At 38.9% G+C, this 141,421-nt stretch overlaps 5 protein-coding genes across 5 annotated transcripts; 3 read left to right on the top strand and 2 right to left on the bottom strand.

The window, feature by feature from the left end:
• Window positions 1–34,848: 34,848 nt before the first annotated feature.
• MED16 (mediator complex subunit 16) lies at window positions 34,849–49,978 on the bottom strand. The gene is made up of 10 exons (XM_069836432.1): window positions 49,688–49,978; window positions 48,067–48,213; window positions 47,790–47,988; window positions 46,510–46,750; window positions 46,011–46,166; window positions 44,294–44,472; window positions 42,287–42,831; window positions 41,382–41,890; window positions 37,352–37,461; window positions 34,849–35,167 (listed from the first exon to the last, which is right to left on the bottom strand). The coding sequence occupies exons 1-10, from the start codon at window positions 49,756–49,758 to the stop codon at window positions 34,901–34,903; spliced, it is 2,424 nt and encodes an 807-aa protein (XP_069692533.1). The 5' UTR covers window positions 49,759–49,978; the 3' UTR covers window positions 34,849–34,900.
• A 91-nt stretch (window positions 49,979–50,069) lies between these two features.
• On the top strand, window positions 50,070–71,868 carry YME1L (ATP-dependent zinc metalloprotease YME1L). Its single transcript, XM_069836433.1, has 14 exons — window positions 50,070–50,300; window positions 50,459–50,614; window positions 50,701–51,001; window positions 53,217–53,420; window positions 53,509–53,688; window positions 56,346–56,440; window positions 56,512–56,755; window positions 58,070–58,202; window positions 62,572–62,674; window positions 65,126–65,351; window positions 66,277–66,428; window positions 66,509–66,655; window positions 68,307–68,468; window positions 71,458–71,868. Exons 1-14 carry the CDS (start codon window positions 50,274–50,276, stop codon window positions 71,608–71,610), a joined length of 2,283 nt encoding a protein of 760 aa, XP_069692534.1. The 5' UTR covers window positions 50,070–50,273; the 3' UTR covers window positions 71,611–71,868.
• A 4,688-nt stretch (window positions 71,869–76,556) lies between these two features.
• Window positions 76,557–114,603, top strand: wit (wishful thinking). The gene is made up of 7 exons (XM_069836431.1): window positions 76,557–76,791; window positions 89,443–89,707; window positions 103,067–103,468; window positions 103,619–103,774; window positions 104,915–105,829; window positions 111,263–111,394; window positions 111,467–114,603. Exons 2-7 carry the CDS (start codon window positions 89,455–89,457, stop codon window positions 112,525–112,527), a joined length of 2,919 nt encoding a protein of 972 aa, XP_069692532.1. The 5' UTR covers window positions 76,557–76,791; window positions 89,443–89,454; the 3' UTR covers window positions 112,528–114,603.
• Window positions 113,841–125,494, bottom strand: LOC138705624 (uncharacterized). Its single transcript, XM_069834225.1, has 7 exons — window positions 125,443–125,494; window positions 123,691–123,844; window positions 122,112–122,231; window positions 121,900–122,040; window positions 119,206–119,396; window positions 117,767–117,843; window positions 113,841–114,733 (listed from the first exon to the last, which is right to left on the bottom strand). The coding sequence occupies exons 1-7, from the start codon at window positions 125,492–125,494 to the stop codon at window positions 114,626–114,628; spliced, it is 843 nt and encodes a 280-aa protein (XP_069690326.1). The 3' UTR covers window positions 113,841–114,625.
• A 3,959-nt stretch (window positions 125,495–129,453) lies between these two features.
• LOC138706765 (heme transporter hrg-1-like) lies at window positions 129,454–133,235 on the top strand. Its single transcript, XM_069836430.1, has 3 exons — window positions 129,454–129,744; window positions 132,313–132,486; window positions 132,714–133,235. Exons 1-3 carry the CDS (start codon window positions 129,609–129,611, stop codon window positions 132,854–132,856), a joined length of 453 nt encoding a protein of 150 aa, XP_069692531.1. The 5' UTR covers window positions 129,454–129,608; the 3' UTR covers window positions 132,857–133,235.
• Window positions 133,236–141,421: the final 8,186 nt, after the last annotated feature.

Raw genomic sequence — 141,421 nt, 5'->3', positions numbered from 1 at the left:
ACGGCGTTCATTCTGAAGATTACGTACCGATACGTACGGTGACGCCGGTAGTGGCAGGAGTGTGAAGTGTTTCGAAACATGCACTGAGGTGAGTTTTTTCTTACTGTCGAGATATGGGGAGAGGGTTAAGACGATTACTTGCGTATTTGTTGACATTAATTTCGACGGTCAACATGGACACGGAGCATTTGATTTGTGTTGTGGAATGTTGCCGTACACAACCGATGATAACAAATACCCTGCGTACGACTTGGCCTCGCAAAACAGTTCGAAAGAGGTTATGGTAGCACACAGACCGTACAGACCGCCATCTGTTGCTACGACGTTCAAGTTATACGGTACACGTTCTCAAGTTCAGATTGAACGCCTTGATTAATAGGCAACTTCTCTGACATAAAAGCTGAAACTCGCTTCAAATCGCTGACTCATCAACAGTGACGTCATGACACACTTTGAAATGAACACCCAGTATATTTAGGAAGTCATACAGATTTCGGTGGGGCTTTTCACTTTCCTGCCGTAATTTAATAAGTGGTCAAGAACCTTACCTTCCGTAGACCAGAAGAGGGATCTGAAACCATCCTTTTCCCAGCTATCCTTTAAGCATGGAACTCGTTAATGGAAGGACGTCGTGGCCGGCTAGCATAGTTGCGCCCTGATGAATTGATAGACTGCAACAGAGCTTTAAAACTAATAATAATAATAATAATAATAATAATAATAATAATAATCACCTGAGATAATTAGGAACATTAAATCCAGACATTTGAGATGAACAAAGCATGTACCACATATGGGCGAATCCAGGAATGCATATAGAGTGTTAGTTTGGAGGCCGGAGGGAAAAAGGCCTTTGGGGAGGCCGAGGCGTAGATGGGAGGATAGTATTAAAATGGATTTGAGGAAGGTGGGATGTGATAGTAGGGACTGGACTAATCTTGCTCAGGATAGGGACCCTTCGCGGGCTTATATGAGGGCGGCAATGAACCTCCGGGGTCCTTAAAAGCCATTTGTAAGTAAGTAATAGTAATAGTAGTAGTAATAATAATAATATATACAGTACATTATTAATACAACTAGCAAAATTTTGCACACAAAAGTGGTTGTCATGACACGAATAAATGAACGTTCATTTTGCAATTTTCACGATATTTCTGAAGAATATATCCTATGGGTTCGTCTCTATGTGATGTTGTTGATAGTTGGTTTATTGTATTTTTTGCAGGATGACATCGATGTCTCTTGCTGCCCACAGCCAGAGTACTACGGGTGATGCCACAGCAATAGGTAGGCACACATAATGAAAACTAATAAGAGCACATACATGTAGTTCAAATTCTTCAGCTGCCTATTTCAATGAGCTTGACGTTTGTACGCGTTTCGACCTGCCTCGTACAACTCTTGACATATTCAAAAGTGAACACACACTGTCTGTTATAAAACAAACGGAATCAATTTCGAGGCAGCAACCGATGCTTTCCAGAGCTGATCGAAGTTTGCGCCCAGTAAAAATAATTCGTGAAACAATTTTCTTCAATTGGCTATGCAAATTGACAAATTTGTGACATAAATCATTTTACATCCCATGACTCAGTAAGTATCATGGTAAAAAGAAGAGATTGTACAGATACGGAATTAAAAAGTGGACCGATTATTGGTAGCAGACTACTTCTATGTAGGCAACTAGCTTCGCAAGACTGTCCACATTTAGGCGCTCTTGTTTACTACACATGAGCAATGCGTTGTATCTGGAACTTGGTAAAATTAGCTGGCCCAAATTTTGTTTCTGGGTCTGTGCAATAACAGTTACTTAAGGTGACGCGCTACTGAGTTTTGATAAATTTTTGTCATTTTCTTCATTTTTTTTAAATTATGGTGCCAAAAAATTTACGGTTTCTTCAGGAATACTGTAGTGAAAATTTAATCGACATATCTTTTTGCACAACTTAGAAATTCAGTTTATCTTATACAGGGACATCATTTTATTTTTACTTCAATTTTTATTGTACCTCAGTTTTTGAATGTACTTCACTCCCACCCCCTCTACTAGTAAACTACCAGCCGTTCTCAACACAGAACCGAGGCCGCGTATGCAGTACTGAGTTAGTGAGTATAGTACGTTCCAGAAATATGTTCGCGTTTTCCAGTGACGAAAGAGCTTTCAATATTGAATCATATTTTCGCACAGGTACTGTCGTCCGTTTGCCTACGTCGCATCCCGGTTTCCCCCACCAGCTTCTGTTCTTCCCTCTGTGGAAGGCTAGTGGCTGGGCTGTCTTAGCTCTTTTCTAAAAACATTAATTTCTGTTAGTAATTAGACGTCTACGTAATATTATACAACTGTTTAAAATAACTTCAATAAAAGGGCCTCGTTAAGTAATTAACTGTCACGTGATTTTCCCCCCTTTTCTACGACCCTGCGACAAAACCACTTGAACGGACAGTAGATAGTATTTCTGAGTAATTGTATCTTTTCGGATCGGGCAGAAATGAAGATTGAATTTACAGTACGTAAGGTACTCTTTTATAGAGTAGGTACAGAATTATTTCAACATGAGTTACTAGTACGAAGAACGAAACTGCTAATTGGAATTAGATGCAATAGTCTATAGTGCGATAATATGCACAAAAGAACTGAAGCCTGTATCGAAATGAACGACCACCATTTTCAAAATTGTGTTTAAATATCAATATTATGATTATTTTCAATTTAACTTCTTTCTCTATATTGTACGCTAATGTGCTGTAGACAGTATAATATACACTGCATAATGAATACGTCCGAATGGATAGCTCAATTCGTGAGTAAAAACACTCATTGTTAATACAGTACTGTACTTTGATTAAACAAAAACCTAATGAAAATTATCAAACTCATAATTGCGATATTTCCTAGTTTACATAAATGGATGAACTACTTTTCTTCCCTCCTATACCTAGTAAAGTGATTTGTGTTTTACGCCAGTATCATCGAACTCCAGTCTTGGAAGGGGGAGCAAGCGGTGTTTCCGGTTCTCAATCTTTAATCCAAAGATATAGCCAGGTTGATATTAAAAATGTTAGTAAAAATAAAATGATGTCCCTGTATGAGTGGTTATTATATTCAGATATGTATTCATTCATTCGCAGTTTTCTGCCCCTTCCACTTCAAACTCAGCATCCTCCAATATTTCCTATTTTCCGCCGTCCTCTTAATGGTTCATATCATCTCAGTGGCATCTATGGTAATCTGATATCTTCTTCTGTCCCGATCTTTTCTCCCGTTCAGCCACCGGCGTGGCTCAGTCGGTTAAGGCGCTTGCCTGCCCGTCTGGAGTAGCGCTCGGGCGCCGGTTCGATCCCCGCTTGGGCTGATTATCTGGTTGGGTTTTTTCCGAGCTTTTCCCCAACTGTAAGCTGAATGCCAGGTAATCTATGGCGAATCTTCCGCATCATCTCGCCAAATACCATCTCGCTATCACCAATCTCATCGACGCTAAATAACCTCGTAGTTATTACAGCGTCGTTAAATAACCAACAAATTTTTTTCTTCCGTTCACCATTCCTTCCAGTGCATCCTTCAGTAGGCAATTTCTTCTCAACCAGTGACCCAGCCAATTTGTTTTCCTCTTCCTGATCAGTTTCAGCGTCATTCTCTCGTAACCCACTCTTTCTAGCACAGTTTCATGTCGTATTTTGTCTGTCCAATCTTCCCCATATCCACATTTCAAATGCTTTACTTCGTCGTCATGTACATGTTTTTGCCCCATACAATTCTACACTCCACACGAAGCACTTCACTACCCAGGTAGTCTCTTTCTAAAGACCCGTTGAAGATGCTTCTTATTCTATTAAACGCTTTCTTTGTCATTGCTCTCCTCCAAATAGCAGCAGCAAATAATCTTCCTACCCTTTATTATTCTTCCTCCTACTATCACTTCTCCCATGTTCTGAAATCAGTTGTTCATCAGGCTAGGTGGTGAAGGGCATCCTTGTCGTACCCCTCTCCCTGTTCCACTTCCCTCTGACATTTCTTCTACCACGACTTCGACTCGTTTCGATAGCCTCTTCTCTTTCCAATCCACACCCGTTTTCTTCAGGATCCCCCTATTGAAAGCCTTGCCCAGGTCCATAAATACTACACACATTTAGGCCTACTCACTTTTTTGCTAGATATCTTTCACCTTTTGTTCTGAGAGTTTTGCATTTGAACTTATTGGAATAAGATAAGCTACCTTCTAAATAGCTATACCTATACATATAATTCATAATTGGGCTGTGCAAGATGCTGCATTCATGTACAGATATTATTATTACCGGTATTATTATATTTTTATTATTATTGTTATTATTATTATTATTACTACTACTACTACTATTATGATTATGATTATTATTATTATTATTACGGTATTATTATTATTATTATTATTATTATTATTATTATTATTATTATTATTATTATTATTATTATTAAGAAAGCTGTGATTTTTTATGTTGTGCAGTGAACTTGTAACAAAAATATCAAATGTTGAAAGTAAATTGTTTACTAATGAAGTACATTCACCAGGAAAAATATCAATACACCATTTCATTATAAACGAACCTACAATTTAAGAAAATTGTGTGCAAGTGGTGAATATGTGGCAAATGTTATTGAAAGGAAAAAGGATGGAGTGTAGTGAGGGAGAAAGGGTGAGAGATCATAATGTTATAAATACGAGTAATGTAAAGTGTAAGAATATAGCAAATGAAATAGGGAAGTGGTGTGAGCGAGGAGTAGGGATTCACTATGATTCGAGTATAGTATCAGATGGGATAGAGAATATCAAAAAATAATTATGTCATGTGAGTGAAATGAAGGAAAAGATAGATACGGTAATGAATAGTATGTGTTGTGAAAATAGAGACTGGACTAAATAGTAAACGAAGTGTTAGAGATAGTGGAATTAGTTTTAGATAAGTTTTAGAACGTCGAATAATGTCAGAGAATTAAAATACGAAATAGATTAAATGATAAGAGAAAAGGATGGACACGGAAGGACACAAAGTGTTAAATAAAGGAAGATAAGTGCATGAGCCGTCCACTAAGTTCATAAACGATGTAATGAGAATGTTGACCCGAATACAGGAATGAAAAGAACAGCAAGATCAAAGGGTTGAGTGACAATAAATCATATCATTTCATTATAGGGAGTCTTAGCTTCATTTTATAATTTTATGCTCGACCATGCCGAAATGGAGTAATTAGACACCTGGTAGCAGTCCTTCAATGCATCTCATTAAAGTACACCTATTCATTAAAGTTCAGGTTTTCGATTATTCTCGGATATGCAATCGAAAGACAACGAGGGAAACGTCACGGAGGCTGGAAATCCAATACTGTCGCAGAAGGTTATGTTCTGTTACTATGATAATTAGCGTTAATTGTAAATAATATTCAAATAAATTAAATTTGTCATCTCGTTTTTCAATTCTAAATCAATTTCCAGGTTATTTAAAATTAGTTCATGTTATTCTCTAGATTATATCAAGGTCAATGACATTCGTTCCTCGGAAAAAATCAATACTTTCGCTTCTGCGCACATCTCACAATTTACGTGCTATGCACAAGGTCACTTCCGATCTTCAGTCAGATGCGAATAAAATGAACACTTCTGAATAATTTCAAGTTAGAAATATGGTCGAGCATAGAAAGTCGTATGAAACTTGTCTATAATGGTAATTAAGATTCTCGTATGAAAATTATGACACTCGCTTGCGCTCGTTTCATAAACAAACATACTCGCGTCTTAATTACTATCATTATAGGCTCGTTGCATAATGTACTATTACGGACTGGATTATCTGTATGTGAGGTCCAGATAAATGTTTACTAAAAATATGTTATTTTTAAATAAGAAAACTTTTTGTGGACACAATGTTCAACAAAACAAGTGTAGCACACATGAATTTCAGCAGTAGGACCTATCTAACGTATAAAATGTTCAAGAAGACACAATGAAAATTGTAGAACTTAAAAAAATTAATAGCACGTTACCTTAAAATATGGAGCAACAGTGTATTGCTTACGTTCACCGAAAGCATAAACTATGAAGCCATCAAAATTAGTTCGCTCAGGGCCGACCATGGGCGGAGGGAGAAGGGTGACGGCTTGATTTTGAGATATTTTTAGGGAGAGAAAGACACAAAATATTCACAAAAGTTGTTTTAATGGAGGAAGAATTATGTTTTTTATTGATTGTTTTACGACGCTTTATCAACTGCTATGGTTGTATAGCATCTGAATGAGTTGGTGATAATGCCGGCGAAATCAGTCCAGGGTGCAACGCCGAAAAATACCCAGCATTTGCTCTTAATGGGTTGAGGGAAAACTCCGGAAAAATCTCAACCAGGATTTGAACCCGGGTCCGCTCGTTTCACGGTCAGGCAGGCTAAGTGAGGAGGACTTAGCTTCGGCAGTGCGCATGCTCAAGAGCCAATAACGCACAGTAATGAAGATTGCCACAGGTTCGTTCGCTTTCTGGTTATTGGAAACGATAGCATTGGACATCCCGCCCGCTCATCATTATGAAGTTCAAGAATAGAATCTGAATCTTTCGGACATTCCATATAGGAGACTTATTTGGATCCGAATTATACAACTGCGAGCTTAAAGTCTCTCGTGGCTCCGACTTAAAGAACGCAGAACTTTACACTCTTTGTCTTTACTCTTTCGAATTCTGCACACTTCAACACCAAATTACCTTTCGTCTCGTTTCTCTTATCTATACTCTAACCACGACGTAAATACCAGATCACTTATCTGTGGCACGCTAAGTATACCTCTTCATAGAACATCTTGTTATTCATCATCTTTTACAATATCCACCTCGCGTCAATGGAATTCCTTGTCACAAAGTATTAGGTGCTGCAAGACAATAAACACCTTTAAGAACAGCTTAAAAGATAACCTTCTTAGCATTTCACTCCAATCATACTGATTTAAAATATCACTGACTACATTGTTACTTCTTTCTTTAGACATCATCCTGATTGTGCTGTATTTTAATTGTCTCATAATAATCTCTTTCTATTATCTAATATCTTTTGAAATATATTAACATTCTATGTATTTTAGTTTAATTCTGCCACACAGTTTATTTCAGTGTTTAATTAATAGTTCATAGTATTTTGTTGTTTAATTTGTAAATAACTTTTGTATACATGTAACTCTCATCTAAATCAAATTGTTGGATTCGTTGTAAGTTCATGCATATGTATATACATTTTTTGCTGGTTGAGTGGAAGAGAAGGCCTTACGGCCTTAACTCTGCCAGCTAAAATAAATCATTATTATTATTATTATTATTATTATTATTACTATTATAAAGAATTCGAACTAAATGTCAATTTTAAACTTCGGATTAAACAAGATTTTTAAGGGGAATAATATTAATATTTGAATCATACAGTAATTCGATGAAGGATGGATGGAGCGGAGAAAAATTCTCCCCGGCACCGGGACTCGAACCCGGGTTTTCAGCTCTACGTGCTGACGCTTTATCCATTAAGCCACACCGGATTGAACAGTCTGCACATAGTGTGTTGGACATTGTGCCACTGTGAGGGTTGGACACTGTAGGGAAAATAAGAGGTGGAACTTAAACTGAGAGGATTCAATCCAGCATCGGAACTGCAGTCCGGTGTAGCTTAGCGGATAAAGTGTCAGCACGAAGAGCTCAAAACCCGGGTTCGGATCCCCGTGCCGGAGAGAATTTTTCTCCGCTCCACCCATCCTTCATCATATGGCAATGCAGAATTCCTACACGGAAATATCATACGTACTTCGGTACAACGCAATAATAAGTACAATAATTCGAGTTACGCAATATCGAACTAATCAATCTCTACTTACATACGGGCTATTCCATATGAAATCGATCAGTAAAAAGCCTCGCATTTTTTTATACCCTAATTTTTTCCCTATTTATACAAGGTGCTGAGGAGAGTGCATTTGCAAAAATATACTATCGAAAGTCAAACGGTTTTTGTATTGTTGAGCGACAAATTTAGCGTATTTTATAAAAACAAGCCTCTTTTAGCGCTCAGAACTCTAGAACCATTTACTGCAGAACATTGAACGAGAGCTTATTTTGAAGCTGACATTTGGTAGGTTATGTTAAGAAGTAATCCTTATTATTATTGTATACAGAAAGACAGATAATCTGATTTTACTTACTTTTAGGCTTTTTGCCCATTTGTAAAAATGTAAAAAAATATTGAGAAAAAACCTTTCATTATTAAGAGGGATTCGGCATTGTTTGCTTAGTGTCACGGCAATAAGTTTCGGGGGTATTAAATAAATTATATTCACACGCCTAGACTTGAACGGCGCAGTACCGCACGCACTGGCCGAGAGATGAAGATAAGCCAGCTTTGGGCGTCATTTTACTCCTGTGTTTATGAAAACCTGTGATAAAGCTAGCCCAGCTATGTACTGCTAGACGAAACATCACGTGTTTTTCTCCTGGCCTTGCTTGTCTCTGCTAGTTCCCGCCTCACAGTCAGCTGGTTAGTTCACGCGCGTACTATTTATTTTCTTTATTTGATATTTCAATACTTTCTTATTAACGTTGCACCAGTAAAAAATATGTGTTTATTTGTACCAATGCGGAATCTAACCATATATTTTAAAAATACTTTTTTTCGTGGGCAAAGGTGTCTTCATTAAGAAAAATCTAAATTTCTCCATTTCCATAAAAAGTAAGAAAAACTGTTTATATGTCAATATAAACTTTAACTTTTCAGCATCAAAATAAACCATGATTTTGATCATTGGGTGAAAAGGTTTCGGAGCCACAACGGTTTAAAGTTGCTAATTTTATGAAAATACAACAAATAAAAATATTTTTAATTTAAACACTATGAAGTTCTGATGCCTCAAACTTTGCACAAAGCATTGCATCACAGTTGTCTACGGACAGAAAAAGTTTCGTTGTATTTAAAAATTGCAAGGTCAATTTTCTCTATATTTCGGTCGATTTGAGATGGAATAGCCCATATGCAGGTACATGATGCATACATACACACTTACGTTACCTCATTGTAACACAGAAGTTGAAACATGTTTGGAGCACTATGGCCCAGCACTGGGACTATTCCGCTAACCCTCACTCCCAAACCCACACCGGCTGACTACACTAAGGTTCACTGCGTGCCCAGTTTTCGAAAAGGCAACCCCCTCGTCCCTAGGCCAGCCCCCTCCGTGCGTCGCCAGCCGGCGATCGGGGAATGCTACGGAATGATGATGAAATGGAAAAATGGTGACGGAATGATGTAGATGCCTATTATGGAGAAAAACAGGAGAATCCCGAGAGAAACTCCAACTGCGACCTTGTCCGCCACAAGTGTCACTATAGATTTTTCAATGAAAAATTCCAGACCTGACCGGGACTCGAAATTGGGCCGCCTGGTGTTACCACTCAGCCACCGCAGAGGCTGAAACAGGTTTAATCAGGTGGATCTAATAAAATCGCAACAAATCGAAGGAAAATCAGTATTAAGTGTGTCAGATTTGGGCTCAAAAAGGAGGGTAACTGTCACAACTACGAAGTACCAGAATGCAGCTTGCAAATGCTGTGCGTCACGAGAGTCGTCGTCTTGTTCAGAAGTGTAACTAATGGAGTTTTCAAGTCTTAAGAGTATTTTGAGTTATTATTCTAGTAACAGTAGGCTTACAAATTCGTAACAGCTATGTATCGTAACACTTGGTTGCACTCCGATCCTTCCACATTATATTAAGTTCACTGTTGGCAGTCATTCCAGTATGGAGAGAGCAGTGCGAGCAGCGAGGTTTAAGGCAAAAGCCTCTAAAGGCATGGCTACGACCTTGACTCGCAAGCTTGAGAGGGGGCCGGGGAGGGGGTATCGATTCGCTACATCTCCGTACGGGACGAGGCTAGCCTTCCGTCACAATATTACGTCGCGCTATATTGGTGTTCTCTGAAGGCGCTGCGTTGTTGCGTTTAGTTTAATCAAAAGTGTATGCGTGTGTGTGTTACATATTAATTTTGAGTAAAATGGCTCTTACTGAGAGAACATTGAGGTCATTATTTGCAGAATTAAAAGAGAAACCGTTGTTGGACGTATCAAACAAAATGTGCTTACAAAGATAGGAGATCGACATCACATTTACATATTAAAATAGCGGATGGAGGAAGACATAGAAATTTTCAGTTTTCGTGGTATAAGAAATATCCTTGGCAAACAGGCTGCTCTGAGACAGGTTATATTGTTTCACCTGTATTCTGTTTGAGGTGACAATGAGTGGTCATCATCTTCTTGTGGGATCTGTATCACAAAAAAATTGATAGAAAAGCCGATAAACAAAAAAATACAAGGTAAGCAGATTTTTTCAGCCTACTCAGTATTTAAACCTTAGCTTCGCCACTGATTTTAAATAGAAAATTACATTTTTTTTAATTCTCTGCTATTTTTCTGGTGTTTTTGGTTATACTTATGAATATAGTGCCGTGTCAGTTTTGAAGTTGACAACACTGGGTGCAGCGTCAAGTCAGTTATCAAGATATGTGTACGGTATCCCTACGATTCTTGTTGGACGCCCATTAATCCCGTTTCGTTGAAAACGCAATTTTCGGTTTTTGACATCTGTAATATAAAAAAATCCTTGGACCTGTGTTGTGATACCTTATAGACCTGTTTTAACTCAATGATAGTAGGAAGCGAGATGATCAACTATGGCCGCTGCCAAAACGGAAGGTTATCAGTAATCAAGACATTTTCTCCTTTCAACAATAATTGTCATTCAGAAATATTGCCTGGTAGCTCAGTTGGTAGAGCAGCTGGCTACGGGTTCCATCCCGAGTGGTGACGGGATTTTTCTCGTTGCCAAACTTTCAGAACGGTCCCGAGGTTCACTCAGCCTCCTATAAAATTGAGTACCGGGGGTAAAAGGCGGTCAGAGCGTGGTGCCGACCACACCACCTCATTCTAGTGCCGGTCATGGAAAGCATGGGGCTCTACCTCCATGCCCCTCAAGTGCCTTCATGGCACGTGACGGGGATACCTTTTTTACTGCCTGAAACAAATGAACCTGTAAAAACAGGTTTTGCCAAACTGAATAAAATATGGACTTCGGAGGAAACAATAAAATTGAATGTTGACACATTAAAGGCATTGTTAATAATTCTCAGGTTAATTTTAAATACAAGTACTGTACCTTGACTTCCTCAGTTTCTTAAAGGAGGAAATGAAACTGCTTACAGAAATTTATTCATCAAGCAAAAACAAAAAGGGGGGGGGAATACCCATATAGAGTGTTATAGTAGACTAATGTAATTTTGTATTTCGTGTTATAGGTAATATATTGGGCAAATATTTTTATATTTAAGAAAAATGCATGTAAAAAGCCCTATTTACTTTTTCTCTTGCTCTAAATAGTTTTTCAATATGTCTCACGTATTTTACGATGTGACCAGACGTCTATCGATCACATGTACTTCAACTTGAACTTTTTCTCGGTCAGTTAAGGGTCATTAACCTTGCAGGAAGCTCACTTGACGTAATGGCAGGATTCACTGATGCTGAATCATTTGATGTACGGAGAATCTGCAAATGTAGCAAGGGAGCTTTCCTAATAGACCAGTGTTCGCAGCGCGACTTTGTTTCCTTCGTGATGTGGCACAACGTTTATAAAACAATTCCGCACTAGGTAACAACATATTAACATTGATTAACCATTGATATATTATTTTATTTGGTAAGTTTATTTTATTTTAGTGACAGTTTTTATGTGTGAATTTATTTTAATTCTTTCTTAATAGTTTACAAGTGGATGTCATAACATTTATAAAGCCTTCTTTTATCTTGATAATTTAGATAACATTACCTTAAATTACTGTATTTTATTTCGTTACAGTCTACCATACTTAACGAGAATAAAAACGTAGGCTGTGTTCGAAATTCGAACGTATTTCAGTAATGATGAATGTAATTGCAGGTGTTATTGGGTGCACGTTAAATTATTTGATTAGCTGTTACACCACCAAGACCTTCATGGTAAGCCACACAAACTTGGACCACACGTTCGTAGAGAAAACAAATCGCCAGGAAGTATTAACTAACCTAAAAACATGATATTTTCATGTATAAAAATAACTTGGAAGGCTGAGATGTTTTTTACATAATATGGTTCAGCAAATCATACCTGATTACCTCAAAAATATGTTTCACGTATACTCCAAATACCCTGTAATAGCCTATTGTTTTTTGTAATTTCTTATATATAGGTCTATGATAAACCTTTAATACTTATGTCTACATCATGTTTATATTATTTTGAAATTAAATAATTAATTTAAATTCGATTAGGAAAGTGAGTTACATAGCTGTTCTTGTGTCCCGTTTTGAGCTGCAGAAATAATTCCAGCCACATAATGCTATCCGTACTTCAATATGAACACTAGTGGACTAGAGAACAGACAGCATGAGTTCCGTGAACATCTTGAACTATACAATACTGACTCTACTAGACTTCAGTAAAGCGTTTGACACTGTAAATGTCGACTTACTGACGAGAAAATTACGATCACTCCAGCTATCAGAAAGCACAGTTTCTTGGTTCCCCTCTTATCTCAGCGAACGTCAGCAGTGTGTTTCCATTGGAAGTCGAACTTCCTCATGGCGTATCGTTGATTCTGGAATCCCACAGGGATCTGTTCTATCACCACTACTATTCACTGTTTACGTAAATGACATCCCCTCTACTCTACAGCCCTGTAAGCATCACCTCTACGCAAACGATTTACAAATCTATATCCATACAACCCCTGACTCACTCAATGACGCAATACAAAATCTTAACGAGGACCTTGAATCTATATCTGCATGGGCCAGAAAGTTTGTTTTGACTCGCAATGCAAGAAAATCACAAGCAATCCTAGTGGGACATCAACGTCTATTATGCAACATTACTCCTGCTCTTCCAGTCAAGTTAAACGACACAATAATCCTTTTTTCTTCCTGTGTTAAAAACCTTGGAGTTTATTTTGATACGCATTCAAACTGGAATAACCAAGTAACCCATATTACCAAAAACGTGCTTTCCATACTACATTCCTTAAACAACATTCGAAAATTTCTCCCGCTATCACTCAAGAAAATACTAGTGGAAACACTAGTAATGCCCCACTTCGATTATTGTGATTCTCTACTGACTGACCTCAATGTCAACCAGTCGCAAAGATTACAACGTGTTCATAATTCTTGTGTTCGCTTCGTCAGCGATGTCCGTCGCGCTGACCATATTACCCCATCCTTCCAAACTCTAAACTGGCTACGGCTTAACGAACGTAGAAATTTTCATTCTCTTGTTCTCCTTTTCTAAGTCCTTCACACTTCTACACCTACCTACCTTGCCTCCCGTTTCAGTTACCTGTCATCATATCATAATCTCTTCACACGCACGCAAAATAGCCGCATACTAGCCATACCAACACATAAGACATCATCGTATTCATCATCATACACAATCTCGCTCTCGCGCTTGTGGAATACCCTACCCAGTGACATCGGAGACTGTCGGAATTTAGTAGCGTTCAAAAGCAAACTTATTAAGCATTTTCTTACTGCGTAGAGTAGGTTTAATTTGTACTTAATCAATAAAAGAAATGCTTCTCTCTTCTTAACTTTTACAATAAACTGTCTAGCTTTTATTAATCAGTTAATCTTTTAGTACTTTGATTTTTATTGTAGGCCTATCTGTAAATTTAATATTAATTGTAATTATAATTGTAATTGTATTCTTAATATTGTAGTTGTAATCCCCTGGTAGAGGGGAAGAGAAGGCCTAATGGCCTTATCTCTACCAGGTTAAATAAATAAATAAATAAATAAATAAATAAATAAATAAATAAATAATATATTTGTCCACCACAACTATCACTTTTTTACTTGGCTATTTAACAACGCTGTATCAACTACTGGGTTATTTAGCATCGGTGGAATCTGTGATATCGAGATGAGGCCAAGGATTCGGTGTGACATTCGCTTACGGTTGGGAAAACCCAACCAGGTATCAGTCCAAGCGGGAATCGAACCCACGCCGGATCAGCAGGCAAACGCGCTATCGCACCGTCTGAACCGCGCCACTGGCTCACTTTTCTTTATGCGTTTCAATTTGAATCGGAGGACTGTGACGCGGGCTGCATTATTAAGCACAGCAAAATGAAACGTACAACTCGGTCGTGCTAGAGCGGCACAACTCGCATGGGCTTGTTTGTTATCAATTACTGATATAATTTGTAACGTGGCTTCTTTTTCATTCGGCTGTCCGTTGTTTTGACTGCGCTCGGAACAACTGACTCGTACGCTCTGAACAAACACGACAGATTCGTCAGACTTGCTGCCGGCGTCCACCTCCACGCCCCCCACCCCCCACGTCAGCGTTGTTCCCATTCGCAATGCCGGACGACGAGAGCCAGAAAAAAAAGTCGTGTCTGGCCGGCGCAGTATACCTAGCAGAGCACGTCAAGGGCTTCTTTTTCATAATAATAATAATAATAATAATAATAATAATAATAATAATAATAATAATAATAAAAAAGTTGTTTTCATAGTTCTCACTCTTTTCATTTTCCTTTTCTTTATTCTAACTACTAGCCGTACCCGTGCGCTCCGCTGCACCCGTTACAAATAAATATAAAGTAATTACATAATTAAAATAGGACGTTTGATCCAGGGAACATTCGTGTTTGATAGAAGGATAAATCGTTTAATATGTTACTTAATTTAAATTGGATCCAAATAATTAAAATGCGATCATTTTGGTCCAGAGACACTCATTTGGTGCAATAACAATTCCTTTAACATGTTTCTTAATTTTTATTACATGCAACCATAGTTTAATGAAGATTGACATATCATTTAGTTTTAATGTGTAAACGTTATATTACTTGCTATATGTTTCCATTGAATTATGGTAATAACTTAATTTTAACCCTTGTTTTCAACGTCTTCAGTAAATAGCGCTTGGCCCACTATAGTTCTGAACCCTTCAAATAACTTAAATAGTGATACAGCATATATAGTGGTATGTAATTATATTTCTTTCTTTCGAAAATGTAAGAATTCATGATCTCCTATGTACCATTGCCATGGAATAAATAAATGTGTTTTTATTTCTACTCAAAAATTTCATTTTTTGCACATAGGAGTTATTGCAGGAACAACAACGTTATAATCTGAGGTGGCGGTGAAAATGCAATATTGTTATTTTAAAAGTCTTTTATATCCTTAAATATCAGTCCTTTCAAAATTTTGCATAGAATGAAACTTATCGCAAATCATTTTTAAAGAAACTTTTGTTATGTAACATTTTTCACAAAAATCAATAATAAGCGAGATATTTCGATTTATTTAATTCAGGCCCCCTTATAACCCCCCCTTTTAAATAAAGTATTTTGAATGCAATATAGCCTAAAATCTAAGTTACAACGAACTTAATTTATATTCCAATTTTCATCAAAATCCATTGAGCCATTATCGCGTGAAAAGGTAACAAACATCCAGACACAGACAGACAGACATACAAACAAAAATTTCAAAAAAGCGATTTTCGGTTTCAGGATGGTTAATTATACATGTTGACACCAATTATTTTTGGAAAATCGAAAATTACCAGAAAAATTTTGGCTACAGATTTATTATCAGTATAGATACGACGAACTCGTTCGAATATTTCCGAACTAAACAAATACGTATTCGACACATTTTCAAGTGAATTGTTCCACAGCTTCTATTCCCGTCGCTGCTGATATCATGAAACGTAGAAACCGCTTTCTCCTCTTTCCGAAATAGACAGATTGGCTTGCGCCATGCTGACCACATTACCAGGGACTCGAGTCAGCACGAAAGGGGCTATACAGTGACCACGGCCTCTACTCTCCGAAGTGGTGATAACTATGATGATGAAAATAAAATGAATGATCCAAACACTATCAATTCAATATAAAAGGGTTAAAATTAATGTGTTTTCTTTTATTTCCTTGTAAGGGGTTTCTCCACTCGCATCTCTATAGGAGTTAACCTCGGCCCACATTTCACAGTAAGTGTAACTTTACACCACTTCACGTTATGCAAATTATTCCATTGCAATTCAGTGGTTATGTTATCGGTACTTGATTGTGGATTGTGATTCGGGTGTGACCCAGTTACAATTGTATTTATATAACAAATTGTAATATGTATTTGAATATGAGATTGCTAATCAATTTCGAATTTTGAAGAATATACATACACGAGTATTACAATAACATTGTAAAATCTTTGTTAATGTGTGTAAATTTGCTTGCAATAATAAACCTAAACTAATTAATTCTACATGTTAAATTATGCATCTCTTAAGGGGTTAATCGCAGAGCTGCACGCATTGTATTCTTCACCTGACATAATTAGGAACATTAAATCCAGACGTTTGAGATGGGCAGGGCATGTAGCACGTATGGCCGAATCCAGAAATGCATATAGAGTATTAGTTGGGAGGCCAGAGGGGAATAGACCTTTGGGGAGACCGAGACGTAGATGGGAAGATAGTATTAAAATGGATTTGAGGGAGGTGGGATATTATGGTAGAGATTGGATTAATCTTGCTCAGGATAGGGACCGATGGCGGGCTATGTGAGGGCGGCAATGAACCTCCGGGTTCCTTAAAAGCCAGTAAGTAAGTAAGTAAGTAAGTAAGTAAGTAAGTAAGTAAGTAAGTAAGAAAGGGGGTTTAAGACCTTCCATTGAAGAAAACATTGTGTTATTTTCTGGACACCATTCTCTAAATTGCTTCATCAGTTCCGCAACGAACTTAGTGTGTGTATGATTTTGCTCCTCACATCAAAAACTACTTGCTTTTAGTTCTGTTTAAAATTAGACCGCCGAGTTAGCTCTGTGGTAGGGTGTCACATATGTCACTGTTGATAGTGATTCGTCCGTCGGGTGGGACGTTAAGCCTGGCGGCCCCCTTCGTGCTATTCGACAGGAGCGGGCTACGTGTCGGCACCGGGTTTCCCCTTCTCCCTTCCTCGTCATCATCCTCATCCATTCCATACACTACACTTGCACATACGCTCATTCTAGTGCTCATAACTCTCCACAGATACACATAGCGTGGCCCGCCAAAGTGGTGTGCAACTTGAAATTGGATCACAGTCCTACCAACTATCCGCAATATGCGGAATCCGAATCACACAAGTGAATGGGTAGGCATTGGATACGCACATGCACAGTTCTGTTTAACATTCGTAACCAAGGTAAAGTCGGGATCTAAATGGTTATCAATATTGACATCATCATATAGTAAATCTACACGCGAACCGGGCAGGAACTTCATGCTGGTCACTTTGTTCGGAACGGAGGACTCAAGCAGTGCCTGTCACCACCTAAAAAGTCCAGACTGACTACGCTAGAATTTAGATTTATTGTATTCTATTTGGTAGCTTAATAAACACAGACGAAACTATAATCTGTTACTGCTAATTTTATAGATAATGGTGTAAATCTGCTTCATATGCCTTAGGAATGAAGATTTGCCAACTTCTCTTCATACTGTGCCGGTCTCTAGCCACGTGGATATTCACGCTGAGTGTGAGTAGCTTGGACAACCCTCGCTGTTTGCTCTGCTTCGCGTGCGCGCACATTTTAATCAGTGGACGACTTTTCCATTTGCTAGTCCAGCTGTCGATTGTTTGCAGGAATTAGCTTACGCACACACGGCGCTGCGGTCGAGTAGCGTCTGCAGTTGATACACAAAGCAACGCAATAAATAATCGTGACAAATGGGACGCGGCGAATGTTTGCTCGGGGTTCGAGATTCGTGTCTCCACGCCCCCGATGCGAGTCCGCTGAGAGAGCGCGCGGGCTCGGAGTAGGCAGTTTCTCTTCTGCCGCTAGATGCCAGCTCTGCATACGCCAACATGTTTTCGCATACATTTAAACAATAGTAATATGCGTTACAAGAGCGGTATGTTGAAGTTTTCATGTTCGAGGAAAAGTTTGAAAAAGCGAAACGTAGTTGAGCTTTTTTAATTTCCGAGAATTGAAAGAAAACATACCGCTCGTGTATCGTACATTATTTTGTGCGAAGATCGTTTATTACATACCTGAAAGAGGAATTTCTAATTAGTTGCAATGAAATCTCCATCTTTGTTTCTGTTCAATGACGGCAAATTTGCAAAACAAAAATATCTATCTTCAACATTGTTGCTTTAAAGTGTTTTCTGTGTTTACTATACTCCAGCAGGCCGTGATATACGTCTGTCTTCCCCCCCCCCCCCCAGTCTATAAATGCGAACTTAAAACAAACGGTAAGGTTATGTAATAATTTATTTTTCATTTTAATATTTTAACAATATTATTTATATAACATATTGCAGTAATAACATCGGCAAGTTTAATTTTGCCAGTCAAGGAGATGTTTAGAAATGGAAAATATCTTTGACATCAACTTCAAGATCCACATCTCCTTCGTTCAAAGTAGCCGCCATGATGAGTCTGGAATCTTGTTGATTTTTTCACGGCTTCCTTAATGTTACTTGCATTACGAATGCAGTAACTTTAGTGGAGTTGTAGAGTTTACTTAATTTTTGCAAATATTTAAAAACAATAATTAACAGTGCAATTTAGGTGAAATTGCAGTGGTAAGTTTCCAATTTATAATTATTACTATATTGAACGTCTCTAAAAATATGTTAAAAGCCTAAAGCAGTAAAATCAAGATGTCACTTAAGCGGTAAGAAGAGGGAAATTATGTGTGTTAGGTTGGGAATACTGAATGTGGAATTTTAGACTTTCCGCGGATTGGTTTTGTGCGGAAACCAAGCAAATACGCACGATCTCGCACAAAATACGTTTACCCGATTCTCAGAAATTTTGAGAAAAAATAAAACCAAAGCCTCTGAGAGTTCCAAATAGCGTCTAAGGGAACATACCCTTACAGAAAAGCATGCGGGTCCAGAGGCAGTGGGGTGGCAACCCATCATTGGAATTAGCCATCTATTGGACGGTAACCAGTAATGGAGACTCGAAAGACTACAGGAATGAACTTTTGAGAATTCCAGACAATCGGTTACCATTAAAAGTCCTACACTATCAACCACGGGGAGGAGGGACTGATCAATTGATGTAGTCGCAGAACGGGCAGAATATTGTCTACACCTGCAGAGGAAGAGGAAGAAGAAGAAGAAGAAGAAGAAGAAGAAGAAGAAGAACTGAAAAAAATATGCGTGACACAATGTATAATTTTTAGTTCAGAGGTGTCATTTCAGTTTTTGCTTGGGAGGTGAGAAAGATTTTTTTACGCAAGGCCTTGTAGGGCAGTGGTTTCCAACCGGTGGTGGTCGCGCAACCCCATGGAGTGTGTCGCGAAATGTTGGAATTGAAAAATACATTTTTGCCATCCAGGAAGTCTCCTTACAATGCATTTTTTTGTTTACAACGAAGTCTTTGATATGGTACATTTTATTTTGAGACAGACTTTACCAATGAAACGTGAACACCTGCAACAAAGCTCAGTTTAATTTTTCTGCCTGGCGATAATTCGAATGAAAGTCAACACTGCAACAATGCTTAGTAATTCGTTTACTCTTCCCACTTAGTAATAAACAGAGTGTAGAATCGTCAGAACATGCTGGTCAGTTTCAGTACGTGTGAGTAGGTGATAGTGCGATTATTTTATCAAAAGTGCTTTATATAGATTTTTCATGGACAAATTTTTAATTCAAAAAACGCAATCTGAATTAATTTCTGGGTTAGATGACAGCAGTGCTAATTGAAATAATGTGAGCGAAAGTTCCCTTCAAGGTTCGCAAAAACGTACTGCGTTTCATAAATATTATAGTGATGAATACTTGCAGTATGGTTTTACGTGGCGTGGAGATGAATATAAACAAAATCCCGAGTGTCTTATATGCGGAAATGTTCTGTCCAATCAGTAGATGGTGCCGAATAAACTAAAAAGACATTTAGAACTAGTACCGTTCTCAACGTCATACTGACTGTATGTGAATCAGCATTTTCTACTATGAAAATAGTGAACTCTGAACAAAGTAACAGACTGGTGCATCTTGAAGATGATTTACGTGTTTGCTTGTCAACTATAAGGCGACGTATAGAGAAACTATGCAGCTCACCAAGAGCAGCCTTCACATTAATTAAATATAGGTGAGTTTTCAAAATCGATAATAAAAATCTTTTATCGGATATCCAGCAGAGATAGGTTGGGGTTTTTTTACACATAACTTTGTTTTTATCTAATGCCACTCAAGTTGCTGCTTTTTTTTTTTTTTTTTTTTTTTTTTTTACATTGCGTGTTAGCATCGGCCTATTTACAACACTGGATGTCTGACACTACATGGAAGTTGTTTTATTGCTCTTTTCTGACGGATCGCTCTGAAACGGCATTCCGGCACCTTTTTGTTACATTTTTCATCATGGAACCGAAATATATGTGAATAAATATTTTTTAATATAATTTTTCTTTGAATTCCGCTTAGACCTCTAGGGCCGTATTCATAGAAATTTTTAGCGCGGGCTTTCGGTGGATGATCAGCGTTTTTCGTATTCATAAACCAGTGTTAGCGATAGGATATGATTTGAATTCTGTACTAGTAACCAGTGGATAGCCGGGGCTAGCTTAGTACGTTCGCAGCGCGTGCTGCGAAATGTCTATGAATAGCACCGTTAAAGTCTTAGTTGGACGAAAAGGAGGTTAAAAACGACAACATTCTCGTGCAGTGAACAGTAACCATCTCCCCGTCCGCTATAAAATATTCTACACAGAGTTCCACCACCTTCCTCTCTAGAAGAAAAGTACTGGTTGTTGTTATTATAAGTAACATTATGTTTAATGAAAACAAATAAGTGTGTCGCGGTATCGTGGGCGTGCAGTAAAGTGTGTCGTCAGTCAAAAAAGGTTGGGAACCATTGTTGTAGGGTATACCTATCGTGTAGTGTACTTCTTCCCTATATCCTCTGAAACGAATTGTAAACTGGGGTAAATTGTCTATAGAAATAAACGATTAAACCACATCAGATGCATTGAACATATTTTTAAAATTCTTAAGTTACTTCTATTACTTTAAGTCACAATAGGGCTGATATCACGATTTAACTACTTTCGTTTTACGGCCAAATTTACCACATTTTACAGTACATTTCCAGTTTCCATACTTTTTATACGTAATTTACATTCATTTACTGTTAATAAGACGTAGGTGCGAACAAAATGAACACACAATTTTTATTGAAAAAATAATTTCAATTAGCAAACAAAATTATACTTTTATTTACAACAGCTAACAACCATTAATGTAGGAAACTCACGCCTTGGTTTCACCTGAACAAAGTCATTAACTAACTAGTCTTTAATTCTTAAGCGTTTATGATCAGTTCTCACATCTTTTCTTCAATAGTATTACTCTTTTAAAATCATAAACGCAGGGAGGTTGATTGCCTCTCTAACCTCCCTAAATAACGCCTTAGCTTCAATTTGTTGTCATTTTCACATTTTTTAAATTACATTATGCGTTTTTTTAATATCCTCAATACAACAGGTAAGAGTTGATTTTACATTCTGTGACGAGTTTAGTAAAAAAGGAATGAAATAACTATATGATTAACCTAGTGAAATTAACTCGTAATTAAAGTAAAGCACAATACTAGACGTCTGCTCGTGGCACACTGAACACTGCAGAAACCAAATTTATTTGCTTTTCATATGGTAGAGAGAAAAGTAGCACCGAAGCTCTTAAAAGCATTAGAGCCCATAACAAGAAATAGGTTTCTCTCTGTTACGTAAACTAATAAAATTAATATTTGTAACAGACAATATAAAAACTATACAGTTGTTAAAAATACCATGTGCCTACTTAGCAAAATATGTTTAGATTCAAAAATATTAGAAAGGATAAATTATTTTACATATCTCGGATACACATTATCTTTTTTCGATGAAGTAGACATTTCACAGAAAATTTCTAAATACACCAAAACAATGGGAATAATTAACACCATTATGAAACCTTCCCTAGTACAAAGGCATACTCGAATTCGCCTTTACAAGACCTTGGCGAGACCTGTACTTTGTTACGGCAGTGAGGCATGGACATTGAGGAAGAAAGACGAAAGCAGAATAACGGCTAATGAAATGAAATTTATGAGATATATAGCAGGATATACGAAATGGGATCACAAACGCAATGAAGATGTAACGGAAGAATTACAACTAGAACCTGTAATTAATCACGTAAAACATTATCAGAACAACTGGATAAATCATCTGCATCGCATGCATAGAGATAAAATCCCAAAAGTCATGCTCCACTATCGTCCAAACGGGAAGAGATCTCTCGGTCGCCCAAAGAAGCGCTGGATTGAAAATTCAACTGTGAGATCGTAACAGGCCATTTGGCCTAATACTTGAAGGGAAGAAGAAGAAGAAGAAGAAGAAGAAGAAGTTGTTGTTAAACAAAGCCACAGGGTGCTGGAGCAGGCGCCATGCCTCCTACACTTGCCGAAGGATAGCGGTAATATTGCTCGTAGATCACACAACGAACTGTGCCAAATTTATTTGCTTTGTTTTTAAAACTATTCAGAATATTTTCAGTACTGGAAAGTACTTAGAGGGGACTCTTTTTTTGTACAAAGTGTAGGAGTATGTTACTGTACTGCGGTTTCTACAAAATATCGATATTTTAACGGAAATAACTACCTATCCTGCACCGAGAAAGAAATTACCGGTAGCTCTTGGAGTACCATCTGAGCAACCGGAGTTTTCCCTCAACCCAATACGAGCAAATGGTGGGTAACTTTAGGGGCTGGACCCCGGACTCATTTCACCGGCATTATCACCTTCATCTCATTCAGACTCTAAATAACCTGAGATGTTGATAAAGCGTCGTGAAATAACCTGCTAAAATAAAAAAATCTGAGCAACTTCCCAGATTTTGTTCATAGTGAGTATGTAGGCTATGAAGTTCGGTCATGCAATGATTTTAAGTCCTTATGCTCAATGACACAGTGGGTCGCGGCTCGGCTGGTTTGAAACTACATCACACACGTTCGGCGTGTTTTCAGTCAATTAGGCGTGTGTGTTTTGAGAGTAGCCTACAGTCAGTGTAATATTATGGCGACTATAAGAGGAAGACAGAAAATAGGAACGATTGGAGAATGCTGCGTTTGCAGTGAAAGACCTGCCTGTATGTATGGCTGAGTTCAGTTTTTATTGAGATTACAAGTAGGGACGAGGTGTCTGTCCACGCGCAGCCCTATCGACCACACGGCGCGCTGAGTTCACGCTGATGCTGTAATGTCATACCATGTTCTTTTGGTTATTTTACGACTCTTTATCAATTGCTATGGTTATCTAGCGACTGAGTGAGATGAAGGTGATAATGCCAGAGTCCAGCGCCGAAAGTTACCCAGCATTTGCTCTTAATGGGTTGAGGAAACACTACCTCAACCAGCCAACTTGTTCTAGGCAGGATTTGAACCCGAACCCTCTCGTGTCACGGTCAGACGTGCTAACCGTTACTGATATGTTAATGGTAAGGTAAAGGTATCCTCTATACATGCCATGAAGGCATCCGGGAGGCATGAAAATCAGTCTCTATGCTTTCTTCACCTCTACACTAGAATAAGGTGATGAGGTCCGACCGCCTTTTTTACTCCCGTAAAACCACCCGGGATCGAATCAAGTCCGTAGCCAGTTGCTCTCCCAACCGAGACCACACCGCTGTTATGTTATGTTATATTATGTTATGTTATGTTATGTTATGTTATGTTATGTTATATTATGTTATGTTATGTTATGTTATGTTATGTTATGTTAGTCTCAAGAACATGCTGCCGTTCTTTTCTATATATGACTCGCTCAAGTTCCCGTCCAGCCTACGTACAATAGAGACAATCTGAGATCTTGTTTGTCCTGCACTCTGTCAGTGAAGCCCAAAGGTAGGAATCATGGGGTCAACAGATTAACACTAATGAGTCTATCCTGGTCACTAAATTAATTTTCTGCAGTGCAACGTTCGCTGTATTTTTATTTTAATTTATTGGGTTATTTTACGACGCTGTATCAACATCTAGGTTATTTAGCGTCTGAATGATATGAAGGTAGTAATCCCGGTGGAATGAGTCCGGGGTCCAGCACCGAAAGTGACCCAGCATTTGCTCTATTGGGTTGAGGGAAAACCTCAACCAGGTAACTTGCCCCGACCGGGATTTGAACCCGGGCCATCTGGTTTCGCGGCCAGACGCGCTGACCGTTACTCCACAGGTGTGGACCGTTCGCTGTATGAACAATGACGAGATCCTGTTAAAGTGTGAAATTTCGTACGCTTTCGGTCATCTCTTGAAAAGACAGGTGTAAATCGGATGAACGTACCTACCGGCATTGTTTATTAAAAATAGTAGGTCAGTTCTTTCCCGCTCCTGACACACCGTGGAGGAGAACCCTGTGAATAATTTCTGATTATCAGTGGACCAGTAGCGGTCGGATTTGGAAAATCCCCTGATTTTTTTTCTGCAATACATTGAACAATGTGTGTGTCAACTCGAAGTGCCAAAGAAACTTCCGTTGGTCGCATAGATCTACGTACAATGTGTAGAATCCTCTTTCCAGTAATTTTGAACTAAACAAAGGACGTGCCAGTACTGCACCAACTGCAGCCGCTTGTTACCAGTGGCGTAGCATGAAATTTTGAGAAGGGGAAGCTAATTCAAGTTGTCTTTCATGCAATATGAGAAAACGTATTACAAAAATAGAGTCTTAAAATAAATAGTAGTCAATGTCAAGTCAGCAGTCGAAGATTGGTTGGAACCTCGTAAGTAACACCAATAAGGCATGACCTCAAATGGTACGTAGTGAAATATGATTTAACGGTTTACACATATCTCTAACAAATAGACACGTATACGTATAACATTAGCTCACTCCCTGTCATACTTAGAGAAATCACAATATTAACGGTCAATAGATACAGTATTAGTATCATTACGTATGTATGCATCTGTCTTTTGGTCGTATTCTTCATTGACAGCTAGGGAGTCGGTCATTTGTTTTTTAGATCACACTTGTATTCGTAAGTCAGTCTTGATAATAGAATTGTCCTAAAAATTCAAGTAAATTGGTGTCAGGAACTGTTATTTCGCTCATTATTTATTATATCAGCCACAATGCACACTAACACTTCAACTGAACACAACTGACGAAAAGGGATAACTCGGAAACTACTTATTTTCAATGTTAAAGCTAGCTTCTTGTTAGCCTTGCGACCAGGGTAGTTTAGTTAGAAAGGGATGGAAAATCTGCGGGGTGGGTTACACAGAAGAATGAGTGTGAGAAACCAGTCTGCTTGGAGGCTGGTGTGTGCAGGCTTCTAGTTTACTGCTGCATCACAAATCATCCTGAGCTGCCGCATCACAATATTTAACGCGTAATTATAAATTCTGTTACAATTAATAAATTATTTTGTCCATAGACTGCAGGTTTATTATGAAATTATTATTAACTGGGGAAGCTGGGCTTTTTAGCTTACATTGACGCTACGCCACTGCTTGTTTGCAAGTGAACGAAAAAGAAGGCTTAATACTGTCGCTGGTGTGCGCATATGTTGAGACAAAACTGTTCTGCTTGCAGGACAAAGCAGACTTAAGACTGTTTTGCCCTCACGGAACGCCGCGCGCGCTCACCGCGACACTGTGGAGGAAGCAGTAGGCTCATATCAACGCAAACGAATATGAATTGATAACCCACAGTCCTTTTAGACTGCCTATAACAGTATAAACCGAGAAAGAAGAATATTGTACATGGAGTGCTAAAATTTAACATTCCTTTGAAAGTAATCAGCTTGGTGAGAATTGTTTTGTCTTTCGTATTATGTTGGGGTTGTATCCGTTTTCTTGTGCTATGTATTTGATTGTGTTTAGCTCTTCTTTGTAATCATGTTGGTTCATTGTCAGACTCCTCAACATACCAACACACCTCCAAGCTTGTAACTTTGGTAAAACATGACCAAACACGCTTTCAGTTTTTCTCAGTGGAGTATAATCGAAAAGTGAACGTGAGGCCAACAGCCGGCTGGTCTGTCAGCCTTTCAAGGGCTGTGGCACCACAGATTATTATTAGTGTATAATTGAGCACCAGTGTGCAATAATGGGGTAAGTAGTTAAGAAATATATTCATACTTACCCCATTATTGCACGTGGGTGCTCAATTATGTTCTTTCATGTCCTTCCAGTCAAAATACTAACAACAATACTTCCTGCGTTATTTTGGATGCGAGTGTCGAAATACAATTTTAATATTTTATTGCTATTACTGGGTTTGAAACGGAATTGTAGTGGTTTTATCCGTATTTAGTAGTACATTACTAGTGAACCATTTATTTGGTTTATCGTTTGTCTTCGAAATAGGCCTACTTTTTATAAGCTACAGCTCATCGTCTTCTCTATAAGCAGGACGAGCACAAGGAACAGAAATAAAGGATATTACATAATTTTGTTCATTAAGAAAGCTCTCAACACTAAAAAATTTTTCTTCAGAAAATATATTAATTACATAGACTATTAAACGAAAGGGAAAAACACTTTTCAATAACTACAAATATAATAATAAAAATAATACACTGCAATTATTTATGCATTAGGTAAATACAACAGAGAAACCTACACTTTTCCTTTAGAAAACAGATTTGTTATATCGGTGAGTAAAAAACACGACAAGGGTTAAATTGCATCCTACGAAACACAGCTTTCTATGCTCTCCACAGTCAGAAGACAAATATATGTACATGACAAGCAATAGGAGGCAGTTGTTGACAAGGCAGTACAAACAATAATTGCTGATTTTCCTGCACATTTACAGAAGAATATGAACTCCAGATCCTCGCCTACGAAACGTAAAGCTTATGATATAATGAAGACAGTGTTAATTTCATTTTTTTTCAAGAAAATGCAGCTCACCAAAACTACAGTAAATAATTTAGGGACTTGAACAATAGGTTGTGTGAAAATGCACCATAAATTATAAACAAGTGTTTTGAAGGAGTACTGAAAGAACTTCTAGCTCGGAGGGACACCATTTGTCTCGTTTCATATTTATTATCCACTGTTTCAACAGTTCCTTTTTTTTTTTTTTTTTTCAAAGGGAGTCTGCAAGAAAGGAAAAATACTGTACACACCGCATGGTATGCCTGGCGTTGTTACACTTTTATGTATGAAAAAAAAAATGCTGCTAATTAACAAAACTATGGACTTAACTTCATAAAATTTCCATAAAATATGATATATCAGTTGCCTTTTTCCCGTTGACATTGCAGTTATATACAGCACACACAACAGACATGTTTTTTTCGTAGCTCTACCTCCGTATACACAACATTGTAAGCAGATGAATTTTTACAACGATGGGCGCTTAGTTCATATCTGCCGTGTTTCGCGGTGGCACCGCAAAGAGCGCTGTACAGGACAACACGGCCACTCAATATTCTTCTCTTTCTAACTCGTTGGCCTGTTGCTATGGTAACAACGGTTGATTTGCCAAACTTACAGTTCTCACGTGGCGAGTGCTCAATAACTCTCTTAGCGACATTTATTGTGCACACAGTATTAGCATTGGTACGTTTCGTCTTTGATTCTCCGTCGATTTTGAATTGTTTTCTTACCTTCGCGTCAGTTGTTAATGAATGTTTTAACGTTAGCCATCTTAACAATTGCTAGCTTCCATCAGCTGGCAGCGTGGTAGTCCATATTGGCAACATGGCACTGTAGTTCCAAGCTCGGCCGCTTAACTGTCATGTCCCATCTTTCAAAAAAACAAGTATACATGCCTCATATATTGATTGTTTCAAATAGTTTCAGGCACAGCCACCTAGATACCAAGTTTTGAGTATTACGACTAAAGACGTTTTATAGTTTATAGATTACGACTGCTGGGCGTGCTGGCCTCACTTCCGATTTCTCATGAGCACTGCCTGCTGGATCGCATCCTAAAGCTGCATAAACTGCCTGCTCAATCAAAATTATTTTGCCGTTAGGTGGCAGGCAGTACCCATCGACAATAGAGTGTCTTTATACAGACACTGTAATCGACAATATCAGTATATGCAGCTTGTGTTAATATACAAAATGCGCTAAATATATTAACACAGTGGTCAACCAAATGGAGGTTAAAAGTCAACGGCGAAAAATCTCAATTGATGGTCTTTACTAAACGTTTTCCCAGGATTATAAATCAACTGAGTATTCAAAACCAAATAATATCTTTTACCACATCAGTTAAATATCTTGGAGTGCTTCTAGACAAACGTTTATCATACAGCATCATATTTAAAACATAAGAGATAAAGCATTTCAAAGATACATGGCACTCTATCCACTTTTCAAAAGTCTGACTTCAAGGAAAGCAAAAGTCCTGCTGTATACATTAGTCATCATATCATACATCCACTACTGCTGTGAGATATGGGGCCAAGCTCATCCTCGCCAAAGACGCTTTATAGTTTAACCGATCCTCGCCACCTGAAGAGTCTGGAAGGAATTCAAAGAGCTGTCTGCAGAACAACCACTGGTGCACACTACCTCACAAACAATGTCAAACTCTACAGTGAACTTCATATACCCTTCCTGGTTGCTCATATTCAAGATATACATACTACATACAGGAATAAGCTACTTCATCATGCCAACCCTTTACTAAGAGACATGACATAAATTCAAACAAATACCTCGTCTTTGACGGTCTTATTAATCAATTTTCTTCACTATAACCTATTTAAATTTCAATTTGTATAATCATATTTTTGTAAAAGGCAAGGGTCCAAGGGACCTAGTACTTTTAAAAAAAACATCTTAAAACTAAAAAAATTCAGTCTATGCAAAGTCACTACCTGCCACCTAGTGGCTACTCGCACGTAACCGTTGATTGGGCAGGCAGTGTAAAGAGCCACAGCGTGTGATCCAGCAGGCAGTGCTCAACAGTAACAAGGAAAAAATGGAGGAAAGTATAAATCGCAACTGCAGTACAAGTCTTCTTGAAGAGCATTCAGTGCTGCCAAATGGCGGGTAATTACCCGATTTTCGGGTAAAATTGTGGTCGGAGGGTATTTTAGTGGGTATTAAGAATTTTCGGGTAATTCAATATTTTTAGGATTTGTAAATTTAAATTAGTGATTTCACCAGCCCTATTCTGTGTGGTATACAGGGTGTTTCAAAAATACGAGGCGTAATTTCAGGTATGTATTTCCCACATGTAGACAATTAAAATAGTTCACTGCAATATGTGTCCGGAAATGCTTTATTTCCGAGTTATGGCCTTCACAACATTGAAATTCACTGGAACGTTTTTCTTTCCGCAGGTCGTTGCCGTCAAAGGAGTCATTAAGAGGGCACTCTGACAGTTCATTCCGAGGCGAAGGTTACATTCAGTGTTGTGTAGGCGTTAGACTGTGCGACATGTATTCAAATCAAGAGCTGGCAGAGATACACTTCATGTACGGTAAGGCGGACGGCAATGCTGCGCTGGCTCGCCGTTTGTACCAGGAGAGGTACCCACAGCGACAATGTCCAGATCGGAAGACATTTGTACGTCTCCATTACCGTCTGTGCGAGTATGGAAAATTTAACTCTCCTGGTTTGGGAAGAGGACGACCAAGATCTACAACTCCAGAAGTACAGGAGGAGATTCTGGAGGCTGTGAACATGACTCCTCCTATCAGCACACGAAGGGTAGCGTTGCAAGTCAATGTTCCTCATACGACTGTCTGGAGACTGTTGAAAGAGTATCAATTGTATCCTTATCATTTGCAACGTGTACAGGCCCTGTCACCCTGCACGAGTTAGGTTCTGTCAGTGGTTCTTGCAGCAGTGTGGTGTAAATCCGAACTTTCCTGCCTTAGTATTATTTACAGATGAAGCACAATTCACACGAGATGGCGGCATAACAAATTTCCACAATCAGCATGTATGGGCGTATGAAAACCCACGTGCAACTGTTCCATCTCATCACAAGGTGCGGTTCTCCCTCAACATGTGGGCCGGTATCATTGGTGATCGATCAGTTGGACCCCATGTACTTGTAAACAGACTTACGGGGCAGGCGTACACAAACTTCCTGGAAAACACCATACCTCATGTTTCAGAAGACACTCCACTGATCAATTGTCAACACATTTACTTCTTGCATGATAGTGCTCCTGCACACTTCAGTCGTACGGCTTGCCGGTACTTGGATCGAAGGTTTCCTGATCGATGGATAGGTAGAGGTGGCCCAATTGCTTGGCCTCCACGTTCACCTGATCTGAACCCTCTCGATTTCTACTTGTGGGGCCATTTAAAATCATTGGTTTATTCGTCTCCGGTGCCTGATTTGGAATCCCTTCGGAATCGAATTGTGGCATGTTCTGAGGACATACGCAATACTCCTGGAGTTTGGGATCGTGTTCGCAGGTCAATGAGACATCGATGTGAGGTCTGTATTCAAGCGGGAGGTGGACATTTTGAACATCTTCTGTAATGACAACGACCTGCGGAAAGAGAAATGTCCCCGTGAATTTCAATGTTGTGAAGGCCATAACTCGGAAATGAAGCATTTCCGGACACATGTTGTAATGAACTATTTTGATTGTCTACATGTGGGAAATACATACTTGAAATTATGCCCCGTATTTTTTAAACACCCTGTATAAGAGAATAGAGAGAGGCATGTGTTGGGGCTTCCTCGCTGGGGAATTTCCAGTGTCTTTGCTCGCAACTTCGCTTCAGTGCTTAAATACACCTACACCTCCGGAGGGAAGTTTTTGATATGAAATTTCCAACAAATCGTAGAGTTACATAAAAACACGTTAATTAAAAAAAAATACTTTTGAGAAAATGGCTTATATAATGTACATAATATATGTGCACAAACTTAGAATTGGAAAATGGAATACATATAAAGAGAAACAACTTAGTAAAATATTTTCAGGGTTCAGTTTTGTCAAGAACTTTCAAATGCCTTTTTCTCACAATCAAAAGTAATATTTTTGACTTAAATGTTTTCCTTGTAAGTCGACGAAATATTCCCATTTTCTTCAAATTCACTGAAATCATTTTCCACCTCGTTAGTCTCCATTTTTCTAACGCTTCCTTTGAAAGAGTATTTAACGCCTTAAAAAACTTGAAAACTGCCCATAGGAAGAGATTGGAAACAAAGATTGGTGGTATTGATGGCTGCAAAGGAGGGGATAGAAGCGAATGGAAGATGTGTTGCCTTTGAACCTATTAAAGACGTGATAAAAAGTAAGGTGTGGTATGGTACAATGCCAGGAACGTCTGTTTAGCTATTTTAACATACCGTAATATGTAATATGATGCCCTGTTATTTGATATTTTAGACTGGTATGTTTTGTTATGATTATTTTTGGAAAGGAGGGTATTTTGGAGCAAAATCGGGTAATTTCATTAACAAGATTTGGCAACACTGGAGCATATCCAATCCTTAGCAATGGACTGATAGTTCATCTCTATACTACTCTATACCTGGGAGTAGGACTTACCATATTATAAAGCTGTCATAACCTATGCCAGGGTTTGCGGCAGTGACCCACCTCCGTAAGCTCCAGGTGATTCGAATCATTACCCATCTCCTCAGAGTAGCAGCTCGTGCACCTCCGTCCACTAGACAGGAGGATAGGGAGGCTGGCATAATGAAACCTCTTGAATACCGCAACTGCTGCTGAAGTAGTTCTCAACTCGGACTATTACATTAACATCCCTCTTCTCAACTAATCAATCAAGTCATATTTCAGTTGACTCACCAAACAGTTAATCTTCTAAATTGAGGCAATTCATCCTAAGACGCTAAGACAAATTTAATGTCAGCATGAGCCCTAAAAGAAATAGGCCATGGACCTCTAAACAGAAATCTTTGCTTTAGCTTTCGTCATATGAGCTAGTTTACTCTACTTTCACTCAAACTGCGAAAGGACATGGTTCCGTTCAATGTGCAGATTTACACCTTCTGCAGTCACGCTTATCACCTTTATGTGGTAGCTATTAGATTACGCCCATTTTCGGCTTTCTCTTTCAAAATTCTCTAGAGTTTCTTCAGTGGAACAGTGAAACTCGGAGTGAGACAAGTGGCCAACAGGCTTGGAGCTCACATATTCAGTTTTTATCAGCTCCTAACTGCCTTGCAAGGACGCGTTTTAACGTATTTCTTCCCATTTCCCTATTAATTAATTAATTTATTTATTTATTTATTCATTCATCCACAAATATTTGAAATTATATTGTATGATAAAATCTTAGTCCAGAAAACCTGTTCAACAGCAGTTAATGGACAGCTTGAGTAGTTAATAAATCAGTATCTATACAGGAAACCAGGTCATTCATAGTAGCTTTTGTGACGCAATCTTCCTTGAAATTCTTCATTATATGGATTCATAAAGTCAGTTCACGTAACAAGTCATTGATATTACTGATTATATCTAAAATTTTTTCATCTGAAGATGATGATGATGAACTCATTTTGCGGCGAGTAACTTACCACAACAATAAGACACTTTACACTTGACGGCTGATATTTTCATCTGCCATTTTAAGTCATACTGCACTTGTGCTAAGAACCTATTGCTTTCCTATCCATTCATTCAGATAGAGATAAGTTATGTAGAGATTTATGGTATGCAATAGCTTATTAAGCGTTCGAAAAATCCAAGTCACTACTTACTGATTCACTGGAACTTTTAGATACAAATTCCACTACTGGCCACAAGCTTTTGCTTCATCGGGAGTGCCAACCAAAAGTGTACCATTATTATCGTTGAATTATTATTATTATTATTATTATTATTATTATTATTATTATTATTATTATTATTATCATCATCTATTGTTGGAGAAACTGTCCATTAGCTTCTTCACTTTAAAACTAGCAATGAAATGCAAATTGCATACATTGCCAACTAGCTAGTCACTAGTCAGACTTCAGATGCATACAAACAATTGCTCTTCCTCTGACACATATCTGATGATGATTATATAATAATATTATTATTGTTATTATTTTAATCCCTAAATGGAAGCGTAAAACATTACCATAAAAAGTAGTGTATTGTTTATTAACTAAATGACATTTCATAAAAGTTGAGAGGATGCGAAGGCATTTCTTTCCCCTTCTACTTGCCCTGAGTCCGTCAGTAACAGATCAGTAGCTGTTACCTCTTATACCTGCACCCCCCCCCCCCCCCAAGTTGTACACACAAGAAAATAAAATATTAAATAAAGTACATAAGTGAATATAAAATACAGTGACACAAGTAGGGACAATTACATGTTTGTGTATATTTTAGTGTCATTCTTATAATATTTCCAACTAATAATAAATTAAATTAAAAAATGTTAGTTTGGATTATGTCGGGGGGGGGGGGGGGACACAGTGCAGATTGTCCCATTGTGTATGCTGTAGAGTAGCAACTAGTGGTGAAGAAAACTTTTATCTCCTGCTCTCAGTAGCTTTTTAATGTGCCAGTTGACATAATAGCAATAAAATTATATATTAACACTTACTATAGGCTTTCGAAATATAGATTACCAGTAAACATTTTCAATAATAAAATTTTGTTACTGTATTGACAGTCAATTAGCCGAATGTTAGTAAGATGGACAGTAGCAGCTTACCCTTCACTGATGGTAGAGGGGAAAGCTTCCACTTCCACTTGGTAATGAGTTTTGGAATAATATTCTGGGGAAATTCCACAGATAGTAACAATATATTTCTATTACAAAAAAGAGTAATTAGAATAATAGTAGGTGCGAAATCTAGGGAGTAGTGTAGGACTATTTTAAAAAAACTACAAATAATGCCCATGGCTTGTCAGTATATCTTTTCATTAATAAATCTTCCTCGTATGTAATCGTGAAAACTTTGTAACTAATTCAACAGTTCATAGCATAAATACACGTCAAAAATATGACTTTCATACTCCATCGGCAAGTCTATTGTGCTATCAAAAAGGAGTGCGTTATATGGCAGTAAAAATTTTTAATAGCCTCCCTATCGATATAAAAAATGAAACTCAAAACATAAAATTATTTAGGGCCAAATTAAAGAAGTACCTAATTTCTCACGCCTTCTATTCTGTAGGTGAATTCATGACATTCAATAACGCTTCATGAAATTGATACTAAAACTATGTGTTGTACTAGTAGACTATATTGTAAATCTATATATATTTCATCTAGACTGTGACTATAAATTAAGATTTTATAATAGTATTAAGTTTTTTGACTTGTTCCATATTCTAGCTGTAAGCATGTATGAATACCATGGAATGTTAATAAATACAATACAGTACAATACAAAGCCTATCAACCAAACTGAAATGGGGTTTACACTATATAACCCATTCCTTATTTCAGCCCCCACCACTCCTGGGAAAAATAATCAGAAATCGCTATTGTCTGCTGACTTTTATTGGCGAGCAGTTTCGTTCTCTGAAAGCACATGACTTTATTTTGTCATGTTAAGTTCACCCACTGAAGTATATAGTTGTATTTTATTTGTCATGTCACCTAATGGAAGTACTAGGTTCTTTGTATTGTGTGTCATGATTATAATTTCTACTATCAGTGTGGGTTGTGGTTTGATTGCTGGCATTGAAATCCGTTAAAATCCAACATTTTTGGAAAGATGTAGTTACAAAGACAGAATTATTTCCTTTAAGTTGCAACTTCACCATATAAGACGATAATTTCCTGCATTAACATTATCCATTCCACTCTTTCGGTCCTGCTGGCATGCAATGGACAGGGTAGGATTCCAAATGAGCAAACACTGCAAAGTAAGAAGGACTCATGCGAATTTATTAAATGTGTTACAAAAGACGTTTGGCCACTAGAGGAAGCGCGCAATCCTCCAATGACCCCCGCAGCGGCAGGCGCGGGCCCAGCGCTGGTCCCAGGCACGGATGGCTGCGGTGCGGGTCACGCTCTGCACCTGCGCCTTGCAGCCGCAGCGGCAGCACTGCTTGACCACCAGCGGCTGCTTGCCCAGGTAGATGTGGCGGATGCTGTCCACGGTCTGCTCCGTCTGCATGGCGCCCTCGACCGGACTCAGCTCCGGCACGAAGTGCAGACAGTCGGGCTCCACCCCGTACTCCAGCTGTGAATATCAGGGCAGCCATTATGATGGGCCCAACAGTTCTATTTCTAGGGTTGCCAACCCTCCCGTATTTGCTCCTAATTTTTTTCTTCAAGCATTTTTCTCCCTTATTTTTGCAGAATGTAAAAACTTTTATTCTAAACATTTCATTTTGCTGTGAATGATGATTATTTAATATGATAAGTTTTCTTGTTCAAGAGATGCATTAAAATGTGCAGTCTTTTTAGAACGTAATGCTTGCTAAGAATGGGTTTTAGTGTTCACCCGTTTAAAATCAGACAGTGTTAATGTTATAAATTTGGAAAAACTGGCTAGTTTCGTTCTAAGCATACCGAGTAGTAATGCTCATACAAAGAGGCTGTTTTATCTGTGGACAATAATTGGACAGATGTTGGAAACACGAACACGACACATTCAATCAAATCAGTGCTGCAAACTGCTTAGACTTCAACTATTACACGAGACAAAATTTGTCTCAAAATACTCTTAATTTAAGCCTAGTTGCGGAAGTGTAGAATAAAGTTATTTTTTAGTAAATAAACCGAATAATTTGTCTATTTTCTATGTGAAATTTTGTCGATTCCTTAATCTCCCTATTTTCTTCAAAAAAAAAGTTGGCAACCCTAATAAAAGCTGACAGTTACATTTGTTGTCTGTGCTCTAACTCCCAAGCTATGACAGGGCAGTGAGCTTTAGGAGAATGCAACTTGAGTTCTTGGGATTCATTTGATGTTGAAAAATTGGTATTATTTTATTTCTGAATCTCCTCTTTAAAATGCTGCATTAATGTTCACTATATTATATAAGATCAGCTTCTGTGGCTGTCCACTCAGCTGTCAATTTTCATATTTAATATGAATTAGTGTACTCATGTCGTACAGATATTTAATTCTAACAAAACTATGAGAGAAGGTACTGAATGCAATGAGCGTACTACGGCTCCCGTGTATTATGCTTTGAAGCTCATTCGTGATCACTCCATACAGCCATCCTCGAGTTTTGTGACCAATATGGAAACTGACGTCATGTGAATCAATCAGATAGCAAACATCATGAGGAAGAAATCTTCATGAGACAGGGAAGTGCGTCAGGATGTTGCAAGTTTGTCACTCTCGAATTTCGTAGCTGCAGCCCACTGATGAAGACTTAAGTATGACTTGACACTTGCAATGGCCAAGAATAGCCAATTTTGTCATTCTTTAAATTAGATGTCATTTTGTGCTCTAATTCGTGAGATTTATTCTGTATGTAAATCTGATAAACAGTTTTCGAGAAATAACATTTTAGTGTAATGCTGCAGATTTAAAGGATCAAATAGGCTCAAACTTCACCCTTATTCCCTGGAGTATTTATTTTACTATACACTGCTAAATTTAAACAGTGATAAATCCAAAGCTAATTAATCTAGGTACTGGTGCGATTCCTTTCTTCAGTTAAACATTATTTACTACACTACAGTTTGAACTTCTCAGATCAGAATCTCAACTTTCTATAAAAAGGAATTTTTTTGCTAATGGAGTCATTGCCCAGGATGCTTCATAGGAAGCTACATTCATGATGAGGGAAGATGATGATGGAGGTTTGTTGAGATGCCACAGGAGAACAGGAGCTCTCAGAGAAAACTTCTGTGTTACCTGTCTTTCGACACAAGTTATACATTGGGAATACACCAGGGATCGAACCCATGTCCACAGGATTATAAGTCCAGCGCTCTAGCCACTAAAGCACTGTTCCAGCTACTTTCTATAAAATAATAACTGAGTATTAATAATGAAATGCACAAGTGTTCCAACAAGCATTTGTTTACATTCACAACACACTGCACATGAGATATTTTAATGCAGACCCTTCGGTAGGTTAAATCCGTCAAGTATAACAAATAATAATAATATAAATTAGAACACTACACCAACAATGACTATGTACTGTTACAGGATAATTTGCTAACAAAACTGACTTATTAGTTAGCTTAGTGTTTATATACAGGCCAGATTTGTAAGGATGATTCTCAAGTGTCGAGTCATACCTTAATTGCTTGAATGTGGCACTGAGATTATGAAAACACAACATGCATGTAAGGAAATTTACCTGAATTTAACATATTTGATAATGTTCTATGATGAACACGTGTTTTTAAATTACTTCAGAATCAAAATTCTGTGTATTCATAATAATCTGGCTTACCTGAATGGGTAATGACTGGTAAAAGAGAGCAGGTGAGGCGACTGCAACGATCTTGGTGGGTGGGTTCAGCTGGGGGATCATAACCTGGCTGGGCAGCAGACAGCACTCATCTGCAGCAGTCACAATGTGCATGAGTCGGGGAGGTAATGGAAAGAATAACAAAATTAAGCTATGTCCGCACTGAACAGAAAATAACAAGAGTAACCACTCTCAAGTCTTGCTATTGGAAAAAGACATTTGATTCACATCCTGTACAAAGAAATTTGCACTACTTCGTAGAGTCTGAACTTCGTTTTGTTGTGCGACTGATGACGTGTATTACAGCACTGAGTGGGGCGAGTGCTTGTTTATACTGCAGCACAACGTAGTCGGACAGATTGAGGGAGGAAATGTTTTCTTGCCGAGTAAGATGGTCCAACAGCAGCCAATGGAAGCATGTCAGCTTTGTAACTGTTGTCCCTTCTTGGCATCGTGACAGCTTCAATAATTACAAGGCGCAAGTGGGTTATTTCTTCAGATAAGTGGTAGCCTGCTCAACAAAAAAACTGAATGATGCACATGAAATCCTGTGATATGAAACAAAAGTTAGGGTTGTTACAGATGTAATAATGTAACTCCAATATACAAGCTGTGAGTGAACCTATTTCTTGACGTCGTCCTCAAACACGCAATCGTCACTATCATCATGCGTGAGCTCCCACTGCATGGTGGTACTGGGTTCATTGCCTCCAATAGTGAGGTATACCTCCGACGTCACACTCTTCTTGCCCACCACATTCGCAATAAAGAACTCGCTCCCAGATCCGTCCCTGTGTGGGGAATCGTCACCGAGGCGTTCCAGATTGCACTGCAATTCATCACTGGTAACCTTCTGTGTTGGTGAGGAAAGACTGTAGTCCTCGCTATCAGCAACGGAGGTGAGCTCTGGTGGGCTCTGCAGATACAGTGGCGGCATGCTCTTGCGATTGTCGACTGCCGTGCGGGGCCGTTCATCCAAGCAGAAGCTGCGACGCACGCTGGGCAACTGCTCACTCTCCTCGGCCTGCCGAAGAAGGTCGCTGAAGAATACCTCCCGTGGTGTTAATCCAGATGATGACGGGACGTTGCCTGCTGTTGGAGGCGTCATTGGCGTGTCCACTGTTGTCAAGTGCAGATAGCCATCGAACGCATTCATCTCCGGCAGTCCATGGAATGACTCCGAGCTGGAGAGTCGTTCCTTGCGCTCAATAATGGCAGTTTCTACAGTCACTGAGGTTTCTTGAGGCAGTGGAGAGGGTTCCTTCGAGGAAGAGGAAGAGGAGGAGGAGGAGGAGGAGGAGGAGGAGGATGAAATACGTCTCTTGGCAGTGTCACTGTCCACTGAGTCGGACTTCTTGACTGTGAGGATGCCAGCATCATCGTAGCTCTGACGTCCCGTGGCAGCATTGTAGAGTGACGGTGTGTTCTGAGGCTGCACAGGACAGCTGTTGAGGGAGATAGTGGCCATCTCGTCTGAAGCGTTGAGGCTGCAGTGCGTCTTGTACGAAACAGGAGTTTCTGGCTGCACCGTTTGTGGTTTTGTAGGGAACTGGGGCGAGTCAGTCTCCACATCGTCAGGCTCCTTGTTAACAATGGACACACGATCCCTGGGCTTTGGCGGCCGGTTGGACCGATGCTTGAACCACCAGATGCACATGAAGAAGCCCACGAATATGCACCACAAGATGGCCATCGTCATCATGAAAAGTCCGAAAGTCTCGGGGTTGCCTTCGTTGCTGATTGCATTCCAGAGGATGGGCGTCAGGATGAACCAGTAGATGAAGGTGAAGATGCCACACGCGATGGGAACGGCCCAGGAATATTCGTCAGACTCCTCCTCGTAGTAATCGAGATGGTACTTGGACACCATCTTGGCAAACACTGAAACACTCCCTGCAGCGGTGACCGCAGCCTTATCTCCAACTTCCTGCATCCGTTGCAGATATCACGTTTACACAAGCCAAGCAGAAACGTCACACACCGCTTCCAGCCAGAGGAAGGAAAAGTGGGACAGTAAAGTAATTCTATATTTAGGTGTCCCACATCCACGATTTTTCAACTGATGAGCCAATTTTTAAGAAATTTGAAAACTTTATTAGACTGTTGATTGCCACATTTCTCTATTTGATGTAGGATACACTTCGAACTAATAACTTTTATTAAGACTATTTTTTCGAGGAATAATTAATAAAATCAAATGTTACTGAAATTAAGAACTGTACAATAGTTATGTAGGACAAAATGTTAGGGGAAGGTTTTACCTACGTAAGTCTTGCAATCCTGAGTAGTTGTGTGTTAAGAGTCAGTTTGTGAAGATGGAACACACTTCCTCATAATTCAGCCTTTATTGTGTCTTGAACGATACTCATTTCCTTATTCAGAAGACATACATAAATAATTTTCTGTACAGCCAAATAAGAAGGTGCAGTTTGTTTCGTGTACTATACACAAAAGACATCTTTTATACCAAAAACTGATTACACTTAAAACAAATTATACATTTTAAGTCAGTTATGTAAAGGCTGTAAATGGTTTGACTGGCTTTGTTAAAAGGTCAGTCAATGAAAGTAGAAAATTGCTTCGCATGTCGTGCAAGTGCTCAGGATACTTTCATTTGCTGCCTATATCATGCATCGAGTATCATAATAAATACTGAATGCTATGGCTTACAGTGACGAGTTTTTAATTACTTTGTTTGTGATAAAAGTTGTTGTTGTTTTCTAATGCCAGGCATTTGACAATAAAGTCATTTGACCTCTTGCACTCCAATATTTTTCAAAGATATTGTCATGGTTAGCCACTGACACACAGATTTTGAGGTGTTCCGAATCCATTTCTTGGTTTGAGTTGCACAATGGGCAGTTAGGGGACTGATATATTCCAATTCTATGCAGATGCTTGGCCAAACAGTCATGGCCTGTTGCCAATCTAAATGCAGCTACAGACGATTTGCGTGGTAAATCGGGAATCAACTGTGGATTATGATGCAGGGAGTTCCATTTTTTCCCTTGAGATTGTGTTATCAAATTTTGTTTGTTGAAGTCTAAGTATGTAGATTTAATTAATCTTTTCACAGAGGAATACGTAGATTTAGTAACAGGTCTGTAAGTGATAAAGGTAAATCAGCAGTTACTTTGCTTAGATACAGTAGTAACGATGTTATTAAGCATTACTTTAAAAATTAACTGTCACTAGCAATGCGTTACCTCTCAACCCTGCTCCCCTTCTTTGCATTCTCTGATACTAGTCCAAAACACTGGGTATGACACAATGCAGAAACCCAGCACCATGTTGAATGCTTGAAAGTGTCAAACCAAATTCAACAATAGATGTCTCAGCAATATTCGTGTCTGGTGTATATCGTTTCATTTGTCATTTGATTTTATGTAAGAAAATTGTTGGAGTCCATTTTTAATAAATTTTCCCTCAGACATTTTTAATAGAAACATACATTTAGTTTAATAAGAATCTTATTACATTCGCATTATTCCAGATAAAATCTGACCAACAGTTCAAGATAAATTCCTGTATATAAATTATCATACAACAAAACCATTCTTTGCTATCAGGAGATCCCGAAAATCCATCTTTTGCAGCATCACTATACTTGCGTGCATAGAGGGAATGATGTAATTTTTTTTAAGTAGGTTATTTTACGACGCTTTATCAACATCTTCGGTTATTTAGCGTCTGAATGATATGAAGGTGATAATGCCGGTGAAATGAGTCCAGGGTCCGGCATCGAAAGTTACCCAGCATTTGTTCATATTGGGTTGAGGGAAAACCCCGGAAAAAACCTCAACCAGGTAATTTGCCCTGACCGGGAATCGAACCCAGGCCACCTGGTTTCGCGGCCAGACGCGCTGACCATTACTCCACATGTGTGGACTGGAATGATGTAATGAATATTAATATGCAGAAGCCACACTATGACAACATTTAGTGTGCTACTTGAATGTATTGAAAATGTTCCATTGTTCATCTGTGGGATGAAGCTGGACACGTGACTCACCCAGCAGGCTCTCATCTGGCTCGGCGCTCTGCACGAGACGTGACAGCAGCTTGAACAACAGAGCCAGCACATCCAGGTTCTCAGCGCTGCGCACGAAGACGGGCAGGCAGCTCTGGCGCAGTAGCCCCCAGATGCGGATGACGACGAGCAGCTCCCGCAACGTGTTGAGCGCCTTGTAGTCGCGCAGCAGCTCGTAGCCCGCACCCTTGCGCTGCTCAGGCAGGCGCGCCAGCAGGTTGAGAGCCAGGTCGGCCACCCACTGGATGAGCTGCTGCAGCGACTGCAGCGTGCTGGGCTCCACTGTGAACTCCTTGGCCTCCAGGTGGAACAGCACCTTGTCCACGTCGGTCAGTGCATCCGTCATCGCCGCAGCCAGGCTCTCTGCCGGGCCCTTGTCATGGCTGGATAGGTCTGAGGGCCGTAGCAGTGACTTGAATGCAGTGGCCACCGAGTGAAGCATCAGCAGCGATGTGAGGTCTGCCGCCTTGGACTGTGTTCCATCCCTTTGTCTAAGCAAACGTGAAAATTAGGTCAGGCTCAGTTTGGATCTACACCAATTTATAATCCTGTTATTTTCTCTGTGCCAAAGTTGAATTCTATGATGGCTGGTTAGCGTGTTCACATTTGAAAAATGTCTGCTAGTCTGGATCTGTGGGATGGAATTCATTATCCTTGATGATAGATATTTATACTTTTAGATGCCAAAGGGCATATTAAGGGTTCGATCATCTGCACTTAAAAGTATAAACTTTAAGTGGACGATGCAGAATTTTGCTTATAACACTGATCAGCAGAATGTTGTGAGGTTCCTTCATAAATCAAAACCTCAACACCCAATTTCACTTCTCTCCTGGAGGAAAGTGTGCTCTGAAAACTCTCAGTAAAATGAAATGAAAGTGGCTGACCTGTACAGCGACGTCTTGATGTTGAGGAACTGCACGTAATGGAACTGCTGCACGTGGGGCAGCTGCCTGTTGAAGCTTTCGGTGAAGCGATCGCACACAGTGTCCATCATGGAGGGGCGCAGCGACACGAGCAGGTCCCACCAATCCAGCCCTGTGACCAGGCAGTACTCGAGCAGCGTGCAGGCGTACGGCACCGTCATGGGCCCGCCTGGCTCGGAGATGGGCAGCAGGCGGTACAGATAGAGCTGACCGTGCGTGTCTGCTGCCACGAGCACACAGCCCAGCCAGCTCATGTCCAGGTGCGCCACTCGCAGGTTGACGCGGGGCTGCTTGGCACTGGGCGGCTCCTCCTGGCGCCACACTTGGTTCAGTGACGCTGTGGCCACCTGCTTGAGCGAATCTCGGTAGAGGCAGTGGATGGAGCCGTCTGTCAGTGCCACCATGACGTAACAGGGTGGCGGCATCGTCGTGGTGATGGATAACTTGGAAGTCGTGATGCAAGCCACGGATGACGTGGACATGAAGTGAGACTGGTGCTGCCACAGCTGTAATTTGGCGGTAATCTAGTAGACCAATTGCGAGTGCATGTAAGCATATTCTGCATCTTTTAATAAGTTGTTCTTGTTTAGCTTTTGATCAGATGCAAAATAATGATTACACAATGCCATCTTTATACTTGTTTTTTGAAAGATGGGACATGACAGTTAAGCGGCCGAGCTTGGAACTACAGTGCCATGTTGCCAATACGGACTACAACTACCATCTGATGGAAGCTAGAAATAATTGTCGTTAAGATGGCTAACGTTAAAACATTCATTGACAATTAACCCGAAGGTAAGAAAACAATACAAAAATCGACAGAGAATCAAAGACGAAACGTACCAATGCTAACATTGTGTGCACAATAAATGTCGCCAAGAGAGCTATTAAGCTCTCACCACGTGGGAACTGTTAAGTTTGGCAACTCAACCGTTGTTACCATAGCAACAGGCCTACCACGCTATGTGACATTCAGTTGTTTTTCCAATCGCAATGCTCCTGTCATGTCCCATCTTTAAAAAAAAACAAGTATAATGAATATAATGGCCACTTTCTCGGTGCGTAGTATATATAAAAAATAATTTGAGAAATTGCTGAGTGTGATCATATCGAAAGTATGTTTCAATACTGGAACACGATTTTGAGTTGCTGGGGATAAGAAATTCTGTGATATTGTAATTTCCAACAGGACCAGCACATGTAAAAGTTCTAGACGTAATGTTTTGCTGATAACATGGCAAACTGCTCTTCCAGCCTCAGGCCATGTACAAAAGTTTAAATAACAACACTTCAAAGAATTTACTCAAGAGGTCCAGTTTTACCAAAACTACAGGTCAATATTTTAGAAAAATTGCTATGAAATGAGTGATATGTTGTAAGAGTTACGTCACAAGTTTCATGGGTGGAATGATGATCATTCCTGGTATGCAGTTTGTTGTCTGTGTAGTTCATAGGCATACTCATTCCCCATTCCCATTATTTCACAATTTACACAGGTATCCATTACAATTTCAATCAAATTCTGTGTTGTCATCTTCTGCAGGCTGCTGGATCTGAGGTTCTAGGGTTCAAGCATGGCACAAGTATAATTAAAAGGCCTGTATCATAAATTTACAACACGTAATAATAATAATAATAATAATAATGGTAATAATGGTAATGATAATACAGCTGCAGGCAGCATTTGTTGGTCATTCTGTGACAATATCTCTAGCTGCTTTCAAGTAAAAATTACAACTTTCTGTTTCATGTGCAAAATAATGTGGAATACTATCTTAACTGCCTTTGATTCATCATTATACAGCCTGTAAGTTACAAAATATTGATTAAGTTTCTGTTCTCAAATTTGGGATGCAGCATTCACAGATTGATAAAATGGCGAATACAGTGGTTCAACAAGATTTAAAAAGAAACATAGTTCTAATGTGTATTTTTCAGATAAGATTACATGCTGCACTTAGTACTTACAACAGTCTTGAATGGCTCGGGCTGTGTAGAATGAGACTTCTGAAACAGCTTGTGTATCGGCAGTGGCTTCTCTCGCAGCTCCCAGATCTCCACAAGGCAGCCGTTGTCACCATTTGCGGCTACAACCAGTGAATCTGCGTCTTCGCGAACCACAAACTTGAGCTGGGCGACATGACGATCTGTGGGCATAGGCATGCTATGTGCAAGATAAAGATGACGCACATTCTCTATCATATGTTTTGCAGCAATTCAATTCCAATGTCAGGTTGCACCAAAACAGTAATTTACACGTCCATTTCTTGGACTGCAAAAGATATGTATAAGACATCGGACTTCGTTTATAAATTGTACATTATAAATCTAAAATTTGCATGAAGCAGTTAGTAGCTATTTGTGTAATGAAATCTCATTAGTGGTATATAATATGCTTGTAAGTATTTTACTTACTTCTTAAGTAAGAATGAGCACTGTACCGTAGTCGTAAAAACAGACCACTGAAGAGGTAGTCAAAGAACTAGGCTCATCCTGCACTACAGGCATTTGTCACTGCATACTCAAAGTTCTTTACTAATGACTGTTGTTAACCTTTTAAGAAAAAAGTCGATGCCAAATGATTCTGCTTGTTCGTGGAAAGAAATTGTTTGTAAGAGTATATTGTGTGTTCGTCTAAAGGAATAGAATGGAATTCTGGGAGGGGGACACTACAACCCAGCACTGCGATCTTTCAAGATCTATGCAGTAACCCTCAAGTTAGGAGCCTTCCCAAACACACATTGACTGACTATGCTAAGGTTTGCTGTGTGAGCGTCCTTAGGCCAGCCCCTCTGTGCATCACCAGGAAATGCTATGGAATGGAGAAATGTTGATGGAATGATGAGAAAAAACCCCAACTGGGATCTTGTCCGCCATAAGTGCCATTATGGATTTTTCAACGAAAAATTCCAGACCTGACTGGGACTCGAACCTGTACCGTGTGCAGACTGAAGGTCTGACCACTAACCCATCGTCTACAGGAAAGTAGTTCCTGTTTTTTTCTTTATTCCCATGAAAGCTAGATTGACGTTAATTTCGCAAAGACTTAATTTTTTTTGTTTCCATTTCGGTTACAGCTAAGAATAGGTTAATCCTGGAAAGTCATTCCCATAATCTTGAAGCCCTAAAAATTTGGTTTGACGAAGTTCCTGACTGCATCTATTACCTCTGATGGAGGTACAGACCCAGGAACAAAATTTGGGCCACCTGAATTTTCCAAGTTCCAGTTATAACATACCGCATATGCACAGTGACCAAAATTTTGTTTTTGTGACTGTACATCTATTATCAGGCAGTACATTTCACTTGACGATATGTGTCAGAGAAGGAACATCTGAATGTTACTAGTCAGTGACGTATGCAGTGAAGGGGGAAAGGAACTGGTCACCTACCCCATTATCTCCTGGCTTAGTTGCCTCATAAGTGGTGCCTTGTAGGTGTTACTTTGAGATTTAGACCTGTCTTTGGACAGTTGACTAAACAACAGCTGCTTATATCATTTGTAACGTAACAAATGCATGGAAAATATACTAGCTAAGTAAATCATTTTGTATTTTCTTCCTAAAGAACCTCATTATTCAGCGGATTATATTTTGTGATAAACTGAGTTGTAGCTGGACGTGTGACATCTCACCACTTGGAGGATCGTGGGGCAAGTATGTAATAAACACCCCTGGCCACTTACACTGGTTCTCCTTGATAGGACTGGACTGCAGAAAGAAGCTGGGCAGTGCTTGAGACATTATGACGCATTTCTCATCACCCTGCCTGACCGACACACGGAAACACTGGATGGGCAGACTGACGCTGCCACTGCTCACTGCCACGAGGAAGTGTCCATCTGCAAGCAAGCACGTGATCAGTAAGACAGACAAATACAGTGCAGTCTGCTTTTTTTTTTCTCAGACGAAGACCTGCAGGCTTATTGTGCAACCTCCTTATGTCGGAATGATTAGGATCGCTCTTGTTGATCTGCAGCCTCCTCAGATCGATGGCATCTGTTCACAATTCATTGCCTGAATCTGCTGCATCCTTCACCAAAAGAACATGTCGATTCTACGACTCACCAAGGTGCCATCTATCCGAAGGAGCTACACAACCCCAATCACTCACAGTCCGCTTAAAAGCCCCTGTGGCTTCACTGGATATGTGCAGCTCCCGCATACAGATGTCAGTTTGCTTACTTTTGCCATAGCAGATATCAACTGCAGTGATGCGATGCCGTGTGGAGCCCAGGCTGTCGCTGGTGACTATGGGCTGGCCCTCGCGTGATGCCATCACCACACCCACCATGCCCGTGGTGCTGATCACCAGACAGCCTTCCATGGGGCGTCCTCCAAAAGAGCGCACGGATGGTGGAAAGCGAAGGTGCGTGAACTTCTCGTTGTAGTACATGTTGTCCTTCTTCTCCACCACAAGACTGATCTGTATTGGTCGAGTGAAACAAGATGTTTAGGACATGACTGACCAGGTGACAAGCAGCTCTTCCTATTGAAAGTGTGCTATCCTTCACCTGACAAGTGTAGGCTCAATGCTATATGATAACGGAAACAACCAGTTACAGTATGTCAACATTACACATCTATCACACCCTCACTGTACACAATAAAGCATAGTAATCAGCAACAGTGCGAGTGATTATCACAAGTAAGGAAGTTTTGTTTGTCTAAGATTTTAGAGAACTTTTACCCTTCGTCATTTTCTTGATAATGTTATTAATAGCAAACGATATGACAGGTTTTGTTATGTCCTAAATACAGTAATATTGAACATAACATGCAGCTAACTGCCATTCTACAAAATGCATTTAGATTGGCAACAGGCCATGATTGTTTGGCCAAACATCTGCATAGAATTGGAATATATCAGTCCCCTAACTGCCCATTGTGCAACTCAAACCAAGAAATGGATTCGGAACACCTCAAAATCTGTGCTTCAGTGGCTGGCCATGATAATATCTTTGAAAAATATTGGAGTGCAAGAGGTCAACTGACTTTAATGTCAAACGCCTGGCATTAGAAAACAACAACAACAAAATGCACAGTCAACAGTCGAAATATTACAATACACAAATGTGCATACATAATTTTGGAAGTCGTACAAGTTACGTCTACGAATTAAGAAAAGAAAAAGACACAAATTAGTCACTAATGAAACATTATTAGAATTGTGACAATGAGTTAGCAGAAAATATTCAAGTGTATGCGGCACAAACATCTCTTGCAAAACTTCTTATGGGTGGAAAGAAACTTTACAAATGTAATCTTCATCTTACGATGTTTTATTTGTGTAGAAAAGTAGATATAACCAGTATCCCACAAAGAGTAAAAAAAAAAAAAGGTTACTAGTGCTTTATGACAAACTAACATTTTAGAAACAGAAAACTTGTTACTTATTAAAAATGAAAAAGATTAACTGCTCAGTAGCTTGCTACTATTACCACATTAGATATGAAGTAGATTACCTTCTTGCCGTTGTGGAAGAAAGCAGCACCCAGGATGTGCTCACCAGGAAAGGCTGCAGAGGCCAGGCGCACCCAGTCGTTGAGGATGTGCTCCTTGAAGCTCCAGAGCTCCACATTGCCTGCCGAGTCGGCCACCAGCAGCTTGTCCCCGGGCAGGTCCCACTCCAGTGCTGTCACCCCCACCTTGTTGGACGTCACCCTGCACAGACCATGGCCTGTGGTTACGAAATCTGCACCGTAACAGGCTGAGGAATCACAATACTTAGTCTAGACTTACTTGTGACTATGCCATGGGGTGTTGAGGTCGGCAACATACACGTGTGACCCCCATGTCTTTCCGCTGGCATCTTCCAGTTCTGTCGTCGTGGTGAAGGCCACAATGTTCTGGCTGGACACCGAGCACAACGTGTTGCCCTCATGAAGACTGAAAGAGATGCCAGACGTCACCATATTTTAAGTGATGCTTATTCTTTTTTTAAACATATATTATCGCCATACAGATAGAACTAAGCCAATATTATGGTATTTTAAAAAGTGCTGATGGTCTGCTTATTTCTATAATCTGAATAACAGCAACACGAATTTAACACAACAAAATTGACGTCATGAATTTAATACAAGTTTTGTAGCAGTTCAGTTTTCTTTATCAGTGTAATTCCCACTCGTACATAAATGTACGCACAACACATGTGTACAATGCAAACAAAAGGCGCTTCTTATTGTCCCCAAAAGTAAGAAGTTGTCAGTAATTCTTCTTCAAAAATTATTATTCAAAACTGCGCTGTCAGGTTTCATAACTGCTTGTCAATTGCAGCATGTATGCCTGATATCTGAGTGATTAATCATCTACACTTGTGTGTGAGAGATCCTGTGTTCGAATCTCAGCATTTCTCCCATTTCTATTACTTTAAGTATTAACATTATATTGAGTTTTAAACACATTTTTCGAGTATACCAATCTACGACACTTGTAGGTCGAGAAATGTGTTTAAATTCATGAGAAAATACAAACAGTATTACATATCACTGAAGTGATAATAAAATGAATAAAACAAAAGAATTTTAGTGAGCGAAGACTTCAGTCCTTAGCATCACATATAAGAGAGTAGCTGCAACTTGTCTCGTTAAGGTATCTAAAAACAGCAATGTTTAAGGATGTCGTTCCTTTTAAAGAAAGCCAGTGGTCTGTCTGCATCATTAACTTGGGTGAGTTGAAATCTATTCTGTAGATCTTTACTGGTAATAAAAATATCTCATCTCCCATTTTACACAAACTTAAGGCTTTCCTAGTTTTTGTTTTACTCTCTTCTTAAAGCTACGATTATGTTAGTTTATATAGATATGCTTAAACCTAAAACTTTTATTTGGAGAACTTTTCAACTGTTGAAAATTCCATGTAGGCCTACAATGTCCGCAACCGAATTATTTTAGAGCTAGATCCCTTTCTTATGTAGAATTCCTCAGAGTAAATGTTCGAAATAGGAGCCTTCCATCTTAATATAGGTATGGTCACAATTCTGCATTGACTTTCGTAGGTGAGGTGAAGGGATTACTAAGTGACATGAGGACAAGAAATGCGACTATTGTGACTAAGTTAGCGTGGGTTAGATGAGTGGAGACCGAGGACTGTGACAAGGCTGGAGTGGGTTAGACGAGGAAATAACCAAGTGACAGAACACCGAGGACTGTGACAAGGTTAGAGTGGGTTAGACGAGGGGATAAGTAAATGACAGGAGACTGAGGATTGTGATAAGTTTGTCACAGATGTCTCTACTATCTTCCCACATCAGATAATAATTGGTACCGCTAAAGTAAACAAATACCGGACATGAAAGGATAGTGACAATAAAAGTTAGGTTATATACTTGCAACAAATATATAATTGAAGATAAGCGTACCATTCATAATTTTGAAGTGTCTTCGTTGAATTTGTTGTATGTTTACGAAATAATGCATAGATCAGATCCATAACATTCGATATTCGGATTCTACTGCAACACTATTCAAGTGCACATATCAAGTCTATTAATTCACTTTCTTTGGTTGTCTGTACCACAATCTAGATAACTCTCCGTTATCAATACCACCACTCACTCCACTTTGTGGGGTGTGTGACTGAGCTGATATTCTGATTTTCCTGAAGGAACAGAATAGATGTATGTCTGGGAAAAAAATTTTTGGGAACATGAATATACAGATCTAATTGCCAACATGCAATATAACATTATTTGTGTAATTGAGTGTTCTTAATGTATGTTGGTGGCCATGGACAATATTGAGACGTGCAGGTATGCCAATAGAATGCGACTTGGCAAATACAAGCGATGACACAGCTGTCGAAAAAATAAATGAATTCTTCACTGCGCGACAACAATACGCGACGTTTGTGTCGTATTTATGTTGGGTGTTAATTTGTGACAAATTATACTTGTACAGTTTGAAACAGTACATAATATACACTTTTTTGATAACTATTATTGATCCATGTTTACTTTACAGAATAATAATCAGGTAACTGTAAGTCAGGTTGAATTCTTTGAAGTACGTAATAGTTTTGTCCTGTATTAGGTGTTTCATTACTACAGCTATTAACAGTTTGCATCATGTAGAGTTTACTGGAGAGATATTATTTCTATATTAAGTACTAGAATATGTCTGATATTTTTCAGGTGTTGTTTCACCTTACCCAGTTTACTTCAGCTGCTCTTAATTCAAGACGATCGTGTTCACCTTTGTCTCCTGGAACGAAATCAAATCGGCCACAACAGTGTACTCTTTCACAGAATGAAGACTTTGATATAATTTGTTCTCACAGTTTGAACACCGTAAGTGCATCGAAATATTGACTTTCTAGTTATAAAAACGACTATAATGCATATTTTCTAAATATATACTGTTCTTTCTCTTTTAGGTTATTAGTAATTGCAAAGAATTTACATTGAAGCATTTACCAAGTATTAAGGGTGGATGCACAGATAGACTTGCATCTTGGCTCTTTTGGAATCAACTAACTGCCAGGCCACTATCAAAAACAAAAATTACGTTGCCATGGCAAGTGACTTATACATCATCGGAGACCTTCTTTGAGAACAAACATGGCTTTCCACAGTCAAACGCTCCTTATACTAATTCATCAATATCCATCAGCGTTCCAGAAAAATGTGCCAGGAAACTATTGTTTAGTGCCCTTGTTGGGAGACCTTTTTCATTTGGTAAGTTTAAATTTAGGCCTAGATGTGATTTAAAGAAAAAAAGTGTTGAAAAATACCACATGTTCTATAACATCTGGGGACCTGAATGTGTATTACTGCAGCGTTTTTCTCGTTAACCAAACGGCGCTAAACTCTAGAACACTCAAGAGATAAGCAAACTGGGGATTACTGAGGAATACGATACAGTCATATTACATCCCACTGATGACGATGATGTAATATAATAATTATATGTGCAAGGCATACCAAAACCTCGACTAACTTAATCTAACCTGTCACCAATTCTCAGTCTACCAAAAACGTAAAGTTCGGTATCGTAATCTCCACTAGACCTGCAAACGGTTCCAGCATTGGTAAACGTGCTGTGTCGACTTCGAACCAAAGGAGAGGAGAAACGGTTAAAATCAGTAAAGATGGCTAGGCTTATGCAATGTATTTCCAATAATTATCCCTGAACCAAAGACTTTGGCTAGCTTAGAAGTTGTTGCGAAATATGAAGTTATAATGAGTAATTCTGGTGATCAGTGAATAAAGATGAATATTTTCTCTGGACCAAAAAATTGTTCTTTCTCTTATGCCAAAGGAAAAAAAAGAATCAACGAATGATAGACAGATATTTTCCATGGCGTGATTACTTCCTGAACTTCTTCGTACAGTCAGTCTTGATTTCTCGCATGATTTTTAGCTACTTAGCAGTATTCTAGAGTCGTTACATTTTTTGGAAAGCTGATGTTGGTCCTATTGCTTAGGACTACACTGGATGAACTTCCTTCTCACGAAGCGGCTATTTGAATGTGGAGCACAGTGTTCCCATAGGATGATTATTAAGACAAAATGTTTTTTGTGAAAAATTGTCATTTGCAGTTGCGTCTCAGCTTACCTTAATCGAAGGCAGGTGATGAGGTTAGGTATTTTGTTAATAATTTATAGCTTACTGGCTTACATAAATGTGCCATTTTATGAGTTTGTGTACGATACTTGGTCCATGAAGCTCAATGACGATATAAGGAAAGGTTCGGTTGTATGTATTGACATTCCAAAACATTAATTGATCCATGACCTTGTGAATAAATTCGAGCTGAAGGAAGTGTTACAGATAGGAAGGCGTAACTATCCTCACTGAGGAAAATTTGGACCACATTGAAGATCACTTGGAAAATTGCCTAAAATCACTTCATCATCTTTTGTATATGTCTTAGAGTTCTTTGCTAAGTTAAACATATATAGCCTATTTGCAGTAGTGCTAGAAGTGTGATCCAGTGAACCTGTATAATTAGGCATTGATTTAGTGAGTGCCACCACAGTGATTTAGTGGCTAGAGTACTGGACTTATAATCCTGCGGACACAGGTTCGATCCCTGGTGTACCCTCAATTTATAACTTGTGTTGGGCAAGCCCGAGGTGCAGGTAACACAGGGATTTTCTCCGGCTCCTCTGTGACAAATTATCATCTCATCTCATGTGTAGCTTAGACCAGCCTCCTATGGCGCACCCTGTTGGTAATGGCTTCATACGGGGGAATGACGAACAGTGGAGTATCTGCCATTAGCAAAAAAAAAAAAGATTTAGTGAGTGGTTTTTAAATGGAATGCATGGCAATGATGTTATCCCTAATAGGCCTAACCTTCTGTTTTTGGAGGGAACTTGATTTCATCTCCGTGAGTATTTAAATACAAACGTTTGGAACAAGAAGGTGGACAGTTTCAGCATCTTCTTGCGTAGGTACTTTGCGTGAGTAAATGACATTTTAGTGGTGGGTAGGTCTAATTAATAATAATTTACGTGAATAGTTTGAGGATTGTCGAGTCACTGATAACACACATTGCCATAATGAGCATGTGGGAGTGTCGAGTAACCACTTCATTGTAAAGAACTAAAGAAGTAATCCATTCACCTTCTACTCCCTTTAAAACTGCTGTGCTTTTGTAATCTTGGCAGTTACAGGAAATAATTGTCCTGCATCTCATTCTACCCCATACGAGTAGTGATAAAAGTGATAAGAGAAGACTCTTCCTAGGACAGAACTGAAAGCTATCTGAACTCTGTTAGCTGTTCCACCAATTTGTACAAATTGTTTGACTTAACTGAGTTATCTTAACTCTCAACAGATTGTTTGACTCACTGAGTTCTCTTAACCCTGTGACTTGTTGCAGCAAATAATATACAATTCGTATAATATTTTAATAAAGTAATGTGGATGTGCCTGTGCTTGTAGACATCCATGTTCGAGGCTTCAAGACGGAGCGCAGCATCACGGCTGAGCGGCTGCGCAACCCCACGATCAGCGCCCGCATGCGAGATGCACTTGGATTCTCGTATACAGGCGTTAGCACTGGGAATCCCCCGGGAATAGTGAGTAGCGGCATGGAGAAATTGGGAGGCGTCCACCAGGCAGATCTGGAGACAGACAAGATCAAAGGCAAGTTACAGCCGTTGCTCTTGTTTCCTTGTAGCGAACAGTACTTCGTATTGCCACTCGGCTTAAGCATTGCCTCTATCTTGCACAGTGCTGATGACGGACGAGACGCTGAGCACGGAGGAGCAGCAGCGCATGAAGGTGGCGTTTGCAGAAGGCTACCTCGCAGGCACTGGCCAGCGTGCGCCGGGGCGCACCATGAAGTGGCTCAAGATCATCCAGCAGCTACTCACCATCGTCATCTTTCTTGCCATATTTCTTTCCTTCATGGGTGAGTGAGCATGTCTCAAAGATTGAGCTCTTTTGTCTACTGTGTGAGAACTTTCTTCTTTGTCTTGAGGATTGTTTACCCAATGACAGAAATTCGTAAGACTGGGATTACTGATTTTGATTGTACTGTTTTGGATGATGTAAAACGAAGTGCAGCAGAGGCATATTTCACAATGCTCAAAGGTTGCCCAGTTAATTGCCTTTCTTCTCGCATTAGCAACACATGTGATTAGCTGCAATTTGTTGGAATAGGCTAATGAGGTTTCCTGGTGGAGAAAAGTCGACTGCTGCTGTAGTTCCGTCATTTGCAAAGTAGGAAAGAGATCGTGTGAAAAATTGACTTCAATTTAAACAAACAATCTTCTTAATGTATCCAGCTGTTTGCTGACAACATAAAGTCCACTGTAGTCTATTCAGTTGTTGTTTTTCATAAGAAATGAGGGGTATTTTGATCGGTGTTCATTATAGATGCCTGTTGCTAGTAGCCAGAGTTGGGGTGTAGTCAATATATACTGCAGGGCTGTGTCTTCTGCAACTGGTACTGATGAGTTTACTTTACTTCTTTTGTGGTTTATGGATGGACAGTATAGAAGAATGTGTTCCAGATCTTCACCATGATTATTACACCACAGACAAGTAGGATTATCAGAAATGTGAAATCGGTGTAGGTACAATTGAGTGACATTGTGACCTGTTCTGGCTCTTGTTAAAAATGTTTGAACATGTCTGGGCAAGTTTTTGTACATTTCCAGGTCATTTGGTTTTTGGTTTCTTTTGTACAGACTGTAAAATTTTTCCTTTTTCAGAAGAGAGCCAATTGTTGATCCATAGGTTTGTAAAATGAGACTTTACTGAAGTGAAAGCATTTCGATTTCAACAAATTGTTCAGAATTACTCTGCTATAAGGAAACAGGTTCCAGTGTTGTAAAGAAAGATACCAGCTACCATGAGAAAGGGAATTTTTAAGAACATCATTGAAGAAGATTGACTTAAATTTTAAAAAAATGTGAAACTAAGTGATTATTCTTAATAGAGAGAAGTGACGTCAGAGCAATGAGATCTCGGTATCTGAGTATGTATGTATTTTGTTAAGTATAATCATTTTCAGTAACACTGTACTCCGAAGTCCCACGCCATGGTCTAAGGCATCCTGCCTAGGACTCGTGTTACAGAATGCGCGCTGGTTCGAGTCCTCATGGGGGAAGAAATTTTCTCATGAAATTTCGGCCAGTGTATGGGACCGGTGCCCACCCAGCATCGTGATGCACTTGGGGAGCTATGATAGCTAGTGAAATCCGGTTACGCAAACCAGCTATAATGGCTGGGGGGCTCATGCTAACCACACGATACCTCCATTCTGGTTGGATGATCGTCCACCTCTGCTTCGGCATGTGGCCGTGAGGCCAGCAGCCGGCTGGTCGGTCTTGGCCCTTCATGGGCTGTAGTGCCACGGATTATTATTATTATTATTATTTATTATTACTGTACTCCGTGATCTGGCAACTGTTTGGCATTTTGTTGAGAGTAAGACAGAGATGCGCAATGCTAAAGAGTTTAATCATGTTACAACTGTATTAGGTTTCGAAAATTGTCAACATGAAATCGAACTCAGAATTAAATCTTGCACAGGTACAAACTGTCTTGTAGGATATAAAGTGCCGCAATTCTAGCTGAACAAAAATCGATTTTTGGACTAACTTACAACAAACACAAACATAATAAAAATTTGCACGCGAGAAATATATGCTACTCGTAACTCTTGTACAAAGTTCATAGAAATGTGTTAGACAGGAGAGAAGTTATAATTTTGTCCACCTAGATCAGCATTTTTACACACACTGTGCGTAGAATAATCTGGAAAGGTAAGAACAACGTGTTACAGTTGCTCATGATGCAGTTGAGTTCCTTTGTCATACCACTATTTAGACCTATAAAAATCATATAATTGAATCATTTATTATGCACTAACATAATATGATGGATTTCATGAAAAGTCATTCTTACTCTCTCTGTTTGGAAAGTGTACCGCTTGAGTAGATTGTGTCAGCAGGCAGACCTTTCATGAAAATGCATTAATACATAGGAGGGGTTTTCAACTAGCGATTGTTAATCTTTCAAGACATTACCTATTTAGTTATTTGGGCAGAGTGGCAAAACCTTAAACTAGATTATAACAAAAAGTAGAAATAATTCTATATATTAATTTTTTTAGCAATGTGAACTGTACAGTCAGTGTATTGTATATAATACAACAAATTATGAAGAGGATTGCCTAATTTAGCTTGAAGTGGATTGCTGATGTATGTTTTTCATCAGAAATAGACACATTTTAACTTTTCATGTCGTTACATTATTCCTGTATAATGAAAAGTAAAACATGTCTCGAACTCGAGAGCTGTTTTTTACCAGGCTCATGTTAGTAACTCGGTTGAATATATTAGCTATGATATTACATCATCCAAAACATTGGTGATATGAAAAGTGTATCTCTTCTTTCCTTGCAATTTAGTGATATTAGTCAAAAGTTAAATTCTAATTTTGTGTACTATATGGTTATTGCAGTTTGAATAAGCACAGTATTTGAAGTTAGATCTCCAACCAGCTTAGAGAAACTTCGTACTTAAACAGTATAGATATTTGGTGATGTTGTGTTGACAGCAAGTGCAAGTGGCTCGATGTTCCGCATCCAGCTGGGCAACCAAGTCGAAGTAGATCCAGAGGAAATCCACGTGACGTTCGAAGATGTAAAGGGGGTAAGTACATAGTCGACCCAACTGCTCCAGTGTACGTGAAGCCCACCACTCATGCCATGTTGTCTGTGCAGGCAGACGAGGCCAAACAGGAGCTCAAGGACGTGGTGGAGTTCTTGAAGAGTCCAGAGAAGTTCTCTGCTTTGGGGGGCAAATTACCGAAAGGTGTGCTTCTGGTCGGTCCTCCTGGAACAGGAAAGACTCTTCTTGCCCGGGCGGTTGCAGGGGAGGCAGGGGTTCCGTTCTTCCATGCAGCTGGCCCTGAGTTCGATGAGATACTTGTTGGGCAGGGTGCCAGGAGGGTGCGGGACTTGTTTAGTAAGTAGCACCAGACACTTTGTGGAATGGGGATTCTTCTGATTTCTGAATGATGGTCGAGATGTATGTATTATGCACACAATGTCAACTATTAATACGTTTCATATTTCATTCTTTATCGATTTTTGTATTGTTTTTGTACATTCGCGTCAATTTTATGTTTTAACTCAGCTGGTAACTCCCATCAGCCCAAATTAGTAATGTAGTTCTGTAGTTATAAGCGTGGCCACTTAATTGTCATGTCCCATCTTTCGAAAAAAAAAAAAAAACAGGTGTAGAGCCTGAGAGGTTTCTCATCTTAAATTTGCAACAAAAAGTGAAAATAATTATGTGATTCTAAGGCAAAATGCGGTATGTCATTTCTTGCTTGTTTTCAGGCGTGAACATTTGAAGTATGAGTGACTGTATAAAACAATAATAATCATGTTTTATAGCAGTGGATTAGAGAGAAAAATAATAGAGATATGCATGTCTTTTGCCATTATATAGGTACTGGTACCACGAGAATGCACGACATTGCAGAATCTCATTTTTGCCAAAAAATTATATGTCACCTTTTGCCTTCGAACCACAGAATTATATGTATAAATTTCCCTTTGGGGTCCCCCCTCCTATTCATATTAGCTTCGTGTCATTTGTCAGTTTTACAAAATTACAAAGAGTATGTTTGTATTTGATTGTAACCAACTCGCCATTGTGTGTTTTTGTTTAAAATTAAGACCAGTTACATTTTTATTAAAAGCTATCTGTTATTCCCAGATAAATTAAATATAAACATAATCTGTCATAGTTAACAAATTTGTAATTATATTTCTGAGCTAAAAGTACTCTTTGACCTTTGTGGCAGCTCACCAATGACGAGAAGATTTCTTGACACATAACAGATGGCTTCCTCGAACCATTTTGTGGTGTCAGTGATGCTGAACACGCTTATTGTCGTGGAAGTCTTGAATGTATTGTTATTTATATTTTGTATAGTGACAAAGTGAGACAAAGAAAAGCTGTCTTTGACATATAATTATGTGAGTCATGTTCATTTCGATTTGAGCAATGGTGCCCCAGGTTCAGAGTGACAGCCTTCTGGCCACTGAAGGAGAACGTAATTTATTGGAATGCATAATTCCTTGTGATTTCAGTATGATATACATAACAGTGACACATGTTCTTGATGATAGAACGAGTAAGAAATTCGAAAATGTTGGGATCTGTTCTTTGAAGTACTCATTCTGAAATTTCAAATCTCAGAGAATTGCACTTCACATTAGAAATTGATGGTCACTTTTACACGATGCGTTGTGTGTGACATGTTGCCAGAGGCTGCAAAGGATCGAGCTCCATGTGTCATCTTCATAGATGAGATCGATTCGGTTGGAGCAAAGCGAACCAACTCGGTTCTGCACCCATACGCCAATCAGACCATCAACCAGCTGCTGTCGGAGATGGACGGGTGAGTGTGCAAGACTAATGCTGTCAGTATAGGGTAGTGTAGGGATCAAACACATCATGCTGCTGGTGTTTATTACCGTAGTACAGCATACATCGGGTCACATCCGTTCTGCATGGCGGTTGACTCATAAGTGCATTATGTGTTATGCGTAATATTGCTCTCTGTGCAATAACCATATCACAGTGATGCGACCACATACTCGTCATGTGAATGCAGGGCACAGTGGTTGACTCAACTGAATTCACATTGCTCTCTGCAAAGTAGCCATTACATCACACTGCGCCCACATACAGTCAACTTCGGTTATATGGACCAGCATATTCGAGGTTCACTAAAACCGAAGTGTCTGTTTTTATACTACTGACAGTGAAAGAAAGATCAGAACCTGCGACAGCTGAGGATATAGCAGAGGTATTAGATATGATTAAAAAATGTGGGGATGTGATCAAAAAAATATAAGTATTTATAGGAAGTGAGAATAGTGACAAAGGATTAGGTGTAAGCAGAATAGTGAGAAAGTGAAAGTGAGCGCAATTAGGAATGAGTGATAATAGTGAGAAAGGGTTAAGAGAAGTGTACAAGTGACAGCATAAAATTAGTACTAACATTTGAACGTTGGAACAGTAAATGAATATAACAGAAAGATATGAGAAAAGGTCAAAGAACAAATAGGACAAATAATTCAATATGATAATTTATAGAGAAAAATTGAAATTGAGATTTTAGTGAATAGTGAAAGTAGTATATAATATTAGATATATTAATGAACAAATAGAGAATAGCAAATGAAATGTAGGAGGAATACTGAAGGGGAGATTGACCAAGTAACAAAAAAGGTACATAGTGTAATTGGGAGTATTGGTGTAGACGTGTACTGCAAATAATGTGTTATTGTAATAATATGTGGTGGCACCGGATACAGAAATGTGAGGTACACCATTACATGTAAAGAAGTGCTGTGACGAAATATATCACATCATATACTACTGACAGTAGTAATTATTCCTGCATAGACTACTTTCAATATCAGTAATAACATTCACTTCATCTTTCAACATTAACACTTCATGCTTCGACGTCCTGATGTTCACAGTTCAGAACTTGAATCTGATCTGACCATGTAGGCAGTAAGCAGTGACCGACTTGGCACCCCTCCCACAAATTAGGGATTTGTGTTTACTGTATACTGGGCTTTGGGATTTCCCCGGGTTCACTTTTACTTTCGAGAGGGACTGTTGAAAATCATTACACTACTCATCACTCTACTACCATTCACAAAAGAAAATACTTTTCTACCTATTCTTCTAATAACCTCTATTAAAGGAGTCAGAACTAATCCTTGTTTTATCCTGTACTGCGTATACTATTCTCTTCAACATGTTTCAAGCTGTTCAGAAAGTTGAACAAATCCTTTCTTTGTCTTTCAATGCACTTAAGGGAAGAGGATGGTATTTTTTGGTGAAAAATGAGTAAATTTTCAAAAAACAATTTTTTTCCTTAAAATACTCTGTGATATGTGTAGAATACATTGTATAATATTTTGTGGGTATTTGTGCCCTTATCGGTTGTTGAGACGCCATTTTTAAACTTCCTGCGCTCTGGATTTTTAAATTACACCGCACTTTGTTTGTTGTTTCCGGAACTTCATTTTTTTTTTCAAAACCAAATTTTTCTTTAAAATACTCTGTGATGTGTGTGGAATACATTGTATAACATTGTGTGGGTATCTGTACCCTTATTGGATGTTGAGACGCCATTTTTAAAGTTCCTGCGCTCTGGATTATTAAATCACACCCCCTTTGATTGCTGTTTCTGGAGCTTTATTTTTTTTTGCTACATAGCCAGACAAAAATCGATATAATTTTTGAACTATTAAAGATATATGAATGAAATTTAAAATACACATTCTCTAGACTACTAGGAAACTTTTCTCTGTAACGGAATTTCCCTAATTGATTTCATTTTAAAAATAAGTCTCTCTGTTGCAAGAAAGAAAATAAAAAAAATGTTATTAAATTTTAATTGTTTATTTTACAAATGTAGGAACTAATATCAAAATTCTGTTATAGACAGTTTGTAGAGCGTGCTTTTACAAATAAATTGTAACATTGTGTTTGAATTTATCTTTAAAAATGGCTTGGATATATCGAGTTTAGTAAAATCCTGCATTGGGTACATTTTTTTTTTTCAAATCTGGCTCCCAAATAATTTATTCAAAATATTTATATTTTGTTGAGTTGCTATAGCCGTGAGCTCTCTACATACAAAAAATTAATATTTTACACCAAATAGGAAAAAAGTTTAAAAAATTACCATCCTTTCCCCTTAAGGAGTACAGGTATGACAATTTGTTCTAAACATATTTCTGGATGTTTATATGAGAAAGAATTTTCGTAAATTATCGTTTTGGTCATTTTAAAATACAACATTTTCTTGGAAATTATATTTTTAGGTTCAGTATAACCGAAGTGAGGGTTCACTATAAATGGAAATATTAATGTACTTTTTAATGTATGCGGGTTGGGACCAACAATATAGGTTCACTATATCCAGAGTTCACTGTACTATCTATGATATATGACTGGGACACCATAAAACAGTGAATAAAATACATCAAAGTCAGTAAATAAAATTACTGTAATTCGTGAAAAATTTCGTTATTTAAGTAAATCGTGGAAAAGTCGGGTGAGTTGTGAAGAAAAAGTTTGAATTTGAACATGGAAATCAGTTTATTGATCATCGCATTCAGTAGAACACCAGTAATTTGGTTTTGTCATTTGCATGGGAAGGCTCCATTCAAATTTAACCCAAAGAGAATTTTCGCTGATGGGAAAATGCTAACCTTAATGAGAAAACTGGTATTACTAAGGCTGGTTGGAGAAAAGTGTCAAGTCATTGTCAAAAACATTAGACCATGTTCATTTGCAGGCCACTTGGCTGCCAAATTATCAAAATACATTATTCCTTGGTCTTCACTGCATACTCTTACTGAAAATGTTGTAAAAATGTTTTACACATCCCTTCTTATTGTGTTAGTGTGTAACGAACCTAAGCACTGCACATTTGTGACACACAGATTTTTATTCCTCACAGCTGAGCAGCCATACTTTCCACATAATAAACTTAACCATTAATTTCGTGCTTATTTTGGATGTTTCAGTGTCCAAAATAAAATAATGGAATTTCGTGACTAATGAATGTACGATTCAGGAAATATTGGTAAAAAAAAAGTCGCGTTTAACACAAAAAATTGCTAAATTCGCAAAAAACGGGAAAAACGAGCAAAATTTGCAACAAATCATGATCGTAAAACATGTCTACAGAATGAGTCTCGTTCATACCCATAAAAAACCATAACAGCTTTAACTCTCTGACTCAATTAGCAGGAATTCATGAAAAAATCATTCCCGAAAATCAGGTGTCCCTACATATGACATGCAGCATCTCAAGATACCATTACTTAACTTAAGCCCCAAAACTTCGTTTTTTAATTATACTTTTAGTGCTGCCAAAAATACGATAATTTGAACCTGCTGAATTTGTCTAAAAGAGAAGAGGTAATTATTACTAGAACTTGTTAAATCATGAATATCGTTTAGTACCTTGATTTTGTCAGGTACTTGTTACGCAATAGTTTGTATTATGCAAGTGCATCACAATATAGTCAGATGGGTCCCTTCTCTTATTGTTTTGATAATGCTAGGCCCACACACTACCGGATTGTGTTTGCATTGTAATCAGGGCCAGGTTTTTTTAATTGTTTTCAAAATTTGCGTGAAAATATAATATCGTCTTCATGGCTGAAAATTAATTAGCAATAATCTTATGCACGACTTTGTATCATGGCGAAATAAAGCTGTTTATAATAATTGTGCTCTTTGTAAATCAGTCTTATTCTTACTTCACTCAATTTTGTATAAAAACTGAGTTATGAAAAGTTCTGTAGACCATTAAAGAGAATAATATAATTCAAAAAATGATTTGTCTCCCTATTCTTTTGCAGCTAACATCTTCAAAACTAATATACTGCTTGTCTTTAAAATAATATTTAAAAATGCCCTTTTTATTGCAGAAATGAACATTTTTCGCAGAAAGTCAATCTTAGCGAAAATTCACGACTAATTTACTGTCATAATTCAGTCACATTTATGAATATGATAAACCCTGCATATACTTGGTACATCTCCCCTTCACATTCCGTGTAAAACTAGCCCTGATTAATCAGAATGGCAATTCACCTCGTGTTGTTGATACCCATGTCATGCCAGCTGACCTTAAGTGACTTATTTGTCGTAAGTTACAAAATGTAACTTGATGTTGAAATGTATGATGTGGTATGATAGGTTTGGGTGTGATGTTAATGCTTCAGCTTCCACCAGAACGAGGGAGTCATTGTACTGGGTGCTACCAACAGGCGAGATGACCTGGACAAGGCATTGCTCAGACCGGGCCGATTCGATGTTGAAGTGAATGTGAGTGACAGACCTAACCTAATTTACAACAGACAGTTCCACAACTTTTATTTGGCATTTATACATTATTTCAATATTTAACATGTATTAGCAAATGTTAATAAAATAGATAAATCATAGACTGAAAAAGTAGAACATATTTATTGTATTTTTCAAATGTTGCCTATCTGATATGGAAGTAGTTGGAGTGAGATGTGGATAGCTGTTATTTCTGCATAAAATTGGTTATACATTGTTCCGCTGCTTGATATATTGAAAAGAGTGGGGATGTGATTTTCTGCTCCCGAACTGTTGGTTTTTTTTTTTTTCTTTTAATTTATGTAACCAGTCATCTGACAATTTCCAGTGCTAATATAATACTGTATAATGTTTTTAATATTGGTGTTGGTGTTTCATATTTGTGACTGGTTCTCCTAGTCTAATTAGATGAAAATTGGTTGAAAAATTAACTGGTTTTCTCTAATAAAAAATGTTTTCCCTTCTTTCATCCATGATAATTTCGTGTCGAAAAATCACCTAGAAATATTTGGCCTCACAGGTTTCATTTAATGTTTTACTATCCAATTTTAATTAAATGTTCAATGATCTGTTCCTTAGTGAACTGAACCAGTTAGTCTTTATTTATTTCATTAAATTGTTGGATAACCAATCCTGTAAATGTATTTGGGTTATGTTTATTACTGACTCTGATTTTTTGGTATAGACAACCGCATCGTCACATTATCCACAAATAATGAGATTCTCATTTGGAATATTTATATTTTAGTAGGTAGATTATTGACATAAATATTAAAAAGTGTAGTACTGAAAACTGAACCCTGTGACAAGCCTCAATGAGTCTGCCTGTATTCATATAAATCATTGTCCTATTTTGTGGCAATAAATCTTTGGATAATGAAATCACTGATCCAGCATAACATAATATTATTGCCTTGAACATTTTGCAGTTCTGCAAGTAATTCATATCTCCAAACAGAGTCATATGCTCCTTGAAATTCAGTTAGTATTACTAAGGTGTCTACTTTTCTGTTTAAACTTGTATATATCTTTAACATTTTGACTAAAGTTTAAAATCTGTTCATTTGTTGAATGCAATTCTCTAAAGCCAGCTTGATACGAGAACATATGTTATTAGATCCTAGCAACGAATTTAATCTGTACCTATGAAATTATCTTTTCCATAATTTTGGTTATCACACTAATAGCCAAGTGATATCAGTTGATAATTTGAAAACGTATTAATTGATTTATTGCTTTTCAGAATTGGTAACAGCTTATTTTCCAGGCACTAGATATTGTTGTATTCCAAATTAGATTATATAAGGAAAGTAGTCTTTGTTTTGCTCGTTTGCCAAGAAGTTATTGTCTGGACCTGGAGGTTTTTTGGATCTTAGGTTATTAATAGTAATGTTGAATTTTTTTATATTAAATTCTTGATTAAAGTGCAATTTTTAAGATGGGTTATTGATTCAAAACATCCTTTAATTTTTTCTTCATTGTATATATTTTTTTGAGCTTGTACATATTATACGTTAGCATAGTATAGATTTAAAGTGTCTAATTTAATTTATAGTTAATTTTAGGAATTTTTTAAGCTGCTGAAATACTAGCTCTATCTTTTCCAAAGTTAATTTCATTAATAAAAGAAATGCTAATTATAGTGAGTGCAGAGACTCACAGTAGGAATATGGGTTTCATTCCAAGAATCTAAGTTTCAGTTGCACTGCCTGTGTACTGTACGTCTGCAATAATATACTGGGCGTTCATTTCAAAGTGTGTCATGACGTCACTGTTGTGAGTTAGCGATTTGAAGTGAGTTTCAGCTTTTATGTCAGAGAAGTTGCCTATTATTCAAGGCATTCAGTCTGAACTTGAGAAAGTGTACAGTATAACTTGAACGTCGTAGCAACAGATGGCGGTCTGTAGGGTTTGTGTGCTACCATAACCTCTTTCAGAATGTGTTTTGCGCTGGCAAGTCGTACCCAGGGTATTTGTTATCATCGGTTGCGTATGCAACATTCCACAACACAAATCAAATGCTCCGTGTCCATGTACACCATCGAAGTTAATGTCAACAAATACGTAAGTAATCGTCTTAACCTTCTCCCCATAACCCGACAGTAAGAAAAAACCCACCTCAGTACATGTTTTCAAACAGTTCACATTCCTGCCACTACCGGCGTTACCATACATATCAGTAAGTACTTTTCAGATGAACGCCGTACTTGCTAGGCAACTTCTCTGACACATAGGTAATATACCTCTGCGGAAGTGTAGGAAGATTGAATTATCTAGGCTCGACTAGCCACATGACGGCATACAGCGAGCCATGACACACTTTGAACTGAACATCCAGTAGATTAGATGGCAGTGTTAAGAAAGATTAGTTAAACACCATTTTTATTCTTGAGGGATGTGAGATAGTCCTGTTTGATACATGTATGCATGTAGGTACCGACACCTGACTACACAGGCCGCAAGGAGATCCTGGACTTGTACCTGGGCAAAGTGCTGAGCAAGGATGTGGACGTGGAGATGCTGGCCAGAGGCACCACGGGCTTCACGGGGGCCGACCTGGAGAACATGGTGAACCAGGCTGCGCTGCGGGCAGCCATCGATGGTGCAGACTCTGTCACCATGAAGTACCTTGAGAACGCCCGTGACAAAGTGCTCATGGGTGCGTAAACATTAATTACTGTCATTGCTAGTTTTGCTTTCCATCACCTCAGAAATTCTGTTAATCTCTCTGAGTTTAATTTCGTTTCTCGGATGGAACTACATGTTATGCAGAATTCAGTACTCGAATGATAGGTAGATAATAGATTCAAATACAGGGTCTCTAGCTTTACTCGCCTTCCAAAGAAAGACATAAATTCACTGCTTTGACCTGGTTTGGACTGGCGAACTCGATGTAATGGCCGGCTTGGGATGTGTGTAATTGTTGTTTATACAGATGCCAGGGATTTTAACACCATTGTCAAAGTCAGTTGACTTCTTTAGAAGAGTTTTTGTTAATAATTAAGGGATGTGATTGATATTGGTTATAATGACCAGTTTCAGTTCAGTTAAAAGTGCAGGCAAGGGGTAACTGAGAAATCTCTGCAAGCTGAATTCCTCTAGTAAGAATAGTGCGAGTCAGAATTAAATTATGCGACAATGTCATATAGGAAAAGAGAAATAAAAGTAAGCCAGATGCATTATGCAACCACTTTTATCAGCTGTGGACACTTGCATTATTAACAGCAATCATTTTGTTCGGTGAATGAAACTGTAATTCGAATCAGAAATGTTATTCTAGTGGACTTGTTGGGCTCCCAGTTTGACCTGCTCCTGTATGTGAATTCTTGATCTTCTAGATCCACTTAGACCCCCACTTACGTGAAAGAAAAAGAAACTTAAAACCTCACTCATATGAATGGTGGGAAATTTGAAAATGTGCTGATTACTGGCAATTAATATTTTCCATTGAAAGCCCTGATGTTGTGTAAATAACCTGCAAAGAAGACACTGGCTGATGTTCCAACAATAACAACAGAGGACATTTCTGTTCTTGGAACATTGCTTAGAACTGTATTATACTTACTGCAATAATTTCTTCTCAGGACCAGAGAGGAAGTCACGGATTCCAGATGAGGAAGCTAACGTGATCACTGCATACCACGAGGGCGGCCATGCCATTGTTGCATACTACACAAAGGACTCGCATCCCCTCCACAAAGTGACCATCATCCCACGAGGCCATTCCCTTGGACACGTGAGTATACGTATATAGGAAGGTTGTGTGAGAAAACGGGTTTGAGCAAGGAGAGTTGTGACGTGAAGGATGTGTTGCAGACGGCATACATTCCTGAGAAGGAGCGCTACCACGTCACCAAGTCACAGTTGCTGGCCATGATGGACACCATGATGGGGGGACGTGCAGCTGAGGAGCTGGTGTTCGGCCCCGACAAGATCACGTCTGGAGCATCCAGCGATCTCAAGGTGACTGCTTGTCTATCAAAGCAAAAAATAGCCTGATGCCTTCCTTCAGTAGAGCAGTAGGTTTATGAATTGTAATAGACTCCAGTTCCTGATTGAGAGGCTCCTACTCGAAAGTCATTAATGCCTGTTAGCTAATCCTCTGATGTAATTGTCTTGCACATTCCCATACTTCAAATGAAATTCTCCACACTTGTCATAATGTGCAAGCCTTTATCATATCTCCTGATATGCTAACAACAAGATACTGTACTGAGGACGTAATCCCAGCAAGTAATATGCTAGTCTAGGATTTGAAACCTGTAAGATCCTAATAGGTTTATTGCTCGATTAATTTGTTTATTTTGTTCAGTAAATTCTATTATTTAAAATAATTTATTTCAGTTACTAGTCATACCCGCGTACTTCACTGCACTTGTTAGAAATAAATATTGACTTAAATCTAAATACAGTTTTGTAATTACTTGGTGAATAATAGCTTTTTGTATGTTGTAAGTCGTTTGCTCCTGAATCATTTTGAAAGTTGTATTTAAAATATGTATTTAACTGTTATTATCATGCAATACTTTCTGGAGTTGTTCAGTCAATTCTACTTTTAAGATTGCTACTATATTAGACCTAATAGACAATTGGTCAGCGTCTGAAATGAAATATACTTGTAAGAGTTGAAGGCTCTTACTCTCACCTGGAAGAAGATTTCCAATTAAATGATAAGCCTATGCTTGAACTTTAAATGATGGCGTAGAATTGACTTTATGTACTTCTTTTGCACCAAATGATGCCACTTGGAATGTGTTGTACTGTCTTATATTATTTAAAAAGTGTGTTGATAACGAATGTACTACGATAAGTAAGGTTTTAATTGGTTCTGGGGGCTCTTGAATCTCAGGAGGAACAACTTTTACAACAGCGCAACATAATCTGTTTGGCTCATTATCTCATTTTTTCGCATTGCATTTATTGCTTAGTTTATTCATTTTATCTATTTTAACACATTTCAAATCAGCATAATTAATATTTGGATTATAAAATAATGGAATGCTAAGGTAACGTACTATTACTGCATACTAAATCAATACATTCTCGTTGTTCGTTAATTTTCTGAGATGAAAATGAATGTGGTACATATATATTATTTTAAGAAACACAGGAAACGAATATGAGTAAATTATGAGCGCAGGAACACTATTTCGTGACACTTTGTAAAATAACTCAGCTCCAGTGAGCTCAATTTTTACTCTGTATGCCTTGTATTTTTAGTCCTGGGAAAATACTCATCTTTACACCAAAACTCTTCATAATACTATTATGTTCTGTCGACAAAAAGAAACTGAAGTGTATAAAATTAGAGTATTTTATGTGAACCAAATAAAGTTTAGTAAATAATCAAGTAATATAATGAGTAGTAGGCTATAGCTTCAGGGTACAGTGGTGAGTTTCTGTTTGTAGAATATTCTAGCACCTTTGCTGCTACAGTTTTAACATTGATACATTTGTTTTCAGATACAATTCTTTACAATTAACGTGCTTTTGATGTGTTTAACATTACAAAAATGGAATGTCAAATTAACAAGAAGTTAACAGTTGGTTAATTTCAACAAATGACGTCTTTGTTGTGAGAGCACAGTACTGAAGTTAATGATTGATGTCGCAGCAAGCCACATCCATCGCCACACACATGGTGAAGGACTGGGGCATGTCAGAGAAAGTGGGGCTGCGCACACACGAAGGGAACAACGGTGGCTACGTCATGGTGAACGAGCTCAGTCCCAGCACCAACGACCAGATCGACTCTGAGATCAAGAGGATAATGACCGTGAGTAAACATACATAATATTGGATAAGATAAATTGTGTACAGTGATTGTCTAATGTGAATTCACAACTTTATAAAAGGATTATGCTGTAGTTCTCCATCTTTTCGAGAAAATTGTTAACGCCACAATGCCCACCTGAATGTATTGATATACAATATAACCTAAAATCTTCAATTTTTGAAAAATATAGAGAAAAATAATACAAATATAGAAAGAATGAAATAACTACCATCAGAAACTATAGATACATTAAATCCACATTTACACAGAAGGATCTCTGCAACAAGTAATAGTGCTGGAGCAAGTATTTATTGTAATCTTTTATGGGTTTATCTTATACTAGGAGAATATGTTGTACAGAAGACACAGAGATATAACAGGGAAACTGAAGGTTGAAAAATTAACAACACAATTGGAAAATAAGAGATTACAATGGTTTGAGCACCTTAACAGAATGGAAAGGGAAAGGCTAATATTAAATTTAAAAGTAGAAGGAAGATGACCAATGGGAAGACCACGCAAAAGATGGATAGATCAAATTCAGAAGAAATTACAAAAACGGGAATACAAATGGGATGAAATAAACAGGAAAAAAGCTTGAGAAAACAGACAAATGGAGGCATATTGGAATCAACCTTCCGAAGAGGAGGACACGATAAGAGAATGATGAGGAGAACATAGTACACACTGTGGTGGCTATTATTATTGGTCTACAACAGTTAGTTTATAGATAAATTAATTTACCAAAGTAGCCATATTTTGTGATTCAAAATCATAATTTCGGGTTATTGTTTAAATTGTCACCAGAAAACGAGAGAGAGAGAGAGAGAGAGAGAGATATCTGTACCAAAATAAAGTATGTACAAAAACAGACAAAAATATACTTTAAAATGGTTTAGAATGGGAAGAAAATGAAAATGCAGACTTTCTGGAAAAGAAATAGGCAAAGGTAAATCAGCCTTGGAAGGTGATGTAAGGCTTTAGAAGCAACACTACTAAATTTAACGACCAGAATCCACAACTTCAACAAAACAGTCATCCTGGTAGACTCCAAAGCAGCTATAGAAGCAATAGTACCAAATACTGCAGCTAAAATCCCATCAGTAAAGAAAGCAGGAAACTGCTAACAGTGCTTAGAAGGCACATTGTGCTGCAGACATTGGATTAGTGTCTCACCACTAGACACAAAAGGGAGCCGAAATATCGCAACAACCCAAATCATCAAAGCCAACACACACACAGTAAAACAAAACTTGATCAAACTTATATTAAGCACACCAAAACAACACATCAAGGAAAATAGTGGATGAATATGGATATGAAAGGAAAACTTTTACATTCGTTAGATTGCAAGGATGCCGTAGCCAAATTTAGGATTCTAACAGATTCGTTAGATCGCAAGGGTGCCGTAGCCAAATTCAGGATTCTAACAGATTCCTTAGATCGCAAGGATGCCATAGCCAAATCCAGGATTCTAACAGATTTGTTAGATCGCAAGGATGCCGTAGCCAAATTCAGGATTCTAACAGATTCCTTAGATCGCAAGGATGCCGTAGCCAAATCCAGGATTCTAACAGACTCGTTAGATCGCAAGGATGCCATAGCCAAATTCAGGATTCTAACAGATTCGTTAGATCGCAAGGATGCCGTAGCCAAATTCAGGATTCTAACAGATTCGTTAGATCGCAAGGATGCTGTAGCCAAATCCAGGATTCTAACAGATTCGTTCGATCGCAAGGATGCCGTAGCCAAATTCAGGATTCTAACAGATTCGTTAGATCGCAAGGATGCTGTAGCCAAATTCAGGATTCTAACAGATTCGTTAGATCGCAAGGATGCCGTAGCCAAATTCAGGATTCTAACAGATTCGTTAGATCGCAAGGATGCCATAGCCAAATTCAGGATTCTAACAGATTCCTTAGATCGCAAGGATGCCGTAGCCAAATTCAGGATTCTAACAGTTTCCTTAGATCGCAAGGATGCTGTAGCCAAATTTAGGATTCTAACAGGTCATGATTGCCTGGCACACAATTTGAACAGGATGAAAATATTCGACACGGACACCTGTATATTATGCACCACAGACAGTTTAATGAATGCAGAACACCTACTTCAGTGCAGCACCCTAAGTAAAACAGACAAAATGTAAAAGATATAACAAGCCTATACTGGGAAGCAAGAAGGAAAGTAGTGGAACTACCAAGATCCGGTTCATTGCAAATCATCATTACTTCCTGGAAAAGATAGGAACCACAATGCAGTATTATTCAGCAAAATTATTAATAAAGACAAGTTATAGAAAGACAGTATTAAATAATAATTAAAAACTTAGTGAAAATAAATCTTGGTACGAAATTTAAAATAATAAAAATTTGATTCCTGATTCTCCAAGAAGAGCAACAGTGGCTTACCTTCAGACTAGTAACTGGACATGACTAGCAGCACATCTCTTCAGAACTGGAATTTATACATCACCAGAGAACAGAATCCAGATATGAACTTGCAGAACATTAAAAAGCAAATGGAGAAAATCTAATGTTCTGAGAATTTACTTAATTATTCTATTAATTAATTGTAAGTATTTTATTATTATTCTGTTATTAGTTGATGTTACTTTTTTTGCAATGAAATCATTATTGTATTGTGATTATTTACACAATTTCTTCGAAACAAATTATATTTTGTAGTATTGATTTTCGGATTTTCTTTTATATAAGCTGGCTTAATATCTGTTTACATGTAATGGAAATGAAAATGCAAGGCTAGTGTATATTCACTCAGTATCTTGTGGCACAGTGCTGCCCTCAGTACCAGTCTATGGCAAGTAACGTTTCTCAATAACTGCCTACTATTTTAAGCCTTTTATTTTACTTAAAATGAGTTATGTTAGTGCTGGTACATCTTGGCAAGTTACTATGGATAAGTTTATTCATGAATGTCTGCAGAGAAATATTTTGTTCGTTTCATGACATGTGCTTGTTTATTGTAGGAATCCTACGAGCGGGCAAAGGCTATCCTGAAGGCACACCACAAGGAACATAAGATGCTGGCCGAGGCACTGCTCAAGTACGAGACACTGGATGCAGATGACGTTAAAAGCATCATGTCTGGGGAGACCCCGGACAAGTCCCAGCCAGCATGACCACAGCCCCACTGACATGCTAAAGCCACAGAGTTGTACATACTTGAATTAGCAACCATAGTGGAATTCCTGTCTACATCCTGCCCCTCACACGAACGTCAAATGGGGATTTCACATTGGTTCGAATGCAAATAAATGCTTCCAGAGTACTGACTTGGTTCTCAAAGTGATTCCACATCCCTGTTCTTGCCCATGGTGGGTATGGGTTGTGTGTGTCCAGTAGAACATCACAAGTAATAAAGAGCAGATGCAAGCTGTGTTCTTTGTTTCATTTTTAACTTACACAGTATTATGCAGTACAAAGTATATCCTTATGTCTCGTGACCAGAATATTGTACGAAATGGAAATATAAGAATTGGAAATTTATCTTTTGAAGAGGTGGAGAAGTTCAAATATCTTGAAGCAACAGTAACAAATATGAATGATACTCGGGAGGAAATTAAACACAGAATAAATATGGGAAATGCCTGTTATTATTTGGGTGAGAAGCTTTTATCATCCAGTCTGCTGCCAAAAAATCTGAAAGTTAGAATTTATAAAACAGTTATATTACCGGTTGTTCTTTATGGTTGTGAAACTTGGTCTCCCACTTTGAGAGAGGAACATAGGTTAAGGGTGTTTGAGAATAAGGTGCTTAGGAAAATATTTGGGGCCAAGAGGGATGAAGTTACAGGAGAATGGAGAAAGTTACACAACACAGAACTGCACGCATTGTATTCTTCACCTGACATAATTAGGAACATAAAATCCAGACGTTTGAGATGGGCAGGGCATGTAGCACGTATGGGCGAATCCAAAAATGCATATAGAGTGTTTGTTGGGAGTCCGGAGGGAAAAAGACCTTTAGGGAGGTCGAGACGTAGATGGGAAGATAATATTTAAATAGATTTAAGGGAGGTGGGATATGATGATAGGGAATGGATTAATCTTGCTCAGGATAGGGACCGATGGCGGGCTTATGTGAGGGCGGCAATGAACCTCCGGGTTCCTTAAAAGCCAGTAAGTAAGTGTTACGCAGTGGGCGTCACAAGCCAGAGTACAGTCGACCATACTGTCAAAAGGAGGTCATGGTCATGAAATTCATAATCACCTAGATCATAGACGCATGAGGTGAACACATTTCTCTGCCATGTTTGCTATATTCCCTCCCCTCTCTGTGTGCATCTGTCTTTGATTTTTGTATACTCACAGTACTCTTACATGCATTATGTTACTATTTATATTGTACAACCTTCCCTCGTCCCTGCAGACCGTTATATGATAGCTAATCAGTACAGCTGTTAAAAATGGAAGGTGAAGGAACAAGTTTCAGTTGAAATGTATAAATTATTTAACAATTTCAAATTTAACACTGCCCATTTACACATAATGATAGAAACTGTGAGGTAAAGCATTGCAGCAGTTGAAGTAATGAACAGGTTGGGTTGTAACAAATTTTAATATTTGTGAGATGGCTGGGAAGAGAACATAAGTGTGTGGACTCTAGATCAGCCAAGCAGACTGGCACCTGCATATAATTCGCTTGCTGTCATCTGGAGGAAGAGAATCACGCTAAACGTCCAGATTTGAGAAAGAAATCAGGTATTAAGTATCGGGAAGAAGCATGATGACTCCATTTCTCTAAGCTGCGCTACATATAAAGTGTGTGTGCTTACGCTTATAGACATACACACGGTATTGCCACTCTTTGTTATAGCTGTGAACCTGCTTGTGACTGTGTAACACAATTTGCTTATATCCAACAATGCCTTAATGACAAGCGAAATAGGGGAAGCAGCTTTTTTTTTCTTTCTTGTGCTGCCATCTATTGTTTCGGTCAACAATTATCAATTACACATTTCCTGAAATTCTTTGAGCTGTTCTTTCTATGAATTTCCTAAAACACATAGTGACAGAATTATAGCAGAATGTTTCTGCTGACACATTGTATTATATCAGGGGAGATATATATATACACGCACGCACACACACGCACACACACCTGGCTGTAGTTTTAGTGAACATTTAATTTCACTTGTGCTGTACTATTCTTAATACCAAAGAAGATCTTAGAAGGTAAAATACATGGTAAAAGACCAATTGGAAGACCCAAAAATAGATGGATAGATGCGGTAACGATCGATTCTCAGAACTATCTCAGAACAATGCCTGGAGAAGATTAGCAAAGGACAGGGACAGTTGGAGGAAGAAAATTGAGGAGGCTAAGACTCGACTTTGGGCTGTGATGGTGGTGGTGTTCTTTTTATATTTTTTTATATATATAAAAATTTAATGAATTTTAAAGAAGGAAAAGTTTGGGAAGAGTACCTAAAATGCTCATTGCATTTCCACGTTGAATAGCTATACTTAAGTGTTGACGCAAATAATTAGTGCATCGGTGATCACCAATAGTGGAGATCAAAATTTGGCCAATTTGAGATACCAAATCTTCAGCATAATAACTTCAAGGACCGAAGATGCCCACAGCAAAGGGGCTAAATATATAATTGTCTAAAAGATGAGCATATTTATTGACTTTTTTCTTCATGGCTCATTCAGCAGCAGACGCTGTGCATCTAGAGGTATTCAGTAAGTGAGATGGAGTTAAGAGTGTCAACACAAATGGAGTCCCAAATTAAAGATTTTCCTCTAGACCATGGGATTAAGGTGAGACCGTCGGGTCGTTTATCATGCACGTGACTAATAAATAATAATATTTTATTATTTCTTTCTATGAAGATTATTTTTCTGGACTTCTAAAAACTTGCCAAAAAATTCAGTGTATTTGTACAGACTCAGAAACAAAATTTGGGCCACCTGAGTTTTCCAAGTTCTGGTTAGTACTGAGTAGGTGTAGTATATTATAACTGAAACTTGGAAAATTCAACTGAGTACTGCGAAGTACGTGAAATAGTTACTGAGAATAGGTCTACACACTGCACTCCACTAGATAACTGAGTGGTCGTTTCTCTCTCCTCTACCTATAGCAAATCCATGTCATTCTCTTCTCCGTTTTGGCAAGCGGTAAACATGGCTCTCCTGCTCCGAAGGAGCGCGCGTACTTGTTGAGCGCTGTTTGTGCAGGTATGTACTAGACTGTGCTTTAGGTGTCGTCCAGCAGGGAAACAATCATATACGTATGTACATAGAGAAAATTGTTTCCTCTATGGTAATTCAGCTGTTGACCAGACGGGACCAACTGTAGTCTGTCACCACGTTGACATCTTGTACACTGAGGAATGTTTCGGGGTTTTCGGCGATATTCTACTCTAATGAGAATGACAGTGAGAACTTCTGTAAGCAATTTCCCAATCTGCCACAAGTCTGAGCCCCCAAGCAGCGTTGCCGCAATTACAGCGTGGTGGCCTTCCAATCAAGTAGGCCGTGTGTTGATGAGAGCCATCTTCAGTTATAAGCCGGAGCATGGGTAGGTTTGGCAACGCTGAGTGGAGGCGAAATAAAGGCATGACGTTTGACGTTTTATAGTGCTTTGATTTCGTTGTCACATGTACATTTTCGACATTAATTGATACAAAACTAAGTGCATATGATCAAGATTCAGTGTATTGATGTACGTAATTTATTACGGAATCCGAAATGGTATTTTATTTGAGTTTCAGAATACCGCGTAAGTACTTGCATACAGCCACTTATAACTTAAAAAAATTTAAAGCATACGTGTTTTTTTATTGATGGTACAAGGGAAAATAATTAAATACTCACAGAAATGTTACTTATACCAAAAATAAATAAAATAACGACGTACTTTCGCAAACCCTATTCCAATCAATTAACCATTATGTGGATATAGTAAATTGACAATGTTTTGTCGCTTTATGTTGTTTCACCTCTGACGTGAAAGGTGTAGGATATCATATACCTTTTAATTTCATGTGATTATCTGTCGTGCTTTTCTATAAATATTTCAGATGTCCAGGAAGCCAGTTTTAGCTTGAACCTCGCCAGTCACCATAATACTGTTATCCTAAATTATTTGTTATAAATTTTTTAAAATATAATTTTAATAAAATCATCCAAATCATACTCGTTCATTTTATAGGCAATGTTGCAGGTCGCATAAAAAAAAAAAAAAAACTAGGAATATTTATATTATCTTCAGTATATTTGCTAGGACTTCTTGTCATACGTACATGACAATTTTGCTTAGATTATTCTTTTAAGCTTTCCTTCTATACTTGTTTTTTTTTTTTTTTTTAAAGATGGGACATGACAGGAGCGTTGCGATCGGAAAAACGACTGAATATCACATAGCGTGGTTGGCCTGTTGCTATGGTAACAACGGTTGAGTTGCCAAACTTACAGTTCGCACGTGGTGAGTGCTTAATAGCTCTCTTGGCGACATTTATTCTGCACACATTGTTAGCATTGGTACGTTTCGTCTTTGATTCTCTGTCGATTTTTGTATTGTTTGTTTTAACGTCAGCAATCTTAACGACAATTGCTAGCTTCCATCGGTTGGCGGCATGGTAGTCCATATTGGCAACATGGCACTGTAGTTCCAAACTCGGCCGCTTAACTATCATGTCCCATCTTTCAAAAAAACAAGTATAGAAATAACTCAAGTGTTTTAAATTTAGCGTAATAAGTGCTTTATTTTAGATTATGTTACTAGCACATAGTTGACGAAACACTAGGTTTTTCCATTTCAGTTTAACTGATTTATGCAAACAAAATTTTGACAGCTTCACGATTCCAACGCAAACTTATCGCTACGCCCACTCTGTTTTGGGCGCTTAAGCTATAATTAGAGGACGGTCATTCAATTTTCTTCAAACATGGCGACACAATGGCCGCTCTATGTTCTCCTTCTCGTTGATCGTGACACTGTTCCACTGCCTTCTTTACTCGACGTCTATTGAAACAGGAAAACTTTGAAGATGAAGCGTAAAAGGCAGTGGCGCCGACCCATTGCAGACATCACGTGACCTGTCCGACGGCTCCGTACTTTGGAAGGGTTCATTTCGTCCAGTTAGCAGGGGTGGGATTCTTTGCGACAGGAGTGGAGTCTAGTTGTAATGTGATTGTGTGCTTCTTGTCTGTGTTGTGGAAGGAAATAGTTACTCGAGGTTATATTTTGTTGCGGTTGTGTGACATTCCGCGTTGTTTTCATTGACGGGAGTGTGATTCTCGCATTCCAGTTCGGTGTTGGAGACCATGCAGACGCTGTGAAAATTTCTGTAGTAAGTTGCCTTCTTTTGTCATAATTTTTGTGAAGTATGACGTTGAGTATGAAAGAGAAGCAATCTCCTTGGTCTTAAGATATTTTTGTGATTATTTACTTAAATATTAGATTATAGTACGCAGTTCTTTAGCAGGAAAACTGTGATCATTCACATATAGTCCGACTTCTTTGCTCTGAAAGTGTAACTTTAACCAACAAAAGTAATCATGACAGTTGAATTTGCTCCTTCTGTTGAACATTTAGCATTTGCAGTTATATTGCATTTTGAAACAACTTCCATGTTGATGGTGTTATAAATGTGATTGCGATTAAGTGTTTTAATACAATATTTGAATTTTTATGAAAATTGCTCATTTCATTGTGGGCCATACCATGGTACGGTAGCATATACTGACAGGCATAGTATAGTATTGAGTACTAATCAGTTTTTAAACTGACTCTTGATTTCGTAGATCATTACATATACATAATCGAAGTGTTGGCTATTATGACATTCAGTGGCTCTACCCAATTAGGAACTTTTTTTCAGCACAGTCCATAACATGCACTTTGGGAGAAAGAGTTTTAAATAACACCAATTGAAAGTATATCAGTTCCTGAATGGGCAATTTATTGTTATTGTGTAATTAGTGTTATGTTTTGCATGTTTTGCAGCCTTCAAAAGAATGTGTCTCTACATTGTTACAAGTAGAACAGTAATCAATCAATTCAGAATGCAGATGATTGATTGGTGTCTTCTGAATGGAGTGATGCACTTAGTCAATGTTTTACGGCGTTGGGTTGGCCAGAACTTTGTAGCATTTGGTCTCGGGGATTGGTTGTTGAGCAGTTTCCTTAATTGTATCTCGTATTATAGCATGCATATTGACGTCGAGGCAGGTACATTGATCATTGCCACCGCCATATTATTCGTCACTGTTTCCGTGATTATCAATATCTTGTCTTATTATTCTTTCGCATCATCGGCCCCATAATGATGGACTAGGCATTTACGAGAGAGGCTAAGGAGAAACTAAAGAATGCACAGATGGAGTTGTGCGACGACGACTGTATGCTTGTTTGCTCGTCACTTGTACCAGTACCGAACGTTGAAGAGGTCGCACAATCTTTCAAGACACTTCGCAGATACGGTGACCACCGCTCTCCTTTGTGACATGTTCGAAGCACGCCTGCAATACAGGTGCAGTACAATTTCGTGCAGTTGTAAAAATCATTTTTTGTAATGTTTCTTATCTGACTTCAGAACTTTAGAATTAATTTAGTTTTGGGAATATTTTTAAACCTTTGAATTTATATCATAAACAGACATCACTGGTAAAATTTCAGTTACGGTACAGTCCTGGCAGTACAAAATTTGCATATGGATTTTCTTATTGTAATAAAGCGTCCACTTCACGTTCGAGTTCTCCACAGGAATGCTGTTGCTCATTGTTACGTTATTGGCGTTATTTTCTGTTGATTTCTTTTATTATGATATATAGTTTCACGGTGTTTTATCGGGGCTACATATCAACTTAGAACCAGTTGGCTCCAACTGTATCGAATGAAAGGACTGGGAGGAGAAACATTTAAAAGATACGCAAAAAAAACTCGTCCTTGCAAGGAAAATGGGGGCTGCGAAAAAGTGTAGGTAATTCTTTACAATTGCATTACCAAAGTAAGACTGATATCTGTCCATACCCATCTACCGACCAAAATGCCAGTAGTATGCAACGCATACCAAAAATTTGAACTAACCAAACCTGACCTGTCATTGATACTGTTAAAATGTTATGTTTTTTATTTAACGACGCTAGCAACTGCAGAGGTTATATCAGCGTCGCCGGATGTGCCGGAATTTTGTCCCGCAGGAGTTCTTTTACATGCCAGTAAATCTACTGACATGAGCCTGTCGCATTTAAGCACACTTAAATGCCATCGACCTGGCCCGGGATCGAACCCGCAACCTTGGGCATAGAAGGCCAGCGCTATACCAACTTGCCAACCAGGTCGACGTCATTGATACTTGGCCTTACGAAAACTCGCTTTGTATTGAGCTATTGGTAATGCAAGTGACCGCCCGTCTTTTAGGTGAAACTAGCGCTGAGTTAGTTTCGGTGATTTCAGTAGTGAAAATCGTTGTATTAATAAGATATTTTGGTGAAGGTTACTTATGTCACTGGCACTAAAGAAAATTGTTAAAATACCTTGAAATTGCCTAGGATTTGTGGTATGGAGCACTGGAAATTGGATGTGACCATTGGGAGAGCTGTATGTCCACCCAGTCCGCCCCAAATTCGTCTTACGTGAATGAAAAGAACGGTCATATTCTCCTGATGGTGTTTTCAGTGTCACCAACGCCTCTCACATAATACACACCTAACCTAACCTCTCTCATAATACTGCACTTATCGTACTTATGGCTTTTAAGGAACCTGGAGGTTCATTGCCGCCCTCACACAAGCCCGCCATCGGTCTCTATCCTGTGCAATATTAATTCAGTCTTTATCATCATATCCCACTGCCCTCAAATCCATTTTAATACGAATTTTGGAGGCAAACATGAACCACACACATAATACTACACATCTAACTTAACCTGTCACATAATACGAGGGCTATTCATAAAGTAACTTCCGTTTTCATATAGCGTGCGTAACAACAGACAGTGGCGCCCCTCTTGCGGTGGAGGTACCTTGAAGCAGTACGCGTCGAGCAGCGGTAGAGTCAAGGTCGTGTCTTTGTTCCTCTCTGGGCTATGTGCTGTCAAAATGTGTGCTGCAATCGCAAGTCCCGCCAGGTGTGAGGTACGTTCTGTAATAAGATTTCTTGTGGCCAAAAACTGTAAAGCTAGTGAAATCCATCGCCAACTTTGTGAAGTTTATGGGCCAGACGTAATGAGTGAAGGTGGTGTAAGACAATGGTGCCGTATGTTCAAAAAAATGGGCGAATCAATGTCCATGACGAAGAGAGAAGTGGTAGACTGAGTATCGTGAATGCATATCTGATTCGTTTGGTTGACGAAAAGGTTAGAGCAAACCGCAGGTTCACCATGTCGGAGCTTAGTGAGGATTTTCCACAGATTAGTCGTACTCTTCTGTACAAAGTGATTACCGAATATTTGGGCTACCGAAAACTTTCTGCCATATGGGTGCCTAAACTCCTTTCTGAGGAACAAAAGGCTCAGCAGTTGGGAGCAGCACTGTCCTTTCTTGAGAGTTACGAAAGAGAAGGTGATGCTTTTCTCGATCAGATTGTGACAGGAGATAAGACTTGGGTGCGGTATGTGAATGCAGAAACAAAGCTTCAATCAATGCAGTGGAGCCATACTCACTCCCCGAAAAAACCACAAAGTGTCGTCAAACACTTTCCACGAGAAAACTCATCTTTTTCATCTTACGAACTCGGTGGTTTTATTTGCTGTACCTGGATCGCTATCATGTCCCTCTGAAATTTCTGCGTTATTTGATGTGCATAATTTCCAGATGAATTGAGTCGTAGATACTGAATAAGAACGAGACCTTGTGCATGGTTTAGAAAAAGTCGGTAAACACAACGAGACCAAATCCACTTTTTCGTTCTTGAAATAACATTTCTTTACGCTATCTCAATACTTTAAACATGATATGAGAAAGAAGAATAAAAATAGGCGGATTGAAATCTAAAATTCTTGGGCTAGAGAATTTGTAATGTAAGGAATAAAAAATTGTTTGGAACCTCACTGTATTATGCTACTGCTTGTCGATGGTGGGATCTGGCAGAAGAATCACAGCTCCTGCTTAATTGTGTCATGTTAATTAAGCGATAGCTGAGCGTTCACTATTATACCGTTCATCCACTTAACGACATAATTCTTGTAACTTTGAACTGATTATATTATCTGGCCTCAGAGTGAAGCGTTGTTCAGGATTTATGTAATGTTCCGAGATAGCGTAGTATGAAAAGAAGGGAGGAAAATATTAGCAAAGTCGTAGAATAGTAATATGCGTTACAAGAGCGGTATGTTGAAGTTTTCATGTTCGAGGAAAAGTTCGAAAAAGCGAAACGTAGTTGAGCTTTTTTAATTTCCGAGAATTGAAAGAAAACATACCGCTCGTGTATCGTACATTATTTTGTGCGACGATCGTTTATTACATACCTGAAAGAGGATATGTTTGCAATGAAATCTCCATCTTGGATTCTGTTCAATGACGGCAAATTTGCAAAACAAAAATACCTATCTTCAACATTGTTACTTTAAAATGTTTTCTGTGTTTACTATACTCCAGCAGGCCGTGATATACGTCTGTCTTTTTTTTGCCCCAGTCTGATGAGTCTGGAATCTTGTTGATTTTTTCACGGCTTCCTTAATGTTACTTGCATCACGATTGCAGTAACTTTAGTGGAGTTGTAGAGTTTACTTAATTTTTGCAAATATTTAAAAATAATAATTAACAGTGCAATTTAGGTGAAATTGCAGTGGTAAGTTTTCAATTTATAATTATTACTATATTGAACGTCTCTAAAAATAATATGTTAAAAGCCTAAAGCAGTAAACTGAATATGTCACTTAAGCGGTAAGAAGAGGGAAATTGTTATGTGTGTTAGGTTGGGAATACTGAATGTGGAATTTTAGACTTTCCGCGGATTGGTTTTGTGCGGAAAGCAAGCAAATACGCACGATCTCGCACGAAATATATTACCGCCGTTACCAAAGGGTTGCCGGGGTATCGTGCTCTACAATAAAAACGTGAGGAAGAATATTCCTATTTGTAGTAAAAGGAACGATTTGAGCTAGAAATGGGAAATTTATTCTCTTTATACCTGGCAAGCTAAGCCACGTCTGTGATTAAAGTGCTGGCGTGTTGGTCTTCTATTCAGACGACCCGGGTTCGATTCCCGGCTAGGTCCTTATGGAATTTGTGGTGGACAAAGCAGGCGTCGCAGATGATTTTTCTCGGAACACTCCCAGTCCACCATTTATCATCATCTGCAGTAGTAAATATAGGCTGGAGTGAAGTCCTGGGGATGAAGGCTGGACTTCTGATGCTTATCGGGCTGCTCGTCTGCGAAACGAAACCTGGCTCTATCAGGGACTAAGGCAGGGTGGTCCACTTGTCAGCGTCGGATTCACGAATGCCACCCGTCTGATTTGGACAACCATCGCGTAATATAGGGAGCCTAAGTGTACAGACCTGTCCTGGGTCCAACAAGCAAATGGAGTTTATAATTAAATTAGTCAGAGCGCCAATAAATTGTCTCCTTGACTAGGCATATGCAGCAAAGCATAGTTCACCTGTCTCCAGTTTGTTCCGATTGAGCACTGTATGTTTATAGTAAGGTAAGAATTTTTTTTCATCGGTAGTGACCCCACCCTACGCGTTTTGTACACTAACGAGTTAGCAGGCACCTAACAGTGCCATCCGTACAATTCTGATTTTTGTTATCATTAGAGAAACTGATGAGCAGGCTTCGAGACTTCGGACCCAATAGAGCAGTTCAGTGGGAAATCCGCATAACGGCGTACTGAGTATAGTGGTAAAGCTTACAGTGGGTGGGGGTACTGTAGAATGAGTGCCAACAAATACACAAAGGAAAACGCTCGGGATTTGAAGGTTCTGACGAATCATTTGGTTTTCATACAAACTGTGTCTGAAACTATTACACGGTTAGAAAAGTCAGAGCAAGAGATGCCGGAAGCCCTCAAATTAATTTATAAAATGATGCAGAGAATTAATGAGACATCAAGTACACCGGTTACTAAACGTGTAAAACAGAAGTGGAAATCAATATTATGTAAAAATAACGGATATGGAACATTGTGTAACATAAACAGCAAATTAGTGGAAATAGAGTCACCCGAGAATGAAGTCCTGTCTCTTAGAGACTGCTATGATGTTAGGTTTTTTCGTTTTGCTCCTATCACGTCATGTGACGTAGAGCGCAGCTTTCTACAATAGCTACAAACTTTGGCAGATAACCGAAAAAGATTTACGTTTGAGACACTGAGAATGTATCTTATAGTACATTGCAATTCGGTACTATAACTGCACTTCCTAAAGACGACCAATAGAATAAATTAAAAAATTAAAATTGCTACATGCTTATTTCCACCTTTAACACTGTGTATAATTAAACACAAATGCTTATAAAAGACAGGAGAATAAATGCTTTTCACATTCTTTTGACATTATCATTGTGTAATGTATATTTACTTTCAGAATGTACATATGTGTGTTTCCCCATACTACCGTACTCTACTCTAAATAGCAACGTTGTTACCTCAACACATCTCTATCTACCTGCAGCGAGTCAACAACCTATAGTCCATGCACAGTAAACTTATTGTATCGGGTCCAAAGTCTCGAAGCCTGCTGATGAGACATGATCTATCCCTTTGCAGTTCTTAAAGAAAATAGACGGTTTTCTTGCAAATTAAATACAAGAAAAGAGACGTATCTTTATTAGGAAGTCTTGCAACCCTACTGCAGTGACTAAGGGACGGATTGCTGTTATTCAGACCCGAGTTCGTGTGTATTCGTACGTGAGCCGGCGATGCGCTGTTACCAAACTGATTTTCTGATTAACCATGTACGTAATTACAAAGCGCATAATAGGTTTTTTTATTTATTTTAATATATTCTATTGCCGTCTTCAATCTGCGGAGTTACATCATTTTCACCTTGCATACCTTTGCCATCCGCAATAAAATTGACGCCATTGTTGATCCATTGCCGGTGTAGCGTATACTTCGATGATTTTTCTTTCGACATAACTGGACGAGTCAAGAAAACTCCAGTAAAGTAAATACAGAGGGTACCAAAAAATGTATACTCTCTTTCAATGACTACAACGTTAAGAATTATTATGATACAAAAAAGTTTCAAAATTAAAAATAATGTGAACCAGTGTAGAAACCAGTCATTTATTGAAATTGTTCAAATTGTTGGCCATTGTGGTTCAGGCACGCAGACCGATGGAATCCAAAACGTTCCGGATAATTTCGATTGGTATTTGGGCACATTCTCTTTCAATGGCTGCTCTCAACTCATCGATTGTAGCTGGTTTTGTGCTATAAACATTGTGCTTGACATGTCCCCACAGAAAAAAATCCATCGGGAGTCAAATCCTGTAAGCGAGGGGAGTACTCGTTACTATCTCTTCGTCCTATCCATCTGTTCTAAAGGCCCTCACGTCGCGTGGTAGTGGGGAGGTGCTCCATCCTGCTGGAAGTTCCATTCTTCATTCCTAAACATTCTTCAATGTATGGCATGGCGGATTCATGTAGCAAGTTGAGGTAAATTGCACCAGTCACGATTCCATCAAAAAAGAAAGGTCCAATTAAACCAAATGCTGACAAACCACACCACACTGTAACTCCTGGTAAGTTCACATGGTGTTCCACTGTCACATGAGGATTGTTAGATGCCCGGTAGGTGCAATTGTGCGATTAATTGAGTCATTTAACTTAAACGTAATGCGGATGCTTTAGCAAAGAAAGGCAGCACTGCTACTTACAGACCTGTTACTAAATCTACGTATTACTCTGTGAAGAGATTTATTAAATCTACATACTTAGACTTCAACAAACAAAATTTGATAACACAATCCCAAGGGAAAAAAATGGAACTCTCTGCATCATAATCCACAGTTAATTCCCGATTTACCACGAAAATCGTCTGTAGCTGCATTTAGATTGGCAACAGGCCATGATTGTTTGGCCAAACACCTGCACAGAATTGGAATATATCAGTCTCCTAATTGCCCATTGTGCAACTCAAACCAAGAAATGGATTCGGAACATCTCAAAATCTGTGCTTCAGTGGCTGGCCATGATAATATCTTTGAAAAATATTGGAGTACAAGAGGTCAAATGACTTTATTGTCAAACGCCTGGCATTGGAAAACAACTTAAACGTGGCCTCATCACTCCAAACAATCTTGTATGGAAATTGATTGTCCTGCTCACATTTTGCTTGGTACCACTCACAAAATTCAGTTCTCCGATCATGAACATCTTCATTGAGAACATGCACTAATCTAGGAATAAAACTTTTCCATTGAACACGCTTCAAAACGCGATGGACACTCGATTTTGAAAGTTCTGTCCCACGAGCCGCTTGCCGAACAGATTTTCTAGGAGACTGCTGAAACCTTTCGATGACTTCTCTTTCTCTCGTGGGGCTGGTGGATGTTCGTGGTCTTTCGGAATAGTTCTTATGGATATTCTGAACAGTTCCTTCATCTTCAAACATCTCGCAAACGAGCAATTGTGAGTCCCGTTGGTGAATCTCGTTGAAACTCCATTTGCACTTCACTTATGTTCTGAGTCTTCCAGTATCACTTTGAAATGAATTTTCTTTCCTCAAAGTTTATTCTGACTTCAGCCATTATTTTAAGCGGTCACACTTGGTAACAACCTCTGTACCACAGTGAGTCTCAAAGTAGCACATAGATGGCAGTTTAAGATCTGTACCATTGTACCTATCAGACAATGAAGGTGACATTTCGACAGCGTCAAAGGCGCGCGCACGTGTTTGAACTGCGAGAGATTGCTAGACAGTAGTGGCATAGCCATGTATTTAAGGGGAGGGGAAAGTTTTGGTAACATCATTTGGCAGATTTGCTCATAGTTACATTGCAACATATTTAAAAGACTAATTATGAAATTTAAAATCAATTTAGACTCCTCAAAAGTTGTTATAAAGCAAAATTCATTCTTCGTCGTTGCAGAGTAAATCAACAGACGTCGACCTCAAGTAAATCGCTTAGTCTTGTTTAGAATGGTGCCGGTAACTCCGTAATTTATTTGACAATCGTCGGTCAATTTAAAACGGCCGAGCTAGTTGGCTCAGTCAGTAGCGTTAGAGATTGACAACGTTGGCGTTGGACTGAGTCAGACTTCCCTATAGCCGCGTCACTATTATTTCCGATAGCCAATCACGTTGCAGCTCGGCTACATTTAAACGTGCGTGTCTTGTCGTTGACTGCTATTGACGTTATGCACTTCCATTGCTGCTGTTATAGTACATTATGCAATGAGCCCTATAATGGTAGTAATTAAGACGCGAGTATGTTTGTTTATGAAACGAGCGCAAGCGAGTTTCGTAATTTTCATACGAGCGTCTTAATTACCATTATAGGCAAATTTCATACGACTTTTTTATGCTCGACCATATTTCTAACTTGAAATTATTCAGAAGTATTCATGTTATGGTTATGTAAGTGAGAAGTGAGCTCACCGGAATTGTGAGATGTGCGCAGACGCGAAAGTATTGATCTTTTCCGAAACACGAATGTCATTGACCTTGATATAATGTAGAGAATAACATGAAGATTAGGCTTGATATAACCTGGAAATTGATTTAGAATTGAAAAACGAGATGACAAATTGAATTTATTTGAATATTATTTACAATTAACGCTAATTATTATAGTAACAGAACATAACCTTCTGCGACAGTATTGGATTTCCAGCCTCCGTGACTTTTCGCTAATTGTCTTTCGATTGCATATCCGAGAATAATCGATACTTGCGGTTTTATAATGGTACAATCGGTACAAAGGTGATTTTCATTTGCTAAACAACTGAATTATAATGAATAGGTGTACTTTAATGAGGTGCATTAAAGGGCTACTACCAGGTGTATAATTACTACATTTCGGCATGGTGGAGCATAAAATAATATGGCCCTGCTCGGCGGCAAGCAGATACAGCTCGGCCAGCGTAAGAGGAGGAGACATGCTGGAAATAAAGTCGAGTGCGGGAGAACGGTCGAAGATCGTAGTGAGGCTTACTTATGTATTTACAAATGACTTTTAAGGAACCCGTAGGTTCATTGCCGCCCTCACATAAGCCTGCCATCGGTCCCCATACTGAGCAAGATTAATCCAGTCTCTACAATCATTTTAATATTATCCTCTCATCTACGTCTTGGCCTACCCAAAGATCTTTTTCCCTTCAGGTCTTCCAGCTGACATCCTATATGCAATTCTGGATTCATCCATACGTGCTACATGTCCTGCCTAACTCAGAAGTCTGGATTCAATGTTCCTAATTATGTCAGGTGAAGAACACAATGCGTGCAGTTATACGTTATGTAACTTTCTCCGTTCTCCTGTAACTTCATCCCTTTCAGACCCAAATATTTTCCTAAGCACCTTATTCTCGAACACTCGCAACCTCTGTTCCTCTCTCAAAGTGAGTGTCCAAGTTTCACAACCATACAGAACAACCGGTAATATAACTGTTTTATAAATTCTATCTTTTAGATTTTCTGATGAGAGCAGACTGGATGATAAAAGCTTCTCAACCGAATAATAACAGGCATTTCCCACATTTATTCTGCGTTCAATTTCCTCCCGAGTGTGGTTTATATTTACTGTTGCTCCAAGGTATTTGAATTTTTCCACTTTTTCAAAGGATAAATTTCCAATGTTTATATTTCCATTTCGTACTATGTTCTGGTCACGGAGGCGTAATCTATACTTTGTTTTTTCGGAGTTGACTTCCAAACCTATCGGTTTACTTGCTTCAAGTAAAATTCCTCCCCGAATAGTTCGTGGATTTTCTCCTAACATATTCACGTCATCCACATAACCAAGCAGCTGATGTAATCCGTTCAATTCCAAATCGTCTCTGTTATCCTGTACTTTCTTAATGGCATATTAGAGCAAAGTTAAAAAATGGTGATATTGCATCTCGCTTTAGCCCGCAGTGAATTGGAAAAGCATCCGACAGAAACTGGCCTGTAATATGACTCTGCTGTACGTTTCATTGAGACACATTTTAATTAATCGAATTAGTTTCATGGGAATACCAAATTCAATAAGAATCTTACATAAAGCTTCTCTCGTAACCGAGTCATATGCCTTTTTCAAATCTATGAATAACTGATGTACTGTACCCTTATACTCCCATTTTTTCTCCAATATCTAATACAACAAATTAATCTGATCAATAGTCGATCTGTTACTCACTGATGACCCCCAGTTACTTCATCTACATAAGGAGTTAATCCCCTCAAAAGAATAGAACCGCTATTATCCGTGGTAATGAAGGGGGTGGAGTGAACGGTTAATCGAAAAAATCGGATAATCCGTACCATACAAGGTTTTCATAAATTAAGTGCTTAGATTAATACAGATTCGTAATTTCCTCCGTGGTCTTCTGCTTTAACATTCTAGATAACAGATCAGACGTTCACTAATTTAAGTCTGATTTTCAACGACAAAACTGCTTATGACGGCTGTCTGTGAAAAGATAGGGATAGTAGTTGTACAGGTCTCATGTTGTAGATTTACATACTTTGTACACTTAATATATATTTTTTTTTCATTAAATCGTGCACAGTTGTAATTCCTATTTCGTATTCTGATGCGAGATGAACCACAGTTTCTCTTTTTCCAAACCATTCAATTACTTGTACTTTTTTCGTAGCACAAGTTTTCTTTTGACACCTGTAGAAAACATTTTGCATAAAAGTTAGACAGTACGGCCCTTTTAAGAGTAGACCATACCGTATAAGGATAAAGGTTTGTAAAGAAAACACCTGTAGAAAAAATTCGTACTAATACAGGGACATCACTTTATTTTTACCAACATTTTTAACATTAACCTGGCTATACTCGGAAACACTGTTGCCCCCTTCCATTACAGGAGTTTGATGTTACTAGTGCAATATGTAAACAAATCATTTTACTAGGTATAGGAGGAGAGAAAAGTAGTGTATCCATTTATGTTGTAGGGAAATACGATATTACGATTTTCAGTTTGATCATCACTTTTAAGGAATTTATCAAAATACAGTAGAGTAGTAACATTTTTTTTTTCAAAAACTCAACTTGTCAGGCGGCTATGTTCGTTATGTAATGTCTACTTTACTTAGCATATTAATTATTGGTGTTAACATACAATATAGAGTGCATTTGAATTGAGGGGGTCATAAGTAAAGGGCTGTAAGCGCACTGAAGTTACTTTTGAGAAAATGGGGTTTAAATATTTAAGCTTTCGTAAAATCGGTGAAATTTTTATTTCAATTTTAATGTGTGATGCGATTAAAATATCCCTTTGCCATTAAAATTTTAGATACTTTTGCTTACACTGGATGCACTTAACTCATGTTATTACAAATGTCACTAGCATTCCTTTGCTTCTAGCCACCTCAATTCAAAAAAGCTAATCTGAATTTTTAAACAAGTTGCTGAAAATGGTTGCCGTTCATTACACTGCAGGCTTCAATTCAGTACGCATATTATTAAAAACATTTTGAAGCATATTCTCTGAAATGGAATTTATCGTTTCTTGAATATAATTTTTTAGTACGATATTATTAATATAGGTTCTTTCTTCTATAGAAAACGCAATCATATTTATGAAACACACTATACACTGCAATGTTTACTTCACTGCTTGAAGACTTCGAATGCAACAGCGGCCGTAAGTTTGTGTGTCTGACGGAAGCAAGGACATTAGTGAAGGGGTGGGAGTGAAGTACATTCAGAAATGCAGGTACAATAAAAATGCAAATAAAAGTAAAATGATGTCCCTGTATAATGTGCATACAGTACTTCATATTTTTTCTACATCAAAAAAAAAATAGCGAGAGAGAAAGTCAGTCGGATAATCCATCAATCGGTTAATAGGGTGACGGATAATCGAGGTGCTGCTGTATTGACACGCGTGTTGCAGAGCGAGCGGGGCATGGGCGCCGCCGGGCTGCTGGTGCTGCTGCTGGCCCTGGCGCACCAGGCGCGCTCCGAGCGGGTGTGCGCGTACCGCTACAAGGAGGTGGAGCACCTGGCCATCCACAACGCCGACACGGACGAGAGCTCGGAGGACTACGGCGCTGCCGACGTGCAGGGGGACAGCGAGCGCTGCAAGAAGGCGTCCAACTTCTGCTACGCGCTGTGGAAGCAGGACGCCAACGGCTCCAGCGTCGCCTTCCTCGGCCAGGGTGAGTTGTGCCCCTCTTGCACGCGCGCGCGACAACGGGGCCTTTGTTCCCGCTCTGACACGAACCAGGCCCCACTCCAGCATGGCCTTGCGGAGAGCAGAAGCAATCTGTTGCATGCGTGTGGCACTGATCCCCGGGTTCCATTCCCTCCTTGGCTCGTTTTCTGGTTGTGAATGTCTGGTAATCCTCTGCCTCATCTTGCTACCTAAATAGTCTAGTAATTCCTTCGACGTTGTTAAATAACCGGAGAAGGGTGATCTCACACGGAAGACATTGTCGTGTTTTGTAATAGTAATATGCGTTACTAAAGCGGTATGTTGAAGTTTTCATGTTCGAGGAAAATTTTGAAAAAGCGAAACGTAGTTGAGCTTTTTTAATTTCCGAGAATTGAAAGAAAACATACCGCTCGTGTATCGTACATTATTTTGTGTGAAGACCGTTTATTACATACCTGAAAGAGGAATTTCTAATTAGTTGCAATGAAATCTCCATCTTGGTTTCTGTTCAATGACGGCAAATTTGCAAAACAAAAATATCTATCGTCAACATTGTTGCTTTAAAATGTTTTCTGTGTTTACTATACTCTAGCAGGCCGTGATATACGTCTGTCTTTTTTTTTTTCCCCAGTCTATAAATGCGAACTTAAAACAAACGGTAAGGTTATGTAATGATTTATTTTTCATTTTAATATTTTAACAATATTATTTATATAACATATTGCAGTAATAATATCAGCATCTGGAATCTTGTTGATTTTTTCACGGCTTCCTTAATGTTATTTGCATCACGAAGTAGTTGTAGAGTTTACTTAATTTTTGAAAATATTTAAAAACAATAATTAACAGTGCAATTTAGGTGAAATTGCAGTGGTAAGTTTCCAATTTATAATTATTACTATATTGAACGTCTCTAAAAATAATATGTTAAAGCCTAAAGCAGTAGAATCAAAATGTCACTTAAGCGGTAAGAAGAGGGAAATTGTTATGTGTGTTAGGTTGGGAATACTGAATGTGGAATGTTAGACTTTCCGCGGATTGGTTTTGTGCGGAAAGCAAGCAAATACGCACGATCTCGCACAAAACAATTTCCACATAGGGTAAAAGAGATTCTGGAATATTAACTTCTGTCCTCACAAATTGCCGTGACGTCAATATTATGATGTATTGACGTAATTTGTATTACAAACGCACCACGTATCATGCATTTTAAATATTCAGGATTGAACTCTTCCTTCAGTTCAGAACAAAAATGTGCGTAATGAATATTCGTGTTCTGTAAACAATTCAGCAGCACAGACAAGGGCAGATTTACGCATAGGCAAAGTTCAAGTATCTACCTCTTAAGATGGAAGGCCACTATTATTATGTTGAATTAACTAGACATTTTGGACTATAGGAAATGTTCCAGTAAAAGTTCGCCCGCAGGATCCAACTTCAGTGGTAGCAAGATGAAAATTAGAGGAGAGGAGAGATGAAGTTGAACATGAAAAATAGCCAGTTCTGAAATATAAATTACCCTGCGCACGCATTCATAGTTTGAAAGACTCGCTGTTGTTGAATTGTTTACTGAGGGTTTGAGAAAACGTGTATCGAACTAATAAAGAAAAATTAAATTGAAAAAAGGCGTAAAAAATTAAGAATCGCTACCCTCTGTGGGCGCCCTTGCCCCAGTAGTCTATTACTAGGGCTGTAATTTTGTGGTGATTATTTTATAATGATTTCGATGATTATTTCGTGAAAGTATAAAGGTTTGGATTAATATTTCATGAATGTAGAAATTCAGTTCCACTAATCTTAATTGTTACAAATTGTCTGATACTTTCAAATAAATATATATATATATATATATATATATATATATATATATATATTTATATTCGCTGTTATTTATACTCGCTTTAACATCTTTGGTCATATCGCGAGTTAATCTTTGGTTGAAATCCGAAGGCCTGTGTACTATTGTTGAGACTGGTTCTATTGTTGTGAACTAGATGGCGACTGTATATGTATTACTGATTTGTTATGAATATGATTTCGGTGATGAATGAGGCCGGTGATATTCAGGGATGTTGTGGCCCGAATTTCCTGACATTTGCCTTACGGTTGAGGAAAAACCCTGAAAAACCTCAACCAGAAAATTCAACCCAACCGGGAATCGAACCCGGGCCCTCTGCGTAAGAGACTCGCATGCTGACCCCTACACCACAGAGGTGGTCACTTTCAAATATTATGAACATTAAATTACATAAATAAAAAAATTTCTTGAAAAGTAGTCCCACTGCCAATCATTTTTAACATCAGTTTAAACATAATATGCATTTAGAAAAATTACTGAAAAGTACTCAGACCAATCCACAAACCGGGACAACCTCAATCTGACCCCAAGCAGCAGATCACCGGATTACAGCACCAACTATCCTGTGTTTGAATATAGAGGTTGGGAATAGTTTCAACATTTGAACATAACGAACTCGTCGATCAGATCCTATCAATGTTCGAACTTTCGTGTGATTCAAAGGACTTGTAAATTATAAGTATGCACACTCTTAGGTCTCTGCAAAGGCGTTGTAGGACTGTTTAGAAGACAGCCAAATTCAATTGTTTTATCTCATTTGAAAGGATTGTCTGTTTTCGTATTTCGTGAAGAAAATATGTTTCAAGTACTAATTTCGTGACTACGAGGGTATTTCGTTGAAATCATTAGATTTTGCGGCATTTCACGGTTAGACGTCGTTCATTTTATACACTAGCTTCGTTAGATTTGTGTTTTTTGCTAATACAATAATTAAGTTTTCAACATTTATCGTATTTCGTTATTACCAAAAAATCACACCCCTAGCGATTACGAAAGTGCCTGTGTTGTTTCGAAAATTTGAAACTGATTGGCCTGTTACTGCACTTTGAGATTTCATAATGGTTTGTGCTATGCTATGTATTTTCAGTGGAGTTCATTTGTAGCACTACTTGATTGGTTAAGTCAAAACCATCTACCCATTCAGTTGCCGAAACATTTACAAAAATTAAATGGGAAGGTGAGAATTTTCAGGTAATTTTAAGGTAAGTGTGATTGCGGACAATTTTACCTACATAATATTGGCAACATTGACTACAGCCGATTTACCCAAACGTTGACATTGCTCTTCCACTAGCTGTCATCTCCGATTATTATTGGAGAAGATGGACTTGTCCAAAATCATTGATCAGTTTGCTCGGCAGAAGGCAAGGCGAAAGATGTTAGAAAGCTTATAAACTGTATGTTGTAACTTTTTATTTCAACACAACAATAATTACTTTCTATAATTGAATCTAAACACTCCCGTCAACAATGGGATTTGCACTCCACACAGTAACACAGTATTCGTTATTGCACTCCACAGACGACAATGACAATTTACTTGGATTATTGAGAACAACAATGTACTGCTAATCTTAACTAATGTTCACAAAGCAATATTTACAACACAGAACTGTCAGTTCTCAGTTCGTTTGCCTTGGCTAGTTCTTCTAGCTCAGTCACTCGAGTTCACAGTATCTGGAACCCCAGACCTTCAGAGACAGTCCACTGAACTTCTAACTCAGGTCCCCCAACTGCGGTCCACTGCACTCAAACTCAGGACTTCCGGCTCCCAAAGTTACGGACACAACCCAAGTCGAACTCCGGTCTCGAAGCTGGCTTCACTGCTACACAAGACTGCCTTGCTGTCCAAAACTAGCAACGACTGCAACTAACTAGCTAACTAACTAACTAACTAACTAACTAACTGCTCAAGTTCACTCGCGTGTCGTATTTATAACTAAACCATAGTTTCGAGAAATTACGATGCTGGACATTTCTACGGATGTCCAGAAGATGGCACCTCTCGAATTCTCTGGATTTCTTCCCTCAGTTGCAGGCGCATTACTTCCCCCTCTCTGCCGCGGTCGCCGTCTCTCCTCTCCTCTCTACGCCACAGCACATGCCCCAGGAAGCAAATGCGTGCGCAACTTCATTTGCCGCGCCGAGCCACAGCCGATCTTACCCTCCTTCTGCCGGTCGTGAGATCGTTTCCCGGCTGTCACAATATTGTAATTTTTAACTTCCAATTCTCTTCTTAAGCCTGGGGTCCATGGTGAAATGCTTACTACGAGCACAGCCGAATGCGTGATCACGCAACTTCCCTTCGCTGCGGACATAAAATTAGCCTGGCATGCGGCCTCTCTCAGTTATATCTCGGCATCCAGAGCAGCTGCAGACCTGTGCGACCCTCGTTTGTTTTGTAACACGCACAATACACTTTGAATGAATCGTTGTAGAAAATTTGTTGAGAGCTGCAAGTAGTCATTTCGGAATGTCTCTTCATGCATGTAGGCCTATTGCAAGCCCTTCATTAATTACTTCTCTTACCATAGACCCATACTTTGCATTTGTAAACAGAAACGAAAATAAAAACATTCAAACCATCACAACTTCAGTTTCAATCCTGAAGCTGGATTACGTATTTGTTCTTCGTGCCAATGTATCCTAGATAAGTACAGAATGGTTTTTTTATTTCTTCTTTTATTGCGGGGGGGAGGTACATGTTAGTTAAGGAAAAGGGAAGGGCGGGAAATTCTTGGGTGCCTACAGGCGGTAGAATTGTAAATCCACCACTGTGCACAGGTAAATTTATTGTGCTCTTGAGGATTTAAGGTTTGAGCTTTTTCTCTGGCGTACAATTTCTCTTAAAACAGCATGTTCTGCTTAGGTCGAAAAGTATAGAGCTTGACTGCTACGCCGATGTACATACGTTCAGTGATATTTATTTAAATAGAGAACTCACCATGAAACCATGGGTGAACAATCCTTCGCGCTTCCACTGCTTACGGCTAGTTGGCGGAACCAGCTGCTAAGCCTCCTACGCTGGAAGGACGCGTCAGGCGTCAGTGTGAGTTGTACTCTTGCAAGATAAGCACGTGTTCGTTACGCGACATACTGTGTGTGTAATGAAGTTAGTATGGTTCAATTCAGGTATATTATTCGATTATTATCTCTGGAGGTCATTAAAGACGAAGTGCTCAAGACAAATCCAATACATCTGGTGAACTGAAGAATAACATTCTTGAAGAAATTTCTTCCAATTCTCAGAGGAACGTGCAGAGAGTAATGGTTAATTCCGAAGCCAGAATTGTATGGAAAATGAAGGGGGCAGTTCTAACATCTCCTTGTGTGACATGGGTGAGTAAATTACTTTTACTTTGCTTTTCAAGTGTTCATTTTTTAGTGCTTATTAACCAGCGGTCTCCAAAAAGCGTATCGTCATTCGTGCTCTCGATGCTGCCCGCCGAACACAGTGTGCTGTAAGGCTAGAGAAGGGGAAGAGACTCGTACCTCAACAGATGGGAGCGATCAGTGGGGGATCGCGGCAACGGTCTGCTTATGTTTACAAATAATATCAAAATAATAAGAAATATCATACGTTTGTATATTATTTTGACGTATATGAAGCTGGCGCCCCGTCTGCTGCTATGGACACAAGCCATTGCAAATTCAACCTCTTCTGTTCTATGGTGCCTTTCAGTGCCTGGAAAAGATCTTCTCCAGTTGTATTTTGTAATTAATCTAGAAGACATTCAGACACAGTAAAATGCCCATTAACTCCTCGGATGAAAGTGGATAGGTGGGCTTTGTCATTTCTATCTGTGCTTTCGTCCAATGCAAGTGAGTAAGCTACAAACTGGTTAACCCAGATTTTCCCACCGTCCTTTTTTAAGGACAGTTGCAGTGCCTTCGGATATTATATCATTGTTGGTGTTAGGGACATTTTATAAGTTGTGCGATAATGTTGGTAGTATTTGTTAGCTTTAGAAAATATACGTTCCTTGTTTCAGTTTATTTCAACATCATTTAACCGATTTTTGAGAGTAACTAATGTGATACTGTATTTTTATCACAAAAAATTTTTGGGCTTATTTGTGATTTCGATTTCAGATTCAATTACGTTTACAATCTTGAAATTCCTTCTCTGAACTGTAATTGGAAACAATTTAATTTTCTTAAACTTTGACTATGTTCTGGACACAGTATTTTAGTAACATTCTGTATGCACGATTTTACAAATAATGCTTCTGTAAAGGGCTTAATTGATTTTCCAATATTCCAAGTTAGAACATAGCTAGCAAGAAGCTTTTATTGTTTAAGACTGAGGACACGTGTGTGATTTGTGTTTGTATTTTCTTATTTTATATTTATCAAAATGTTTGTAGGCCTACGTATTTCACTTAAAATTAAACGAAAAACTATATGTTTGTCATGCGGAACTGAGTGTAAACGTATTGCAATATGCTGATTATTATGTATAACTAACAGTTATTGTATGATATTCTTTGTGAAGAATCGAATTGTCGTCGCATGTTGAATTTTAACACACCGTTAAAAATTTTCGAACAAATTAAGCATTTCACATTCTCCCCACTAACACAAAAAAGGTCTCTTCCTATTCATCCTTGAATGTACTACGTCCATGATTAGAAGACATTGTGAAACGGTGGAACACTCCGACCAACACAATGATAATGGCAGTCCGCCACTGCTCTTCGTTTACGCATAAACATTGAGTACAGTACAGGTGGGGATGGGTGAGGCGGAGCGCGCTCATTACGTACTGGCTTCGGTTCCGTTCAGGGGCTTACTCGCGAGTACGCTTTTGGAGACGTCTGTTATTAACAATAATTTACGGACAAACTGTAGGTAGATTTACTCCGACTTCCTGACACCCCTTCGCAAGCAGTGGAAGCGGACGCGCGCAGGGTTGTTCATCCAGTATAATGAGTAAGCGTTCATTGATCCGAATCGCCTTTTAATATTATTTGCAATATTTTAAATATACATGCGCACCGCAAGAATCGCCTCTTGGAAAATGCGGACAGATTGCGGTGCGGCTGACGTCATAGCCGAATTCTGGTTAGCGAATGATATCACAAGAATAGTGCATCGCATTTTCTTCTACAGGATTTCTCACTGGCAAGCTGACAGGTGCCCTGGTTGACGACACCTTATCACAATTGTTCAGAATTATTAAAAACTACCGGTATGGGAAGAGATTGGAGCAATAATGAAGCCACCACGTACAGTCTTAGAAAAAAGTTTTATATCACACAGACACCTCGGAAACACCCTGTATATGTGTAATAATAATGAGAATCAAGCAAAATATGCAGAATTATACCCCATTAATACACTTAAATGAGCATTACAAAATTAGCTATAGCTTAAATGTTTATTTCGAAGCCAGGCGTAGTAGTACGCGTTGAAAGTAAGAATAAAATACAAAATACGCTAAATTTTAAGGAATTTTATCTGAAAAACTACTGAGCTAAAGAAAGTCAAAATTTGTACATTTACTAGTTCCCACATACTAAACCTCTGTACGAATTTTCTGACAATTCTGACGTCATGGTATTTCATGTGGGATAGCCCTTAAATATTGCCACGCTTCTTTAAATCGAACGTTACGGTTGTGAAACTGACGTGTGTAATTGAAACAAGCTTTGATTGCTGCGGGTAAAAGACGTTAGAGGGCCGTATTGTACAAACATCACTACGGTAAATAATAAAGCGATTATATCAGTCTTGAGGTAGCTGCTGCTCCTATACAAAGCCGACCCCTTCTTCCAAAGAAATGGTTGCGTGCCTCACGGACGAGTGTTTTGTGTGGGTGCGTAATAATGTAGGACTGGACATGCCCGGGAGCCTCGGTTTCGTTAACCCTTGTACCTAAAAATGTTAACGTGTCTCAGTGCGTTGTTTTATGAAACGGTCGTATTCGTGTCGGGTAGTAGATTGTGACCAGCGACTTTGCATACATTCTGTGTCGAGAACCTGGAGCATTTGTGAGATTATGTTTGCACGCGTTGTTCATACGTAGACTGATGAAAAGTAAATGTCATCACTAGGCTTGTAATGTTGACGTGAGCTAGTACGAGGACATTGACTTGGTTCTGCGATCGATTATGCGAAAAACAAGGTGTACATAAACAAATCTAGACAGCTCTAAAAGTAAATATACGCTACATAGCATTACAAAGATATACTCTTATTTTTAGATACCTTTCGTTATGTGCAGAAGAATTATCTTAGAATTATTCGTGGGTTTCAGTTTCCTCCTTTCTTTTCTTGTGCTACAATGTGTCTGTATATAATATCGCCTGTAGCGTCGTATATTTGTATTCACTTCAAAACATTGACCAAATTCCACTGCAAAAATATGCGCCCGAGAACCTTTAATTCTTAAGCATTATTGTTCAGCAGGTACGCTGTTTGCGCATGCTACGATATGACTGGTGAATGGTTAGTCAACTTGAAACTACCATAACGCATCCTATCGGTCCCCAACATTACGAACCTAGTCATCACCTAGGTAGAGCGTTGCATCCTTAAATTGAGGCGAAGACAGTTGATCTGCTGCGCCACAAAGATGACCTTTTACGTGGGATCATAATCTGTTCAGAACTCTGAAGGAAGTAGTTCAGTAATGCTAGTGCTGCATTCTAACCAGTTCATTCCTAGTGCGTGCACAAATAAACACAAACCAGGATTCTCTATTTTCTTCTTCAATCCTTAACTCACATCGCTAATAATCGTCTGACGACCACTTTCCACTTTTATATAGCCTGCTGGTATTTATTTTCACTACTGAAGTATTACAGCTTTGCCACGGATTCAGAATTCTGAGATGTTTGAAGTACTTTCGGCACCACGAAATGTTGGCCTTTACATTGAGTCGGATCCACACCTGTGGAGTAACGGTCAGCGCGTCTGGCCGCGAAACCAGGTGGCCCGGGTTCGAATCCCGGTCGGGGCAAGTTACGTGGTTGAGGTTTTTCCGGGGTTTTCCCTCAACCCAATACGAGCAAATGCTGGGTAACTTTCGGTGCTGGACCCCGGACTCATTTCACTGGCATTATTACCTTCATTTCATTCAGACGCTAAATAACCTAGATGTTGATACAACGTCGTAATATAACCCAATAAAATAAATAAAAAAACATTGAGTCGGTGTGAGGCAGCTCGACATGTTTGAGGAATATTGGAAAACATTAATGCTGTATCCTTGAGTGGACTGCGTCCTGTTTAAGGAATATTGGAAAACATTAATGCTGTATCCTTGAGTGGACTGCGTCCTGTTTAAGGAATATTGGAAAACATTAATGCTATATCCTTGAGTGGACTGCATCCTGTTTGAGGAATATTGGAAAACATTAATGCTGTATCCTTGAGTGGACTGCGTCCTGTTTGAGGAATATTGGAAAACATTAATGCTGTATCCTTGAGTGGACTGCGTCCTGTTTAAGGAATATTGGAAAACATTAATGCTGTATCCTTGAGTGGACTGCGTCCTGTTTAAGGAATATTGGAAAACATTAATGCTGTATCCTTGAGTGGACTGCGTCCTGTTTAAGGAATATTGGAAAACATTAATGCTATATCCTTGAGTGGACTGCATCCTGTTTGAGGAATATTGGAAAACATTAATGCTGTATCCTTGAGTGGACTGCGTCCTGTTTGAGGAATATTGGAAAATATTAATGCTGCAGTATATCCTTGAGTGGACTGCGTCCTGTTTTTGCGCGCATTGCTGCGATGTTGTTCACAAACGTGTGGCGTAGGCACTCATGTCGTCCGAGCTGAAGACTTCTCCTTTCCGCTTCATTTCTTGCAGTGCCTTAGGTTCGTTAGCTGAGGATGGCAGTGTCTTGCATCTTCCCTAGAACCTAGGACAGCTTTTACCTGTTCTATAACTTTAAAGTCTTGTTTGTTAATTTTTGTCTAGATTAGATCTGTTTCATAAATGACGGTTGGGGTGATTTTTGCTTTGAGAAAGGTTGTTGTACTTCGTAGCGAAGTTTTCAAAGCCTTGGTTTTTCTGATACGACGCTCGCACAAATCCGGATAATGAGTGGCTGCTACAGGTGTGCATTATTTACTCTAAAGCTCCTCTCCTTGCAGAGTGACCATCTGTGACTCTAAATAACACCGTTTGTGTATTTGCTGATAGATAACCAATACTAAATTGTTAGAAACAGTTTTAATAAAATCGACAGAGGAAAATATTGAATTGAATAATTTCGAGAAATTATTCAAATTCGAAATTATTCAAATCAACTTTACAGGGAGTTATTGATTTGCATAATACACGTCACTGTTCGTTAACAGAAAACCACAATTTAAGTCACACAGAGTTAGTGTGCACTCAGCGTTGGTTGCTTGACAGCTGTCAGCCGACTTTGACGTCTGTGGATATAGAGGGAAAAATTGGATCGGTTTCTGGTAGAGTTCCCGGGAAGCTCAGTTGGTAGAGCGTTGGTACGTTAAACAAAGGTCCCGGGTGCGATACCTGGCCCCGGAACAATTTTTCCCTCGAAATTATTCAAATCAACTTTACAGGGAGTTATACCTGAAAGCTTGATTTGCAAAAATATTGAAGTCTGAAAGTATGTTAATAATAACAGTAACGCAATTAACCTGCGTAATTAATGAAAATAACTCTTTTCTCAACAGTATCAGAGGACAGAGGTGTCGGAATGCTTGTCGTAATGTATCGTGCTTGTTAATAATCAATCTTACGCATTGATTTGATCTTATCTTCAGATTAATTCCGTGCTTTTTGCATTAGTTGCCAAATAGCTTCCTGTAATAATACAGAGTTGAAAACCGTTGTTAAATCGCCGTGGTGTGAATCGTGCTCTTCAAGAGTCGGGCCATTTTTTGCATGGACAATAAATCGTCGTGCTGCAAGAAGTGTACAAGTGCACAGCCTTGCTTCCTGATACTGTACCGAGAAAGAAGTTGTGTGTCTTGCACGAATGTTCACAATCATGTGTTTATACGAGGATGGTGCGAAATGGCTCTGACGGCTTCTCTCGCCTTTCATGAGACAGTACTAAATGAACTGACTGTGCCTCCGAAAACGTTTGTTACAGAATTAGTTAATTAGACATACTGTACGTCTATTTCTTCCATAGTTCATGATTTCATTTACCGTATTTACTCGCATGTTACAGCCGCTTTTTTCATATTGTTTAATGCAAAAAGTTCGGTTCCAGAAGCGGGTGTAATATGTTGTGTGTATACAGGGTGATCATTTTTTTCGATTTTTAACTACTTTATCACAACAATTGTTACAAATCACGCCACTCTTGTAAATTCTTTAAGACTGTACATTAGGATTCATAATTAAACTGTAAATAATCAAGTTCCTAAAGTCGTAAAATTTGTAACAATTGCTGTGTTAAGTGCGTAAGGAAGATGTAATTTTCAGTTAAAAATTCAAAAACAAAATCTTTATAAAGCAAATTAATAACACATTTTTAGCTTCAGAACACTAGCCAGTTAAAGAAATGATACTTCTGAATAGTTCATTCTCTATATTTTGTAATACTATTTTACCCTTAAAACTAAGGAAAAAAGGGATTTTACTAACAATTTCAAATTAGTGTAACTCTGAAAATATTGAGGTTAGGACAAATGTTTATATGACTTTTTTGCTCAGAATGTCTTCGGAAATAAGCTCCGTAAGTGGCGGTAAATCCTCGTGAATCACCCTGTGGTGGGAGTGAAACACCTTGCACATTTTTAGAGTGAATAACTCATGTTGTGTGTAATAAAAACGTGTAATACCATATCCGTGGAAAGTTCATAGTTTCTCAGAAAAAAATGTTTCTTCTCACAAATGTTCAACACCCTCATATTCGGCAACTATTCATTTTTGTCCATGTCTATAGAAAGTCTCATAAAGAATCATTTATCCCTCTGGCGTATTTCAATAGTGTGGACGGTTTTCGTGTAAATTTAATTTTAAAATCACTAATTTCAAGCCACTGAACAATGCGCGCAGGGTGCAACGTCGTAGCTGGAGAGAGACGTTCGCATACAGAGACAGAGTTCGTTGACCTCTTACATCTGTGTTGCCATAAGAATGAAGACTCTGTTCGCGGCGATGTTGCCAGACTGCTGAAACTTCCAACTAAATTTTCTAATAATTAACCATGCATTTGTTAGGTTTCGTAACAAGCTGTTTTTTACGGTGATGGGTTGTTAGCCCTTCGCCCAACCCCCAAGCTGGAGGACCACCCCTTATCGACTGTCCACGACTGCTTATTCAATATATTCGCAGCTACCCTCCATATCTGGAGGCCGTCTCCTCTATAGAATATGCCATTAGGAAAGTTCAGGATAACACAGAGGGTTTGGAATTGAACGGGTTACATCAACTGCTTGTCTATGCGGATGACGTGAATATGTTAGGAGGAAATCCACAAACGATTAGGGAAAACGCGGAAATTTTACTTGAAGCAAGTAAAGAGATAGGTTTGGAAGTAAATCCCGAAAAGACGAAGTATACTGTATGATTATGTCGCGTGATCGGAATGTTGTACGAGATGGAACTATGAAGGTTGGAGATTTGTCCTTCGAAGAGGTGGAAAAATTCAAATATATTGGAGCAGCAGTAACAAATATAAATGACGCTCGGGAGGAAATTAAACGTAGAATAAATATGGGAAATGCCTGTTATTATTCGGTTGAGAAGCTTTTGTCATCTAGTCTTGTCAAAAAATCTGAAAGTTAGAATTTATAAAACAGTTATATTACCGGTTGTTCTGTATGGCTGTGAAACTTGGACTCTCACTTTGAGAGAGGAACAGATTGAGGGTTTTTGAGAATAAGGTTCTTAGGAAAATATTTGGGGCTAAGAGGGATGAAGTTACAGGAGAATGGAGGAAGTCACACAACTCAGAACTGCACGCATTGTATCCTTCACCTGACATAATTAGGAACATTAAATCCAGACGTTTGAGATGGGCAGGGCATGTAGCACGTATGGGCGAATCCAGAAATGCATATAGAGTGTTAGTTGGGAGGCCGAGACGTAGATGGGAGGATAATATTAAAATGGATTTAAGGGAGGTGGGATATGATGATAGAGACTGGATTAATCTTGCTCAGGATAGGGATGAATGGCGGACTTATGTGAGGGCGGAAGTGAACCTCCGGGTTCCTTAAAAGCCAGTAAGTAAGTAACCATGCATTTAATGACGAAACGTGATATAGGTTTTCTATTCTTTTAAGTGTACCCTATCCTCCCTTTCAATCTGCAGGGTTATTTCACTTGCGCTCTGTATATATGTGTGTAGAGGGCTAATACGGCATAGCCTATGTTGTAACATGACGGAGTGACTGATGCCCGTGCACGGCGGAGTGGTAAGTGACATTGTTCTGGTGTGTGTGTGTGTGTGTGTGTGTGTGTTCGCTATTGATTCGCCGCGCGGCCGGTCGGTCGGATCGATGCGGCGGCGGCGGCGGCGGTGGCACCTGTTGTGAGGTGGTCGGTCGGTAATGTTGCAGGATGCTGGGAGGTGTCGGGCAAGCAGGACTGCCACCAGAGCGAGTGCGTGGCCAACAAGAAGCCCCCCAAGGCGCTGAACAACACCAAGTTCTGCTGCTGCAACGAGGACCTGTGCAACATGAACGTGTCGGACGCGTACGTGGAGGCGGCGGCGCCGGCCACGGAGTCGCTGGAGCAGCCGCCGGCCGACACGCTGGCCTGGCTCATCTCCGGCCTGTGCGCGGGGTTGGCGCTCGTCGTGGTGGTGGCAGTCCTGCTCGTCTACCGGGCGTGCCACGGCGGCGCGATGGGCGTCTGCAAGCTGGCGCCCGACGCCGTGCACCTCATGGAGAACGGCGGGCCCGCCGGCCTGCACTCCGGCAGCTACGCGCTCGAGCACCTCAAGCTGGCCAGCATCGTTGGTGAGTCACGCACAATGTCCGGAGTTATTTTGAGACAGACTTTACCAATTAAACGTGAACACCTGCAACAATACTCAGTTTAATTTTTCTGCCTGGCGATAATTCCAGTGAAACAGACGCATTATTTTTCCCGTCGTGATCTCTCCGCAGGACAAGGTCGCTATGGTTCTGTGTGGAAGGGGACAGTGAACGACCAAGAGGTGGCTGTGAAGATATTCCCGAGCCACTACCGCAACTACTTCTATAACGAACGGGACATCTACTGCCTGCCCTTCATGGACAACCCTGCACTGCTCACTTATTTTGGTGAGTGCTGCCGAGCTCTGTGTTCGTGGAGTAAAGTTAATTGTATGTGTGAAGCAGTTTTGAGTTCAACCAACTGATCATGATCATTGTTTAATGTGGTCATTAAGTAGACTTTAGTGATGTAATTTGCGTCTTTTATTACTTTAAAATGATTTTAAATATGGATTGTGTTTGGTAAATACAGTAGAACTTCAATTACCCAAGCTAATTGGGGATTGACATGATCCGGAAATGCAGAAATCCAGATGATTGCGTTGAAAAAGAAAATCAGTGTAACAGCAGCACCTGGTTCAGACGACTAGGGAAATGATGTTTATTTTGCCTTGAATACATCTTTGTTACAGCTGGCGCCAGCGTTTTTGGCGTGTGTTCTAGATCTACAGTGCCCAGTTTGTGAGCATATTGCTAGTGTAGCTGAGAATGATACCACTTCCTATACACGTCACATCAGCCATTTGTCAAACACGGTTGTCAGAGTGACTGGTGCAAATGTAAAACACTCGTATTTAACGTTCCCATTACTTATTTCACACGCCAAAAACGATCACGCGGACTGTACAGATTAGTTACAACAGGTGACCCACAAACAAGCAGAAAAGAACCAGAAACAAAATTCAAGTGGCCAAATTTTGTTTCTGCGTCGTACAAAAACGTCCCCCCCCCCCCAACTAGCAAACTCGTTGTCGGCATTCAGATCGTGCCTAGTCTCTGAAGTAAGCATTTCTGATTTCCCATTTTCATTCCACTCTAAGCGATCTAAGAACAAACAGAAGCACGAAGTTCACAACCATGTAGCTTCCTGTTGTTACTCCATATGTACAAATCTTGGTGAGGATCTGTTTCTTTTACGTCTGTATAAGACAGTTGGCAGGATAAACGCAAAGCAATTGTCTGCATTTACAAACTACATTTTAATGTACTACTGAAGAACTTAACAGTGGGTTGAAGGATAAATTCTTGTAGACGATCACATACTGTAGATTCAGCATCAGTTCATGAAAATTTTGTGGAAAAGTGTTTAGAAGAATAAAATGCTGAAAAATATATTTCAAAGGATACGTATATAAAAAACTAAATAAACAGTAAAAAAAAAACGAGTGTATAATGATATAACAAGTGATGAAAATGGTGCACTTTCAGGCTATGTGGAACGAGAAAGTCTGGAAGGCTGTGTGGAGTACCTGCTCGTCTTGTCATACGCACCCAACGGCTGCCTGCAGGACTACCTCAGGACGAACCTACTGGAGTGGCCCACATTCTGCAAAATGTCCTTATCCGTTGCACGGGGGCTGGCCCACTTGCACACGGACGTGCGGAAGGGTGACAAGTCGAAGCCGTGTGTGAGCCACCGCGACCTGAACTCGCGAAACATTCTCGTCAAGGCGGACTTGTCGTGTTGCCTGTGCGACCTGGGCTTCGCCATGAAGATCTCGGGCTCCAAGTACTTCCAGAACGGCGAGGAGCAGCATGCCGAGACCAAGTCCATCAACGACGTGGGCACCCTGCGCTACATGGCGCCCGAGGTGCTGGAGGGCGCGGTGAACCTCAGGGATTGCGAATCGTCTCTCAAGCAGATCGACGTGTACGCGCTGGGGTTGGTGCTGTGGGAGCTGGCGTCGCGGTGTGCCGACCTGTACCAGACGGGAGCCGAGACGCCGCCCTACCGCCTGCCCTTCGAGGCGGAGGTGGGGCACCACCCCACGTTCGAGCAGATGCAAGTGCTGGTGTCGCGGCACAAGGCACGCCCGCTCTTCCCCGAGCTGTGGCGAGATTGGAGTGCCGTGAAGCTGGTGCGCGAGACGGTGGAGGACTGCTGGGACCAGGATGCCGAGGCGCGCCTCACGGCTCTGTGTGTAGAGGAGCGGCTGCAGGAGCTGCCGTCGCTGTGGGAGCGCCAGCGGGGCACCATCTACGTGTCCGGAGTGAGCCCCACCGTGAATCCTACATTCCCTGGCAGTGGCCCAAGAAGCAACAACACGGGTTCTGCCATTGTTGCCAGCACACTGCCGGGCGACCCCAACCGCCTCTTGCTGCTCGACTCAGGAGAAGACACAGGTGAGAAAGAAGAACAAAATTAAAAAAAAAAATACTGACAAGAAAAGGTCCCTGTGAAGCACTTTCCTTCACAGTTTAAGTTTAAAAGCAAGGTATCTATGGTTGGGTAGATAAAGGACTGATCTCAGGAGTAGTTATAATTCCACATTTTGTGGGATATCAGAACAAAAAGTTGTTGTTGTTTTCTAATGCCAGGCGCTTGACAATAAAGTCATTTGACCTCTTGCACTCCAATATTTTTCAAAGATATTGTGAATTTCTTTCAACTCAACAATAGGATTTTATTCTTCCAACAATAATTCCTTTCTACAATTCGCCTTAAACGCTCTCGTCAACAATTGGATTTTCACTCGTTATAGCACTCCACTGACGACAATGACAATTTACTTGGACTAGTACGAACAACAATGAACTGTTAATCTTAACTAATATTTACAAAGCACTATTTACAAATCAGAACTATCAGTTCTCAGTTCACAGTTCTTCTATCTCAGTCACTCGAGTTCACAGTATCTCGAACCACAGACCTTCAGAGACAGTTCACTGTACTCGAACTCAGGTCCCTCCAACTGCGGTCCACTGCACTCGAACTCAGGTCCCTCCAACTGTGGTCCACTGCACTCGAACTCAGGCCTTCGGATGCTGATACAGTTGCGGACGCACACTCGAGTCGAACTCCGGTACACAAGACTGGCTTGCTTGCTCTGGCTTTCTCACTGACTGGCTGACTAATCAACTGAAAACTGCTGTCGTTCCTTCGCGTCTGTAATTTATAACCACAGCGACGTAGCCTCGAAAGTTCCACGCGTCTCTAGAGATGGCACTCCAGAAAAATCCAGAGCCCTCTCCTCTCTACCAGCACCAGATGCACGCGCACTCTCTCTCCACTCTCTCGCCGCATAGGCCCTTCCCTCTTACTTCTCTCCGCCGCGCGCCGTCCCCGCGCGATCTGCTTTCTTGCGGGACGCTGGTCGTGAGTTCGAATCTCACGTCGCTGTCACAATATTATCATGGCCAGCCACTGAAGCACAGATTTTGAGGTGTTCCGAATCCATTTCTTGGTTTGAGTTGCACAATGGGCAGTTAGGGGACTGATATATTCCAATTCTATGCAGGTGTTTGGCCAAACAATCATGGCCTGTTGCCAATCTAAATGCAGCTACAGACGATTTTCGTAGTAAATCGGGAATTAACTGTGGATTTTGATGCAGAGAGTTCCATTTTTTCCCTTGGGATTGAGTTATCAAATTTTGTTTGTTGAAGTCGAAGTATGTAGATTTAATAAATCTTTTCACAGAGTAATAAGTAGATTTAGTAACAGGTCTGTAAGTAGCAGTGCTGCCCTTCTTTGCTAAAGCATCCGCATTCTCGTTTCCCAGGATTCCACAATGGGATGGTATCCATTGGAATACAATTCTTTTATTGAGTGATAATAATTGAGAGAGCATTTTAGTTATTTCTGCTGTTTGAGATGAAGGTGTGTGTTTAGAGACGATTGATAGAATAGCTGCTTTGGAGTCTGACAATATAACTGCATTCTTAAATTTATTGATGTGGCATAGAAGATTCCTGAGACATGCACTTATTGCAATGATTTCACCATCAAAACTTGTTGTTCCATATCCAAGAGATCTATAAAGTGAGAAGAGACAGCACGTAACACCTGCACCGGCACCTTGTTCTCTGGAGATCAAGGATCCATCGGGTGGTAAAATGAAGCCAGTTTTGTGGAGAGTATCTAATATTAATTGTCTCTAAAGACAATTGTTTCAGAATTTCAGTGTTTACTTCTGATTTCAATATTTCTTCTGCTAAATTTAGATTATATTCTATATTTAATAGAGTTAAAGGGTTTGGTTTAATTTGTAAGTTTTCTTTTAAATTCGGGATATTGATTTTGTGCTTTAATTCTTGAACCATGGATATGAAACTTTTTTGATTTTTCAATCTACAGAGAGGACTGTATGAATCCAATTGTTTCCTGGTAATCTGATAAGTTTTTCATATTGAATCAGTGCTTTTTCTTCTATTGTCATTTTGATGCTGTTAATATTAGTGAGGAATCTCATAGAGTCTATTGGAGTTGTTTTGATTCCACCAGTAATGAGCCTGAGAGCTTGGTTTTGAACATATTCTATGTCGTTTATGAAAGGTGAAGTAATTAAAATTTCTCCGCAGTATGTCAGCACTGGCTGTATAAACATTTTGTATGTAGTGTTCAAAGTATTCCTAGAGCATCCCCATTTCTTTCCTGCTAGTCTTTTTAGAAGGGAGAATCTTTTACGAGCTTTTTCAGAAATGTATTTCAAATGGTTGCTCCATGTTAACTTACTATCGAAAATAACTCCAAGATATTTGGATTCATAAGTCCTAGGGAGGTGTTGGCCATTGTATTGGATATTGAATTCTCTTTCTTTTTTACCGAGTGAAAATATTTGGTAGTTACTTTTGCTTAAATTGTCATCAGATTTGATGTATTCCATTCATGTACGTAGTTGATTTAGAGCTTTAAGAGCAGAATTTTGAATTTTGTCTCTGTCTGTAAGATCCGGAAGTCCACAAAACTATATCATCTGCAAATAATGCTGTTTTCATGTTTGATTCCTCTAATAGGAAGGGTAAGTCATTTATATAAATATTGAATAAAGTTGTGCTGAGGACAGCGCCCTGAGGTAGACCTCGATATGTTTGTCTGTAACTAGAAAGTGAGTTATTGAATTTAGTGGCAATGAATCTTTGACTAAGGAATTCTGATATCCATCTGAACATATTGCTGGAGATACCTAATTTCTGGAGTTTTAGTAATAATTTATTTCTCCAAACAGAGTCATATGCTAACTGAAAGTCAACAGTTTTACTTATAAAAGTAAGCATTTTCTGAACACTACAGAATAATAGTTATTTACGGCAAATGTTAAAAATGTCATTTATTTGCTGAGTAGAGATGTTTGCGAAATGAGACTGCAGACCAATTGTAGGAAACCTACGAATGAAATAAACCTTTTTTAACATGTGTGCCTTACACTACTGCTTAGGTAGTCGTTGTCCGTGCTCGTGTAGAGACAATTCCCAGACTTCGCCACTGCTGTATTCCCCTTTATTTAGTGAAATTTTACCAAATTTAAAGCAATCAGTGACAGAGCTCAGTGGTAGAGAATGCGACTGCACATCGAGAGCTCCAAGGTTCAAATCTGGGTTCATCCCAATTTTTTATAATTGTTTAATTCTTTATTGTTTCATATAGTTATCAGTAAAATAGTTTTTGAAGGAATTTATTTAATTTGTGCACATTTCTAAACCAAAGGCCGTTATTTTGAAACGTAAGCCTGGTATTGTTTGAACTGCTCTGTTAATCGATTGCGATTGCTAACGTGTGACATTGTTGAAAGCAATTGGCAATTGGTGCAACAGTGTTAATAAAATACTTTACATATGCTACCATATAATGGTCAATTTTTAACACGCCTGCCGAGGAATGGCTGTAACACTTTATGGTCTGTGCTATTATACTACATAACTTGTCACCATAGGATCAGAATGATATTACTATTAACGTTCAGATTTCTGTATTCATACTTACAACGTGATCTTAACTGTGTCTTTGATGTTCCTTCACTTTCACTTATCTCTCCTTCTAATTTATAACACGTACTATCGTACTTCTCTTATTCTCAGCTATTCATACTATTTCTTCCCATTTAACTACATTCCCACTTTTCTCATAACTAAATAATTCTTTCCTTTAAATAACATAATTACATTTCAAACTTAACTAATATAGAAGACTTAACCCTTGACTTATTTCAGGAAACATAACCTGTTATTAATTTCACTATAGGAACACTTTTAACACATAATCATATTAACACTCGTACTCAGAGAACATTGGTTCAACTTGATTTATAACTTTGGTCTCAGAATCCATTGTTTAAACAAAATCAAGTCCATAACCTTGAGAAAGTGCATCCATTCAATTCCATTTTTCTATTATGTAACTAACTCTGCTATTTTCCCTCCCACTGGTACACCATTTTCTCGGGTTATATATTTTTTTCTTTGGCAACAGGCCATGATTGTTTGGCCAAACACCTGCATAGAATTGGAATATATTAGTCCCCTAACTGCCCATTGTGCAACTCAAACCAAGAAATGGATTCGGAACACCTCAAAATCTGTGCTTCAGTGGCCGACCATGATAATGTCTTTGAAAAATATTGGAGTGCAAGAGGTCGAATGACTTTATTGTCAAACGCCTGGCATTAGAAAACAACAACATATTTTTTTCTTCCCTACTGCCCCCTCGTTTCACACTACTAACTCGATTAACTCTCTCTATTCTACCCCTTCTTTACCGCACTTCTTTCGTCAATTCAACATTCTTCCAACTCCAAGATCTCCACAGCTGTTTTCATGTGCGACGTTGTTGATTCCTCCACTTTTCTGATCCTCACACTCTGCTTTGGCCTTAGGGTGACGTCATTATTGAACTATCCAGGCGTCTGTTTCCCCTCTCTTCTGCTTAGTTCATTCCACCCCCTCTCACTTTCTTCATGAAGACATCGACGCCTGAGAATTAGTTGTCGCCTGATCCTGTTAATTTCTTCAGACATCCCTCTGTCGCCTCATGTGTCACTTCCTTCATGCCTTCTGCAACTTCATCCTTTCTTTTCATTGCACTTTTATTTACAATCCCTCTTACCTTCTCCTTTATCTCTATTCTTTTCCTTTCATCTACATTCTCACCCTTTGTCGACTCAATTATACTTTCTGAACAAAATTCGACATTGAGTAATTCGCTATTAATTTTCAATTTGTTCTTAATTAATCTTGCATAATGTCCATTTTTTTTAGCTATTTTCATGAACGGCACTACACCTTTCTGTGACACCTCACCTCCTATTCAAAATCTTTCTTTATACTAATATTCGAGTCATTTAATGCTTTCTTACTATCCATAATTTTCTCCTTAATCATTCGGTTTGCCAGTCTAACCAAAATGGGCCTGTTATTCCCGTTTTCCATCCTATACACTTCTTTCATTTGTCCATTTCCAATGTCAATTCCTAATCACTCCCAGCACACATTCACTATAGTCGCGTCGCTGTTATTTCTGGCGTGACTCCTCCTCTTTGCTTACGCCTTAGGAAGTGAAGGCACTATAAAGTTTAGGTAGGTAGTATCGTTCGCCATTTTTGTTCTTTCATTGCCGAGCTACCAGACAAGGGATCTGTTTGCCGCACTGTTAAATTTTATCATGTCGTAGCTCCTATGATAATAAATCAAACACACTGTAATTGAGCGACAAATAACGTCCTGGTGTGCTTTTTGCGAATGCCAAACCGCAAACCATTTTTCCAGCATTAGGATTGATCAAACTTGTATTTGAGTGCGTAGTTGCACTATCACACTACTCAGAATTGTTCCTGTCTACAGGCTGTTCTGTGCGTTCCGGCAGCCAGAGCAGCGCCACATTTGGCAAGGACACGCGAGAGTCAACGATGTCCGAGGGAACTGTAGAGACGATGGTGACCATGTCCCCCTCGGAGCCCCACCTGGACCCGTCATGTAAGTACATCGTGCTGTCTCCTAACAGTGGTTCACAGACGGGCTTCCCACTCACGTCTCCTCTGTTTGCAGACAAGAACTCGAACCACACTGCGACAATAGCGAATGGGTATAGCATGGCGCCCACCATCCGAGGAGCCTTGCAGCCGTACCAGGGTCGCAACCCGTGCATGGAGCGCAACCTGATGCTGCAGGCGCCCTCGGACGAGGAGCTGTCGTGCAACGGCAACACCCTGGTGGACCGGTCATCGAAGCACACCCACAGCCACTACACCGAGTCGCAGTCGCTGGTGTCGCACGACTACTTGAGCATGTCGCAGGGCGTCAACAACAACGGTCTGCGCCCCGCAACGCCCATTCCCTACGTGCAGAATGCGGTGTACGACACGTCGGCGTATGCCACCATTCCGAAGCAGCCCAATATCCCAGGGAACGGGTCTGCACTAGGCGACGGCAAAAGTGTGTCCCGTTGGGGTGGTTGGGGTGGCTTGCGCAAGCTGCTGGACTCAAAGAAGCACCTGCTGTTCGGCATGTACCGCGGGGGCAACGAGCAGACGAATAGGATGGTGAACGTCTCGAAGGACAGTGAGAGCGAAGACGCCAAGTCGAATCTCCTGGCATGCCAGAACGGGCTGAAGAAGTCGCCAGTAATCATGGAGACGCAGGTGAGCCTGCTGCCATCAGGTGGTATGAAGAATGGTGTCGTGACGTCAGTGATGTCTCCACTCAACCACAACAATAAGAGTGAGGAGTCCAACAAGCCGGCAAAGAGCAGACGCCCGTCGACATTACCGCTGGCGAAGTCCACTACCGCCGGCTCGCGGCAGAGCCTGGAAGAGCACTTCCAGCAGGTGTTTGGCACAAGCACTCGGATGCTCAAGGACCCCAACTCGCGTGTCAAAACTCCGGGGGACGTGCCCCCTTCCGTTAGGCGCATGCGGGGTAAGGGAAACTCGGGCGCTCGGTTCTCGTTGTATGATGACAGAATGATGACAGCAAGCGACTACTACGAGCCGAAGAACAAATCTGCAAAGAGTGGCAGCACTGCATTGTCGAGCTCAGTGCCCACCGACATTGACATTTCGTGCAACAGGGGGGCGACTCTGAGGAGCGTGGCCGCTTCCAGCTTTTGAGAGGGCAGCTGCATGCGTAGATGTAATAGCACACAACGGGTGGGGACTGGTTTGACTTCGACAAGTCTTCGCTTCTTACTTTATGTTACGAGCACCTGTTAGCCTGTGATAATTCGGTGCAGTGCATGGGATCTAACCACAGCTCTCAGAGTCGAGGGATGGGGATGCTCAGGGAATAGGGATGGGAGATCGCCGCCCGCAATGAAATTCTGACATTCAAATTTTAAATGTTGGTAGTTCCTACCCCTTGCGGCTCATCACTTGCTCATTTGACAAAGCGTCTATATTTTTAGAGTCTTGATGGTGGACGGCGATGTCCCGTACTTGGTATCCAGCCACGTGCGTCGCTGCTAGCCCACGTGTGCACGGACGCAGTCTCCACACAATACCGGGATAGTGCCTTACAGTAGCCACGGCCACATCCTTCCTGTCCGCACGACCGTGCACATGCGAGGCCCGCTCAGAGCAGAGTAATTTATTTATTTATAGAGAATGTCGTGCACCAGAATGGGACTACATGTATTTAAGAGAAGCTTTATTTCTTGCTTTACTTTATATAATGCATTATTATTCAGCCAATAGTGATAATTTCCACAAATTTGAGAAATTTTTTTATTATAATTTTGTTTTTATCTCCCTATTATTACAATAATTATTATTATATTACAATTATAATTATGTTGAATGAAATGCGAAGCGTTTCTCAAGCAACACAAGCTTGCAAAACAATTGATATTTTATTGTAATGATCACACAGCTCTTCGGTTGGTGTTGTCAGTACATTTGTATTTTAAAAGAATATGTTGCTTTATTATTTTTGTATATAGTGTAGATGTTGGTAGCTGCATTGTTACTCATATTTTTCTTTGCTATCTCTGTGGCAGCTGTCAAGTCGTGGCTGCATACAGCGATGTTATTTAATGTGTACGTTACTTATCGTAAAGTGAGATATTGGTGCTGTGTGCAGAGGAGACCAGGCAGTGCTCTTGCTTGTAGTTAGAAGCTTAATATTAACTCTCAAGTGTTTCGCTTAGGCTGCATTTCCACACTATGTGACGCGATGTGCGAGCGTTCAGTCAGTCACCCAACTGTATAGTGCCGATATGGCTGACTTAAAATTATTTTATTTAAATCCGTTTTGTAAGAAAATGCGTAAAAGTTGCTCTTCAAAAGAGTAAATAAATAACGCATTGTCTTTCTGTGACACACTAATTTTATTGGAGAACACATACATGCATTGTATTCTTTTTAAGATAAATTTCAACTTACTTTGATAATTATGAAATTCCAAGAAACATTTTTTGGTGCGAGGGAATGTATCTACCTCTGCATTGTTGTTGTATACATTGATCATTGCAGTACAGCACATAACACTGTTGCTCTCCTATAAGCTAGTTGGAAATAGCTTCTGTGATAGTATTGCTAACGTGCGTAGTGTGCTAGTGTAAACGGTAGCATTTCTGTAGTGTCACACATTGCAGCACATAGTAAGAGTGGAAATGTACTCTAAGAGTTTCCCCACACATTGAAACATAAGAGAACTTCCCAGCCACCGTGTTGGCAGACCTGGTGAATCCCTGCTGCAATTTAAAAAAGTCTGATTCTGAAAGTACAAACTCGGCATAGACAAATTTAAATGAAATTCTAAAACACGACAATCGCCGAAATCTGCCATTTGGTTGAGGCTGGGAAGTTGGAGAACAGGTGAAGACTGAGGAGCAGGGACGAGGGCTGCGGCCACCCTGTTGTGTGTGTGTGTTTTTTTTTTTCAAACAACAAAATAAAAAGCTGTGATTAAGTTGGAGTCCTTGTCAAGTGTAGGAAGAAGGTTCCAACAGCGTCCCGTCAGATTGCTTATGCACTAGTCACTCTCACGGGAGCTGTTCTCCAGCCTGCTGTGGCCTTACGACATTCCATGGAGCGACACGTTATGATATTGTTAGTGTAGTCAGCAGATCACAGATATTGTAATGCTCACACCCACAGACATGTTGGACAATAGCACACGGTGGCATGCCTCCATGCCTCCCCTCTCATTTTGATACAGAGAGATAATAAAGTCACTGTAACCTCTGAGCTGTGTCTGTGTTGTCTTTTATCACCCAATGAAGTGCTCAAACTTGGCGACCTCATCTGCGCTGACAGTTCTGTGCACACTGCATAATGCGGCCTGGAAGTCAGCGAATGTCACAGATCGAGCCGTTACCTGCAAAGGTAGACGTGTACAAACTGTAAGTCATGTCAGTTATTTTACATACGTATATGGAAGAGATGCTGCCACTGAGAAGTACCTGGGAGGGGTGCATGAAAAGTGAACTGAAGAAAACCTTGTCAGGAGTGGCATCAGCTGTGCACCCACAATGATCTCGTAAGAATTATTTATTAATTTATGCTCGACCATGCCGAAATGTAGTAATTATACACCTGGTAGTAGCCCTTTAATGCACCTCATTAAAGTGGAGGTGTTCAGCCAATGACAAATCACCTTTATACCATTATAAAACCGCAATTATCGATTATTCTCGGATATGCAATTGAAAGACAATTAGCGAAACGTCACGGAGGCTGGAAATCCAATACTGTCGCAGAAGGTTATAATAATTAGCGTTAATTGTAAATAATATTCAAATAAATTCAATTTATCATCTCGTTTTTCAATTCTAAATCAATTTCCAGGTTATATCAAGACTAATGTTCATCTTATTGTCTACGTTATATCAAGGTCAATGACATTCGGCCTCGGAAAAAATCAATACTTTCGCGTCTGCGCACATCTCACAATTCAGGTCAGTTCACTACTCACTTACATAACCATAATATGAATACTCTTGAATAATTTCAAGTTAGAAATATGGTCGAGCATAAAAAGTCGTATGAAACTTGCCTATAATGGTAATTAAGACGCTCATATGAAAATTATAAAACTCGCGCTCGTTTCATAAACAAACATACTTTCGTCTTAATTACTACCATTATAGGCTCGTTGCATAATGTACTATAATCTAATGCTGTAGACATTTGCAACAATGCCATCAGTCTTCTGGCTTCCCAATAAAGTTGTCCAGTATGTTCTAAGATGGTCCCAGTTCATTATGGTATCTTCATTTTCATCCGGTGTAGATGTTCTGCCAAACAGTGCAATGCTGCAACAGTCTCACTGCGTGATAACTCTGGTATGTTATTCTCGTAAGAATTAGCATTACTTAATTTGGGCGCAAATTATTTACACCCGTAGGTTGTTGTTTAAGGGCTTCAATTAACACGTGTTCTAAACTAAAAATGTTTGGGAAAATATTAAGTCCTACATATTAATCATCATTATCAGCTTTCATTTATACGGAAACGAGATTTGGTCATTAAAGAAAAAAGACGTGAAGAGAATCAAAGCAACGGAAATGAAATTTTTGAGGAGAACAGCAGGATATACTCTTTTAGACCGAAAAAGGAATGAAGAAATTTTAGAACAATTAGAAGTAGAGTCAGTAGAAGAAAAAATCAGCAGATACAAATTCAATTGGCTAGATCATGTAAGAAGAATGGAAAATTCAAGAATCCCAAAAATTATGATGCAGTATAAACCTAGAGGACATCGTCGACCAGGAAGACCTTTAAGAAGACTGCTAGATGGGGCCGAAACAGGTCTACAGAGGCCTAATTCGTGAAGGATGATGATGATGATGATGATGATGATGATGATGATGATGATGATGATCAGCTTTCATTGGGTTAGGTCTAGTTGGCACATTCAACTTCAAGAAATTCTTGGCCTTCCCATCTTGCGTTCTTCTTCTGTGTCTAGGTTTATGTTTTTCTACTTGTGTTCATTCTGTCCATATTTTGTTGTAACCAATTCCTTCAGTTCTGAGCTATGTGTGTGTTAATACTAAATATTTTTTTATTCTTGTGTAATATCTTTATTTCTTTTTGTCATAATCAGCAAGGGACTCTTCTGAGGAAAGTTATTTCAGCTGTTTGAATTTAATTTTTTTCTCTCTGTCCACTGCTTGTTTGCATATAAAAGTGTTGGTAATGCCATGAATGATGCGACAGATGATCGAACAGTCATTTGTGAAAATCGTGAGTTATGTTCTGCCATCTGTAAATCAGTGTCTAAACATTGTGAATGTATATCGAGAAACAGGGCCTCCATAGAATGTAATTAAATGTAAGGAAGTATTTGGAGAAAGCAACTTTTAACCCACTCTGTGTATTGTTTTGACTTCACAGTCAAAAGTGGGTGAGTAATGGGCATTGTAAATGAAGATGTAACTCTACCTCCAGTGAGAGAAATGAACCAATGAGTAATCAGGTTTTCCGCCTTGCTCTTAGTCTCCACATACGATCCACATAATTCTAATGAATGGGAGTAAATGTGCACAAATGTGCATAAGGTGAGTTAATTAGTCTGAGCAAAACTCATTAAGTGATGAGCGTCTTTCAGCGCCCTTTTCGACGTGGTATCGTTCACATGGGTTCTTGCACAATTCGCACACGCATTCTTGGTTCGGCTCATGGAAACTCTTCGTGCTGCATACCTTGTGATGAAAACCATGGATTGTGTATCGTGTTAGGATGTGCCTCATCTCGTAGTTGGGCCGTGTCCACTCTCTCGTACACATGGCCTCTGTTGTGTAGAATTCGCTGCGGATGTCTTTCCTCTTCTCCTGTAGTCCTTGGAGCGTAGTCTGGTGCTCGGTAGCAGTAGCTGTCATCTGATGTCTTCGATGAAGAAGGTCTCTCTCATTAGGGCATACGTCATTCTCGATTGTGCCGTTTTCCAACTCCTAGCACTCTTTTCATGAAGCGTGCTTTCACTGTTTCTATTTGTGCCATGTCTCTGCTTGTAAGTTTTTCCCAAATTATGTTCATTCCATATGTTGCTATGGGGGTTATGACTGTCTTAAAAAGCGTCATTGTTGTTTCTGTTGATAGTTGCTGGAGGTCGTTGATGCTGTATATTGCTCTAATTGCTGCTGACACTTTTTGTTGTATGTGTATTCTGAAGGATTTTACGGTTGTTTGTAGGGTGATGCCTAGGTAGGAGAATTGCGATACGACTTTTAGTGGCTCGCCGAGAAATGTTAATCTGTCATTTGCATTGGGCTTTCTAATGTTGTCTATCATCTGATATCTGCTCACCATTCCTTCTTACTCAGTGGCCCAGTCGATTTCTCTTTCTCTCTATATCAGTTTCAGCATTGCAAACAAGTACTACAGCATTCTAATTATTAGTCCTTACCATCGCAGGTGGTATGTCCTCAAGACGAGTCTGTACAGCACCCAGGCAATCATCAGAACATGGGATGAGCACTCCAGCTGTAAGAGAAATTGCAAATGAGGTCAGGGGCACTCCATCTTCAGGGTGTCCATACAGTCTGTTTTATGTTAAATGTTATGTTTTATTTAACGACGCTCGCAACTGCAGAGGTTATATCAACGTCGCCGGATGTGCCAGAATTTTGTCTTGCAGGAGTTCTTTTACATGCCAGTAAATCTACTGACATGAGCCTCTCGCATTTAAGCATACTTATATGCCATCGACTTGGCCCGGGATCGAACCCGCAACCTTGGGCATAGAAGCCCAGCGCTATACCAACTCGCCAACCAGCTCGACAGTCTGTTTTATGATGTCCCATTAGTTTTGTTTGTATATAGGTTTATTCATTAATTTATTTGGCGTAGAGGTCCTTTTAAAATACCCATAATTTTTACTACTACAATTAATGTTAAGAATAAATAAGAAGCAAGTCCATGTTTTAAAATACCTTGTTTCAGTGATGATACCACATAATTGAGTAAAGCTCAAACATTGGTTAACATATACAGTGAGATCACAAAGTGGGCACACCCCCATGTTTACGTTGGTACCATGCTACCATGGTAATTGTGCAATTATAACAAACATGGCTGACCAGAGTCCCATTTACCATCGAACAAAGATTAGTGATAGCGGTTTGGCTTCATCACAAATATAAAAATACATCAGGACTGTCGCTGGGCAGTAACCTGAACACACGTTTCAGCGTCACATTGTTGACAAGTAACTCCATCTGTTAGCACAACCATAAATCATCTAATAGATGCTATAGAGTTAACAACAACGAAAAAAAAAAAGTATCAAATGAAAACGTGTTGTGCTACGAAAAATAGTACAAGTAATTGAATAGTTTGGAAAAAGAGAAATTGTGGTTCATCTCGCATCAGAATACGAAATAGGAATTACAACTGTGCACGATTTAATGAAAAACAAATATAAAGTGTACAAAGTGTGTAAATCTACAACATGAGACCTGTACGACTACTATCCCTATCTTTTCACAGACAGCCGTCATAAGGAGTTTTGTCATTGAAAATCTGACTTAAATTAGTGAACTTCTGATCTATTATAAACGACGGAGGAAATTACGAAACTGTATTAGTCTCTGCACTTAATTTATGAAAACCTTATATGGTACGGATTATCCGATTTTTTCGATTAACCGTTCAGTCCACCCCCTTCATTACCACGGATAATAGAGGTTCTACTGTATTTAAAATAATATGTTCTTGAGGGGGAGAAGATTGCTTGCACAACTGTTGTATTGATTGTCGCTTTATAAATCATTACATTCTATTGCATTAGCTTATTTTCAGAAGAGAAGGCGGGCACTTTTCGTGCTTCCTCTCTGAAACACTTACTGCAGACAGGAAGCCAATGTGTAGCGGTGCAGAGGTCGTGCAGTGGACGCATGAGGGCCATGCGCGTCAGGTTCCTGAGATCACACCCAGAAAAGCCTTCTGTGTGGTCCAGAAGTTGCTGCCAATCCGTGTCCGACAACTCCACGGAGTTCTCTGCAGTATGGAGGCGCATAATCTGCAGACGTTCGTCCCTGCAAAAAGGTCGTGATGTTCACAACATATGCCGTTGTTGCACCAGCCTGCTTCCTTCGTAAAACGTTGCTGCTCCTCTCCCACAACAGATCTGGTATCGTGTTGTATGCATCCTTCGTTAAAATTATGATAAACGTGCTTTGTCACAACTTCGAAAACACTGAACAGAAAAGGAATGTGTTACTGCTCTTTAGCATATTCCTTAGTTCAAAATCATATGCTACCATTATTTAAATGCGTTTCAAGATATTTGCAACCGAAAAAACAGGTTTTTATAATGCGAAAATTACGAAAAACAGAGACAATGGGGCAACTTTTAAAATGAACCATATTTTAACTTTATTGCAATCTGACATGCAGATGGCTGCACCACAACGATCGTTACAACTCACTGTTCTGTTACACGTTTCAACTTCCTTCCTGCCAGCTCCTTTAAAAACAATTTTGTAAGCAACAGAAAATCTTTGTTGTCTGAGAATTTGAAAAAATGCCTTGTAGTTTATTGCAACTCCAATTCGAACAAGAACTGGATTAATTTACAGATCTTGAACTTTCTTGTGTACAATAGAATAACTTTATTTCCTTTTTGTAAATACATATAAAAAGTAGTTGTTGACTTCAATTTCAATGCATATTATTTAACAAATTAAAAATTTTGCAGGTGTTAATGAAGTATGTGAACGATAATGAAAGTGAAATGCTTAATATACAACCAGTTTTTCATTTTAAAACATTTATGATTCCCATTTCAGCAGTTTCGTGCAGTTCTGCGTTGTGTAACTTTCTCCATTCTCCTGTAACGTCATTCCTCTTAGTCCCAAATATTTTCCTGAGATCCTTATTCTCAAACACCCTTAATCTCTGTTCCTCTCTCAAAGTGAGAGTCCAAGTTTCACAACCATACAGAACAACCAATAATATACCAGTAACTGTTTTATAAATTCTAACTTTCAGCTTTTTTTGACGGCAGATTGGATGACAAAAGCTTCTCAACTGAATAATAACACGCATTTCCCATATTTATTCTGCGTTTAATTTCCTCCCGAGTATCATTTATATTTGTTACTGTTGCTCCAAGATATTTGAATTTTTCCACTTCTTCGAAGGATACCTCCCCATGGATATAAAAATTCAAACTCAATACATAAGATTTATTTAGGGCCAAATTAAAGAAATACCGTACCTAATTTCTCACGCCTTCTACTCTGTAGGTGAATTCATGACAGTCAACAATGCTTCATGAATATTTCTGTCTTGTATTAAGTATTGATACTAACCCCTTGTGTTGTACTAGTAGACTACATTGTAAAACCCTTCTGTATATATTTCAACTAGACTGTGACTATAATTAAGACTTCATAGTACCATTAACATTTTTTGGACATATTCTAGCAGTGAAGCGATGTACGAATACCATGCAATGTAAATAAATACAATACAATATACAGAGATCATATATGATGCAGATGTGCCATGTATGAGAACTACTGTAGTAATAAATCATACCAGCATCTGGGCTACAGGCTGCTGTTTCAACTACAGGAAGCCCTATTACATAAAAAAATCTGTGCCGTATATGTTTAAATAGAATAGCACACATAACCTTGTATCAAGTGAATTAGATCCCTGTTAGCCTCCCATGATTTTAGCTCAGTTATGCCAAAATGAGCATTTCAGTTCAGATAGATAACATATGAACTAAATGTTTTTTTAATTCAATGCCACCAGGTTGTCTTTTCGACATTTCTGATCTTCTCTCCTGGCCGTGGCTTAGTTGTAACCCACTTCTGAGGTTAGGGCGCCTGGAAGGCGGAGTTACATTACCCCGATGATGTGATAGGATGATTATGATAATGTGGTGCCAGGAGAGGTCTTAAATCTAAACTTAACCTAAATTCCAGACCATGGACGAACACAGGAATAATTCCCCACTAGACCATGGGGCTGGTTTATGAACTAAATGTTCTCTGGATTATAATATCGTACTAATATTTTCATTTAGAGTGAAATACTAATCCAAATGTGACAGGTCGTAAGTATGCACTACTTCGCCAATTTAACATAAACTTTTCCATTAAAGTTTTATGTAGTTACGGTTCTCCTGTTGACATTTGCACACGTTACAGTCACAACTAAGTGGTGGCTTTTGTGCAGACATAAAATGCTTGATCATTTTAGTAAAACAGAAATCTAGATAAGACATCGTCATTGTTGATTCCTCTTCCATTACGTAGTGAGTGCAAAGCAGCAAGAAGTCATTGCTATTTCTTTTAAAAAACAAACAGATGTTATTTATTGTTTCTAGAGAAAGAGAAGATTGCAATGTGCTTCATACAGATTAGTAACTATTACTTTACCTGTGATCAAGTAGAAGAGGATTGTACAGTCCTTCTATCTCTGTGCTTAGAATAACCTTTTAAGTACGTAATATAAAAAATCATGAAAGAATTGAGCAGGTTAATAATATTGGGAACCACTGCCCTACTGCACATATGGAGTTACCTGTCAGGAAGGGGAATGTAGAACTGCATTTGGAAGCGTCGCATGAAAGCTGAGTCGATGTCCCAGGGATAATTTGTAGCACATAGCAGAAAACTGCAGCTGTCGCACCTGTCCATCTGCACCAGCAGCTCCGTCTTTATTCTGTTGACAAGCAGTAAGTGTCAGGAGAAGGAAATAGCATGACAAACACTGCATGATGGGCTAGCACACACCTGCGGTCCATCTCCCGTTCTGCTGACGTTCGCTTCCGACACAGGCTGTCTACTTCGTCGACGAATATTATGCATGGTTCTCCTTTCTTTCGTGTGTAGTCAAACAGTTCACGTACCAGCCTGTAGCAAAAAGGAGGCTTCATAATATATTATGCACAGCAATGTATATAATTGACAGCTCATCATAAGCCTCCACTAATTGTAAGTAGCATCTTCAGCTGCACATTGGGCAAACAGTTCACATACCAGCTTGTAGCAAAAAGGAAGCGACTATTAATCCAGTCTCCATCATCATATCCCACCTCTCTCAAATCCATTTTAATATCATCCTTCCATCGACGTCACCGCCTCCCCAAAGGTCTTTTTCTGATTATTTTATAAAAAAAATGTAAGTTGTTTTGGACAGCTTGCTCCTAAGGAATAAACCACGTACTCAAAATGTGATGACTGTTCCCTAACTTGTTCATGATTACGAAACATGGACACAAGATTATTGGAGGAAAGCATGGGCAGCTTCGAATTTCCACGAATTTCAAAATGGACCGTATCTTATAAAAAACATGTGCTATATTTTCGTTTTCTTATACTTTCATGGGAAACCTAATTTGGAGCAGAATCCATTTAGAAGGTATCTTCTGGGGTTTAAAATGCGATGGTAAGAATAAAAAAACGTATAACTCAAAACAATGAACATGGAAAATATAGGAATTTTGCCAGGATTTCAGAGAAAAACACATCAAATAAGTTATCTGGCAACTATTGCATTAAAACGGTACACGAGCTTCTTATTGCGTTGTTACTGTAGTTTGACTCACATTATAGTTGAAGTGAAATAGTGAACAACTTTTAATATTGAATTTGATGGCTGCAAAACGGTATTTGTCGAATACAGGAGGGAGAGCCATTAATCCTTCCCATTGAAGGCTTTAAGGAACCAACCTGGACAAATACCCAATGTCCCATCCCTACCTTCCCGTGGTGCAGCTGTTAGTAAGCATGATTTTACGAGCTGAACTAAAGGGAGGGGCTACTCATCAATTAGCACTGGTCAGCTTGATGAGTTAATGACTGAATTTGGTATAATTTTCCTCTAACCAATACCTAATTCCCTCTTTACCCTTTGCTATCCAGTCCTTTGACTGAACTCTTACTTTCTTCGACCCTGACGGCATTAGAGCATTTGAGGCCTAGGGGTTCATTTCCCTTTCCTTCCTCCTCTTTCTACTTTTCTGTTCCTAGTGCTGACCTGCTATGGCACTAAAATCGTCCTCCAGTGGCTTAAGGAGGGAAAGCTGGTGATCAACAAGATCTCCCAGCTAGGTCCAGTGGACCCGTCGACCAACAGCAGGTGTGGTCCTCCAGACATTCTGGGAGTTGTGTGTGAATGAAGTAGCCACCAAAACATTAAAATAGGGTGTTCACTTAAATCGGCTACAACTTGCCATTTTCATTAAATATTGGAGTGCAAGAGGTCAAATGACTTTATTGTCAAATGCCTGGCATTAGAAAACAACAACATATCGAATCTGATACTTTTGTGGTTTCTGAGGCAAGCATGCGAACTTCGCAGTGTACTCACTTCTCCGACTGGCCCACCCAGGAGGACAGCAGGTCCGTGCTAGTGACACTGTAGAACGGAATCTTGAGCTCCACGGCCAGTGCGTTCGCCAGTTCAGTCTTCCCCGTGCCCGGAGGCCCATACAGCAGGATGCGACAGCAAGGCTGCAGGCCTCCTGCAACCAACACTGGTACAGCTGACTGTACTTTGACCTTACTTCTTCTCCTTCACAACATTGCAATGTTGAGGAAAACAACAGCCAAGTACTAAACAGTGGATTTCTGGGTACATAGATGAGGCAAAGCAGTCTCTTTCATGGAGATAATTTCGTGATGAAGTGTTGGTTTACTTAAATTCAAACATTTTCTTTCTGCAAGCAGCGAAGACAGAAAATTGACTAGGCCTAATGTTATGAACTAAAGTAGTAAGCCCAAAGAGCAATATTTTCACCATTGCATTGTTCTAAGTATGGGCATGCAAGGTACTACTTTAAAATCATAAATTATCTATTAAAGAATCATAATGTACATCCAGTCTTTGTAATATCACCCAATTTTTCTATTTAAGAGGGAGATTTAAAATGTCTCTGAAGCTCTCATTCATTACAATAAAAATTGCATTGCAAATACAAAGAGATACAATACATTGCAAAACGATTAGGGATAGAACTAGAGACCTCTATCTCCAATATCATTTTCAAAATGCCTTGCAGTACATTCAAGGTAGCACTTTGTTACGTTAGTTGTAAAATAAAATTCAGCATGCAAAAACATGCTATAAATATCTCAATTAAATTGTTGTTTAGTCAACTGTCCGAAGACAGGTTTGAACCTCTTAAGTAATGAGGCAACTAGGCCAGGAGATAATGGGGTAGAGTGGCCATTTCCTTTGTCCCTCCATTGCATACATCGCCGGTTAGCTACCTATTCCACTAGTCAGACTTCAGATGCATACAAGCAATTGTTCTTCCTCTGACACATATCGTCAAGTGAGATGTAGATGTACAGATCAGCCAGAGGTATCAATTAAAATGTAGCGTAATTGAAATGTACTATGTGGGTGGTGCAGTGATTATATTGATTTGTTGAAGTAATAATAAAACTTCTGAGTATGAGAAAAATTAATGTTTAACCTCAGACCATTACAGATATCTCCAGAAGGGGGAAGGGGAATCCCCTCACAGACAATCCATTGAATTACTTACAGTCAGCATGTGACTATATAGTTGTGGGAGGGAAGTGATTTTCACTAGCAATATGAACATCGTTGAGCAGGCTGAAGCAGCTGCACTTGAGTAGCAAAGTTTATTTCGTGACAAGTTGAGAGTTCTTTTTATTAAATTCAGAATGAAGTCGGTGTTCACAAAATGTTATCTCAAAATAATTAACAACTTCCACAAGTTTGATCTCTACTTATTAATGGCATTTTGTAAAAACCAAGTAACTTCCTGGCCTGTCATAATCCGGCCTCAAATGTTTCGCTGGATTTTACTCAAGAATGAAAACATGATTGCAATGTAAGAACAAATTTTGATCAGTGTGGAAGGGTCTGAAGTATTAATGGCTGACAGTAGTAAAATCTATTATATGATGCTGAAATCATTAAAATTAGTTTGGTTGCACTAAGAATAACTCGTAATTAATTTTGATTTGGTTGCACCAGCACCAAGAATGATGATCTGTAATTAATTAATGACAATTAAGGAAAATGAGTGTTCGAAGAGCGGTGTGCAGGAACTCCTGAGGATAGCGCAATGGGGAAATACTTACTTACTGGCTTTTAAGGAACCCGGAGGTTCATTGCCGCACTCACATAAGCCCGCCATTGGTCCCTATCCTGAGCAAGATTAATCCAGTCTCTACGATCATATCCCACCTCCCTCAAATCCATTTTAATATTATCCTCCCATCTACGTCTCGGCCTCCCCAAAGGTCTTTTTCCCTTCGGGCTCCCAACTAACACTCTATATGCATTTCTGGATTCGCCCATACGTGCTACGTGACCTGTCCATCTCAAACGTCTGGATTTAATGTTCCTAATTATGTCAGGTGAAGAATACAATGCGTGCAGCTCTGCATTGTGTAACTTTCTCCATTCTCCTGTAACTTCATCCCTCTTAGCCCCAAATATTTTCCTAAGCACCTTATTCTCAAACACCCTTAATCTCTGTTCCTCTCTCAAAGTGAGAGTCCAAGTTTCACAACCATACAGAACAACCGGAAATGGGGAAATAAATACTAAAATTAGATTATTGACTAGAAGCATTTGAAATGTGGATATGGACAAGAATGCACTGGAAGGAATGGTGAACGGAAAAAAGCTCGGGGCAGAAGAAGATATCAGATGATAGACGCCATTAAGATATATGGATCATATGTGGAGACTAAGAGGAAGGAAGAAAATAGGAAAAATTGGAGAATGCTGGGTTTGCAGTGAAAGACCTGACCTTGGAAAAAAAACTATGAATGAATGATATGGATTTCTTCAAATCGAGAAGAAATTATTAATCTAGGTTCGGAGCTAGAAATAAAAAAAAAAAGAATGTTGTATAGTTACTGACACTGATGTGCAGAGACATAATACATTTTTCAAACATTTTTCATGTGTGCTTCGGAGAACTTCTCCAATCAGTTACTGCATTGTGGGCATATCAAATGATCTTGACATGTAAAATTTGTACAATTTCTTTATCTCATGCAAAAAACAAAATAAAATAAAGTTTGAACCAAATTCGAATTTTTATTTCAAGTGAAGATCTATTTTTGTTCAATTAAATATATTTAATGTGTATCATTGCCAGAAAAATTAACTTCTATATGCTCAATATGAACAAATCGTGCATAGTCAGACTAACAACACTGACAAACTACTATTCCGCTATCAGTGACTTCGAATCCGCAAATATTTCGAAGTTGACTGTAAGGAGAAAATAAAAATGATACAAGAAGCTTAGGATTAAGAGGCTGGGGAATAGTGCACACCACTGAAGTGTCAGAATTTGATTCTTGACTGGCACATTCTCTACAATAAATATATTGGTTCCTACATTTTTTAGATACTCTAGTCCCTTGCAATTATATTCCAAGGAGAATAAGTTACTTCTCAAGGAAGGGAAACCCCCCCCCTCCACCCCTTTAGTTATATCTCTGCATGAACCTGTGAATAGATGCGGAAGTCTGAGTGGCAGCAGCATAGTCTGGTACAAGAGCTGCTTGATTTTGGTGAGGCCCCCTATAGTGGCCAACCCCCCTCCTCGAGGCTCCTGCCGTGCAGCTTCGATCACTTGCTGGCGAGTCATTTTCTCTCTGTCTCCGTCAGTTTCTCCTATAACAGTCAGCACAGAGTTTGAATCAGCCATTGCATCTACGAGAGATGTCAACCCAGCAAGAGTTTAGTGAAGTGATTTGCCCCCGAGTACTTCTGTTTCCCTGCTGATCTCCGATTCTATGTGAATGAAGCGTGGAATCTGTTTCGTCAAAATTTCAGACTCAACTTTTTACAAAATGAGTACCAGAGTAGTGTGATGTTGACCATTCATGTCTGTCTGCCAGGTGTGTTCTGGGAACATGCTTTACTACTACTACTACTAATTCTGCCGTTAAAATTGTGGGTGTAATAATATACTTGTCATATTGTGAGTCCCACAATGGGATGCAGCCACTGGAACCACATCTAGTACCGGTACCTCCACACTTTCATGATCTGGGACCACCTCGCCAGGTGAGAGGGTATTGTGTGTGGCTTCCATTTCCACTAGTGTGCTGTGTTGCCATACAAACTGTTCTGCTACCTGTTTCATCGCGTCCTACACAAACAGAAGGAAAAAAGCAAGTTTCTCTGGGAGGCAAGAAGCATAACAAACCCTGGGAAGTCAAAGCGAAGACTATAGAATACATATTTTAAGAAGACAGGTAGAACGCTCTTTGCTGATTTACTTGAACAAGTCGGATTACTTCCCGTAATCACAATCTCATTTCTTCTGAGCAAAGCCATTTGACTGAAGCTGAGGAACACCCAGGAATATAATTATATTGTCGTTGTACTATCTAAGAATGCTGTTCTGTGCCTGTATCAGACACGTGTTTTCTTACCGAGTAGAAATTGCCATCTTCACAGGTGGCGATGTCTTCAGAAATATGCTGGCATTGCTGCAGCAAGGGCATTACGAGACTCATGTCAATGTTATCAGAGCTGAAGTTTTCTACAGCACACAGCAAACTGCAGAAAGAAACCAGTAGTAGACTACAGAGAAACATTGAAACATTGAGAGAATAATTTTCTATTGGTTAAAGATAATAGCCTATGTATTCAAAAGATAACATTTATTTTCTCCCTACATATTCCGCACAGAATAACAAACATTCCAACATATTCGGGAGAGATATTTAAATAACACTTTTCAAAATAAAGGAAATTAGAGGACCTAGCCAAATTGGAACTGAATGATTACTTGTTAGAAGAGATGTAATTTCATTTCCTGTTTTAGTATTTCAAAATTATTTGTTTTAGCGATAAAAACTAAGGACCTAAATAAAACAAACTATTTAGCACATAATGGTGTATAGGTCACTCGTTAGCTCGTGAAACCAAATGAATGTGTGAGCCCATTGCACATTGTAAAAACCTTATGGTGCTGTAAGTGAGCTAGCTAGCTGCAAGTGAAACCATACAGAGGGAAGGAAGCTTCTCAGTCTACTTTGTTCTTCCCCTTACACGCAAATAGGTTTCACGAGATAATGAATGGCCTGTAGCACCATGTCTATAGTTATATTGAAAATTCGGTATCATACCTCACACGACAATGACATCTGATTTGCTTTATTTCATGTTCAAATGAAACCGAGAGATGGAGTAACTTTACAAATATACACGCAGCACATATTATCTATATCTCATGTCGCATGCACTACATTTTCACATTTCCATTCAAACATTTCGATGTTATTTTCATCATCTGCATCCTAGGCCTATTTATTTAAGTTTAGTAAATAAATAGGCTAGTTCATCAGTGATTATATATTAAAAGAGTTATATGTTTAGTGTTTTAATATATCTTTATTTTTGCTATTAAACATATCTTATAATAGGCTTACATTATGCTGCAACGGTATGGTGTAGGCCTGACTCAATTCCACCTGAGTTTAAGATATGCAAATAATTAAGGCTAATTACTGGTAACTATTTTAATGGGGCACTATAGGCATATAAATAGGATACATTTTGCGGCTTTTACTTACCGGTTCTTAAGTTCTGATATAGCGTTACATCATGTGGAACCATGGAAAATAAAATATTAAAAAAGTTATTAGTATAAATTAAATGTCAGATTACTCCAATACTTGGCAAATGGCCAAAACCGTGATAATTATATTACCTTTATACTTGAAGAGAATTGATGTGCTCATAATTCAAGCTAGAAGTTTGAAATGAACGCTTAATATGGAGTACATAAATTACATAATGTGCGATATTGAAGTATAATGAACGGAATAAACGTAATTTGAATTTCGCGCTCAAAGGGAAAATATTTCAGAAGTTTACGAACTATATAGACCTACACTTCGTGTTGATAACACTGATCCGATGAAACTCTTTAAATTATATTACTTTAAATCTTATAAATGTAATGTATATTTAATAAATTCTTAACAGTGCTATATTCCCAGTCTTATGTTCATATTATTTTTATGTTTACAAACATAATTTGTCGATCTCTCTCTCTCTCCACAATGTTTACTTGTTTATACAGACCACCGCCAGACGGCGGTGATACAGACATTCGAGTTTGACAATCGATGTAGTGAAACCGGTAGCGATAGGGAAGGGTGGAACTAGATTTTTAAGTAGGGTTTTTGTGTTTATTTTTGTCTTGTTAATTTAACCTGTGTTTTATTTGTCATCGAAGTTGTAGTAATACGAAATTTTCCTCGAATTTCAAGATGTGTAGTAACTCATGTAAACAATGGTTCCATTTGATAAGCAGTTTGATAGGAGTATTTCTTGGTGCTGCTGCATTTGTGACGTTTTTCTGTGTATATAAAAATTTAGATGCTGGCTTTTGGGGTTTCTTGTCAGGTTAGTATAATTTAATATATAAGTACAGTGTAACCTTTGGGTGATTTGTAGTGTACCTATCGGCTGAAGTGTATAGCTTTGACGTTGCATGGAAGCCATTGTCCTTAGTTCGAGTCTCGTCTAGGACATGGATGTTGTTAGTGTTGTCCTAAGTGTAGCCCTGATATGCTGACCCCATGTCATAGGAGTCCCGGAAGAAACTAGGCTAGCACAAGGCCGTTTTGGTGATTCTGGAAGAGAAAATCGTGGAATTTGTAAGGGAAACTAGCGCTGAGGTAGTTCCGGTGATTTCGAAAGTGAAAATAGTTGAATTTATGGGGGATTTTTTTTTTTTTTTTTTTTTTTTTTTGTGGAGTTGCAGTTGATCGTATTTGCAAGGTAGGCTATAACAAGAACCTAAACTAACCAAACCTAACCTGTCAAATTTTCGTATATAAAGATGTATACGCGGAGTACGAAGGGAACTACCTCTGCGCTAGTTTACTCTATTCCCGTCAAAGGTGCATGTATCTAATGTGTTTTGATTAGCTTATTGGATAATCTTTTGAAATTTTTATACGAAATTGGATTTCATTGTAATTTTTTGAAGACTGTAAAGATGATCTAGCTCAAAAATGTAGGGCCTGCACATCGCCCGTCTCCATCTATTCAATGAAAAGTGACTTGAATATGGGTAAGCACCATCGCGTTGCATAAAAATTGTCATATCACTGAAATAAGACATAATCCAGGGGCTGAAGGAAAACATGTGAACACTGTGAGAGATGTGTGCCCACCTATTTCAAATATAGGCCTTTCATCAGAATAAGTGTGTGAAAAACACTTTTCAGACAATCAAGATCTTGCAGTATAAGTGTCTGCACAGTGCTACAAGTATGTAGAGATGCAAAACGCTATGAAAAAGAGAGCGGTGTAGGTACTATAATTTAAAAGACACGATATGCCAAAATTTGTGACAGATTTGTATGATTAAAAAAAAAAATGTATTCCGTGATGAAATCATGAAATGAGAGTCAAAATAAATTACCAGGGATCAGTGTTGTCTGTACGAGATTGTGGGACTGAAATGTAACCTGTGATAATTAATTTTGGATGATAACATCGACTCTTGTTACAGTGAAGTGAAATTGATAAGATGACACCTACGATTGTGGTGGCAACAATAATATAGGCTACACAATATTGAGGATAATTTATTTCTCCCTTCTTCATTCCTAAACTCTTTCTTTTTTTACTTGCGTGTCTTTGTTTTCATTTCATTTGAACATGTTTCAAGGACTACCATCTGACAACATCGCACGAGGGTGATATTGACCGTTCCCCGTCTGCGTCTAAATGCTGCGTGTTCCATTGCAGTTTCACTCAGTTGTTGTTATATCTGCCCCTTTATTCTTTAAATTATTTATTTACACTTTGTGCTTCGCGACTGTGTGGAGAATAAGAGTGCGCCCCTTTTTTTTTCCACTGGTGAAACATTTTCTTTTCCAATATTTTTTTTAAACTGCATTATAGGCTACCGGGTATCATGGACTTTTTAAAATAGGCCTGCATCTTGTTTTATTCTGTATTCATTATTTCTTGTAGGTGCATTGAATTAAGAAATAAAACGAGTTAATGAATTTCATCGTGTGTGGTAGATTGTAAGAATGTAGTCATCTGCAGTAAACGAACAGCTACTATCAGCGTATTCCGAATCTCACCGGACTGGTGGACAACAATGACGTCACGCTGCAGCGAAATAAGGAACAAAACTGCCGGAAGGATCGATGGCTGTCATGGCGACTGTATAAGTTGTTGTCTGTGCTACGCTAGCAAAATTTTGCGAAATTTCCATACTGCCATCTCATTCAAAGAAAAGAGCATAAACAATTTATTTCTTGAACCAGTAGTAATAACTGGTCCGTTGACATGTTCGCTCATAAGCCATTAACATATTGTTTTTACGTTGTGCTCATTACAAACAATAAAGCAGAACACAGCGCCATGACACAACAGTGCACGATATCATTCGTCTGGTAATTCCCGCCCTATACAAGAACCAATCAGAGTCACTGATGGTGGCTGATGGAGACTGCCACCATCTCTGCAAGTTGATGGCACCGGTGCGACACCGGTGGAGCATCAGTCACGCCATCGGAACATCGTGATGCCATCAGATTGCTCAGCGCTGAGATTCGGAATACGCTCTATGTCTTACATTGAATCCAGACCTGCCCGAGGTTGATAAGATCCTTAACGTGGCTTCCCACAGGAGGAAAGTAAAACTGAGGGTCACATGTCATAGATTTATGGCACATGAAAGAACCCTGTTTGTTCCCCATGAGGACAAAATTTATCTGCCCTTTCTTGCTCACTTTGAATTTCGATGCTGATATGCAGTTGAAACGCCATTTAGTGATGTACTGCTGCTACACCAGAACGTACATACGTCTCACCATCCATGAGGGAGATGCGCCAAGTCACTTCATACTTCCCTGACCTCGTACCGTCTTGATCGTCACTTATTTCTGAACATGAGAAATAAAAAGGTAAACAGACCTCGGCAGATTAATGTCATTCTGTTGGCAGGCATGTTCGCGTTGGTGTGCCTGCACCTGCATTTCCTACACTTGCGCCAGCAACTGGAGAGCTGGCACTCTGTGGACACACTAGGCAGCATGAAGGTGCTCGGTGTGGTGGGTGCCCTGGTGGGCTCTGCCGGCTGCATCTGGTACATCTTCATCTCGCTGTACCATCACATTTGTGAGTAGGACGCATGTCGATGATTTTTTGATAGTAGCCACACTGGAAGGAATCCTAAGTATTCGAGGAGAACAGCAGCTTTGTACATCCCAGTAACAGTAAAAATAATTTGGATCGAGAGTAATGCCAGCCATTTGTAACAATATTCGGCACTTGAAACACACTGTCCACCCTTTAAAGTGAAGCTGAGCACAGACCGGGCGCTTTGACTGGACATTGTTTTTCAGCTGTGCTACCAGTTGACACCAGCATGTACATCGCCGCGGTGTGGACGTTCATGACTGCCAAATGGGGCCTGCTGCTCTTCTCGTACTGTCGCATGTATGAGAGGATCCTTCTGGGAGGCAACCCCCCTTTCATCAGCATCTGACACTGTCAGCTCAGCTGCTCTCTCCTTTGGAATCTCAACCTTGACAGTTCAGTGTTTCTGACAGATGGTGTGAACCCCAGGATTGATTAAATTTGATTTATTTCATAACGGACCATGAGCAGAACGCATGACATGCTCAGAGAATGAGATTGTTGAAGTTACATTGCTAATCAGGATTTGTTAACTTTTATTATTTTAGAGAAGATTGCGAATAGTGACATAACAGAATAAAATGTACTTTGTTATCAAAATATTTTTTTTATTTTTGTACATTACCACTAGTGATATTTTGAATATTTTATATAATCAAGAAGTATCTATAGACATAATAAAATGTATACTTACTCGGACAATAAAGCAGATAAGATGAAACTAGTTATTCATGTACAATAACATCATTATTTAAAATGTTAGCACAGTAAAGTCATTATTTATTAATTTAAATAACTTAACAGTTAATCAGTGCATAAAGTAAAGTTAAAAATCAAAGGAAATTTACATGTGTCAGTCCCAATAGAGAATGCACTCAGGCAAGACGACTCACTAAATCCTTTATTATTTATAATTAATCTGATAATGGACGAGATTCTTAAGGAAATCAAAGCAGGAAGAGGCTATCAAATGTGAAATAAAAAAATCCAGATCATAAGTTATGAAGATAGTACTGTTTTATTAGCAGAAAATGAAGGTGATTTGCAAAGATCACTCTGTAAATTCAATGTAATGGCTAGAAAATTTAACATGGTAGTATTCCACCAAGAAACTAAAGCTATGACCATTTTTAGATTCCCAATATGATGTAAATTAGTTGTGAAAAATACGACTAATATAATTGAACAGGTATCAAACTTCTAATATTTGGGTATTAACAGAACAAATTAGGTATAGATGTTTAGATGAAGTATCTCATTAAGTTAACAAAGCTAATAGAATCTCAGGTTGTTTAAATGATGCAGTTTGGCACAACAAACATTGGGAACTGAGACGAACGTAAGGATTCACAAATTCATAGTAAGACCAATTCTGACATATACAGCTAAAACAGACCCGATACACCAAGGACAATACACATGTTAGAAACTACTGAACTGAAAGTCTTAAGAACAATTGCAAATAAAATAATAAGAGGTAGAATTAGAAGTGAACAAATAATAATAATAATAATTATAATTTATTTAATCTGGCAGAGCTAAGGCCAGTTGGCAAGACTCTAATTCTAATTGAATTCAATAGGCGTACAGTAGTTATTAGATTAATTTCTAGATCAGTGGTCATCAGCACTTGCTGAAATGGATAATGGGTAAGAAGTGTATCGCAATATTGCACTGTCATGCCGAAGGGAGAAGGAGGAAGCATACCCGCTAGCAGCCAGGGATGTATGCCAGTGCAATGTCTTATCCGCGGGTAAGAGATGCTAGCCCAAGAGTGCACTGTGCTGATGACCACTAATCTAGATCATAAAACAGCATGAAAGTGAATAATGAAAGTTGTTGTTGTTTTCTAATGCCAGGCATTTGACAACAAAGTCATTTGACCTCTTGCACTCCAATATTTTTCAAAGATATTATCAGAATAATGAAAGTAAAAGTAAATAATGAAAGTTAGGTAAGTAATGTTAGTGAGACAATAATAAACACTGATAAGAAATAATAATAATAGTAATGATAATAATAATAATAGTAATGATAATAATAGTAATAATGAGAAATTAAATATTTGTTCTGATGGTATATATAAAACCATTAAACATTGAGGAACTTGAAACAACTATTATTGTTAACGAGAATTGTTTGGAAAGTATTTCCTTAGCTAATTCTTAAATTCCTTTGATGTCTGACAGTCTCTGACATTACTCAATAGGGAATTCCAAAGTCGAGGAACAGCCACAGTGAAAGAAAAGGTCAGTAAGCAGAATATCACAGTAATCGAAGTGGGACACCACGAATGTTTGGACTAGAATCTTTTTCAGGGAAAAGAGTAGAAAGTTCTTCATTTGCCTAAGCAAGTGGATTAGTGAGAATACTTTTTTTCAAGTTTCTGCAACGTGAATGTTTCAATTTAAACTTATGTATATATATATATATATATATATATATATATATATATATATATATAAGTTCTTTACTGATTCACTGAATGGAATTTCGGTGTCGTTTATTTTAATCAGAGACAGATTTGGTATGTTTATAGTACTCAACAAACGTGAATGACTGATAGTTATTGACTGTGAATTTTCTGGATTTAGTTTAAGTCGGAATTTCCGTGTTCATGTCCAAATTGAGTCGAGATCTTCATTAATTTTAGTTTTATTTTGTCAGTGTGAAATTTTATGTATACTTGAAGGTCGTCTGCATAGAGATGGTGTCGACAGTACTTTAAAGATTCTGATGTGTAGTTTACATAGATTGAAAATAATAGTGGGCCGAGAACTGATCCCTGTGAGACTCCTGACCTCAAGGCCCGCCAACAGAAGAACAATTTCCAGCTATCACACTTTGTTGACGGAATTAAGAATTGTAGGAATTAGAGATCGAACAGATAACAGAGTGGGTAAATAACAGAAAAATTGAATGGAATGCTTATGTAAGCCACATGGATGATAAAAGAATAGTGAAAATAGAGATAAAGTAGCAATTGGTAGACAGAGTATAGGTCGCCCCAAGGACAGATGGGAAGATAATCTAGAGGCAACTTATTGAAGATGAACAGGCAAATGCCTATTTTGGAAGGAGGAATAAGGGACCACTTGTGATAGTCTTTGTTGTATTAACAGGATTGGGGCCTTGTTTATTGAACTAGTGATGCTTTTATACATCTTGATTACACAGCTTTTAACACTATATCACACGGAATATGTATTATATGTTTTTATCGTGTTACATTTTACCGTACCCATAACGAGCTGAAACATGTTAACCAGGTATGGTATAATTTAACATGAGAAGGAAATATAATACATATTCCGTAGTGATGCTTATTGCTTGTTGAGATAGCAGTCAGTAGTCAGGCAGTACAGTGGAACATGAGGTCGTCACCCCACCACCAGCTCCATGTGCTTATTATGCAGTAAACCAGAAAAGCAAAGTTTGCAACTGCAAGTGAAATGGAATGAGAGAGTAGCATTACACAGAAGTGATACTTATTATTGGTTACTTGGGAGAAGACAAACGGTATTAATGCAACCTTCATGACTGGGTGTTGATTATTATAAACATCTTTCAGATAGCATCCTAGTAGCCAGGTTATTATTCATGCCAAAAGCATTAGTAATTATGCATATGGAAATTAAAATATACTGATTATTTGAGGTGCTAAATATCTCTTGTCACCTCATGACGAAAATGAGTTTTCTGTGTCCATGCATTCTTGAAATATAACTTTACATACTGTACGTACAGCTGTCATGATTTGGCTTCAAAACGCCCTCTAAAGCACTAAAATCTTGCTATTGGAGTCAAACTGACTCTTATAAAACAAAAATTGCTACAAAATGTTAGTTCCAGGATTGGAATCAAAGAGTCTGATGCTCCCATTTGATTCTAAATGCACCCAACCTCTTTGGTTTCATAATGTCTCTTGCCTAGCTGGTAAAAAATTTTAGACTTATTAAACCTTTTTCGTAATTTCCCACAAAGTTATGGGAATGGACAAGAGTCGTTTTGAAAATAAGTTCCTCATTTAATAAAGTAATTATAATTGCTTACTCTAGTACGGATTGAAATTAGCAACTTAGCTTCTCACTTCCTAAGCACAAGAATAATGACCAGTAACTAATGAAGTCTGCATATTTTTTAATAAGTAGTATTGCTACTGCATAACATACTGTAAGCTTTCACATCACTAACATCCTTCCCTCTGCTGCTTTATCTCCCGTTCTTCATCTTCTGAGTAACAAACAGTAGAAAGTTTGTGATACTTAAAAAAGTCAGTTCCGTCAATAAGTACTTACTTTCAGGTGCCAGTTTTGGGACACTTTTCTCCAACATTGTGTTCTCAGTTGTCCGTTTTGGTCTATTTAAGATGCATACACACAAGTTTGATAAAGTAACTGGATGTTTGAATGATGCAGTCCCTCATTTCAAATTATTTTTATAAAAATAGTCAACATTCTTCTTTTTTCCGAATTTTTTTCCCACACAAAACATATTACAGAATAAATGAAGAGTGGGCTTTGATTCCCCTTGAACTGGGAGGTGTACTGTCGCAGGGTGAGGGTAGTTGCGAACTACTGCCTCATTGTGCTGGAGCAGTTCTCCACCAGATATAATATTGTGATCGTGTGCAAGAGGATCAGCGTGGTTGGAAACGCTTCTTAATGTTAGACAAACTGTGTTATTGTATAGCATTAGTTTCTTTATTCTGTGATAAACTTGATCTTCCTTCCTTGTGATGCTCTCCTCATCTATCAAGTCATAACTGTGGAGATGAGGCATGGCTAGATGCAGCCGCCATTCTGTGCCAGCCACTGAGATTGCTATAACATTGTGTAATTAGAATTTAGAGATCTTCTCACTATTCGTGAGCTGCCACAAGGGACAAAGAGTACTTAACCATATAAATGTTTGCAAGTTCAGTGAACCATTAATTTTGTTTTGACAATGAAACTCCTATAAGCACATAGCTGCAATTTTGTGATTGGTGGACATATACCTAGTTTTAGAGAGGCAAGTGTTACAAAAAAGTAAAGAATGCTAATAAACTTGGTTTCATTTCGAATATAGGTGATGCTTCAGGAGAGCAATTGATCTTTTCAATGCAGCTAAAGTTACAATCGGAATAACAGATGTAGGTATTCCAATCCTCTTAAACACATCTTTCATGAAGAGAGTAGCGGTACCTCTTGCTCCAACCAGAAGTGCGATTACTTCAGGCTCTCCTAGCTGGTACTTTTGGAGGTAATATGGAATGGTAGGATTGTAGATATTCTCTTTTTCCTTATCCACTTCTTCTGGCTGTTCCTCATTCGTTTCGAAATGCACAGTGGGATCAATTATGTATCCAGATCTTGTAGATTCCTTGAAAGCTATTATATCTATGCGCCGTGTACTGCCAGTGACGGAGAGACCATGTACTTCTTCAAAGGTGTTGCAATCAGCATCTTTAAGGGCAGTGGCTATAATTGATCGTACTTGGTGGTGTCTAGCGTTTCGCAGAGCTTCGCCGTGTGGACAGGATCCCAGGACGTGTGCAAGAGTTTCAACCTCGTTGTGGCAATGCCTACAACGGTTGTCCTGAGATCTTCCCGGCACAGCACGTACTGCAGCAACATTTCCAACCATTTTAATGCCATCGCGCCATTCGCTGTTGGAGAGTCCTTCATGTTTACAAATCCATTTGTTGGCACCAGGATATTGTTTAAATAAAACTACGCCTTTCCCTTTCTGTGGATGACGACACCAAATATCAAATTCTCTGTTCCTCAGAAGGTTACGAATCTTTGTAGCATTTAAGAAATGTTCATTCTTATGAAATAAGGCATCTTCTGGAACAATGTTCAGAGATTGGGCACATCTAATGCTCTCCTCATGAACCTGACGTGTTTGTATGATGTATGTGTTTTGAGATTTGTGTAAACATCGAAGGGCATTAATATGTTGTAATAGTGCAGCTACTATCTTTCGTGTCTATTGCTCTCACGGTGTCTCTGACAACAGTGCATTCAATTGGTTTATCCCATGTTCAGAGTTGTTTTGTGTTCATTATACTAATTTAAGTTTTCTTGAGGTTTATTATGGATCTAGATATTTCGTCCAGGTCGGTTGTTCTAATACAAAGAGAAGGTATGGTATGCTGCAAAAATCGATTTTAAGATTGCCGTGAAAATACACATTTGAAAAGATATTGGAAATTTATCCTGTGAAGAGGTGGAAAAATTAAAATATCTTAAAGCTACAGTAACAAATATAAATGACACTCAGGAGGAAATTAAACGCAGAAGCCACCGGCATGGCTCAGTCGGTTAAGGCGCTTGTCTGCCGGTCTGAAGTTGCGCTTGGGCGCGGTTTCGATCCCTGCTTGGGCTGATTATCTCTTTGGGTTTTTCCGAGGTTTCCCCCAACCGAAAGGTGAATGCCAGGTAAAATACGGCGAATCCTCGGCCTCATCTCGCCAAATACCATCTCGCTATCACCAATTTCATCGACGCTAAATAACCTAGTAGTTGATACAGCGTCGTTAAATAACAAACTAAAAAAAAATTAAACTCAGAATAAATATGGGAAATGCCTGTTATTATTCGGTTGAGAAACTTTTGTAAAATGCAGTCTGATTTTAAAAAATCTGAAAGTTAAAAATAATGAAACAGTTATATTACTGGCTGTTCTGTACGGTGTGGAACTTGGACTCTTACTTTGAGACAGGAACAGAAGTTAAAGATGTTTGAGAATAAGGTGCTTAGGAAAGTATTTGTGGCTAAGAGGGATGAAGCTACAGGAGAATGGAGAAAGTTGCACCCTTTGTTCCGAACCCAAAATGATTTTTTTTCACTTCCTTGAGGATTTAACTCTATTTTAAATGCAGTCTTAAGGTGCGCAGATTTGCGGAAGTCATAAATTATGCGCACCATTCTTTCCAGGTGCAGTAGTGCAATTTTTCTCGATTACAATTATTTAAATATCTGTGAACCGAATCTGCTTCCGAAGTAAAATTCAGGGAATTCAAGGTGGCAGCTTGTTAATTATGTATCAAATAAGCTTTCCGAGTGCCCAAAAGGTGCAACAGTACATAAAATGTTACATTTATCCCATAAGATAATTTATCGTTGAAGAGCAAGAGGATAAAGAATATGAGTTTTCTTTTTAACGAAATGAACATTGTCTTAGTGAACTACTTATTAAATTAGGTTCTCATCGTGATAGTAATGAACATTTAGAGAAAACTTACCTCTGGAAAAAGTCGTGGCTGCCCAAGAAAGCTTTTCCATTATAGCAAGTATGAGGTCGAAACAAAAACAATCCAGAGAATTAGAGCATGTATTCAAAACAAGCTTACTACCTGTAATTATTGTATAAAGTTTCGTGAAAATCTGTTAGATGAGAAGTTACTAATTTTGTCTAAATGCATCCCCCTATAAGGGGGAGTTCCTCTTATACCAACGTAATCAGAGTTATTAAACAAAACAAATGTACTACGTGTACTACTGTATAAAATTTCATAAAATCTGTTAGATAGGAGAAAAGTTACTAATTTTGTCTAAATGCGCCCCCTATAAGAGATAGTTCCACTTAGACCAACGTAATGAGAGCTTATATATAAAACATATGTGCTACCTGTAACTACTATGTAAAATTTCATAAAAATGTGTTAGATAGGAGAAAAGTTACTAATTTTGTCTAATTGCGCCCCCTCCATAAGGGGTAGTTCCCCTTAGAGCAATGTAATGAGAGCTTGTGTATAAAACATATATGCTACCCGTAACTATTGTGTGAAATTTCATAAAAATATGTTAGATAGGAGAAAAGTTACTAATTTTGTCTACTTTCGCCCCCTATAAGGGGTAGTTTCCCTTATACCAACGTAATCAGAGTTTGTATATAAAACATATTATATGCTACCCGTAACTATTGTGTAAAATTTCATAAAAATATGTTAGATAGGAGAAAAGTTACTAATTTTGTCTACTTTCGCCCCCTATAAGGGGTAGTTTCCCTTATACCAACGTAATCAGAGTTTGTATATAAAACATATTATATGCTACCCGTAACTATTGTGTAAAATTTCATAAAAATATGTTAGATAGGAGAAAAGTTACTAATTTTGTCTACTTTCGCCCCCTATAAGGGGTAGTTTCCCTTATACCAACGTAATCAGAGTTTGTATATAAAACATATTATATGCTACCCGTAACTATTGTGTAAAATTTCATAAAAATATGTTAGATAGGAGAAAAGTTACTAATTTTGTCTACTTTCGCCCCCTATAAGGGGTAGTTTCCCTTATACCAACGTAATCAGTGTTTGTATATAAAACATATTATATGCTACCCGTAACTATTGTGTAAAATTTCATAAAAATATGTTAGATAGGAGAAAAGTTACTAATTTTGTCTACTTTCGCCCCCTATAAGGGGTAGTTTCCCTTATACCAACGTAATCAGAGTTTGTATATAAAACATATTATATGCTACCCGTAACTACTGTGTAAAATTTCATAAAAATATGTTAGATAGGAGAAAAGTTACTAATTTTGTCTTATTGCGCCCCCAAATAAGGGGTAGTTCTCCATATACCAACGTAATGAGAGTTGGTGTACAAAACATATATGCTACCTGTAACTACTGTATAAAATTTCATAAAAGACTGTTAGATAGGAGAAAAGTTACTAATTTTGTCTTATTGCGCCCCCAAATAAGGGGTAGTTCGCCATATACCAACGTAATGAGAGGTGGTGTACAAAACATATATGCTACCTGTAACTACTGTATAAAATTTCATAAAAGACGTTAGATAGGAGAAAAGTTACTAATTTTGTCTTATTGCGCCCCCAAATAAGGGGTAGTTCGCCATATACCAACGTAATGAGAGTTGGCATACAAAACATATATGCTACCTGTAACTACTGTGTAAA

The sequence above is a fragment of the Periplaneta americana genome, chromosome 9, assembly GCF_040183065.1.
Source record: "Periplaneta americana isolate PAMFEO1 chromosome 9, P.americana_PAMFEO1_priV1, whole genome shotgun sequence".
Lineage (NCBI taxonomy): Eukaryota > Metazoa > Arthropoda > Insecta > Blattodea > Blattidae > Periplaneta > Periplaneta americana.
This window is presented reverse-complemented; position numbering and strand designations above follow the sequence as displayed.

Coding starts and splice junctions, on each gene's coding strand:
- wit (XM_069836431.1), top strand. CDS start 89,455: ATGGGCGCCGCCGGGCTGCTGGTGCTGCTGCTGGCCCTGGCGCACCAG. Junction 89,708..103,066: donor CGTCGCCTTCCTCGGCCAGG/GTGAGTTGTGCC, acceptor GTAATGTTGCAG/GATGCTGGGAGGTGTCGGGC. Junction 103,775..104,914: donor TGCACTGCTCACTTATTTTG/GTGAGTGCTGCC, acceptor GTGCACTTTCAG/GCTATGTGGAACGAGAAAGT.
- LOC138705624 (XM_069834225.1), bottom strand. CDS start 125,494: ATGGCGGGCTTATGTGAGTGCGGCAATGAACCTCCGGGTTCCTTAAAA. Junction 123,845..125,442: donor TCCGGGTTCCTTAAAAGCCA/GTAAGTAAGTAT, acceptor TGTTGGTTGCAG/GAGGCCTGCAGCCTTGCTGT. Junction 114,734..117,766: donor AGGACATACCACCTGCGATG/GTAAGGACTAAT, acceptor CTACCTTTGCAG/GTAACGGCTCGATCTGTGAC.
- LOC138706765 (XM_069836430.1), top strand. CDS start 129,609: ATGTGTAGTAACTCATGTAAACAATGGTTCCATTTGATAAGCAGTTTG. Junction 129,745..132,312: donor CTTTTGGGGTTTCTTGTCAG/GTTAGTATAATT, acceptor TTCTGTTGGCAG/GCATGTTCGCGTTGGTGTGC. Junction 132,487..132,713: donor CTCGCTGTACCATCACATTT/GTGAGTAGGACG, acceptor ATTGTTTTTCAG/CTGTGCTACCAGTTGACACC.
- MED16 (XM_069836432.1), bottom strand. CDS start 49,758: ATGGATCTGATCTATGCATTATTTCGTAAACATACAACAAATTCAACG. Junction 46,751..47,789: donor TCTTCCACAACGGCAAGAAG/GTAATCTACTTC, acceptor CGACCAATACAG/ATCAGTCTTGTGGTGGAGAA. Junction 46,167..46,509: donor TGATATCTGCTATGGCAAAA/GTAAGCAAACTG, acceptor GCTTGCTTGCAG/ATGGACACTTCCTCGTGGCA.
- YME1L (XM_069836433.1), top strand. CDS start 50,274: ATGTTTACTTTACAGAATAATAATCAG. Junction 51,002..53,216: donor TGGGAGACCTTTTTCATTTG/GTAAGTTTAAAT, acceptor CTGTGCTTGTAG/ACATCCATGTTCGAGGCTTC. Junction 66,429..66,508: donor GAGGCCATTCCCTTGGACAC/GTGAGTATACGT, acceptor GATGTGTTGCAG/ACGGCATACATTCCTGAGAA.